The sequence below is a fragment of the Polyodon spathula genome, chromosome 24 (genome assembly GCF_017654505.1).
Source record: "Polyodon spathula isolate WHYD16114869_AA chromosome 24, ASM1765450v1, whole genome shotgun sequence".
NCBI classification, from domain to species: domain Eukaryota; kingdom Metazoa; phylum Chordata; class Actinopteri; order Acipenseriformes; family Polyodontidae; genus Polyodon; species Polyodon spathula.
In genome coordinates, this window is record NC_054557.1 from 2091703 (window position 1) to 2235881 (window position 144179).

The 144179-nt window shown below is 39.1% G+C and overlaps 1 protein-coding gene across 4 annotated transcripts; it reads left to right on the top strand.

The window, feature by feature from the left end:
* The first annotated feature begins 295 nt into the window (after positions 1-295).
* LOC121299162 (CD276 antigen-like) lies at positions 296-98613 on the top strand. Of its 4 annotated transcripts, XM_041226750.1 has the most exons (9): positions 296-592; positions 33627-33726; positions 39112-39447; positions 47065-47361; positions 69565-69699; positions 80242-80283; positions 82945-82975; positions 95182-95208; positions 98029-98613. In XM_041226750.1, exons 2-7 carry the CDS (start codon positions 33678-33680, stop codon positions 82971-82973), a joined length of 888 nt encoding a protein of 295 aa, XP_041082684.1. In that variant the 5' UTR covers positions 296-592; positions 33627-33677; the 3' UTR covers positions 82974-82975; positions 95182-95208; positions 98029-98613. The 4 variants fall into 4 exon arrangements, with proteins under 4 accessions (XP_041082684.1, XP_041082685.1, XP_041082682.1 ...); XM_041226751.1 differs by lacking the exon at positions 95182-95208; XM_041226748.1 differs by having other exon boundaries at positions 297-592; positions 95182-98613.
* The last annotated feature ends 45566 nt before the right edge of the window (positions 98614-144179 follow it).

Here is a 144179-nt window from a genome sequence, read left to right on the forward strand (position 1 = left end):
TAAATTGATGTTGTGCTGTAGACAGTCAGTGGGGCGTGGCCGACAGGTCTAACAGAACATAAATCGAAGTATGATAATTGTGCTGCTTTATGCGACACCTTGTATTTAAAACCATATTAATACAAATGTGACTTATCTTCATATATGTTCATATATTCTACTAAGCGTATGTTGTATTATTTTCCATGCTCTCGCTGTGCTTAATTGCACGTTGATATGCCATTACTGTTACGCTGTTATACTATAAAGTTGGCATTCAGGGGGTGACGTGTAAAAGAGGCAGGGTTTTTATCACAACCCCGCCGTGTGGGGAAATTCCTGCCCATATTCACGACATCATCTTGGACAAAGAGAGCAGGAAAGTCGCGGGGACGGACGAGCAGTTAATGCGATCTTTCTGTACAGGAAACGCTGCACTGTGAGTTACTACTAAACTCAACACAGAGGACCCGAAACACTACCAGCTGCCTGGATAGCCTAACAACTAAGGAGAAATGCACTAGTTCCACCCTGACAGGAAGACTTAAAAATATTTTTTGCTTTCACACTGAAGAACAGTTTAAGTAAGGCTCGAGAGTAGTCTGCTTAAAGGGTAAGTGATATACTATATAAAAAAGTTGTCAATGTCAAGTACTGCAGTAGAATGGTAAGGTACTGCGCCATCTTTCGACTAGGGAATGTGGTTTGTGTTTGTTTGGTCAGTCATAGTATATTGTGCCTGCAGTTACACAACTGCCGGGACTCGACTGTGTGTTTTTATATATATATCTATATAATATATAATATATATATATATAAATATATATAATATTAGAATGCAGACGCCCTGCGGTGAGACCAATTTATATTGATCTGTACGTAGGTATCTTTTGTTCAAAATATTAGGGAGACTTTCGTTTGCCTGATGCGCTGGACTGCACGATAGGTTTCTGAAACGGTGTCATCATAAACAAAGAAAGGAAGTTGAGTTTCTGCCTGTGCATGGCCAGATTAAGCTGCCCCCACCCCCGCCCTGCCAAATACTGGTACAGTCCCTGAGTGTAGGTGGGGCAACCGAGGACATAGGGCAAGCCAAATGGTCATTTAGAGATAGCTCAAATTAATTTATAGATATCTCTAAATATTTGAAGATATCTCTAAATATTTGCAGTTATCTCTAAATATTTTAAGATATCTCTAAATCATTTCCAAATATCTCTAAATATCTGAATATATCTTAATATATTTGAAAATATCTCCAAATCATTTTAAGATACTAAAATACATTTAGAGATACCTCAAACTGAAACTTTACAGATCTCTTTAAATTGAGCTTTAAATTAGATATTTAAAATGCATTTTTAGATATCTTTAAATTGTTTTAAGATATCTCTAAATCATTTAGATATCTCTAAACAATGCACTGTTCATTTAAAGATATCTGTAAGTCATTTAAAGATATCTGTAAATCATTTGAAGATATCTTCAAATAAATTCATATTCATTTAGAGATATCTGTAAATCATTTAGTGATATATCGAAATAACTTCCTGTTCATTAAGAGATATCTAAATCATTTCAAGATATCTTTAAATGAACAGGAAGCCATTTCAAGATATCTCGAAATGACTTCCTGTGAAAATGCTCCCTGTTTTCAATGGACTTCCTGTCCATTTAAAGATATCTTCAAATGAACAGGAAGTTATTTGAAGATATCTTCAAATGATTTATAGATATCTCTAAATGAACAGGAAGTTATTTAGAGATATCTCTAAATGGCCAGAAAGTTATTTTGAGATATCATTTAGAGATATCTCTAAATGAGCAGGACGTTATTTGAAGATATCTTTAAATTAACAGGAAGTTATTTAGCGATATCTTTAATTGATTTAAGCCCTCATTTTAAGATATCTCTAAATGACAGTTTGGCATGCAATGCTACCTGGAGCAACGAAAGTGTGATACTGTACACAGACTTGGACTGATACAGACTGTAGTACTGTTTTCTATATCTGTTATTTTGACTCGTTTTTTAAAACTTACATTATAAAAACCTTAATCATGGTAAACTAACTGAAAAGGTGGAATTGCAAGGTTCACATATCTCCCAATTAGTAATTCTGCAAGTTTCACACTGGCACTCTGACGTGGTTTCTGGCTACCCGGGTCACAATTCTGCGTAGTGTCAAACCACATACCTGGGTCATACCCAGGTTAAACCGGGTTGCAGCGACCTACCTCAGGATGTGGGTCGACACTCTTTGACGAGGGTTGAGCGAGATAAAATACATGATGGCTGTTCGTAAGCCAATGAAGTAACAAACAGCGACATCTGTGTGAAGGTTTCACTTCTGCAAGAAACATTTGTGTTTATTCTGTTTAGCCATATTTTTGTTGCTTGAGCCACACCATGAGCCAGATTGCAGCAGGGAGTTAGAAACATTTGCTCTAATCAACATTTGGGCCGACGGTTTAATCCAGAGAAGCTTGGATGGAAGCATCCGTAACAAGCTGCTTCCGGGGCATCGATACGCGCATTGTGTACTTACCTGTCAACCCTGTTTTATCAAAAGCAGTGTGAAATCGCGTAGCCAACCCGCATGACACTGTGTCCTGACCCGGGTAGAAGCATGCCATTGTGAAAAGGGTTTTAGTATTGTTGTTGTCCTTACATAAGCAGACAACATAAGTTGCACTCTATACATAGGGTAGGGTTTAATGTGCAGTCTGGTGAACCAGTTCTTTTACTGCATTTCTGTATGATTTTGCTTGCAGTCCTGTAAATAACTTAATTGTTTAGCCAAGATATCTTTCACTTAAACACATTTTAATAAGCAAACATAGTGCAGTGTGGTATTCATATCATTATTAATAATGTGCCTGGCTTAAATAAGACTTGTTTGTCTTTAACCAGTATGTTAAGCAACATTCTAGTACTTTACCACATTTACTTCTCATTTACAGTGGAAGTGAACCCCCCCTGCTAAAAACTCCCATCTCTGACTATATGGGGCACTATAATCGACACTCACTTGGGGAACCAGATGTTCTGTGGCCTGCCCTGTAGAGAGAGAGTAGGTGGGGCTCACTGTGTTGAAAGGTTGCATTGTCACATGATTTAAATAAAATGTGGAAGTCTTAGTCCAGCACTTAGGAATCTCCAGACAACCTCAAAGTAAGCTCAAAGCCAGATCAAAACAGTTTGGAGGGAGAAAAAAAATCTTAGTCCCAACACTTTTCTAGACAAGCTCAAGACATATTTAGAGAACAATGATGATAACCCAGAGCCACTCAACATAATAAAACAGTAAAGGGAATAAAAAAAAGCAATTAAAATGACCTTTTGAAGGCAGTCCTTTTAAAAAGCAGTGAAAGCAACACGTTTAGTTACTGTACCACTCCAGAAGTGCAAAGAAAACCAATGGATAAGCAACTGTTAGGTTAATCAAAGTCTTCTGAAATCACCCAGAAACCTCCTTCTTCAGGACCTTGGCAGCAGCTTGTGTGAATAGTTCATGCATCTCTGGCAAACTGCTTCCCTGCAAATTACAGCCGTCTTCTTTTACATTGCCAGTTGTGAAGGATGGAGACGGAGCTCTGAAGAGGGAGATTGTTTCGCTGACTCAATTCTGCAATTTCTTATTCCATTCATTTTACACGCTCTTTGATACCAAGAAAGTTTTGCTCTCCTGTTTCAAGCAGGAGGAGCCAGGCTCGCCAGCTGGGGGTCACATGGTTGGTTTTGCAGCTGCACTTGGAATAGGTCCCTCTCTATCTGTCACACACTTTAAAAAGAGCTCGGGTCTGTTTTTGGTTCAATTTTTTTCCCAGATTGAATGATACAGTCACATATTTGGGGCAGTTTTGTTCAGAATGTGACTGCAAGCTTGTTGGAAAGTGAAGGTCTGCAGTAGACTGTACTAGGTGAGTCTGCAGCACTGGTGAGGCAAGCAGCAAATAGCCCATTTGCAAAGTTTGCTGCAGGGAGATGCAGCTTTTATATATCAAATAATACATACCAGTGATTCTCCATGATCATGGGATTACAAAGTAATTAATGGGCAAACTGCAGCGGAATGCATGTTGGATTTTTAAATACATTTCTTATAGAATTTGTTGTGCCTTATACTGCAATTTGTTACCTTCTAGTGGCAACTATTAAAATGTGAGCTTGTACCTTGTGTGCAAATCCTCACTGTCTATCTGATTTATTTTTTTGGCATGTGGACCAAATACGTCTTGCAAAACCGTTCCAAAATAATTAACACAAAGATGCATGTTATTGGATTCATGTCTACGCTTGTGGCGACTGCTGATAAATATTTCTGTATGGTGCAAAAATTGCACAACACTTAAACCTGGCCAGGTGTCTTGTTTATGTTTATGTTTTTCTTATGTAGCAAATTCTCCTATTAATGTTGTGTTAGGACTATCCCTTTAAATCGACCTTTTGTTTTTTCTATATATACTGCAGTTCTTTATCGGGTCAGAAGGGGCTGTTCTTAGGTTTTTTTTTTTCTCAATGGAGTTATGTATGCTCAAGGTATGTGTCCACAATTTGTCAATCAGGCTTTCTATGAGCAATTGCTATGCTGGGGAGTGTAGCAATGAGGGAAACTGTAGTAAAAAGATAGTGATTTTTTTTTTTACTAGTCAGAAGTTCATCGCCATTGTCAGTCTCCGGTGAGCTCTGTGTTTGTTAGTATTTGTATTGCTATTGCTTGCAAGCTAAGTATTGACTGCATTTATTGAAAACTTGTTAAACGCACTCAGGTTTAGAACTCCGACGTTACTAGATGTTCGTTCTCGCATGGCCCCCTCACCACTCTAGTTTGGACCCAAAAATAAAGAAAAAACAATGATAAACTATGAAACAAACCTTCACCTCCAAAAAAAAAGATCAAGAGAAGAAAGTTTTATTTATTTTTTTGTTTATTCCATACTTTGTTTGGATAAGTGGAGTTTTGGGTTTCACGATCAGATCTATAATTACCAAGCTTTTGGAGGCCTATTGGATCAACCCAAGTGCTAAAATATTAATGGTTCGAGACTGTGCTTGGTTTACCATATTTGTATAGCAGACTGGGGTTTAATAACTATTAAACTGACTTTGACCGGGATAAAAAAGAGAGAAGACAGACCGAGATGAGTTGCTAACACTGTTGTCTATGTTTGCCCTTTAAACGTATTAATTCGTTTTACGTATTAGATTGGTTTTATTATTTTATTTATTTTTCTCTCTTTCGTTCTGGCTTAGTCCGGAAAGAGGATAACCCTGTGCAGTTTGGAACAGGTCCGACATTACAATCTTCCCCTCTCCATCCAATGGTCGGACCCGGTCCGACATCATCAAAAAGACGTAAAGCACAGGTCTCTAGTTTTTTTCTTTTTTTTTCTCTGGAAAAAGCAGAGAAAATACCAAACCTTTCAAATGGCCGAGTGATTTGAAACCGAAAAAAAGGCGGTTTCTCCTAGCCCCATAAATTAGTCATATAACGTTCAACATACAGGTATTTTCTCCGATACACTTGTTCAAACAATGTCACAGGTATGTCAGCTTGGTTCGCCACCTCCGAACGGGATAATCTGGATCCATCTATTGACTGATAAAACGCCACGAAACGAGAGGATTTATCAGGTATGGCACGTGTATATTAGAGTTATCGGGAAAACTTGTGACAAAATGATCCGAACAAAAACTTGGAGCTCTGTGTTTGTTAGTATTTGTATTGCTATTGCTTGCAAGCTAAGTATTGACTGTATTTAGAAAACTTAAATAAATAAATAAAATAAAAAAAAAACAGGATTGAAATAACTGTAAATTTGTGGTCTGGTTTAAATGATTGATATTTTACTTTTTCTTTGGGAAGTGGAACGTAAAGAATTCTGTGTCCTTTCCGCTGTATTTCACCTTTCCCTCTTTATTAATATTTATGTATAGTTAGTTTAGGGAGGTAACTTTGCCTTTATTTAGTTGGCTTTTGTTAAAGGTGAGTTTGTTACAGAACTGGTGGCCCGTACAGGGAATTTGTCATTCATTTTTCAATATGAAGATCAGGAATATGTACAGGATAGTATTGATTTTGCAAACTTTACTGCTGGGCCTGGTGTCACAGGTAGATCACCTGTTACTGAGTTAACTTCAAAATTGGAATTATATATCAGTGAACCTACTGCAGCTACTTGGGAGGTGGGGCATGATCGTAATACTCGTGGTACTGGTCTCAATTTGGATATGGTGGAGCAACTTACTGCACATTTAGACAACCTGGAAAAAGAAATGTCAATGGCATATCAAAGTGGTATCAATCGAGAGGAACTGTTGAGGACATTTATTGATAACAAATTTGACAGTGTTTAAGAGTCTGTTGCTAAGACGCTAGATCAGTTGGACAGTTCAGTGATCAGGTGTTGGAGGCTATATGGCAGGAGGAATTAAAGGCTGTGACTTAGTGCACTAGAACTCCTAAGCTAGCTTTTATTCCCCGTTCTCATCAGCCTGGTGGGGCCTATCTGTCTAGTAGCTCTTTGGAAGCTTTGTCAATGAGATCTATGGTGACTGAAACTCTTAGACCCCTTGCATATAGCCATAAACCACCTATCAAATAAAGTTTTCCAGTTTTTGGAGAGAGCGATGGTTATTTGGATGTATTGAGTTTTATAGATGCCTGTCAGTATTTCTTGGCGGTGGTAACATTGACCGAAGCAGAAATCTTGGCTACTCTGTCTACAGTGTTAAAGGGGCCTGCAAAAAGTTGGTGGTTGCAGAGCACCATAAAATTCAGACCTGGGCTCTTTTCAAAACTGCTTTTCTTCCCACGGATTATTTCTCCGAGGTTGAGAAGAGGTTGCGCGATCGGGTTCAAGACCCAGGTGAATGCGTGAGAGATTTTGCTTATGATTACCACACTTTTTGTATTAAATGGCGTCCAGATATGATGGAGGCAGAGGTAGTGGAAAGAAGTCTAGGCAATGCAAACCCTAAATTGGCAAGTTTTATTAGGGGATCTGTGGTAACAGTAGCAGATTTGGTCAGCGTTGGGGCCATGGTAGAAAGGGATTGGTCCTCTCAGAGAGCATTGGGCCAAAGTAAATGCAAAGACTGAGAAAGGGGGGAAGAAACCTGGGAAAGGTTCAGTCAAAATAGCAGCTGAATTAGCATCCTACATAATAAAGGCAATTAGAACTCACTGGTAAGACCAGGCTTTCATTGTTAGCCTTAAAACTGTCTATTCGAGGATGGGAAGGTTTGGCTTTGATTGGTACAGGGTGCATCTACACTTTAATAAAGAGTAGCCTTTGGTTACAGCTTTGTCAACCCAAGGATTGTCTGTTATCTAGTTTAGGGCAGTCTTTTGTATTAGCTAATGGTCAATCACATACTGCTCTTGGGAAGTGTCGTTTGATTTTTAACCTTAGAGTTCTTTCATTTAGCCCAGCCTCTAGTCTTAGGATTTGATTTTCTGACTAAAACTCCCACATTGCTTGACTTGGGAAAGCAGATGTATGGAGTAAAGAAGCCTGAGGGTTATTCTTTTTATTCCTTCTCTCGTGAGAAAGTGTGGAGGGCCAAGTGGCAGCCGTTAGTGCAGCTGTATGTGTTCAAGGCCTGGATGTTAAGAGAAAGAATGGACTTGTCTTGACTAAATGTTTCTACAGAGGGGTGGGAGTTGATGGAACAGCTGGTATAGCAATGGCCTTCGGTTTGTACTTCCCGTTTGGGAAAGACTGATGTGGCACTTCATGTGATACATACCACTGATGAGACACCGGTGCGCAGTCGAGCCTATCTGGTATCTGAACACAAGAAAAATATAGTAAAGCAACATCTTAATCAAATACGACGAGACGGCACCATAGAGCCATGTCTGCTTGGGCAACTCCTGTAGTTCTGTCTGAGAAAAGGATAGGACATTGAGGTTCTGTTTGGATTATCGGGGCATAAGTAAGAAAACAGAAATAGATGCTTATCCCATGCCCAGAGTTCATGACATCTTGGAGTCATTAGCGTGATCGTCAGTTTTTAGCCCTTTAGATCTGCGTTCTGGTTATTGGCATGTATGGCCAAAATAAACCAAAGACAGCATTTATTACTCCTTTTGGTCTGTAACAGTTTAATGTTATGCCTTCTGGTTTAAAGAATGTGGCGGCCACTTTCCAGCGTTTAATGGAACAAGTGTTTGGAAATTTGAAGGGTAGTAGTTGTTATGTGTACATAGACGACATTATTGTGTACTCTGCTACTAAAGAACAACGTGATAGATCTGGCAACTGTGTTCCATGTCCTGACTGAGCCAGCTTAAGGTTAACTTTGGCAAAATGTTATTTCTTCCAGCCTTCACTTAAGTTCCTAGGTCACATAGTATCAGGAAGTGGAGTGTCTATGGATTCTGAGAAAGTTAGTGCTATAAGGGAGTGCTCAGCACTGACCAATCTCAGGGAGCTACAAAGGTTCCTGGGATTGGCTGGTTGGTATCGTAAGTTTATCCCGCGATTTGCTGCTATTGCTGCTCCATTGAATCGGCTGTAAAAGAAGGGAGTAAACTTGGAGTGGGCATATGTTTGTCAAGTTAGCTTTGAACAACTAAAGGAGGCCTTGCAAACATCTCCTATGTTGTCTCACCCTGATTTGAAGAAGCCATTATGTGTGTATACTGCCAGTGAGGTTGGGCTGGGAGCTGTCCTGGCTTAGGGGTGCTTAGAAAACAAGTGGGTTGATGCTTATGCTTCTCGGGTTCTAACAAAACCAGAGTCAAACTATTCCACATCTGAGAAGGAATACTTCGCAGTCATATGGGCCATTGAGAAATGGAAGTGTTACCTGGAGGGGGTTGAATTTGAGGTTGTGACTGATTATGCTGCTTTGACCTGGGTTTTTAGCTCCCCCAAAGTGACGTCTCACTTTCATTGGGCTTTGCACCTCCAAACATTTACTTTTCAAGTTCCCTTTCAGTGGAATGACAACCAGAGCCCTCTCTGACCATCAATTACTGAGCATATATAAAAAAGCTGCCCTGTCAGGGCCCTGCTGTGAGGGGGAAGTCCCTCCCACCTCATGTTGAAGAGGGACGTCCTCACAGTAACATATCGCCATTTTCTCTCTCACTTCACTGAGACAGGTCACAGATTGCTTCGTGCTTTCTTTGTCCGAATTTGGCCGATTTGTCGGTTTTAATACCATCAAATTTGATTTATCCACGGTAGAATTATGCTTTCGAGCATTTTTGACAGTGCTCCTACCTAATTCTCGCATCAGTTTACTGACTAGAGCTGGTTCCAACCCCTCTTGTTGAGATTTGTAAGCAGCCATTAATCTCTTTCATTGCACGAGGCTTTGTGTAGTTTTTAAATACCGTGTGGAGAGCTGTTCTGGTGCAGTAAGGAGACCCCGCATGCTTGCGGCGTCGTCCTCTATGCCGATTTAATCAGCCACAGCGACCCCAAAAAAAAAAAAAAAAAAAAAAACAGCTCGGGCCTAGCACCCCTCTCAAGCCTCGAGCTCACCTCACCTAGCACGGCTGCACTTGCCTTCGGCGACCATGCTGACTAAATCATACCCCGGCATTGACCGTGGTTTTCCCGTTGAACCTCAGGCTTGGAAAAAGAGCGGCTACCTGACCCGATTGACTCGGCACCGGTGTAACCACGCCTACCATCTGCACCGACCTCGGCACCGACAGCGCTACACATTGGCACCGATTGACTCGGCACCGACAATGCTCTTCTCTGCACAGATTCGGCCCTGGTAAACCTCTTCAGAGCCATCTACAGCCCAGCACCGACCTTGGCACAGACCACTCGGCACTGACAGTGCTCTTCTCGACGTCGATCCCGGCACCGGTGAATAGCTTCGGAGCCGTCTACAACCCGGCACCGACCACGCTACTATTGGCATCGACCTCGGAGCAGATTGACTCGGCACCGACCACTCAATCTCGGCTCCGAGCGTAGCAGCCCCGCCTACGACTCCTCCGCTGGTTTCCACCAGTGCGACCAGTGCACGGGGAATTTGCCCAGGCAAGGTGAGCACTGGTCCTGCGCCAGATGCTTAGGGCCAGACCATGCGGCCAAAACACTGGCAGGTGAGCTCGACTGTGAGCACAGTGTATCCTCCAGACCGTCCAACCTACTTTCTCGTCCCAATCCGTCCCGCACACAGAAAATATCTGCGGTTCGCCTTTCAAGGCAACGCCTATGAATTCTGTGTGCTGCCATTTGGCCTCTCGCTGGGGCCCCGCACATTTTCAAAGTGCATGGATGCAGCACTGGATCCACTCAGGCTGTGGGGTATTCGGATCCTGAATACACACGCAGAGGCGCACACAAAACAGGTCTTAGATCATGTAACGAAATTAAGGCTCTCAGTACATCAACAAAAGAGCAACTTTGTACCGTCTCAGTCCACAGTGTTCCTGGGGATCAAACTGAACTCTGTGAGCATGCTTGTCTCACTGTCAGAAGACGGGATTCGGTCGTTGGAGGCCACACTCTCCCTATTCAGAGAGGACACTCTCCTACAGGTCAAAATATATCAAAGGTTGTTTGGGCTGATGGCAGCCGCCTCGAGAATTCTTCTACTAGGTTTGCTGAGAATGCACCCGCTTCAAGCCTGGGTAAATACACTCTAGGTTTACCCAGTCCGTGATTGGTACTGGCTGGTGCGAGTGTCCAGACAATGCCGGAAGACACTGGAGTGGTGGCTCAGTCCTGGCAATCTGCGCCTCGGATCTCCCCTTGGATCCCCTCACAGAAGGGAAGTGGTCACTACAGACGCCTCCAGCCTGGGCTGGGGAGCGGACTGGAGTGGGAGAGGAATATGAAGTTAGTGGAAGGGACATTGGCAGCAAGCACACATAAATGCCCAAGAGCTGCAAGCAGTGAACCTGGCGTTATCTCATTTTCACCAGCAATTAGCGCTGGGCCTTCACCACGCAGCACATAGACTCCTGTCCTGGACAGACAGAAACTTGCATTCCATCAGGGCGGTTCACCTCCCTGGTGTGGACAACAAGACCGCAGACCTTTAGCAGATGTGTTGTCTTGATCACCACAGTTAGAAACAGCTGGTGCTGGTGTTTATTCAGAGAAAAAGGAGCAGTTCTCTGTGTGGGATCTCTCCTTTCGGCAGTGCTTAATTTGTTAAGACAGAGGTGCCAGGGCGCAAGCAATGACAATAATACAGTCCCAAAGAACTGCACATTAAAAATCATAACATGTTTATTTGAAAGAGTATTGCATGTACTAGTGTTAGATGTTTACATTCATGTATTCTACCTCATATACAAAGTAGTAGTACATGCAGAAAAAGTTATTAAATGCAACCACAGAATAAGTAATACATTTAAAAAAAAAAAAAAAAACCTGTATACATGTTTTCTGATGATTTTGCATTTAAATGGTTTAAAAAACAAACAAATTAAAAGGCATTCATAGGACTTGGTTTGACCCACGGTCTGCACTATATGTCAGCGATGTGTATGCAACAGAAGCCGCTGGTAGATTACAAAAACGATTAATTAACCTTAGGCTAGGTAATTATCTTAGTATATTTATATTCTCTATTAAGTTATATTCATTGAAAAAGGCAAGAGAGAACCAGATGTGGCAATTAATCGTAAAGGGGGGGTGTTTTTTTTTTTCTGTACGCATATTGGTACACAAAGACTAACTAAAACGGTAATTACAAATAATTTTTGGTTTGTTTAGATTTTCGTAGTATCCTGAACGCAAACTGGGTGCCAGAACGGTGATATACAGTCGGCTACACATACGGTTGTCTGCGCGGATCTAGACCTGATCTAAAGGGGGGGGGGGGGTTTTGCTAATTAGGAGTTGAGGATCGCGATCGGGTGCATTCAATAGATCTATACATATAGAGTTGAAATTAAATTTTTTATTGTCTAATGTAATATAGCAAGCTAATGTTCCATGAAGTAGGCTACAATATTTGTTCATTAAAAAGTTGTTGTTTGTTGAAGTTAATCAGCTTTCATATTTTGTTGTGTACTACTCATTTAATCAAACCAAGTAGTGTAAGATGTTGCTTGTATCGTTCATGACGTTTTTCAAATCAAGTAAGCTTATTTGTGTATAAAAAACGACAATGGAGTTGCAGCCTGCAGTGACATCTTACTTAAAGGCACTCAAGCTGAAATCGTAATTTAAAGTAGGTTACAAACGTGGCAGCGAACTGTCTCTCTTTAGCGCTCACGCAAGAACTTGAAGACTTCATACAGTGTTGAATTTAAAAAGGAAGCATTTTATGAGATTTTTAACTAGAAGTACCGGGAATATGACTTTGCACACCCAGAGGTTCCATTCGTTAATAAAAATACTGTTAACTAATAGGCTCAAAACTATAGATTGTGTGCGTCCCTTGTTAGTAGCTGCCATCTGATTTTTCATTCAACAGTTTCATTCAGTTTTCCTGACAGTTTTTGTAGATTCGGTATTCGGCCGAATCTTTTGAGATGGATTCGGTATTCAGTCGAATCCCAAAAATTTGGATTCAGTGCATCCCTACAGTATTGTAATAATAAATTGAGACATTGAAACTTTTTTTCTGTGTCACTTAAAATTCAATAATCAGTTCACACTAGATTAGAATAAACTGACTGTTACTTTTAGTAGAGCTGTGAATAAGGAGACAAAATGTATTACTGTAGCTTTAATCAACACGAGAGACCGGGGTACAATGCTACTCATATGCTAGTCTAAAGATGTGAAGATTCTGTTATCAACTTTGTTACAATGTGCACATTGGCAGACATTCCTCTTGATAAAGCAGTGTGTGTGCCAATTTGTTGTAAACACTGGACAATTTTCTGCTTAGGGTTAGTACAGATTTTTCTAGGTTAAGATGTGTTAATAATAGTAAAATATATGCTCTGTGTTTTAGACAGAAGCTAAGTCATTACCGCTTGTTCGAACTATTAGGTGAAGTTAAACTTCAGTATTAAGCATTTAGAATGCTGTTCAGTATCCGCTATTAGCCGACATTCAGTATTCATTTTTTAAAACTTGTTTATTTAGTGTTTTTCACTTCTGTGAACTGTTGTCTGATTTAAAATAAATAAACAACAATAAATAATATTTTGGTATTTACTTGAACAACATATTTTGAAAGATAAGTACAAATATGAAGTAATAAGTAGGAACGAAAATGATAGCAATTACTGTTTAATGAAATGGAAAACAGTAATTTGACAGAAAATCACTGGCTCTCCTGTTCCAAGTAGCTGTTAGGACTGGAACAATATTGTGGTCTTATTAACGACAGTCTATGACTGAGATGCTTCTCTGTCTTCATGCAGACAACTGATTTGTCCATAAAGAGATGCTTGGGGGGGGGGGGGGGGGTTGAGTGCCATGTAAATAAACTGGGCTTTAGAAAATCACAAATTCATCCACTGCAATTGTGGGAGAGAACAGTGGAATAGCCTTATTTTAAAAAGCCGCAATTTAAAAGCAGTTGGAGAAAAAAGAAAATGTGAGAGAGAAAGAACTTCTAACTAGGGAGAAAGGCACAATTGATGGGCGTTAAAACCTAATTTAAGAGCATCTTGATTATTGTGATCATATCAGAGAACACCCAAACCTATGTTCTGTTTAATGTACCAGCTGGCTGTATTGCACTGCTCCCTGGAGATCGGAATTGAAAGAGCTGTGGAATCAGGTTGCAGGTTTGGTGTCAAATGGTTGTATGGGTGACTTGCGGGGATATGTGTCACAAATCCACATTTGCATTGGTTGACATGAGCGATTAGATTACAATGGGCCTAATTTTAAGGCTGTAGTGCATCTTTTCCATCAATGAACATTGAAACACAGTTGTTTCGTGCTGTTCTGAGGTGTCATGTACTTCTCTCGGCTTCTACTAGATGGGAGCCTTGAGTCTAATGGACTTAAACTAGGTTAGTTTGCCAGTGGGTAATGGTCACAAAGACGGCTGGAGTGGGGGACGTCAGACCAGAAACCAGGAAATAAACAACAGAGAGGTGGAGTTTTGGGGAAGCTGAGCGCTTGCCTGCGCTCAGCATTTAATGAGTGAACAGACAGTAAATAAAAAGGTTGTAACAAAAACAGCACACGGCACATGAGGCCAAAAAAAACAGACAAACAAAACAGACTATACAGACAAACAGGGTGAGCTGATATTTTAACTATATTTTATTATTATTATTATTATTATTATTATTACCTCCATCTCCAAACCCGTTCTCCACTCACCAAACACAACCTCGAGTGGGTGAAAACATGCTGCTTTTATGCAGTTGTACCAAGACTCAATTGCTAATCAATCATTCAGTTGGAGTCGTGGTACAACTGCACGTGAATTAATAAAGTGCAATTCCCCGTGCTCACATATTATTACTTTTTACTTGCACTTGAAGTGCTGTTCAATCCTCGTGCCTAAATACAAATATACATTTTAAACACTTGTATTACACAGACCCGTTTATATCCCGTCTACCAATGACTATACACCAACATTAACACACAACACAAAATACACGGTAATGTATGTGTTTGCGGACCTCATTATCTGTTAATGCAGTAGTTGTTGGCATTTTCAAAATCCTGGAGAATCAACGCCTGTATTAAAAAAAAATTACAGAGTTTCAACGGGAACATCAAAACATTTCAACACAATAACAACACACAATTGCTGCAGTTTAGGCTAAAGATTCTCACTTTTGGTCCCGTAGCGAGTCACCATGATCATGTGGTGTGCAGGGTGAGTCGTACAGTCAGGAGAGCACAAGTTTGTGTCCTGGCAGAACCAAGCTTCCACAGGCAGTGCTGCATTGACCCCTAACTGGCCTGATGCCCGGTGACAGGACATATTTATGGCATCAATAAATTACACAAGCATAACGTAATCCTCTGTTTGAATTTGAGATGTTTTTGAATGAGGATGTATCTGTCTTGTTATCTCTGCTAGTGAGTCTGTTTCCTTGGCTCGGCTCTCTTTGAAAACGCACTCTCCCTTCATTCTTCCATCTGCAGATAATTAAGCGTATGTGCTAACTAGCACGTTTTAACTTCCCTTTTTATGTATAAGGTGCTGAGCAGTGGAAAAAAAATGCAACCTATAACTTCCAAACCTGACTTTAGTCCCTTTTTAAGTTTGCTACAGTATACTGTAGGAGCTTTTCTAAGCATAAAACGATTGCAGCTTTATTATCTGTTCATGTTGTTTAAGTCCTGTCTGAGGCCGTCTTTGTGTTTTAATAACTTCTACCAGCCAGGAAGCTTTACAGGTATGGTGCAGCTGTTAATTGCTTCCCCCCTTCACTTAACTGTAGTTTTGTTTTATTCCTGCAGTAAGTGCATTAGTGTGGCTGTGGGGACGCAGTCCATAGCTTCGCTGTACCTGAGAATTGCAGAGAGATAAGGAATATAACAGTACATGCAATGTGAAATGAGATGAGCACAGGATTCCTGTATTAATATAGAGTGAGCGCACCGTGGAGGTTGCAAGAATGGGTCGTGTTTGTAGTGTGAAGCCTGGGTGAAGGATGTTTTGAGGTTGAGTGTGAGCGGGCATTGAGAGGGGCGTGTGGAGCTCTAGCATTGCAAGCTAAATTCTTGTACAGTACTTCTCTTTAGTGTCACTTCTGCATTCATTGCTTTTTCTCTTGATATATTTAAAACCAATGCATGCCTACATACTCGCACATCTACAGTATACCCCAGTTCAAAATAAACAAACTCAACTGGATTTTTTCTTAATTTTAGAGAGAAATGCATGTTACAAAACCATACTTTATTTTCACAGATTAAAAGGGCATGTCTGCATGTTTGAAATTGAACATGAGATGGGTTTAGGGTTGGGACAATACATCGAATCGTTGGACAAAATAACCATTGATGGTTTGGGGGGGGGCATTAATAGGACCGGCAAAATATAAATCTATACTGTTATTCCTTGCCGTTCCTTTATATAATAATAATTAAAAAAAACTCCCCACCCACTACGCAGCACGTACCTTTTCAGAGTAAACGTGACAAAAACAAAAAAGTTAGAGAAGAGACTAGAGGTAGGCTGCATTTCAGGATCAGATTTTGCTAGTTAAATTGTCGATATGACAAACGTTTGGAAGATTTTTTTTTTTTTTACAAAAGAACAAAATGGAAAGGTAAAATGCTCTGTTTGTGGAGTTTTAATGAACTTCTGTGGCCATACCACCATGCTGCGAGATCTTTCAAGGCCGCTCAGGCAGGACACAGCGCAACAGTGCCAAGCGGCAAAAGCAGTTGTTTTCAATAAAGGTAGTCACGCCCAGCGGCTGAGGGAAGCGGCCGCGCCGTGACATAAGCTCCCAGCAACCAATCAGGTGAAAGTATGAGGAAGGGGGAGTACAATGAAGGAAAAAAAACATGTGGTTATGATTTCTGATTTTCCAGAGCAGTATAATACAACATTATGTAGGTTTGAAATCTGCCTTCATCAAACCGGAGCTCCTATATCAGCCGATGATATTCGCCGTACCCTTTTATTTTCTTGCCGATGTCATGGACCCACAGCGATCTTACTTTTTTTTTGTTTCTCCGGTAGAGCAGGGCGTTCACAATGAGCTTTTTTTTTTTTTTTGGGTTTGCAGTACATTGCTCCAGGTACTGTGTTGTTAAATAGACAGTACCACTGATTGTTGCTGCGTTTACAGTCGCCCCATCCCCCAAAGTTTGATATGATTACAATCTCCAAATTAATTACTCCGGACCACGAACATGCAAAGGAAAAGCTTTGACAGGATTTAAGTCAGGAGTGTAATTCAGTGTCCGTCACTACTGTTGTGTGGACAAGCATGGCACGAGAAGCGTTAAGTCACCTGCCATTACATTAAGCAAAACTGGGAACTTGAGTCAAAAGTATTGTGACACGAAAATTACACGAGACACAGCTGCGAATTTAACAGAAGGGATCAATCGGGTAAACAGAGTCTGAAGTGGCTACAAAAGTAATAACTTGTGTTCATGACAACGCGGAAAAAGCACCACTCAAGTTAATACAGGACGTACAAATAAGGTGGAACGAAATTTAATATGTTTGAACGCCACCTTGAATTTAAATTTACAGTTATTGATTCGTTGGAAAAATAACCAGACACGCTTTCCCAACCTAGCAGCCTTGGCAAAGAGCATGTTAAGTATCCCTGCAACATCGGTCCTGAGCAAGCGTGTTTTCAGCAAAGCAGGGATGCTTGTGAACAAACTCCATTCTTCTTTGAAACCGGAGAATGTGGATGCCAAGATATTTCTGATTAAAAACAGAAAAGAAGCTGGACTGTAAAAACGTAAATCGTTATTCTTGTGTTCCCCGTTGGAGTATTTTTTTTTCTTCCTCTAATCCAGTTGCTGTCAAAACATCTTAAGGTAAGACAGTAGTATTTGTAATGTTTTATTAACTTGTGGGGGAACCTCGCCGACAGTGTTACTAGACATAAATCATTAGAAATGTGTAGTTTTAAGTTCAACTGGAGAAACGTTTACTTTTTGTGATTAGATTTGATGAAAATACCTCACCCACTCGATATATCGTGGGTGTCGGGGTCCAAAATAAATCCGTTATAAATCGAGGGCCGTGATATAGCGAGAGACCCATAGAAAAACAAATAGGCTAACAAATACTGTACAACCACTCCCTCGTTCTATCGGGGGGGTGTCAGGGTGCAATATAAATCCTCTACACAACCTGCTTTTCCTCATAGCGGAGGGTAATTGCTTCTTATCAGCTTCAGTCTCCAATTAATTTTACGAGTCTTCCTCTCCTTTCTCAAATGCACAAACCTGCTGCATGTGAAATAATCCATTCCCAACAACAACATAGGAGGCTTGTTGCATGGGAGCTGACGTCGCTGTCTTGTGGCTTTTGTTAGTGCATTGCTGCCACACGTGAACACCTCGTTGGCAAAAATAAAAACCGCTTCATCAAGTAGATATTTAATTTGCTTTGTGTTATTGTGCAATATGTGTGTCTACTATCAGTATGATAGTAATGATTTTTAAAATTAGTTTTGTTTGTTTTTGTTTGATGTGCAGTCCGAAATAAAAAGAACTGCAATTGTAAGTTCCTATGTATATTGCAGCGAAGGCATACGCAGTTAGACAGTTAAAAATGGGGAGGCAACTCCAGTACTGATCCCAATCCGTAGTATAGCAACGGGCGATATAACGACGGGTGGGTGTATATGGACTTATTTACATGTTTCTTTTGCGTTATGAATAAATGATGCTTCAGGTCTTTATGAAAACGATGCATCGATAGTAAAAAAAACAAAAACAAACATCGATAGTACAAATAACAGTATCGTCCCAGCTCTAGATGGGTTTGAAGATGTTGGCATCATTTAGTTCTCCAGTTGGTAGTGGCAGCATGTGGTCAATAGAGGTGATTCTATTTTACAGGATTGGATATGATAGGTTCTACTGTCTTTTTTTAGGAATATTCAGAATGACGTGTTTTAATATTAATTGAATATAGAAACTCACATATCTGTTATGTTTCTAAAGTCTTTTCCTGTTGTAAACTCAAAATGAGAATATTGGAGCGCTGTATGCATTTTCTTCTAAATGTTTTTTTTTTTTTTTTTTTATATAAGATGAATGTGTAGCACTGCTTTGTAATTAAATCATTGTGAAACACAGAATTAGTACAGATGAAGTTTGGAAGCGGCAGGAGTATTTGTGAAGGGTATCATTCTTCCAGATCTGTTTTCTTCTGTACCACCACATCCTCATCTGCATTGGAAATGGGAAGCATTAACAAGCATCGAGATGTAATTTAAAATGAAATGAAAAGCCACTCAAGGCTATATTCAAAGCTATTTAAAATGGTGGTTTTCTTTTGCTGTTATTGTGTTGAACTGTATTGATGGCTTCGCTCAGAGTTCAGGAGCGGTTCTTTAGTTCTAGTTGTCTTCCATAGACGTACAGTATATAATGTGGCTAGATCTGTATGCTCCAGCATCATCTAGAGCACTGTTGTGTATTGCAAGCAAAACAAAAGGAAACTTGATCAGAAATGGCAGACCACTAGATTGTGCTGGCTCTTATTTTTGTAGACACTTTGGCAGATCTAGCCTAAGTTACATTTAATGATGATGGGGAAATAAAACTAAAGAGCAGCTCCTGAACACCTCAACACAAACTGTAAAATAAAAAACAAATTACACAACTATCATAAAGCTAAGGGGACTGTGTGTGTGTGTGTGTGTGTATATATATATATATATATATATATATATATATATATATATATATATATATATATATATATATATATGTATGTGTGTGTGTGTGTAAGGGAAGTAATGTTAAAACTGTACAATGCATTAGTAAGACATCTAGAATACTGTGTTCATTTCTGATCACCTCGCTACAAAAAGGATATTGCTGCTCTAGAAAGAGCGCAAAGAAGAGCAACCAGAATTATTCCGGGTTTAACCCTTAGCGGTCCATTTACAGGGCTTGTCAGGCACATCAGGTCCAATTTATTTTCACACGTGCTGTTTATTTTACACATGCTCTTTAAATTTATTTTTTCAGAGTGAAACAGGTTTAAAAGGCACTGAATCACAAAAGTACACTCACTACTGCATCTCCAGCCAAACCCCACTCCTTGTTCGCTTTATTTTTCACATACCTCTTTATAGACGTGCATACTGAAATCCTATCCTGATCACTCATTTTATCACCAAATTCCTCAATAATGCGATCCAAGTTATTATTTTATTACTGTAACATCTCAAAAAGCTCTGCAAATGTCTGTGATATTCTTTGAGCGCTGGATGCAGAAGCAGCTATCTCCTTTGTTTATGTCCGTGTTATCTCTGTGGTGCATCAGACTTTCAGATACGCCCTTTTTTTTTTTTTTTTTTTTTTTGGCTTCATTCGGCTCTTATTGGTCTCACTCAAGGTTTTCTCGACTTTCCTTGTGACTAGAGACCTGTGCTTTACATCTTTTTGATGATGTTGGATCTGGTCTGACAGGACCGCAAAGGGTTAAAAGGCAAGTCGTATGCAAACAGGGTAAAATAATTGAATCGATTCAGTCTTGAACAAAGAAGACTACGCAGCGATCTGATTCAGGCGTTCAAAATCCTAAAAGGCACCGACACTGTCGACTCAAGGGACTTTTTCAACGTGAAAAAAGAAACAAGGAGTCACAAATGGAGATTAGATAAAGGGACATTCAGAACAGAAAATAGCAACTTCTTTACACAGAGAATTGTGAGGGTCTGGAACCAACTCCCCAGTAATGTTGAAGCTGACACCCTGGGATCCTTTTGGAAGCTGCTTGATGAGATTCTGGGATCAATAAGCTACTAACAACCAAATGTGCAAGATGGGCCGAACGGCCTCCTCTCATTTGTAAACTATCATATGTAGTATCTGTTTCTGCACTCGGTGGGTTCCATGGAAAATATTTGTTTACGATCTTAACAAACTCACTGTTTTAGAAATGAACAGTGCACACCCAAGTGTAGGCGTAGTGCTCAAAGAGTAAATGACTAGGAGCAAATAATAACAAGCATATACAAATGTATGTTCCTGCAATTCACAGGGTATAAAGTATACTGTTAAGTCATTTTAGCTTGAAAAGATTCCAGTATGGATGGAGGTTACCTGGGCATGCTGAACGCTGTGGAACATTGCTTATATGATTCATTGGGATGAAATTGGAATACCTTTTGAAATTTAATTAATTTCATCCGTCTGAGTGGGGAAGCCCCTGCAGATGCCAGAGTCCCTGCCTGTCCCTTCTGGCCTCTCTATCTCTGCTTGCTGGTATGTATATTTGCCTGTCCAGTTTATATAGGGTGGGGACTCCCAAACTCACCTCTGAAGATCTACCTAATTATTGAAACACCTGATTCTAATTATCCCCTTAATTAGCTGATAAAAACAGGTGTTCACTTACTTTTTCACATACCCTGAATCTTAGTTACTCATTGTTTTTCTAATTCATACATCATTTTGTTTCCAAAGACATGGAATTGGTTAATATAAACCGTATTGAATATTTAAGAAAAGACTGGTTTTGATTCAAGAAGGCTATGAACTGTGGAATTTCCATAATTATCATTGGTGTTCACAAACTTTTTCTTGGCACTGTACTTGAGTTGCTGCATCATGACATGGCACATTTTTCTCTTGAATTTTAATCCCACCTCTTTAGCACGCTCTAACACTCTTCGCAGTCTCACATCGTGCTCTACTTTGTTATTGCCCCAGATTAGCAAATCATCACACTTCATTGTGACCCCATCAATTCCTTCCATTATTTCTGCTATTTCCTTGTGAAAAATTTCAGGTGGACTTATATTCCGAACAGCAGTCTCAGAAAACAGTATCTCCCGTAACGCATGTTGAACGTTACATCCTTTTGAACTCATTTAGCTGTATTTGCTAAATTGTGCTGGAAGCATCTAAAACACTAACGCACTTGGCTCCTGATAATTTGCTGCTCATTTCTTCCATCATCAGGAGTTGGTAGTGTTCTTTTTTTAATCGCTTTGTTTAAGTCTTGCAGATCGAAGCATATTCGTAATGGCTTTTCAGGCTTTTCCACTATTATCATGGTGACCAAGGGAGCAACATACAGGTCTATGTTAATTCTGTGAGTGCCCTGTAAACCACTTAAGTCTCTAAATACATCATTGTATTGTGCCAGTATCTCATTTTCCTCTTGAGCTGCATTAATCCCTTCACTAGGTTGAGCTCTTCGCAAGCTTTTAACCCTAAAACTGACTGTGCATTTACATCAGCTATAATGAATTCAAAAGTTTTGACAGTACCTTTTATGGGTGCAGTCCATTGTTGTCACTCCAATGACTGGAATTAATTCTCCACTACATGCTGTCAGTCTCACTTTTGTCTTGTTTTAAGGTTATGTTTTTGAGCTCGTTTTCTGGTAAGTGTCTTCCGGCAGTACATTGGTTTGTGCTCTTGTATCAAGTTTAATCACGACTGGTTCTCCATTTATTTTTGGTTTTGCTTTCCAGTCTTTTCCAGCTCTTTCTGCATTTCACACAGTTCCTATATACAGTTAACTTTTGCTTTCAGTGTCTTCCACTTGTTTCACCATCTATTTTTTCCGTTTTACACATCCTTGCAAAATGATTTTTCTTACAGTTCATGATCTCTTCTAAAAGCTGGGCAACTTTTTTTTCATGCTCGCTGCCACACCATCTGCAATCTGTTGTCTCACTCTACTGCTGCCACCTTGTGGTCTTTCCTTCTGCTCAGTCTCTTTTTCTTTTAATCTTTTTATTTTGTCCATTTGTTATATTTATTTCAGTATTTGTGAGCTCCTTGAATCTTATTTTGGTGACTTCGGCTGCTTTACAGGTGTCCACTGCCTTCTGTAAGGTAAGGTCTGGGTCTCTCAATAGTCTTTCTTTTAACACCGGATCACTTGTCCCACACACAAGTCTATCTCTTATCAGCGATTCTGTTAAGTTACCAAACTCGCATGTCTTGCTTCTATTCTTCAGTTCTTTTAAATATTGATCAATCGTCTCACCTGAGCGCTGCACACATGTGAAGAATACATTTGTCTCTTGGGTTATATTCTTCCACGGGGTGCAATTTTACACAAGTTTCTGCATTACGACATTCAGCCGTTCTTTTTCTTATGCCTCTTCACCCACAACATGTAGGAAGAGTCAGGATTTCTGCTTCTCTGCCTTCTCTTCAGAGTATATTCTAAGTATATTTGAAATCTCTGTTTAAGTTTCCTCCACTGTTCGGCCATGTTGCCACCTAGGCATAGTTTCGACAGCGGGCTCAGTTTTTCCGTTTCAGAAGCGTCCCTTTTATTTATTATTATTTTATTTAATATTTTTTTCTGTTTTCAGGTTCTTCACTTCTGACACCATGTATTAATGTGTGTCTTATACAAAGATGAGGCTGTTGATTAATTAAATGATCTTTATTATTTAGATCTAGAACAATATACAATGTGGTTTCATACATGCCTCAGATGCGCATGTCAATCAACTTCCCTTACCCATAACCCCGAGTTTGTTACGCAATATCCTGACCATCTCCTTGGGAACATGACGCATAAACACACTTGTCTGAAGCCTGTAAGGTTGTTGATTTAATTTCTTACATTTATTATATTGATTCATTTATAAAATACAATTGAGACAAAAATGACTCATGATTGAACTGAAACAGCATTACATTTATTGATTCCAAGTCTCAAAGCACACATGTATGAGAAGACATTAACATTAGACATGTTGAAGTGGTCACTCACTTAAACAATAGTTAGATAGTTGGCCATATTACCTTCCCATTGGGAGTCACGTTGGGTATACCTCAGCATGATGTTTGGGGAGGAGGGTGGAAGCTGTCTCAGATGCATGTCTTTTCTGAGTGCTTGTGTGTACATCCAATTTATATAGACAGATAAACAAGCTCACATGCCGTGCAAAAAAAGACAATTTTTACATTCTACTTTCCCTTTTCTCAGCATAATTGTTTCCACAGAACATTACTTTCATCGCACTCAGTACCTGTTATGTTGGTCTTACACTGCATGATTTTTGCTGATTGTCGAAGAGCTGAGGAGTTGGTGACTAATTTCTTAAAATCTGGGACAAAGTGAGGTTGTCGGGGACAAAATGGTCTAAGTGTGAGAAGGTCTACGATGCCCCGTTAATAGCTTCTGCGATCTCCAGATGTTCTTACGACGTCCCGACAAATTTCTAACATGTCGGAAAACTTTAGTCCCCGACAGAGCAGTTCGTGAAGTGTGTGAGGGGCTACGGGCCGATTTCTTGACAAATGTTGCCAGCAGGCAATAGGACAAGCTAGCAACAATAGCGACGAAGAGAAAGGCTGTGCCCCTCTTTGACATAAATGACATTTCCTATCATGATCGCTCATTGAAGGTACCTGGTAAGTAAATAATAACTTGTTAACGCCGAAGGAGATACTGTGTGTGGTAGTGTGTGCTCTCCTGGCAATCAATTTCTACAGTCACTCGTTTTCGATATCCCTTTCAAACCCCTACTGTATGCTTGTATTGCTAATTTATTCAAAATACGAGGAGGAGGGGTGCGCGTTTGTGTGTGTGAGAAATAGAGAGAATGCAGAATACGTTGTTGCACATTTAAACCTATAACAAACTTGTAGTAGCCTACTATTAAAGTTGTATTCTAGTCTGTTCAGCAGCACAACACTCGCTCGTAGTACAAAATATTTTTTAGTTTTAAAGTCTTCAAATTATTCTTTAGAATTTGGTATTCTGATGAAGATTGTTTGACGGCCAATCTCCCACGACAATCTTTTAATCTGGTAAATTTTTCTACTACAAGCGAGTGGTGCGTTTTTTTTAACATATTAGATTTTATTATTTTCGATGCACCTCGACTCGAATCATCAGTCCGTACTGGCCACGTCTATTAAGCCAATTGCGCATCCAAATGGATCTTTTCTTCTTTTTTTCTGTACAAAACAATGCACAGACAACAGCGAACACCTCCTCTCTTGAGTCTACGATTCTCCCAGATGATGTCTACTATTTTGCAATGAAAATAGGCGGAGTCCGTCACAAGGTGTCTCGTGTAGTGTGTGTAGCTTGCAATCCCCGATCTACAGTGAGAAATCGTAGGACAATCGGTAAGTGTGAGTGGCGCTGCGTCTCCTGATTGCAAAAATTGTGCAGTGTATGCCCAGCTTTATTCCGTTTCCTGTTGTGTCTCAAAGTAAACTTGTCTGATATGACATGGAAACAGAACTGACAAAATAATAGTTTAGTTCATATATCATAGTTTAATACTGTATTACCCCCAGGGATGGAAATAAGACTCCCATTGCATAGCAGTCTGACCCATTCCTGGTTTTAGTTCAAGTTTAATAAGACACACCTGCGCTTGTTAGCTAAATGCTGTGGCTAATCAAGCTCGTAGTAAAACCTGGAGTAGGTGAAACTGCTGTGCAATAGGAGTCTTATTTCCGTCCCTGATTACCCCCAATGTTTACTTTCCTGCATACTTCAACAACAAAACATGACAAACTTGTTAAGATAAAAATAAGTCTTAATTTCAAAATTAAACAAATGCACCCTTCTACCATTTCCTGAACGGTGTTTCACCTCCAGTACTGTTAAGCCAGAACACTCTGCGATCAATAGACAAGGTTTTCCAGTCGCATCGTGTAGTGTGTTATGCATTGCAATCTGATTTTATAGGATTGGACGATTTTAGTTGGTGTGCAGAGTTAAGATGTTTATTTTCTGATGTGATTCTCTCGCATCGGCAGTGTGTTATACCCATTTGTAAGTCTCACCAATGAGTTCACTGGAGACATGCAGTTGGTTTTCATGATCACGTTGCCTTCTAGCCAAAATTGTAGGTATTAGAACTGCCATAGGCTTATGTTTTCATCTATTTTTTTGCCCCATTGCCACTGTACTGTTTACTTTTTGCGTCCCTTCCTGAGATTTCTTCGTGCAGTGTGTGATGCCTGCTTGCAAAGATGTTTTTGAGATGCAACGATTGAGATGAGTGTTCCTGGCTTTAGCGAGTATCATATTCAAACACACGTTTTCATTGCAGGGTTACTCACACTGATATCCACACACTACTGTGTCTAACTTTCAACAAATAAATAGTTACCGTTTCGGTTTGGATTAATTTTCTGACCTGCAGATTTTAAATAAACCAAAAGAAAAAAAACCTTCTCTTCCAAGTTTGCAGCAAACATAACATAATATTGTAAAGGCAAGATAACTTTTTAGTAGTTTTCTGTGATTATGCAACAGTAATTCAGTTATTTGCCAACAAGTTTTCAAAGAGGGGAAAAACAAAGTGTTTTTAACTAGCTGCAAGAAATAATCATATGATGAATAAATATTGTTGTTTTTCTTGTATAGTGCCCCCTTTTCCACATGTATTTTATTTGAAGTGTTTATTCAAGTTAAAGTTCTGTTATTACATTATGAAAATGTGTCTGTGCCACCTTGTTTTTTGCGAAGACACGACAATGCAGGAATTGTTTTAAAATGTATTGTCTTCTTTATATTTGTACCTGAAATACACACAACATTTTTGTTTAACCAGAACTACTGTATGGCATCCTTTTGTTTTGTTAATTCACGATAATATTGGCTTTTCTTAGTGTTGCATATAATGGCTTTGATAACGTTTAGCAATGTTCTAAATAACTGTCTGAATGTTGAATGGATATCCAGACATGAAAATACCATGTCTGTCCCAGCACTGTAAAATAGTAAGGGAAATTACTGGTTTATGACTTTCACAGCGATACCTTTTCAAAAGTCAACATGCAAGCCATGTTACAGCAAATAAAACAGTAAGAGAGACCACCTACATCCCTGTAGGACGCTCTCTCGCTAAGCGCGAACTTCCATAATAAAGATGGGGGGGGGTGGGGGTTTCTACCCCCCCCCACCCACCCGTAGTGGGCATACTCCCGAGACGGCCTTTTAGCTTTTTAAATTTTAAGTGTTTTTTTTTTTTTTTTTTTTTTTTTTTTTTTTTTTTTTTCTTTTTTTTTTTTTTTATGAGGCACACAAATGTTAATTTCCCACCTGGGGATATAAAAAAAAAATAAAAAAAAATAAAGGCAGCAGTTTCCCTCAATGTGGTGCACTTAAGTGCTATAATACCAGACAGAGGATGTTGATGTTGGCAGAAAAATGTACAAGATAATATATAATCTTTTCAGAAGAGCTACTTTTTTATTATTACTTTTTATTACTGTCAGACTATAGTATATACTAACTAGACTGTGATATTGATTTGATACAGCCGTCTAAAATGTATTTGTATCAGATGAAACTAACTTCACATTAAAATGAGCTATAGGGTTTATTATTTATTTAATTATGTATTAAAAATGTAGTATGGGGTGCAGTGTAAGATACAAGGTGATTTCCACCCACTCAAGGTCAGAGTGGCCAGTAAGCCCACTAATGACAAAAACCACTTGTGGGTAGCCTCTGCCCTGTGGTGCAGTGGATATACCCTTTTATTGTACAGAACACTATATATAGGGGTCTACTTAAATCGCGGTACATTTACATATTCTTCGCGGGTAGGTTAGGGAATAAAATTAGGATTTCGCGGACATTTTGCTGACCTGTTTAAACATTAAATAAACTTAAGTAGACAATATTTCATAGCACTATAAAAGCCTAAAAATAGTGGTACTTGCTTCCTTACTAAAACAAAGTGCTGTTATTTGTTAAAGGCAACCATGCAACATCCCCAACAGCTGTTGCCGACATTCCCTATCTGGTGTGGACTTGCCCATACATTGAGACTCCATGTTCTACATCCACTGAATTGGTTGGAAGGGTAAGGCAAAGATTTGCCAAGTTATACAAATGCGCAACTCTATTAGAAACAGTGCCAAAACTTGGTTACCTAAGGGTATATTTTAATAAAGGCAATATATATTATGCAGCACGTTGGTTGCCGTGTTATTTGTCCCATCCAATCATTTATTTTATTAGTACAGAGTCAAAACAAAGAAAACGTGCCTATTCAGGTCTAGAATTCTAACTGCGTTTTAAAGAGTAGGCAGCAGTTTATTTGAGGTGGCTGTGCTAGATCGTACTTTCACAGGTCACAGAAAAGCCAGTACAGATGCACTGATAGGCTGATTTAAACAGTCCTGTCATTTGAACAGTAAATTGTTATTTGTTGAAGTACGTTTTTTGCCTAAGTGCAGTGCACACAGGACTGTGAAGGAATAAAGGAAGCAGAAGGTAGATACATTGTTGCGTCGCTTGCGTCGTGCAGTAGTTCATTTAAAGAACATTAATTTTTTTCTCTGTACTTGTCCGGTATACATTGGCCTCTAAAAGAGGTGAATTTTGCGGCAACGCCTCAATTTCCCGATTTCCGTGAAATTGCGATTTAGGTAGACCCCTAGCTATACTCTATATGTGTTGTGCCTAGGAATTTGATAGTGTAGTAGATGTGTTGGAAAACATGGATTGAGAATTCATTAGCAGTTTGCTACGCGTGTGGACTGGCAGAGCTATACTGGTGTTTTTTTCTGAAATGAGACTAATATTGCAGATAGCAGACTGTTTGGTTCAAATTGCATGTACTGCTTACAATTGATAGAGACATTGCGTCTACAAGTTTCTTGCCCAGCATTGACTGCAAGCTAAAAAGACAACAATGCTGTGGACCAGAAGGGGCCAGGCTGTAAGACTTTGGAATGCAAAGCATATAGGGGCTAAAAGGCTCCCAGGGACTGGCATTGGACCCAGAGGTTCTCAGAGAGATCGAAAGAGATAATGCCACTGGGATCAAAGGGGCAGATTTATGGACCTTTTTTCTCCAGGAGTGTGAAGAATGCACTGAGTTCAGAGGTTGTCACACTAGACTACACACACATACACACTAAATTAACAGAATAATGTGTTGTACCTTGACCATTGGTTAAGTGTCAGAGAAAGGGGAGGTGGACCATCTATACAGAAGGGTATTTAATATCATGCAAACATTGTAATGATGAGTATTGTGTTTGTCCTGTACCTGGGACCAGACTCCCTGCATATCTCAATAAACCTGGCAACTGACTGAAGAAAAGGACTCTGTGCATTTTCTTGAATCTACTTACTCACCATCATTTTTTTTTTAAGTTACTTCAAGATGTTTCCCCAGTCTCTAGTTATAGAGCAGGCCAAAGCTACTGCCAGGATATCGCATTATTTGCTGTTGGTCATTTTCTGTTTAGTGTTGGTGAAATCTACCGCTCTCTTAAATACTGTGTTCTACATAAGGGAACTAAACTACTGTACATTGAACATAATCGATACACAAAATACCTCTGTCGCCTATGATTAAGAGCATTCTGAAATGTTTAGTGTTAGTAAAGCCTGTCTCTCACCAATTCAGCACATGCTTCTCCATGCCAGTGCAATGACATGAATGATGGATGTGCAACATTCCCATCTTGGATGATTTTCCATTGTACATATTTAAGAATTGTGTTAAATATTTTCTAAAAAACAAAATCTCCCCTTTTACCTTTTGTTTCTGATTGTGTTTGCTTCTGTGAGATGAAACAGATCTTGCATATGGCATTCATACCCCTTATTGCTGAAGGTAGTACCCTGAGGATGGCTGTCTAGTTCCGAGAGTTCATCTCGAAATATACACTGAGTGTACAAAACATTAGCAACACCTTCCTAATATTTAGTTGCACCCCCTTTTGCCCTCAGAACAGCCTCAGTTCGTTGGGGCATGGGCTCTACAAGGTGTCGAAAGTGTTCCACAGGGATGCCCATGTTGACTCCAATGCTTCCCACAGTTGTGTCAAGTTGGCTGGTAGTGGATATCTACTCTGAATAACTTGCTCCATTTCATCCCACAGATGCTCAATTGGATTGAGATCTGGTGATTGGACAGGCCACTGCAGTAAGCTGAATTCACTGTCATGTTCGTGGAACCATTCCTGGACAATCCTAGCCTTGTGGCATGGGGAATTATCCTGCTGAAAAAATCCATTAGCAGATGGATACACTGCTGCAATGAAGGGATGCACCTGATTGGCAATGATGATCAGATATCCTGTGGCATTCAAACGTTGCTCCACTTTTATCAAGGGGCCCAATGTATGCAATGAAAGTACACCCCACACCATCACACCACCATCACCACCACCACCACCGGCCTGCAATGTTGACACGTGGCATGATGGATGCATGTACTCATGTGGTTTTCTCTATACCCTAGTCCTCCCATCAGCAAGAAACAGCAGGAACAGGGATTCATCAGAACAGGCAACGTTTTTCCAATCCTAAGTGTTTTCGTTCCTTAGCCCACTGCAACCGCAGTTTCTTGTGTTTTGCTGAAAGAAGTGGAACTCTGTTAGGTCGTCGGCTGCCTACGTGTCAAAGTACGACGAGTTGTGCATTCTTTTATGAGTCTTTTGGCACCAATGTTGTACTGAACTGTCAGTTGACTAACTGTAGCCTGTCTGTTGCTCTGTACAATTTGTGTCAGCCTCCTTTGGCCTCTTTCATCAATGTTGACTGGATGTCCCTTGGGTGGTGGACCATCCTTAATACACATTGGAAATTGCCGAGCGTGAAAAACCCAGCAGCGTTGCAGTGCTTGACACATTCAAAACGGCTCACCTGGCACCTACTACCATACCCTGTTCAAAGGCACTTAAATCTTTTGTCTTGCCCATTTACCCTCTGAATGGCACACATACACAATCCATGTCTCAATTGTGTTAGGCTTAAAAATCCTTTTTTAACTTGTCTCCCCTTCATCTACACTGATTGAAGTGGATTTAACAGGGTACATCAATAAGGGATCATAGCTTTCACCTGGATTCACCTTGTTAGTCTAGATCATGGAAAGAGCAGGTGTTCCTGATGTTTTCTACACTCAGTGTACATATACAGTGCCTATAGAAACTACACCCCAGGGACTGGCACTTGTCGGGATAGAAGAGAAAATGAATGAAGCAAAGTACAGAGAAGTCCTTGAGGAAAACCTGCTGCCCTCTGTAAGAAAGCTGAAACTGGGATTGAAGTTCACCTTTCAGCATGACAGTGACCTACACTGGAGTGGCCAAGGAACAGAAAGATAAATGTCCTTGAGTGGCCCAGTCCAAGCCCTGACCTAAATCCAATTGAAAATTTGTGGCATGATTTGAAAATTGCTGTCCATCAACGCTCCCCGAGGAACTTGACAGAGCTTGAACAGTTTTGTAAAGAAGAATGGTCAAATATTGCCAAGTCTAGGTGTGCAAAGTTGGTAGAGATCACAGCTGTAAATGCTGCCAAAGGTGCTTTCACTAAATATTAACTCAGGGGGTTGGAGACTTATCCAATTATGATCTTTCAGTTTTGAATTTTTAATATATAATTTTTTTCTCCAATGAAAACTTTTTTCCCCGTTAACAGTGTAGAGTATGGTGTGTAGATAAGTGGAAATCCTCTTATCTAAAATCCTCCTCCTCATTTAAATGCATGAAACTCTTAGGCACTGACACAACACAATGTGAAAAAAAGTCAAGTGGGTATAGACTTTCTATATATATAATGTATGTACATACAGTGGCTCTCAAAAGTATTCACCCCCATTGACTTTTCCACATTTTATTATGTTAAAACACGGAATCAAAATGGATTTAATTAGGAGTTTTTGTCACTGATCAACACAAAAAAAGTCCATAATATCAAAGTGAAAAATAAAACCTACAAATTGTTCCAAATTAATTACAAATATAAAACAGAAAATACTTGATTGCATAAGTATTCACCCCAATAAGCTCTGGTGCAACCAATTGTCTTTAGAAGTCACATAATTAGTTGAGTTGTGTCCACCTGTGTGCAGTTAAGGGGTTTCACATGATTTCAGGTTAAATACACATGTCTCTGGGAGGTCCCATAGTTGGTTAGTACATTTCCTAACAAAAACTACATCATGAAGACGAACATTCAAAGCAAATCCAGAATAAGGTTTTTCAAAAGCACCAATTAGGAGTAGGATATAAGAACATTTCCAAGACATTGAATATCCCCCGGAGCACAGTAAAGTCCATTATTAAGAAATGGAGAGAATATGGCACAACTGTGAATCTGTCTAGAACAGACCATCCTCAAAATCTGAGTACCCGGGCGAGAAGAGCAGTAGTCAGGGAGGCCACCAAGAGGCCCATGGCAACTCTGAAGGAGTTACAGTCTTCCACGGCTGAGCTGGGAGACACTGTGCTTATGGCAACAATAGCCTGAGTGCTTCACAAAACTGGTCTTTATGGGAGAGTGGCACAAATAAAGCCATTGTTGAAAAAACTCACATCAAATCTCTGCGAGAGTTTGCCAGAAGGCATGTGGGAGACTGAGACCAAGTGGAAGAAGATTCTATGATCTGATGAGAGCAAAATACAGCTTTTTGGCCTCAATGCTAAGCGCGATGTTTGGCGCAAGCCTAACACCACACATCATCCTGAGAGCACCATCCCTACCGTGAAGCATGGTGGTGGCAGCATCATGCTATGGGGATGCTTCTCTGCTTCAGGGCCTGGAAAGCCGATGAAGATAAGGAAAAGCACAGAGAAATCCTGGAGGAAAACCTGCTGAAGTCTGCAAGAGAACTGGGACTTGGGAGAAGATCCCTCTTCCAGAAGGTCAATGACCCCAAACATACAGCCAAAGCTACACTGGAGTGGCTTAAAAACAAAAAGGTTAATGTCCTGGAGTGGCACAGTCAAAGCCTGGACCTCAATCCAATTGAGAATGTGTGGAAATAGTTGAAATTGCTGTTCACCAAAGATCCCCATCCAACTTGACGGAGCTCGAGCAATTTTGCAAAGAAAAATGGCAGTTTCCGGATGTGCAAAGCTGGTAGACTGATCCAAATAGACTCATGTCTAATTGCTGCCAAAGATGCCTCTACCAAGGTTTGACTCGAGGGGGTGAATACTTATGCAATCAATTATTTTCTGTTTTGTATTTGTAATTAATTTAGAACAATTAGTAGATTTTATTTTTCACTTTGGGATTATGGATTTTTTTGTGTTGATCAGTTGACAAAAACTCCTAATTAAATCCATTTTGATTCCATGTTGTAACACAAAATGTGGAAAAGTCCAAGGGGGGTGAATACTTTTGAGAGCCCCTCTGTGTGTGTGTGTGTGTGTGTATATATACACACACACACACACACACACACACACACACACGTGTGTGTGTGTGTGTGTTACGGGCAAAGCCAGAAATGAATTGGCCACTGATTTTGGGCAAAGCTCTAAATAAAAATTTTAAGTAAGTTGCTTTGGGCTTTGCTTGGACAAACCACGGTCTGCCCACTGCTTTTCAGGCACAGTCAGAATCTTTTCATTCCTGTTCTGAATGACAGATGACCTTCTGAATAAAAATGAACATGAGAAACCCCATTGACAGTTGCGTATAAAAAAAGACAGTGTTATCAATAGCGTAATTACAACCAATAATAAGGAGTTGTATTGAAGTGTTCAATCAGAAAGATGGATGCACTTACTGGGTGGAACATGATCAGCTGATTTCATATTTGACAGTGTTTAAGCTATGTAAAAATTGGAGAGCAGAGTGACTGAGAGTGTAATTTAAGTATGTAATACGTATCGAGATTTTAATAATTTGTTTAAAATAAATTAGTCTTACATATTTCACTAAATGTTTTATATAGTGAAGCTGTCAATTAAAATATATTTGAAATATATGCCTGTTTTCTGAAACCAGACTTTGTGTACTTTTTATGAATGAGATGAGTGAGTGAGTGAGTGAGTGGGTACTAAGTTCTCATCTCACCTCTTGCTGTAACATGAATATGGGGTATTGCGTTCTCATCTCTTGCTGGAACATGATTGTTGGGTACTGCATTCTCATCTCTTCTCCTCTTGCTATAACATGAATGTGGGGTACTGTGTTCTTGTCTCTGCTCTTGCTGGTACATGATTCTGTGGTACTGTGTTCTCATCTCTCCTCTTGCTGTAAATCTGACCATGATTGTGGGGTACTCTGTTCTCATCTCTCCTCCTCTTGCTGACCATGATTTTGGTGTACTACGTTTTTATCTCTCCTTCTCTTGCTGGAACATGATTGTGGGCTACTGTGTTCTCATCTCTCTTTCTCTTGCTGTTCTTAGGTTTGAAGTCTCCCACTGCAAGTCCCCTCTAGCATCCCTCCTGATTTTAGGATGCTCCTGATCCTTCTCACCCCAGCCCTGTTTGCACTGAGCGTATTGGGTGAGTAATGCAATGTCTACCACTTTGCAGTCTGGCAACTCTCCGAAGCTAAGCCGGAATGGGCCTGATCACTCTTGGGATGGAGTATCCATTGGAAATGCAGCTCTCAGAAGCAGGCTTAGGTCTGGTCAGTACTTGGACGGGGGCTGCAGTATGTAAAACTAAAAATGATCAACGCCACTGCTACCCAGATGCTTTGTTCAGCAACCCCTCTATTGTGGGAGAGAACAGTGGTATGGAAATCAATCAATCAATCAATCAATTTTTGTATCATATAGCGCCTTTCGTAGTGGACCACCATCACAAAGCTCTTTTCAAGATGCAGTAACAAGAAGAAAATCCACAATACTGTAAATACATAGAAATGCATAATACATGATATACTGTAAAAAAAAACAAAAAAACATTGCATAATACTTGAAATAGTAGCAATCAAAATGCAAGGTGAGAAAGAAGAAATAGTGTGAGAGAAAGGAAGTAGTTACAATTTAATGGGAGTTAAAACATTGTGATTATTTTACATTTTTAGCTGATAATGTATTATTGTCAATCCTTACTCCTTAGTTGCTAGTGGCTCCTACATGTATGTGGAGCTGTGGTCCCCAGTATAAACCCCAAATCCCTGTGGGACCTGCATCTACGCTGTCCTCATCGCCAGAGGACATTCCCTCTGCTTTCGAGTTTAATCAGTTCAGCTCCCTCCTGCCTCAGCTGGCTGTACGACACATTTAAAGACACCATTAGGAAAAAAATGCTGTTGAAAACCAATACTCGTTAAAGTCTAAGCAGGCTGAAGAATAACAGGCTTTTAACGCCCCTGCCTTGAGGTTAAGAATCTGCCTTTATACTAAAACAAAAAGAACATACATTAGGTTGTTACAATTTAGACGTAGAACTAAATTAAGTAAAAGCTGTATTATAATAGCCTTAAACACTTGCACATACAGGACCACCATAATAAACTACTCTGCTACAAAAAGCAAATAGACCAGCTGAAACTGCTTTAGTAATGTCTTGTAACCTCCCCCCCTTTCCTTTCCCTAACTTCTTGTTAATCCCATGCACTAATGTTCATGCTTTTGTAAGAATGGGCGGGTGAAGTCTTCAGTGGATGTAGGTGCTACTAATGCTTGTTGGCCCTGAGGATTAAGTAGGTAGTAATGTGGCAGGAATAAGGCCCCTGGTATGGTATTTATATTCTTAAAGAAATGGGTTGTACTGACATGATTTTAAAAACTTTTCTGACACTTCTGAAATCATACATGTTGAGAAGACACTCTTAGACATCACAGACAGTGCTCAGTTTTAACGCAGTTACTATTCCAGGCAGAAGGGGGCAATATTGTCACAGTTTTCACTGCATGCTTTTATTTTTTTGCTAGCCAGGCATTGTCTGTTAGCCATTCACTTTTGTTTTTGTGCCATCGCATGAGGTCATTACACTGGCCTTCCCAATCCAGACCTAGGGAATCAGTCACGATAGGCTGTCTAAGTTTGCTTTTGTGTTTCCTTAGTAACCACAACAACATGAAAGAACATTTCCCTTTGGAGAAATAGAAGGTTACAGCAAAGACCCATCACATCTTTAATCTGTTGTGCTCATTTTTATAGCTGTAGGGTATTTGGCAAAGCAATTACATGGAATATGCAACAGAACTTATTTTAAATACGATTATTTTACCAAGGGGTTGATTTAGTCGGTCTATACAGTGTCGTTTATAAGCCACAGCTGGATTTTATTAGAGAATTCTGTAGTACCAGGGAATCCCCCTGGGTGGCATCAGTTACTATTTGTAGATTATCCCGGGAGAACCATGGGTAGGTGGCTGATGCTATCCAGGGTGATTTAAAATTGCATTTGGTTATCTAGGTACAGGCTGATCAAACTCAACATGGGATCTCAGCGTGGAGGTCACAGAAAGGTTGTTTTTGAGCTTCCAGAAATGACCACATCCTATTACCTGTTCAGCTAACCCGAGAATTTCAAATGATCAATCAAATAATTTCCATTCAGTCACGTACTGTAGGTTTGTTTAACTGTAAACAATTAACTTAATGTTCACAAATGTTGCTCAGCTAAAACTGTTCAGCAAGCATCCTTTTAGGCTATCAGTATCTGTGTCTTGCCTGTTGGGTAATATTTCGTATTACTAAAATTGACAAATAAAAAGCCACAGAATCTGCCCTGATAGACAGTACTTGTGCCTCAGAACACCCCGAAACACGTGACTTTACCTTTGCAGTATTCCGTATTGTCTGTCGCAGCAATGTATTTCAACATAATCCCAATGGCTTGGATCTTTGCATTCACACACCATAGGACTTAAAACAGCTGGAGCAGACATTTCCCTTTGCAAGATTGCTGCTTCGATGATTGAAAGGAGTTGCTATTGAGGGAGCAGAAAACCAGCATTGCTGCCGAAGGGAGCATAATCTGGATACACACTACGATGCGCACTACAGATGGTGTAAAATAAAAATATATTTCTGTGATTCAAACAATGCAGGGCATTGAAAAGCTAAAGCCGTGCATCTCTTGTAAACAAGGCTGGATGTTTTTAACCAGCACATTAGTGCAACAGTAGAACCTGTAGTAATCAGTAGTGTATAGGTAAGTATTGCCTGATGTTTCTCTTGTGTAGTGCAAACAGGGGCGGCTAGCTCGCCAAACCCCCAGTCTCTTACTAATGAATTGTGCTTCCCTTCTGGATGATGTGCGTTTTTCATTTCCACCCTGCCACGTGACACTGGCACATCAACAATGCTGTTCATCCCATCTGTTTAGTGAAAATTAAACTGCAAGAATGCAAGCGCCCAAATCTGTGTGATCAGCCTGTACCTAGATAATCAGATGGAATTTTAAATCACCCTGGATAGAATCAGCCACCTACCCATGGTTCTCACGCACATGCTTAGTAGCAACCAGCCGTCAGCCAGGACTGGCTATGGTTGGCTTGATGTCTGGATGGAGCGCAGCCGGTTAGTGAACACGATGATCAGCGCGCACTTTGTCTCTACTCTAACCAATCACAGTGCTGTATTGGTGACCTCCATAACCCCCCCCAATCCATTACAGCAATGCATCTACTCAGTCCGTGATGAAAAATTCAAACCATGACTTCAGAGTAATGAGATAACTACCTTAGTATCTGAACATATTACTACTGGATTAAATCTGGTAGTCGGACAAGAAGGTCTGCTGCGGCTCTTCAGTCTTGCATGTTGTGTTACTTTGCGGAAAGACAAAAAAAGTTTAAGCTGTTTAAATATTAAAATTCACAAGTCTAATTATCTTTTTCTAACTTCATCTCACTTTAAGTTAATGTTTAGGAATACTCTTATTTGTTCAACTTTGGTTATTTTTGCAGTTTTAATCTGCTTTTATTCTGCGCCGTCTGTCCCCTTTTCTACCTTTTAAATTAACTCAGTAATATCTTGTTGTGTTTGGCAATTTTTTATTTTTTTGTTAATTTACCGACCACTACTCTCTAGTAAGACCTCATCTTGAGTATTGTGTTCAGTTCTGGTCACCTCGCTATAAAAAAGATATTGCTGCTCTAGAAAGAGTGCATGCAAAGAAGAGCGACCAGGATTATTCCGGGCTTAAAAGGCATGTCATATGCAGACAGGCTAAAAGAATTGAAGCTGTTCAGTCTTGAACAAAGAAGACTACGCGGCGACCAAATTCAAGCATTCAAAATTCTAAAAGGTATTGACAACGTCGACCCAAGGGACTTTTTCGACCTGAAAAAAGAACCAGGGGTCATAAATGGAGATTAGACAAAGGGGCATTCAGAACAGAAAATAGGAGGCACTTTTTTACACAGAGAATTGTGAGGGTCTGGAATCAACTCCCCAGTAATGTTGTTGAAGCTGATACTGGGATCCTTCAAGAAGCTGCTTGATGAGATTCTGGGATCAATAAGCTACTAACAACCAAACGAGCAAGATGGGCCGAATGGCCTCCTCTCGTTTGTAAACTTTCTTATGTTCTTATGTCTGTTTGGGGTAGTCGGTCATTAAATATACTGTACAGTATATTTTGTATTTTAATATTATTTATGTAATATTTTAGATTATTTTTTTTTCAGTCTTGTTGATAGCCACGTCAAACTTTATTTTTCTAGGTGTTTGTTTGTAGCTGACCATTCTTTTATTAGGTCTATTTAAATTATCTGCTGGTTCCTGAAAATAAAAATAAAAATGTACTTCATTGTTAATTACGTGGTTTTTTTTTTTTGTTTTTGTTTTTTTTCAATTTTGGCCTTAATTGTGACCCAACCCCTTCACCTGCATCTGGTGGTATGATCACCCAAAAATGTTAGCCACTAGCTGCCACTGAGCGCAGATTCGGTATGCACATTAGTACAGATCCTTTAAACCCAATTATCCAGGACAGAGGAAGTGTGCAGCCTCCACCAGCTCATTAGTACATGGCTCAGAGTACACACCATGCACAGGCAGCAACATTTATGTCATGTGAAAATTAGCTAAAGTTCAGGGTCGCAAATTCCGATTTAATGTGCTGTGAGACGAACGAAAGCAGCAACTTGTCATTAAGAGAAAGGCAGATAACGCGAGACGTTTCATTGTTAACTCTGAACAACAGGAATTATTTGTGCATTTACTAGTAAAACTTTCATTTAGTGAAACTTTTATCTGAACTTTCCAGACTCGACTGTAATGCTCTTCCCTGAAACTACAGAGGTCTGCAACCCCGCTGCCGCACCTACGACTGCTAAAGTTCTCATTGTTTGGAGATTGGAGAAGTAAGAGCCAGGATCAGAGAGTTGGTCTCTGGAGGATTTAAAAACGGAGCAGGGCTTCCGTTCTCTGCTGTGATACAGAGCTATATTATAAAAAGAAAAACACAATTAAAATGAAAGAATATCTAAAAAGTATTTGTCCATGTTTTTCTCGGCACTTGTATTACTGTAAAAACCGGTGTGTAAGTCGTAGCACCCTTTTTTGAGACCACAATTTCAGGAAAAAGCCTATTGGTCATACTGGTGTATAAGTCACCCCCCCCCCCCAACCTAGTGTCCAGAAGGTTTGTATTCTGTGCCCCAGAGTTTTCACATTCTGCTACCCTGACTGCATTAGTATTTACTGTGTCTTTGTTAAACAAGAACTTGGTATATATTACACTTTAATTGTTTTAAATAAATAAATAAATAAAAAATTGTTCGTTTGGTTGAATGTCATATTTTGATGAGTTTACAAATGATATGGGCCAAAACCCTGTTGACTACCTGCACCACACATCAGAATGATCCAAGTTCATTCCTGCTTAAAGAGACAACCAATATTAGTAATTGCTTATGTGATGCCTTGCTGTATATTGTACACACGTTCTTGTAAAGTGAGGGTCCTGCTCTCTTTCAGCCGCTCTCGATGTCCAGGTCCCCGAGGACCCTGTGGTGGCCCGGTTTGGGAGTGACGTCACCCTCAACTGCTCCTTCTCCAGCGGCTCTGCCTTCAACCTGTCGGACCTCAGCATCTTCTGGCATCTGACGGACACCAAGCGGCCGGTGCACTACTTCTCCTCGGGGCTGGACCAGGACATCTACAGCAACCGCACCCAGCTGTACTGGGGAGAGCTGGGGTCCGGCAACGCCTCCCTCTTACTGCGTAGAGTCCAGATCCAGGACGAGGGCAGCTTCACTTGCTTTGTGAGAATCCGCGAGTACAACAGTGCCGCCCTGCTGCTGCAAGTGGCAGGTGAGTCACAATCATTCCGCTGTTTTCCATGCTGCTTTTGCCATGGTTGTGCTTTACATTTCCTATAGTTTACCACTGGTTTGCCATGTCTTTTTAAAATATGTTTTACCATACCTCTCTGGCCTTTGCAATGCTTACCTGTCCTTTATATTTATATATATATATATATATATATATATATATATGTGTGGTAAACTTTTATAAGGGATCTTTTCATTGTAAATTCAGGAGTAAAGATAATCTTATCATTAACCTTCTCTTGAATTTACAGTTAAAGATCTGTCAACTCATCTTCGGGGGAGGGTGAGGAATTGTGTTTTGATTGGAGAAATATCCCTGAAGTTTATCCAGCGAGTATTGCACTACAGTTAATATTTTGTTAATTTTTTTCAGGTTTTGTAAACATTTTGGATGATTTTGTATGATTTCTGGTAAGCTTGACAAATCTCCTGACCAAAAAATAAATAAATAACTCACTGTTATATCTAGCTTTTACTTTTTGTTTTGAAAGTACAGTAGATGGCACTTTAGCAACCTCTCCGTTCCCAGCAAAAAGTTATTAACCGTACATTATTATAAAGCGAAAAGCCACATTATCAAGTGTATGTATGTGGAAAAAGGATGTATACTATAGTTGTGAAACAGCACATTGAAATACACGCCTTGGTCATTTAGTGTTAAAAAACCAAAACACTAAATATCAGAACAAACAACTGTTTACTAATATTACACGGATGTGTAAAACAAACAAGTATACCCAGTACTGTATTGTACACGTAATACTACAACAGCGTACTGTCAATATCCTTAAAATCAGTGAACAAACTTGGTATCCAGTACATGCATTTAATACAGAAGCATCATTTTAAAAGAAGTAGTTGTCCAATGTTTGTTTTTTTTTATTACGATTCGCCACCTCCAGCTGTAAATCGCTTTCAATTTTGCATGCAGCTTTGTAGCCAATTTAAAAATGTGTGATACAACAGATTTTGAGATGCTAAACTTTTCTGCCACCCGCACTAGTTTAGCACTGGATTCACGCAGTGCCTCCAGAATCCAAACTTCATCGGCTATAGAAATGTCCACACGTTTTGGAGCCATGATGGCAGACGACAAGCAGACTCAATAAATGTATACGTTATGAAAAGTGATACATATAAATAAATAGACGCTGCATGCGTGCACAGGGTGTATTCTTGTGCGTGCCGTAGCCATAAATATTGTAAAAAAAAATAGTTGTCATTAAGCGGCAGACAGTTGCTAATATCTGAAATCCATTAACAGTAAAGTCAATGGGATGGGATTGGTTCCTGTGAAAATGTTAATAAGCGATAATTGACAGGGTTCGACAATAACCATGGCCCGGCAGCCTGGGGCCCTTGGAGAGTGCAGTTTGGCCAGTAGTTGTGAAGCAACACAAGCCCGACTGGGCCGGTTACATTTAACTAGTAATATATATATATATATATATATATATATATATATATATATATATATATATATATATATATATATATATATATATATATATATATATATATATAGTGAACATGGCTTCCGTTTCATGAATCCAAGAAAATGGGCCAGTGTGCCAAAAAGCTGAAAACAAATTTACAAAGCATTTTTTAAAGACAAAAATATATACTAATCCTAACTTTCCCACCGCATGTCATATTTGTTGTACAGTCAGAGTTTGAGACTGTGTACTGTGCTGTGTTGGTGGTACTTGTTCCCGCGACATGGCAAATCTTTTTCAGATAGGGTTTTCTACAAGTACAACCAGTAAGCCAAAAGGAAAGCACTGAAATCAATAAATCATAAAGAAATATTAAAAAAAAAAAATGAAGATGAACATTTAGAGTGGAGGTTTCATCTGGTTCCACTGTGACCGTGAAAAAAAGGTAATGTTCTAACTTGTTTGGCATCAGTTTCCCAGACTTGCAGATAAAACAGCAGATTTATTTGTTGTGAATTCAACATTTCGTTTACATCATATCCACTCTCAGACACCCAGATACATGATCGAATTGTCTAACTTTTTGATTTGGGATCCGATGTGTTCAGGTCAAAAATTCCATTCACAATCTTTCCAAGACTCAGCAAGACTGGCGCTGACTTGGGAGAGGCTATGCAAGCGACAATGCTCTGAGAAGGATTATTATTATTTTGTGTTATGAATATTGTTTTAATAGAGTTTATTATTGGGATTAGTGATGAAAATTTTGAATAGTTTCCTATTTGAATACACAGGATGCAACAGTTTTGTGTATTCGATTACCCGAACTCTGGTCCCTTATGCTAAAAGGCAAATGCGTGTGCACAAGCAGACAGCATACACTGTAAACCGGTAAAGTTTAGCTGGGCTCACGAAGTGTACAAACAATGTCCAAGATGAGATTTCTTCGTTCAATACCCTATTTCCTTGGGCACAAGTTTTTCCTTTTGTTTACTGAATTAAAATGCAGAACTCAATGAGCAGCAAGGTCACAGTGTGTATCTCTTCTAATTAAAGCAATAGTAGCATAATATTGCGTAAACAGCCAAATAATGTTTTGCTGTAGTGTATTCAGAATAAAATAAAACTGATCATATATCAACCTAAATATCTTACATCTGTTTAATTCTAACAAATAATATTTATAAAATAATCTTGTAAATATATATTGTAAGTAGTGTAAATATTGTAACCTGTCCAACATAGAAAATACATTCCAACATTACAATAGTTGAATTACAACTAGCCATCAAGTACTGACATTGAAGTCAAGTTACTTTGTTTATTCAATAACCTGTAAATAATTCAAAACAAGGATACCTGGTTGTACTTTTAATATTCAGTGCAAATGTTGCCGTTACTCCATCCATGCACAGAAAGTCAACAGTAGATGTTTTACATTGAACTGCAGTCCAGAGTTAAAAAAAAAAAACAACTCCTTACAAACTACAAGTATCTTTCCTTAGTCACTGCATTCTGCTTAATATTTAGTATGTCTTTATATTCATTATAACGATAAATGACCTTTCTAATTTCAATGTTACCCAAGTTTGGATTACTTCTTTTAGCACTTGCTATATACGTTATTTTATTTCAGTTCACACATTCAAAGTTTGCCAGTGCCATGCTTCCGGAAGCTGTTCACAACTGGCTAGCAACAGCTCTAGAAGCTGCTGTGTACAGTCATTACAGAGGAACTCATGCAGGGATCTGTTAACATTAGCTAAAAACAAGGCAATACAATTGGCAACAATTTAAAAAAAAATACGATTACTGTAGCATGTTGCTATTACAAGCATTGCATAATTTAAATAGGGTCCTTAAGTTTAATATGCAAATAACAAATGGTTTAAGACTGACATAACACTTGTTAAGTAAATAAGAGACGCATTTGCTTCTACTAGTTGCTAATGTATAAGGCTTTTTTGTGCGCTTGAATATGTAATATGCTATTCGAATAGTTTTTTTTTTTTCATTTACGTGTATTCAACTACACTGACCCATCCCTAATTAGGATTATTACAATTCAGTTTTAACATTGCTGTGACCATATGGTAACAGTTTGTTAATTGTACACATATTTTCAAACCTTAATAGTATTTTTTTCTGACAAGCACACAAATGTGGCTGAAGTAACATATATTGAAAGTTTTGTATAGCCACTTTCTTTTGAGACGCGGGCTCCCTTTGGTTACCATACACATTTAGAAACATACTGAAAATAAAAACCATCATGAAAAAATATGTAAATTTATTGGGCCAGATAAAACTGTATCCGAGCCAGTAAAAACAGTAGCTCAGTGGCCCGAGGGGCCAGTAGTTCAAAATCTAAACGTAGAGCCCTGCAGTTGTCTTTATCAGGGTTGCTAGTAACCGGCATGTACTCTATATAAAACCATACCTGATTTGGTTGTTGGAGGCTTTAGAGATGTCAGTCACTTGGTAAGCAACCAGTGTTTTTTTAAAAAGGCTTAAAATGGAAGTCTAACGTCACCATTACGCCATTGTTCATATATGAACGCTTTCTAGTAGTGCCGTAGGGGAAGGGTTAACCTAGAATTATATGATACCTTGTTGTAGCTCCAGTTATTGGGCTGTATGCATGAAAGGTTTTTGTTCGTAAATACCTTTTACCTGCAGGTAATTGCGTTTCATTTAGGTTATGGAGGTGTATAAATGAGGTTTACGGTTTCATATGGTATTGTGTTTGCTCAGTCAACAAAGTATTCATCAGAAAGTGATGAGTTGAACTACCACAGCCCAAGGCAAACCTGTCAATTTCAACATTGTCCAGAGATTTACAGTCATGTAAGCACCATTTCTGTAGTCAATAAGAGGCAGCAGTGCTTGTACAACAAGAGTTTTTGCTAAAACCCAAACTACATCTGTTGGCTTGGGTGAATTTTAGGCCCTTTTAGATTGGTCGAAATACCTTTGTGAACATATTGAGGACCAGAGTTCATTTCAACATCATCACCAAGCATGTAAAGTAATAAAACAAATATTTACTCACATTTCAGCTTACCAACAGAGCATGTTTTTAACTTTGAGCTCTGGTTAATCACTAATGGGCCATTGGATAAAAGTACAAATGTAAAACACCACCAATGTGCAATGATTTATGTGAAAGAGAGGTATTTATCCACCCTGTACGAGGGTTTATTTAGGAACATTACTGGTGTTGCCACTTTCCTTGATATGATACAGCTGTGAACAGAAACATATTTCAAGTGTGTAAAAAGATACCACCACAGAGTGCAAAAACAAGACAGAATGAGACGTTTGCCATCATGCAATTTATTAAGTGACAGTTATTTAATTAGACCAATAGAACACTGAAAACTATTCCTCTACAGTGATGATCAATGACGACTGTAAAACCCACAACCAGCTCATGGGGTTTTGTTACATAATTTCCCTGGTGTTTGACAAATCTAATCCAACTATTTAAACCAGTAAAACATCCACAAATTCTAACAAATAAAGTCCATCGTACTTACGGAAATAAATGTATTGGTGAATTTGTTGCAGTCCCTTGAACATTCCCTGCAGTGAGAGAACCAGGCTGTGTGAGAGGGCTGGATCTCTCGCAGCCTGGATCTCTCACTGCAGGTCCTTCAGGGACAGGCCTCTCACAGCCTGGATCTCTCACTGCAGGTCCTTCAGGAGCAGGCCCTCTCTCACAGCCTGGATCTCTCATTGCAGGTCCTTCAGGGGAATGCCTCTCAAAGCCTGGATCTCTCATTGCAGGTCCTTCAGGGGCAGGCCTTTCACAAGCCTGGATCTCTCACTGCAGGTCCTTCAGGGGCAGACCTTTCACAAGCCTGGATCTCTCATTGCAGGTCCTTAGGTGCATTTTAAATTGGAAATGTTTCCTCATCAGAACCTACTTTTAAAATGTTGCCATGCATCAGTCACTTTGAAATCATTTCATCAACATGTTGGCTTCAATTTCAAAAACCCTAAGCTGCAGTTCTACTCAGACTTGACTTGCCACTTCCAACCGTCTGCTTTCAAAACTGAAACAAATCAGCATCTGGTAGCTTGACCTTGTGCACCGTGCAGCGTCTGAACCCATACAGGCACGGAATCAGTGAGATTGTGTATTCTTCTCTGGTCCAGGCCGTGGTCTAGTTTTCAATGAGATTCTGAATTCCGATCTGGTCCAGGCTATGGTCTGGTTTTCAGTGAGATTCTGAATTCTGCTCTGGTCCTGACTGTGGTCTAGTATTTAATGAGATTCTGTATTCCGCTCTGCTCCAAGCAGTGGTCAAGTTTTCCCTCAGTTGCCTATCAAGGTGCTCCCAGACATGTTCGATATGGTTTATGCCAGGACTATGAGGAGTCCAGGGATGAGGCTGCAGCCCCTGTTGTCTTCTGTCTTCCTACAGATGGTGCAATGTAAACTACAAAACTCCTTGGCACAACAATGGTATTTGGTGGACGTGAAGGATAGCAATGCAATGTGCTGAATTGACAACAACAAGTCGGTCTTTCCACTGAACCAAATCGCACCGTGGCGCTGCATCCACTATGTTTTACTGTGGCCTTTAGGTAATTCATCTCCAGCCCTCCTCCATACCCAAATGCACCAATTCAAATGAAATTGCTGAAAGAGGGGACTCATCCTGAGAACAAAATGGTCCTCCAAAACTGTAGAGGTCTGTCTAAAATCTGCCGGGCCCAGTGCATTCTGCGCTGTACATCTTCATGGGTTACCAGAGGATTCAGTCGGGCAGTCCCCTGTCCCCAGCACACTGTGTCCCCAATCCCAATGATACAAACAGCCTTTATACACACAGCACACTGTCCCTCCCAAACCTCATGATACAAACAGCCTTTATACACACAGCACACTGTCCCCAAACCCCAAAATACAATCTTTATACACACAGGACACTGTCCTCAAACCCCATGATACAAACCGCCTTTATACACACAGGACACTCTGTCCCCAAACCCCGTGATAGAAACAGCCTTTATACACACAGGACACTGTGTCCCCAAACCCCATGATACAAACAGCCTTTGTACACACAGCTCATTGTGTCTGTAATATAGCTGCTGACATGGCACATTGTACGTAAGATGTTCTCTATTTGTTCAAATCATATTAGGAGGCACTGAACTCCTCAGTTTACCCCATGATTGACCTCCTGTGATACTGCTTGCCGTGTAAAACACAACTGGTGTACACCACTGCCTGCTGGCTTGTGATAACGATCTACTGGGACCAATGGATCTTGATGGCGACCTCCAAGCAAAGTCAATATCCACTTAATATCTTTATTAGGATTTTAATGAGCGGCTTATCTAAAGCGGACAGATTGCAGACTCCTATCCGGCTCCAGGCACCCAGTTTGATTGTCTTGTGTCGCCTGAGTGTGCTGTAGGGAAGAGGGGACAGTGTTGGAATGAACACTTGGATCTGCGGGTCATTGGAATAATCCTCCAGAATGGAGAAGGCCGGGAAAATTAAATCTATTTCACTGAACAGCAGGCAGGGGCCATTTTGATCAGGGAGAAAGTCTGGCATTTAGACTCGGCATTGCTGGTTTGCAGTTTTATATCAGGCAGCCAGTTTTATCTATAAAACCATTTCCAAGGGGCTGTTATGGAAGATGATGACGTTTACAATGCCATGTGTATCACAAAATGTGATTTGTCCTAATGAGGAATGCTAAAATAATGCTTGTCAATGCTGCAGAATACGATTTCTTGGTCTAACCATAAATTATCATGAAACTTCAAGGGGGTACTTTTTTTTTTTTAAATCTTTGTTCTACATAGTAGCCCTTGTTTTGCTGTCTATATTCAACACCTCATGGATCATAGGAATACATTTCTCCACTTACATTTGGGAGCATTCACTAGGAGGGATTACATAATATATCCAGCTCATGCTTGTTTTCTGTTCCCACAATAGCTATTCAATTCTATCAGCATTGTTGAAGAAGGGAATATGCGCTGGATACACTATGATGCTCATAAGAGAACTGTTCTTTCTGCTAGTGCAGTAGTAAAAGTTTATAGTATTAAAGTATTTCCCCAATTTTTTTTATCCATGATGTGTGAATATACAGATCAGTGAATTACGTTGTCTCCCTCCCTCTTTCTTCCAGCCTCCTACTCCAAGCCACAGCTGACCCTGGAGCCAGACTCGAACCTGCGGCCGGGGGATGAGGTGTCGGTGAGCTGCCTGGCGTATGGGGGATACCCGCAGGCCACTGTGCTGTGGCAGGATGGGAAGGGCGCTAACCTGACGGAGAACGTGACCACCTCGCAGGTCGCCAGCGATGAGGGGCTGTTCCATGTGCGGAGTGTGCTGCAGGTCATGCTGGAGCCCAACAGCACCTACAGCTGCGTGGTGAGGAACCCGGTGCTGGGCGAAGAGACTCACGCTTCGGTCACCATCACAGGTCAGCACACACACTGGGGTTGCGCTTGTATTGTTTTATTGAGAATAATTAGCAGATTTAATCCAGTGTCCAGCGTATGTGTCTGAAAAGATCAAGTAAGCACCACTGCTCCCGAGGTGCTTTGTTCTACTCTCTTTCCAGGAATACGATTTTCCTAATTTTGGTCATAAAGAGAGTGGATTTTAAGTGTAGTTACTTGTAGCTTTTTTGTAGTTACTTTTGTGCACTCCCATTCACTATATAGGTCTCAAATGTTCAGTTTTTAAAGAAACATGTTTTAGCAAATATATTTTAATTTTACAAATGTGACCTCTGGTACTACTATAGGTTTTTTTTTTTGTAATTCAATTTTTACTAAAGAAGTTTATACAAAAGACAACAAGTATTGGAGAGCAAACGCTGTCCCATCCCACACCCCTCCCACTATCATCCCACACCCGTCTCAGTACCACAGACTCCACCCCTTCCACCACACACCCCTCCCACTATCATCCCACACCCGTCTCAGTACCACAGACTCCACCCCTTCCACCACACACCCCTCCCACTATCATCCCACACCCGTCTCAGTACCACAGACTCCACCCCTTCCACCACACATCCCTCCCACTACCACCCACTCCCACCACCTTGTGTGGCAAACTTGAATTTTAGCTTTCTTTTCTTCATTAAATCTGGCGCTAGTATTACCATTGTAATTGTGATCCATTATTACTTGCAAATGGCAGTTGCTTTGTAATCTGCACATATGAAATGATCTAATATATGGCAATGTTATGAGAGCGCAAGAGAAATATTATTTATATTCTGTATAATCATCTGAATAATTTGAGTGCAACAGAATAATATAGATATACATGATGCACAAGTCCATGTATTCTATCAGCAGTCGTTCCATACACAAATATTACACCATCAAAACCACTATCAAGGAAATTCACAAAACACATTAAAACATTCTGTAAAACAGGAGCAGCTTTCTGTTACAGGATACCAGAGCACCCAGTTTGAGCTGTTTCTGAGGATACCCAAATTAAAAGAATAGGAAAGTGGAACAAAGCATAATGAAAGCATTGTGAAGCCCAGAGGTATGGTAAAGCATATTAAAACATGGTAAATCAGTGTACCCATAGGAAAAGCAGGGGGGAAGCACAGTTACCCTTCAAATTTACTGTGGGAAGGACAAGGGAACAAAGTACTGTAACTAAATGTATGTACCTTGGGAACTGTAACAATGCCCTGAGATGAATGAATGCCTGAATTAATTTAAGACAGTAGCTTACCCACAATAATTGTATAAACATCTAACAGGCCTTCATTTCATTGGAGAGCAATGGAAAATTCATTTTTGAATATCTTTCAAAATTAAAACAAATATTCAAATATTCTTTAATTCTGAAATAGCTGGAAGAAAATGCTGCCACATTGCAGTAAAACAAATCTCTCTGGATTTCATATTAACATGGTATCTGTTCAAATTAACTTCTAAGTGAGCTGTTAGACAGATGAGAAACACTGTTCTGTGCAATAGAGTGTGTGTTGTGTAATTCAGACATCACTCATTGGTTTTCTTTGCATCCTTTTAATACATTTAGAAATCCTGTTCTATGAATGGTTATAAACATGGTCAATATTTCATATCTAGGGTTAGTTCTATTCCTCAAAGTGCCATGGTAAAGAAAGTCTATACATCTTTGTCGCCATAATCAAGGTGTAACATGAAAGTACAAGACATTTATAGTGTAAGCTAGATTTTAATCTAAAATAGAAACTGTATTTTGAACTTTCTGCTTAGAGCTTCAGCATGTTTTTAAAATCCACGAGGGTGTATCCTCCATCTTGCTGGCCATGAGGAAACCCTTTCACTGAAGGATATGTGGTCAGCAATCTCCACCTTGGCCTCCCAGTCTGTTGGTTCTGCCTCTAGGAGGCCCGGCTGGGACAGGCTTGATGAGCGCATTCCTGTGTGAAATTGTCTCCCCTCTGCAGTGCACTCAGAAAGGTCACTCCTTGTGCTGCTCCACTGGGCTGGCTAATGGGATAGAGCCGGGGAGCTGTTTAACAGGATTGTAGTTCACCTATGGTCAAGGCCTGCATGTAACCTGGTAGTGCTGGGATGTGTCCTGCATAATGGGCCTGAGCTACTCTATGCATGACCAGTGTGATGTAAAGCCAGTCATTGTCGAGTCTGGATTAACAACTAATGGAATGTTTCACATATATCCATAGAAACACCTCTAATGGGAGGCCTGTCACACTTTTTATATGTACAGTGGGTATTGATAGCTCTATTTTCATATTTATAGTTGTGGTACGGTAATCTCTGGCTAAGAGAACCCCCCTCGGGAAGCAAAGTGTTCTCCAAATGATAAGAATTGGTAAATACAAATGTATTTATAATGACACACTTGCATCAACATATGAAGTTAACAGAATAAGTAAAAGAAATAGGCAATATTTTTAATCAACTGTAATAATAAACTAACTGACAAACTAAATTAACAAAACGCTACGGTCATTTATGAATACGAGAATTCATTTTAACACAATGGTTATTAACACAGCACCGCCAAGAACATGTTAATGATCCAGAAGCAGCTGTAGGTTATGCTGACAAGTCAGTTTTGAAAAGATTGAATACACCATTTGAATTTGAGTTTGATGGTGAGGTATCAGGCTACAAAACAATACTGTATAATTTTTCAGTTGGTTAGCAGCGAATCGATATCAGTGCCAAAAAGGTGTTCTTTTAAGCGAAGTTCCTGTGCCTTTAATGGAAAAATTCTATTTCACCACAAGGTTGTTACCTAAACCGAAGTGTTAGAAGGCATTCCTATACGCCAAGACTACTGTACTGAAATACCCTTTAACAAGAAATAAATCCGGTTTTATTGGCCTCTTGTTCACATCTTGTGTGAATACAATACAAATACAGTCTGCAATAGAGAGGGTTTTAAAGTGGGTGTTTGTAGAGGGATATTTATGGTTTTTGCAAGAGTGTGCAGTAGATGTGTCTCACTCGGTTTAATTTCTCAAGCGTTGAAACTAGGATTTAGAAACATGTGCGCAACACTAATGTGGAAATTGAATAGTATTGAAATATTAAATAAATAACCTTGTATGTTTACTACAACATCTTGATTTGACGTGCATATTTCTTAGGAACTATACACACTCTATCTGCAAAGAAGTTTAATTTGTGGATTCGGTCGTTGCTGTATTCAATCCTGTATACTCTCCTTAGTGGCTCTGCTCTCATCTCTGTGTATTCAATCCTGTACACTCTCCATAGTGGCTCTGCTTTCATCTCTGTATTCAATCCTGTACACTGTCCATAGTGGCTCTGCTCTCATCTCTGTGTTTTCAATCCTGTACACACTCCATCGTGGCTCTACTCTCATCTCTGCATTGTTAAATGGCTTTATAAACATCTCTCTACTTATCCTTTTTTTCTCATTTAAACGCAATTAGAAATGAAAATCTCATTGTAATTGAAACTCAGTTCACAAGCCTATATTCCCACAACAAACATGTGCCATTAATTAGTGTACAACCAGTATCTGCTAGCCAATACCTTTAATTGACTTTATGCTTTGTTTAACAAATGACAAGGCAAGGTCCCCAGTGTTAACTAAAGCAGAAATAGAAAGAAATTGGAAGTGCATTAACAGAATTTTCTGTTGATTTCAACAAAGATACAATTGCAATCTTCTTTTGGTTTTAGGAATACCTAAATGGATCTATTTCCAAGTTTCTCCCTAAATCAAGGAAATGAATAAGAGGGTGTATGTTTTTGAGATCAGTCGTGGAGACAGAAGTACCTGCCAACCAATCACTTGCTATCAAGTCTGTTGGCGCTGCTGCATTGCCTTGTAGCACTTACAGCAGGGGGCTGCAGCTGTCCCATACACTGAAATCAGCTGATCAGTTGAACTAGTTTAAAGAGTAAGTAGCTGCAAATGATTTCAGCATGTTTTTTATGCTGTTGTGTGGGTATCTCTTCTGAGTGGTTCTGGTGCTCCAATATTGAGTGATTACATGTTTTTTCTCTTATTTTGAACTTGCTTTGAGCCTGACCAAGATGTCCTAAGTGCCAGCACCAAACAGCCTTCCCCAATCCATTAGAGTCATGTGACAGTGTTGGCTTTCTGCTCTGCCTACCCCAGCTAGAGAGCAGTACACTGGCTATGTTTACAAGCACTGCTGGCACCCAGAATGGAACCTTCTTTTTCTAGAATTATGATGTCATCCTACCGTCATTGTACTATACTTTCTAGATTTTGGAAAGGTGATCTGTAATTGTTCCATGGGTCAAATGAACAAGAACAATTTACTGAGACAGAGGTACACTTCTTATGTCCTGTAATCCCGATGCAAGTCTTGTGTTATGAAACACTTATCACACAACTACAGAACAAGTAACGCAAGGGCTAGTGAAACGCAATATTAAAAAAAATGCCAACCAGCGGAAGGCTACAGAGCTGCACAGTGCTTCCCCAGGATTGTCAAAAATACACTGTTAGGAATATTACAATGACTTCTCTGAGTAATCTCAAAACCTGTTTATACAGTACATTTTCATGGAAATATATAGTACAAGTAAAGTCGAGATACACACCTCCAGACGGTCGCTGATAAAATCACTGAAATTTCAGCGCCAGGCAAAACTCTTTGTGTAGCACAGGCAGTAGACCATTAGCTTATAGTCCTTAAGATCATATCATTAAATCGTGCTGTTGGAAAGTATTAGAATTTTCTTTTACCAGACACATTTTGTTTTACCTTGAAAGAAGTTCATATTATAATCCAGAAAGCTTTTGACAAAGTCCCGCACAAAAGATTAATTCTCAAACTGAACGCAGTTGGGATTCAAGGAAACACATGTACATGGATTAGGGAGTGGTTAACATGTAGAAAACAGAAAGTACTGATTAGAGGAAAAACCTCAGAATGGAGTGTGGTAACCAGCGGTGTACCACAGGGATCAGTATTAGGTCCTCTGCTATTCCTAATCTACATTAATGATTTAGATTCTGGTATAGTAAGCAAACTTGTTAAATTTGCAGACGACACAAAAGTAGGAGGAGTGGCAAACACTGTTGCAGCAGCAAAGGTCATTCAAAATGATCTAGACAAGATTCAGAACTGGGCAGATACATGGCAAATGACATTTAATAGAGAAAAGTGTAAGGTACTGCACGCAGGAAATAAAAATGTACATTATAAATATCATATGGGAGATATTGAAATTGGAGAAGGAATCTATGAAAAAGACCTAGGAGTTTTTGTTGACTCAGAAATGTCTTCATCTAGGCAATGTGGGGAAGCTATAAAAAAGGCTAACAAGATACTCGGATACATTGTGAAAAGTGTTGAATTTAAATCAAGGGAAGTAATGTTAAAACTGTACAATGCACTTGTAAGACCTCATCTTGAATATTGTGTGCAGTTCTGGTCACCTCGCTATAAAAAAGATATTGCTGCTCTAGAAAGAGTGCAAAGAAGAGCGACCAGAATTATTCCGGGCTTAAAAGGCATGTCATATGCAGACAGGCTAAAAGAATTGAATCTGTTCAGTCTTGAACAAAGAAGACTACGTGGCGACCTAATTCAAGCATTCAAAATTCTAAAAGGTATTGACAGTGTCGACGCAAGGGACTTTTTCAGCCTGAAAAAAGAAACAAGGACCAGGGGTCACAAATGGAGTTTAGAAAAAGGGGCATTCAGAACAGAAAATAGGAGACACTTTTTTACACAGAGAATTGTGAGGGTCTGGAATCAACTCCCCAGTAATGTTGTTGAAGCTGACACCCTGGGATCCTTCAAGAAGCTGCTTGATGAGATTCTGGGATCAATAAGCTACTAACAACCAAACGAGCAAGATGGGCCGAATGGCCTCCTCTCGTTTGTAAACTTTCTTATGTTCTTATGTTCTTATATTCTGATGGTGGTAGTGGTAAGCAAGTAGGGGAACCCATAAAACAAAGCACATATTAATACTTAGGTAAAAAAACGAAACTTGAATTGAATTAACTGGCTACTAGTGGTAGCCAGTTCGCAAAACTTTAGCACAGCACATTAACAAATCTCTTAATTGAACAAATAATTACATTTAATCATCCTCCAAGATAAATAAAAGGATGAGAAGTAAGTAGAACCAGAATGGCCATTATTAGGTATTGTTTGAAGGTTTCTTTTATCATTCTAAAATCTTTAAGTCATTGTAAACACACTTTTTTTTTTTTTTTTTTAACGCAATGTGTGTTTATTTAGTGGAGCAGTTCTAATGACAACTTAAATATTATCATAGCCACTCCTTAATTACTGTAAAATGACCCCCACTGGCACAGCACTTAGTTTGTTGTAAACCCATGTCATAATAAAAATGGACAGGGTCAAGTGGATATTTTTCAGGAATAGTCATGCTACAGTCTATAGGTATGCTTTCAGTGAATGTATCTGCTTGTCCATTTATAAACGCAAATGTCTTTTGAAAGTTCTAAACATTTCTGTGACTCAAGTTTTTTCGGTCCACATCTGAGACGAATGGATTTCCTCAGGATGGTTAAATGGTATTTCTTCTCTGCCACCAGCCTGTTTATCCTCAGGCCTCACTCCCTCAATGTGCCGTAATAATTCCGGCTGTCAAAAAAAAGAAAGAAAAACAACCGCTGTGTGTCTAACCGGGAGGAGCCGCCACACCCCGCAGGCTCTTCATTTACTGCACACAGTGTCTGAGAGCATCCTTACACAGACACAGAGTCGATTTGTGATGGAGGTGCTCATTTTTTAGAGAAGTGTTGTTTTTTGTATCAAAACTAATAAAACATCTGTCATGTTTTAGTAGGGGGAGGGAGGTGTCATTCCTCTCATCTTTTAAACTTTGCACTCAACTATTTCCACCTGTTTTACACATTTACATTTTTTACATGTCTAAAGAACCTTTTGTCCAATTGTGATGGAACATACAAAGGACATTTGTTGGTACAAGTTATCAACAGTTTTAGAATCTGGGGGTACAGAAGTGCCTTTTTCTGTCTGTCTGCTTGTTCATACAGTTGTAGTCAAAAGTTCTAGAAATTTCTCAAACAAATAATTATTGGAAAAATCTTTTGTAGCAAAAGTTTTGCTTTTGTGGATGATGGGGGAAAAAAAAGTTATGTCTACAATTTATTTATTTTAGCATTTTTTTTGCAAAACTTGTTAATTCAAAAAATGTTAATTCAAAAGCATACACTGAAAAGTAAAATTAAATTAACAGCTAGTTGAAGCACCTTTTATCAATGATATACTCTTTTAAATGGTTAGGATATTTGTCAGTGAGCTTTTGGCATGTTTCTTTAGTGATTTTTGACCATTCTTTTAATGCAAAATTGTTCCAGTTCATTCATATTCCAAGGACTTCTCTTGTGCACAGCCGCCTTCAACTCGTAACAAAGATTCTCAATCAGATTTAGATTGGGACTTTGACTAGGCCATACCAGAACCTTCATTTTATTCTTCTTTAACTATTCTGAAGTAGATTTTGTTGTTTGCTTTGGATCGTTGTGTTTGAATGTCCAGTTGTGCTTTAAACCGAGTTTTGTAGGGGAAGGTTTCATATGATTGGCCAATATATTTTGGTATGCTATGAAATCCATTTTAGCATGTATTGGAACTACATTTCCTGTGCCATTAGAAAAAAAATAGCCCCTAGAAGGATACTGCCACATCTTCTGGCAATATGGTTCTCTTCTTTGTACGCCTGCCTCACCAGACTTTCTCCAAACGCAACGACTATCAGCGTAACCAAATAGCTCAGGTTTCTTTTTTTTTTTTTTAATTCAATTTTACTTTTTTGTAGTGCCTTTTGCAACAGGTTGCCACAAAGCGCTTTACAAAGGTAAAAAACAATACATATTAGTGAACAGTAAAAATAAAAACAAAACAGAATATATAAGCAGTATTATAAAAATATGATTTTAATCTAGATAAAAAAATAGAATAGAAATATAAATATGTTTTTAGTTTATACTTGAAAACATTGACTGACGGGGCTTCTTTAATTGTGAGGTGCCAATAACTAAAAGGTTTACAATCTGAAGTTTTTTTTTTTTTTTTTTTTTTTTCGGAATAATAGGTACAGACAGTGGGCCAGCATCCAGTGATCGGAGTGGAGTGGGGACTAGGGATGAAACGAAAGTAAATTTCCACGATACGAATAGTTGAGAGCCCACTTTCACGATACACTGATTATCGCGATAGTAGCTGTTGTTTTTCCATTACTTTTTTAACTGAATGAAAAGAAAAAAACAAGTTCTGTCTTTTTTTTTTCTGTGTGGAATATGGTCTGCAATGCAGGGAAGCTACAGGCTTTAAAAGAGAGCAAGATTCTAGCAAGAGTGAAAAATACTTACTGAAATTGTCCTTATATTACCATCATTAATAGTTGCAAAAAGTGATACCTTTATTAAAATCTGTTAAAATGGAACGGCAAGCTTTATTCCTCCTCCTGCTTTATTTACACATTTTATTTATTTAAATGTACTTAGAAACAGTACATAATTAGAAAAGATGAAGCATCTGTATTTCTTTCAATACATTTAAAGTACTTGCTTTACACACATACTGTTAACTATTCTCAATTATTTTTCAAATAGTCTGTAAAATAAATAAAGTATTTTGTATTATACAGCCTGTAAGTATGGAATAGGGCAGTATGGGCATGATGTTCTTTATGCATATTCCTTTTTATTACTTTTTTGTCTATTTAATTTATAATTTTAAAAAACACTTTTCAATATCGTTATCAGCTTTACCTGAGGTAGCCTGTTTTTCTGGTGGCATTATAGTCTATAACGTGTACATTTGAATAAAGGTATTTAAAGTATATACTGATAATTGAGGGTGGAACAGAGGACAGTATAGGGAGGGCGCCGCACTGAAAAAAAAAAAAAAATGTTATTAAAGTGACCTTGCTTGTTGACGGCTGACGTCTTTTAACGCCACCAGGTTCCAAGTACGGAAGGGCCTGTTTGAAGTTGTTCCTGTTTTCATTGTTGTGCTTTTGCAACTCTGCGGATCTGATATATTTTTTGTGTAGTGAAATTACACACTAGGGCTGTCAGTTAAGCCTCAAAATAGCAATCGATTAATTGGGCTCACAAACTATAATCGTTCTAGTAAATATCGGTGATTGTACCATACATTTTCAGTGCATTCCTCTGTGACGTTATTATTTTAATATCACTGCAGTTAAGTAAAAGATTGTGTACAACAACTGAATGCAAGGGGTAGTTACGCCTGGGTAGTGCCAGGAGAAAAAAAAAAAAGCAGGAAAAAACCCCCCAACATTCGCAACAAGTTTAACATACTACAGGAGCATTACAAAAATATTTATTCCAAACAGATTACAGTACTTTGGAATGTAAACTATATAAACTAGACAGGAGTTTACGAAACTTTTTTTTTTTTTTTTTTTTTTGTTTTAATTCAGCTGCAGCATCACGCATTGCATCTTGTTAACACTGTACCACCTAACCTTCTCTATCTGTGAAACACACAATGGAGAAATTCCAGCCTAAAACAAAAAATAATAATAATAATAATAATAATAATAATAATAATAATAATAATAATAATAATAATAATAATACATTGATTTACTTACCAAAAATTGCATACCTGCTAGTTGATCCTTACTCCAAAATTGCGTTTAACATCACTGATCATGTATTTATTTATTTTTAACGTTATTGAATATTGTTAAATATTCATTATATAACGGTTCATTTTGAAACAGTCAGTTTTCTTCAATGTGCAAAATTTATTTACAGGCTGCTTGCCATGAATACAAGCCTGTGTCCTGCTCTGGCTACACGGTGGCGCTTTTTATTTATTTTTTTAACACAGTGAATACACATAGGGGTGTACACGAGCATGTGAAGAAGAGCAGAAATACTTTAAATAAGAACATAAGAACATAAGAAAGTTTACAAACGAGAGGAGGCCATTCGGCCCATCTTGCTCGTTTGGTTGTTAGTAGCTTATTGATAGCAAGGCAGGGCGTTCGGTGCAGTTTCGTTGATAAACTTAAATAATTGTATTAACTGTGCGTTATAAAAATGTAAGTATTGAATCGATTATGCAGTATTTATATCCATGTATATAATGAGGAATGGAATCGATCGAAAATAGATTTTTGATTTTACTGTAGCAGCCCTCGTACACACCGATGATTTTACCATCATTTGGAGGGAAAAGCATCCGTTCTGATTCCAGCCATGTTTAGGGAGTATGTGACTATTGATTGTTATTGTTTTATTGAAAGATGATTGAATAATTAATGCTTTAGACATATAAATGTCTCACCTGTATGTGCTTGATTTAAATGGTGTTACTGCACTGACGAAGGCCAGTGGCCGCAACGCGTCTACATGAATTCGCTTCATTGTTTTTTTTTCATAATGATGTTATAATAATATATAAGCTTAACAGCAGATACCTGGTGAGTGCTTGGCTTTTTACGACATTCTGTATATTTACTGACGCCTATAGCACACCATCAATACAAGAACACTGCTCTTTTAGCATGCCCTTATTGTTTCAGTGTTGACAGGTACCATGTGTTTTGTACTTTTTGATAATAGAAACAATAGTTGAAATTGGGATACTCAAATGTTTGGAAATCCTCTGTATCCTTCTCCAGTTCTATGACAATAAATAATTTTTTAGCTCTTTACTTTTTCCCATATTGTAATGACAGCAATCATCCTATGCCTAACCTTTTTATACTCACTAAGAATATTCACCTACAATCCAGAATTTTCTAGACTTTTCTAGAATAAGGTTCTGCTTTATCTTATTGAAATTTATAGCACCTTGTAGACAATACTGTCACAGCATCAAAGGGTATGAATACTTTTGAATTAGCATTAGCAAGTTTTGCAAAAAAAAAAAAAAATGCTGAAATATATAATTGTAGACATCTATTTCTTGTAATTTTTTTCCTCATCCACAAAGAGAAAATTTTGCTACAAAAGATTTTCCCTAAAATTCTGTTTTTGAGAAATTATGAATTTCCACTGGGGTATGTAAACTTTTGATTACAGTTGTATGTCTCACATACTTTTTAAACATATCTAAAGCATCGCTTATTCACTTGTTATGAAACTTGGTTTAGAAATTCTTCAGCTATTGAGAGTTTCAGAATTTGGGGCTATATGGAGGCATCTGTCTATCTGTCTATGTCAGACTTGCATTTCTAATTATGCATACAGTGGATGTAGGTCACGGGGACCCTCTTTCAAGTGTCACGACAGAAAATGGCCAAGCAGCAGTGTACCTTGTAATTGCCAAGTTTTGTGCCAATTCTCATGACCTAAATTGAAATGCTCTAATGCCATGTTCTGTTTTTTTCATATGGTGCATTGTTCTGCATGACTCTGTCTACATAGTGGATATTGACCCTTCTGGGAAATGTCTGAGTGCACTGTGGTGCCACTGCATCTTGGCTTGTTTGAAATGCACACACTGATTTGTGCTGCTCTGCTCTTCAGGTCTCTTCTCTGTAGCTGTGATGAAGCATGTTGACTCAGTAGCCCCCAGGCTTCATTGAGAAGGCGAGTCTGTTCTGTTTCAGTTCACTTTCCTGGGGTGGCGCTTTTGCTCAGAAGCCCGAAATGCACTGGAAAGAAAGCTGAACGGAAATAAACCATAGCTGCAGTTCAGTTGTTCATTTTCATGTTTATGCCACAGATTGTTTGAATAAATGACGGCAACATTTACTGCTCCATCACACCCATGCATGCACACAAACGGTGTTGAGTTTATTTATTTCAACCAGTCTGAAATCAATAGCACATTTGATCCAGTAGTTATTCTCAATCTCCATAGAATGGAAAATAGACAAACATGCATGCAGCCGAGTGAACAAGGACATATTCAGCATGAGAAAAAAAAAAAAAAGCTTGGGCTTTGTGAAATGCATGCATAACCCGTATAGAGTTTTGTAGATGTGCTGATTTGGAAGGGGTTTAACAAGGAACAAAATGTCATGGATCATTATGAAACACTAACTTTGCTGTAAAATTTCCCTGGAGGTAATCACTGACTGTGGAAATAGAGGTAGCACTCTGTAGAACCTTTCACACTGGCATGCTCTACCTGGGTCAGGACACAGTGTCATGCAGTTCACCTACGAGATTTCACACTGCTTTTCATAAAGCAGGGTTCACCTGGGTGTCAGATGCAAGTAAACAATACGCATAGCAGTGCTCCGAAGCAGCCTGTTACAGACCCTTCCATCCAGACTTCTCTGGATTGTACCGTCATACCAAATGTTGATTAGAGCAACTGTTTCTTCATCCCTGCTGCAATCTGGCTCATGGTGTGTCTCAAGCAACAAAAATATGGCTAAAAAGAATAAACAAAAACATTATTTGCGGAAATGAGACCTTCATGCAGGTGTGGCTGTTTGTTATTTCGTCGGCCGTCAGGCATTTTGTTTCGCTCAACATGGGTCAAAGCATGTGGACCCAAATACCTTCGGCTGGACCAAGGTGACAACAGTCGGGGGTCTGACGAATCATCAAGGAGAAAGAGATGCTCAAGGGAAAAGGGGCAGGGGCCTTGCATTAATAAATACATCTTACAATGCCAGTCAGGTCAGATGAATGAAATGCAGCGATAAAATGCACACCACATTTCAAAGGATATCAGCACCCCGGTTATAGATGAGAGTAGTTCCAATAGGAGACTGCTAGTGATGGAACCAATGATCCTGGTGAGCCAGGAAGAACCAGCCTAGAAGAGAAAATAACCTTAACCTGTGCAAACCAAGGGTTAAGTGGCCAAGAGCCTCTGAGAAAATGACTTGGCACACAGTTGACATGGACCTCTGCTTTTTGTCAGAAAAAGTGAAGTGGAACAGTAGAAAGGAAGATAGGTAAGTTTGGAGTAGAAGATAAAAAGCAACAATAAACTATGATTCCATGAAAGTTTAGACGGCAGCTGGAGATTGAATGTCTGGTTTGAAAACGGAGGTAACTGAGGAAGCAGTGGAGGAGGGCTGAAGAAAGCCAGAAGGCGGCTTGTGAAGTTACAGAAAGCAGAGCGTCTATGGACGCGCAGTAAAAAGAACCAGCTTTTATAAAGATCTGTTCAGGTTTGTGAAGAACTTATTCACCTGATAAAAGAATGGGATACTTACAGCAATTAAGCCCAAAAGCTATCTTGGAGACACACACTGATCCATGAAGAGGGGAGCCTATGTTGGTTGCCTCCTGATATTCCACCTACTAATCCACAAAATACCACATGGAGGACTCTGCTCCTAAGTGGAAGGAGGTGGACTGGAGAAAGCAAGAATCTTGTGGTTGTTGATGAAAGTAGCCTGGGTAAAACAGGTAGTCCTAAAGGTATGGCACAGTGCAGGAGGGGTCTTTATCCTAAATAAAAAGAATCTCCCACTGTCTACCAATTTCTTTTTTAAATGTGGAGGGTAAGATATTCCGCATTGTGGCACAAAGGTTGCCAGTCTATCTGTTGAAGAACTGCATGGTAGACACCATACAGAAAGCTGAAATTCCAGGCTTTCTGGGATGCTTGGATCATGTCCATCTGATCTGGCAACATATTCAGCATGCAAAAAAGGAGGCCCTCCATGTAACATTCTTGGATGTAGCTAATGCATATGGTTCAGTGCCACATAAGCTCCTTTGGGATGCATTTGAGTTCTTCAGCGTACCCAGTACTATAACAGGGTTAGTGAAAGCCTACTTCAGGGACTTGCAGTTCTGTTTTTCAACTCCAGAGTTTACCACTACCTGGCAGCTTCTCTATGTCTGAATCATGGCAGGTTGCACCATTTCTCCACTGGCCTTCACCCTGCAATGGAAGTCATTATTAGGGCCTCGAAATGGGTAGGGGGAGGAGAACATCTGGCCTCTGGCATGCGGCTGCCAGTACTTGGAGCATATATGGATGACATGACCACCACGACTACAACGGTAGCCTGCACCATTTGGTTGGCAAACTAGCAGATAACATTAGATGGGCATGTATGCAGTTCAAACTTGCCAAGTCTTGGTTGGTTGCCACTTGGCAAAAGCCAAGTCCACTACTAGCATGAAGTAAATAACACCTACTACACTGTACTATAAAACATAAACATGCTATCTGGTTAAAAACATCACTGTTTGCAATCCTTGCCTTAATATAGTCTTTTACTTCCTTGGTCACACCACCTGGAAAGTGAAATTGTCCCTACCCCTTCTGCATCCTTTTTTTAACTGTGTATCCAATTTACTGACATGCTCTATAGCCAGTTACATGTTGACCCCAAATAAACTGCTGAAGTGAAACTGTGCCAGACTGAGAGTGAGGCAAGAAACTTTAACTGCGTGAACAAGCAGATTTCTGCTGTAACGAAATGTTTCATAGCTTCACATTTGAGATCTGTTTTATATAGCAAATGGAAGTGCCCCGTCAGGCAAGACTTCTGGTGTTATTTACTTTGATTAGCATGTGAGAGACGGACGGACGGACAGCATCATTGAAGCATAGTGGGCTTTGCTGCAGCTCCTCTCTGCCTCTGTCTATGTACTGAGGAAGAAACTGTGCATCACACGGGATAAGAGAGCCTGTGTTAAGGCTGAAGCTCCTCTCTGCTCTGTGTGTGTGTGTACTGAGGAAAGGGCTGTGTGTCACTCTGGATGGGAGAGTTTGTGTCAAGGCTGCAGACAAACTGGCTCCAGAGTTGAGAGCCCAAGGGACACACAGCAGGCTTAAAAATCAATAGCTGGGGATGTATAGTCCTGTCCTGCTTAGATGTCTTAGTGACTGTCTTATGTGTAGAGAATGGAAGGTGATTGAGTCATCACACAGTGCCTTTGCTGTAGGTTCTCTAGCTGTTGTAATGCACAGACAGTGTGCTAAATAGCACAGTCGCCGGATAGCAGAAATCTTCTCATTAAGCCTAAGCGGGCAATTATTACAGACACTGTGTCTCTCAGGGTGGGTGTATTCAAAATGTACACTTCAAGGCTAGAGCAGCACAAACACATAATTATAAAATCACTGTGAGGACAAGTCCATTAACTATTGCAGTACTGAGGACATTACTTGAAGGGATAGCCTTTGTGTCAGATATTCAGTATGAGTTTTACATGGTGTTATCTTGGACGTTCTGGTTCAGGGGTTGCCCATATAGTGGTACTTGAAACTTGGTATGGACATTTCTTTCTCAAATTCCAAGCCCTGAGTTTTGGATGGTTGTTCTAAATTGGGTATGAAATCTGAAAGGTATTTTGACTTGCATTCTTGTTGTTTCCTGGTTTTCTGTTTATTGTCCTGGTGCTTTTTAAAACTTGGATTTGAACTGTGGCCGCAGGAGAGCACTCAGAATCATGTTTGGATTCCAAGTACATCAGGTAAACCATTAACCTGACCCCCTGCAACATGTCAGCCGCTATTCGTGATACAAAGTGAATCTAAAGAAGAAGAATACCTTGTTTGTGCTATTTCATATCCAAGCAAAGTTGCTTTTAACCTGAACAAATCATATGTAGACTCAAGGGCACAGGACGCTAGTCCCAGTTGGTTTGTTTTTTTCTATATATACACCAGCGCTTAAAATAGAGTCTTGTATTTTGGTATCTGCAGTCAATACCTTACAACACATTACCAGCCCACATATTTGTGGCATCTACAACCTTGCCTTTAGGCGGCTAAGCAGAATTCTGCAAATGAATAAGAGCAGTACATTTCTGAAACACAGATTTAACAAGACCGCACTTCATCTCTCATGCACTACACATACAATCCATCAGTCATGCAAAAGGTGGTGGAGACAGGAAGTATAATATTGCATGCATATAGTATTGTTGATTTTTCTTGTTGTAAACTTTGATTAATTTTAATGCTATATGAATACAGTGTATATTGCTATGTAAATTTTTTTGGGACAAGGACCTTTTTGGGGTATTCTAATTATTTTCATTCAGTTTTCTTTGCATTTATTCAACCAGCAATCAAGATTGTAAATAGCCCTTCACGCATTATATTATGTCTAAGATTTTCTAAGATGGCTGTCATGAATTACTCCAATGTCACAGACTTGCAAAGAGTTTTTACTGGACTTTAACTGTAGAAACACATAGTAGCATATTGCTCTTGAGAAATCATCAAACACAGAGGCTTGTCCAGGTATTCTGTCACCTACCAGAAGGTCAGCGGTTACCCACATTCCTTGAATAGGGTCCAGTTTCGACAGAAAGCAGATAAAGTGGAATCATTTGCTTTGTCCTTGCTGAGATCTCCTTGCCTGTCTACCCTGAGAGCGATAAATCACTGTTACAGGTCAGCAGAGATGACAGGCGCTGGGAGCATCAGGAGGAATGCTAATTAATTAGGCTAGTTAAAGGTTGTTAGTATGAGGATATCCAAGCACTCTTTTTCATTTCTAGTCAGTGGATGGGGTTGTGCATGGGGTTGCATATCCCTGGCCGTGGGATGCAGAGGAGAAATACAAATATTTTACACCTGCATTGTTAGATATATCTAAAGAAATGATCGCCAAGTACTATGAAACTGTATCCTAGGAACCAGATGCCTTCATTTTTATAAAACTTTGAGCCCCTTAAGCCTCCAGCAGCAGAATAATCATCTTATTATATTCTGACTGACAACACTATTCTTATTTTCTTAATGTTTTACCCCAATTCAAGGCTGTTAAATGCATTTTCTCCACTAACCAACAGAGAAATCAAAACAGTAGCCAATCATAGTTCATTTTAATAAATGTACTGTTACACCCTGCCAGCATATGTTTAGAAATGCACTGTATGCAAAATTAATATAGCATTTAAATTTTATTTTGTCAACAAAATTAAGACAATAGAAAGGCAGACAAAAATCAACCCCAAACTATCGACTTAATTCTGGAGCAAGGTACGTTACTCGGATGTATCGCTTGATGTATTCAAATTGGTATGAATCCATCTGTAGGCATTTGCTATGTCCTTCTAAACCACACTTTGTTTCTTTTACTGTCATTGCTATTAGTAGCATTCAAGGTCATCAATGCGGGAGGCACACGTCCAGTGATTGGATAAAATAGGCAAAAGGGGAGGGGAGGCATGCCACCTTCTGGCTATTTTTAGACGACTTTACTCGGTTTTCCATGCAAGCCATCTAAAGAAATGTAAGAATATTATTGGCTAATAGATGTGCCACTCATAACTAGAGAAGAAGACAAGAGCACGCCTGCCTCTTCCGAATGTACAACAGAGACTGCATGGAGGATTTGGAATCGACGGCTGCCTGAGTAAAATCTATATATTGTTGCTTATTACATATAAATACATCATAATGCATATTTAAAAGTTCTCAAGTAGGCAGTGCCGCCTCTGATGAGCCGCTACTGCTTTGAATGTACTTTTACTCAACATAATGTGATCCAATCATATTGAATAGACCAAAACTATTAAATACATCGGTTGAAGTGTGTGTCCACTTGACTTGTTTGCAGGTGTGGTCTGCCCAGTCTCCTGCAGTTGCCTGTTCTTGGTTCCTAATAGGTTAGCTTGTAAGTACAGATTGTAGTACCATGGCAGCGTGGCAGGAGGCCCAGCAGCTCAATTTGTCGAGGTGTGCAGATGGACCAGCTGTTTCTTCTAGGGTCTGGGTAACTCCTCATTACCGCCAGCAGCTTTATAGAACACCAAGGCAGCAAGGCAGCAATGACATGCAAAGAAATCTATTGGAATTGGAACTTTGGTCTTATTGTCTTGCTATTAAATCTGAAAAGCGTTGGGCGGTTTATGGTAAACTGTAACTTTGTGTTAAGCAGTGCGGTGGACTGAAGCTTCCCAAACATAGAAACCATGCTGTCACACTTGTATGCTTTCTGATCACTTTATTAGAAATTGTCTACCTGATTTAGATTAGGCCTCAACCTAAATAAGCTATGCAAATTAGGTTGATCATGTGGTTTGTGGTGTGGGTATGAAGCTGCAGGAGCAGCACTGTTGCAAACAGTCTTCCAGAATTAGGGAAAGGCAAAGATGTAAGAGCATTGGAAAGAGGCAGGTCGAAGCGAGGTCGGTGCCCTAGTAGCAGGGACTCCATATTGGCAGGCTGCTCGAACACATTGCTCATCACAGTGTATCAGCAGCAGCAAAACACAGGGAAAGGGGTTGCCAAGAGACTGGAGAAGATGATTTGAGAGGCATACCAGGTATGAGATGTTAATTTCTGACTGGATTAATACTCTTCAAGGCTTCTTCCTGCATCCTTGTGGTCTGACACATCGCGTCATGGCTGTGATTGAGCTCGTCTAATTGTGCTGAAACATGGGAATGATGTTATTGGGTATATCTTAATATCGGGGTGGTCTGTCTGCCTTTACATGCCTGTGGATACATGCCAGATTCACATTCTTGCTTATATCTGGTAGTGATGAAACCTGCTGAAGACATTCTTTTTGAAAAGGTATTGAGAGCATTACAATGTGGGGATACATGGCGAAACCTGTGCCTCTTTCCTTCAAAGTGCTTTCATTTTTACCTACAGTGCAGTTTGTGATCCTGATGGCTCTAATTTTGTATTGCCGCCATGTTGGGAGTTGCATGGTATGTTACTATGCATTTTTTTATTTATGTATTTATTTATTGAATATGTACAACAATTATAGCAGGTTTTGAGACTGCAGATAAAACCACTGTAGACAATTTAAACAAATGGGTAAGTCAACAATGTCTGGTTTCTGATCAAGCAGAATGCAGATTAGACTAAAAGGTGGAAGAATTATTGTAAGTGTTCATCACATTTTAGTGTAAAATTGAACATGATTGTGGGGCTTTGCTATCTTAATAAAGCTTAATATATACTCTAAAGTGTGACCAATATTCTTAACCAGCAGTAGAATGAGGCTTGAAATGAAAAGAGTCACGGATTTTACGCTTGGAGATTATCATGAGGATTGCCACATGGCAGGATAGCAATGTTCATCAGTGCAACACTGACTGTTAGACACACCCACTTTGATGTGATTGACAGCTAGCACATGGCTGTGATAATGGTTCTGTGGTGTGTTTAATCAAGGAGTGTTTGTAGTTCTGTTTGATTACTTCAAGTCTCCAGGGAGAAGGCTGGGCTAGTACAGTAAGAAAAATCCTCGTTTTGATAAGGTAAGTCAACACTGTAAGCAAACCAGCATTAGGACCACATCTGAAACTTTCTGAAAACACCATCTAAACTTTGTTCATTTCAAAAGTTCACAGGAAGGACTACAAACATAAGAAAATGAAAATGGTTACTGAAATGTACAGTCAAGGAACAAAGCTGACAAACAAAACTTGTACATGTAGAATATTGTGAGACATATAGCATGTTAGTAACTCATATTGGGCAACATTTACTGAAATGATCGTTCTGCTCTTTAAGTACAGAAGCGCGTTATAATCCTCTAGCTTTCCATAGCAAGCTTAGGGGTTTCTAACCTCTGGTACTTAATTAAATTTATCCCAGTGGTAAGATTTCTATGAAGATATCAGGGGTAATCCCCCAGCTTCTCTCTGACACTCCACAATCTATTACATCCACAAAGCTAAACCTGTGTTTTTGCTTGTCATTGTAGGAAAGACTGGCAGGGAATGGAGAAGGCAGTCTTGTCAGGTGGGGATGAGGGAGTGTGATAATTTGACTTTACACAGACTATCACCTCAGCCATGACTCTATCACTCATCACCCCCACCCCACCTTCCTCTAGTAGAAAATAGAGAGGGGGAGAGGGAGAGAGACATCTCTGCACTAGGATGTGGCAAACAGAGCCATTAGTGCAAATCTATTCTGCAGAAAACAAAATCACATCATCAACCAGTAGAAGAAAAAATCCAATCTGCCAGTCACAGGGGTTACAGGATGAATGCAATGGTATTTATCTTTATCAGTATGCCCTCAGTGATGACAAAAACACACATGAACATAACCCATTCTCACCCTGCTGACACACACACACACCCACACACACACACGGGAATGGGTGACCACTGTGCTGCTATTTTGGATACTGCTTTAATGGTTAATGCTTTAGTCTAAATTGGCCACCATTTGTCACATTGCAAATAGAGGACAAGTGACCTAGTCACCATGTAGATTTAAACAAACAAAAAAAAACCTTTTTTTTTTTTTTAAATACTTTTTTATCAGTGTAAAAAATGGAGATTCAGTTGTTTTATGTGAAAAATAAAATCCAACAGATAAGGCAGCATAGTTTTGTGTATAAAACAGTTATTATTTCAACTTTTGATTTTCACTTGAGTAGCCTTGTGAGGTTATGTAGAGCAGTTACAGTGTCTCTCAAAAGTATTCACCCCCCATGAACTTGTCCACATTTTATTGTGTTACAACATGGAATCAAAATGGATTTAATTAGGAATTTTTTGCCACTGATCAACACAAAAAAGTTCATAATGTCAAAGTGAAAAATAAAATCTACAAATTGTTATAAATTAATTACAACTCTAAAACAAAAAATAATTGATCACCCCCATGAGTCAATATTTGGTAGAGGCACCTTTGGCAGCAATTACAGCCATGACTCTATTTGGATAAGTCTCTACCAGCTTTGCACATCTGGACACTGCAATTTTTGCCCATTCTTCTTTGCAAAATTGCTCAAGCTCCGTCAAGTAGGATGGGGACCTTTGGTGAACAGCAATTTTCAGTTCTTTCCACATGTTCTCAATTGGATTGTGGTCCGGGCTTTGACTGGGCCACTCCAGGACATTGACCTTTTTTTTTTTTAAGCCACTCCAGTGTGACTTTGGCTGTATGTTTGGGGTCATTGTCCTGCTGGAAGATTAATCTTCATCCCAAGTCCCAGGTCTCTTGCAGACTTCAGTAGGTTTTCCTCCAGGAATAGCCGCTCTAGTGCACAGGGGTTTGAGATCTGTCCTCTAAATTACTGCAGGTAGAATGATTAAAAACAAAACAAAATAATCATTAATGCTTAAATAGTAATTGACAAACCAAAAATCTTTTATTGTTTTATGACGTTCCTGCCTTTAAATAATTCTAAAACTTTGTGACAGCTGGTGTGTGGAATTCATGATGTACTTATTGCTGTAGGATTCTGATGATGTATTCCCATTACACTGGTAATAGCTCTAGTCAGTACAGAAATGACACAGTTATATTGTATAATTTTTATTTTTCAAGATAGAAATGTGCTACTCCTCTTCAAAAGCTCACATTGACCTCCTCACGCTACAGCTTCACCCTGCTTTCTACCCAGTCTGTCTGCTTCTTTGCAACAGCTTATCATTTTTTTGCCCTGTGGTTCATTGCGCTGTGCAGTTGTGTGACTGATCCCTCCAGGAATATGTGGCAACCTGTGATGGAGGAGCCCTGGAGTGGTTCAAAGGGGCAACGAGGCTGTTGGGAAATGGGAAGAGCACAACTCTGCTCTACTTTTGTTTTTCTCAGTCTATTTTTATTTAGTATCTTAAGCTGCCACAGCAGCAGTAAAATAAAGCAGACACAAGAATAAATAATCGCCTGCAATATGTAGCGCACACTTTAGTAGAAATAGGCTATCATCACCTGGGAGTATTAAGTTTGGAGTTTCTTTTTTCAAGTGCTAAATGGTTTTCTCCTTAACGAGTAACCTCTGTGAAAGATATTCATGTGAACTATAGAGGCCAGCTGTAGCGTTTATACTGCAGGAGGTGTGCAGTGTGAGATTATTCAATTTCTTTCCCATATACACAATATTGTGCGCATGCAGTCTCATCTACGTTAATGTTGTAGTGTATCATAAAATGCAGTCGGGTATTAAGTATATGTCTAGTATGTCTTGGGTCTAGTGTATATCTAGAGAACCGCTTGTCCAGTTGTAATGAAAGGGCCCTTTTGTAAAAAACAGTTGTTGATTTCATCAAGATGTGTGTGCCTTGTCTGTCGATGAGTATGTCACACCTTACTTTATAGATGTCTACATTGTGGACATATATCTTAGTTTGAGCATTGGCACATTCATCACAGTTAAATACTTACGTGTGCTTACATTGGAGATATGCCTTGGTGCTTGATGTTCCGAGTAGATCTATATTACACAGGGGTGTATGTTACTGACACACCTTTTGATACATTGTCGTTGCAGCGTTGTAGCTGTGTTGGACCCCTATAACAAGCTGCTGTGTTGTGTGTCTCCCCCTGCAGGTCAGCATATGTCTTTCCCCCCGCTGGCTCTCTGGGTGACGGTTGGACTGGCTGTGTGCCTCCTGGGACTGCTGGTCACCCTGGCGTACATCTGCCGCCACAAGATCCGTGAGAGCTGCAAAGAGGGAGCCGCGGGTGAGACTGAGAAAGTCATCCACAATGCATGGAGAGAAGACCGAAATCTATACCCATATTGCACTTCCATTAATTACGCTGCATAGGTCTCAAATACTCCATTTTCAAAGAAATACATCTTATAGCAAACATGCATTTTAAAATACGATATTTGGTTAAAGAGGGTTTTCAGTTTTCATGTCTGGTTCCCAGGAAGCAGAATCTTCTGGGTCAAAGCTTGTGAGCCAGTCAGAGAGGCGGCTGATTGGTTAGTGACACGAAAGAAGCCATTGAGGGGATGGGGTCAATTTCACCCTCATGGTGGCCAAACAAGTGCAACACAGACATCATGGCAAGATTTCTTTACTCTGTTTACCATAACAAACTGAAGAGCACAACAGCAATGTTAGCATCATTTTAAAGTTTGTTTCACTGTTCTCCCAACCTAAAAGTAATGAATTTACGCAACTAACCCCCCTGATCCAGTTGAGCTGGACTGACTCACTGGTGATAGCAGAAGCACACAAATAATTAAAATGGATAATGTTGGAAATGTGGTGTGATGTGAACACAGTGCTCCCTTGTTATACTGGGCAGGTACCACACTGGTGCTGGAACGAGGGGGGGAATGTAACAAGGATCATTTATATCCAATAAACTACAATACCTGCATGCTGGCAATCAAAACCACTATGACAATAACACAAAGATAACGTGTCAGGGATTAAGCAGTGATGTTCTGCATTTGAGTTGAACTGAGTATCTTGCTGGTGGTAAATTGCAACTGCAATGCTTGGCTTGCTGCAGTGGCAGATGGCAGCCAGCGAGAGGGGCAATGTAACAGGGGACAGTAGCATTGATTTGTACTGGCGCACATGGTGCAATGTGAGGGGGGTGTGATCACCGGGAGCGGTATAACAAGGAAGGATTGTTTGTTGCTCCAGTGAATGAGACAACATGTTGTGCCACTATTGCTAGCAACTTGCATCAGAAGACCTTAGATGACCCCTTTGCAGCAAAGACCTAAACCTGAGGAGTCACAGAAAATGAGTTTTCGTCGGCTTCGTCTTGGTTTGGTGTCATTTCCTCCCCTGATAATTTCTTTAAGTTCTCCAAATATATAAAGATGTCTTTTGATAAAAAAAATTTAAAAAAAGATCATTTCAGCTGCCAAGAAAAGCCCAGCTTCACAGCTCTGTTCTGAGAAGGAAGGTAATTTAAGCTGCCTTATCTTTTAATGGAGTTCAGTGGGACAGGCAGGTTGAGTACACCCAGCTTCTACTGTAAAGAAACAGGGTTCAAAACCAAACCAGAGAGAAGTGAGGCCTCTCAAAAGCCACTCTTCATTTGGATCATTCTTTTGCATTGCTGGATTTCTACTCTGTAGACGTGGAAGCTGATATATTGGTTTATACAGTGACAGTGTGTGTATGTGGGGAATTGGTTCCCTTTGTGTGTTGGACAGCGTAGCTTTAGAGAGAAATTAGGGAAAGAACGGTCCTCCTGATTTAAAACATCAAGAGCAGAACGGACGGTGTGTTCACATGTTAGAAGCACCTACCATCTGTAGCACATACTTTAGGTCTCACATAAATGGTGAATTTATAAGGCAAATTAAATCTCTGACATGTCTTATGTCATAAATACAAGCTGCATCACCCTATTGCAGCCATTTCAGTCACAAAAGTTAAAGACGTCTTTTGTAGAGCGGTGATAGTCTGCGCTCTACTGGCGGGTGCTTCTCTATCCAAATTTCAGTAATTTGCAGTCTGAAAATAACTTTGGAAAACAGACTTAAGTCCTCAATGCAGTATCCATGAAGGAATTGGAGGTGGTATTTATTTAGGAATGGACACGTATCTCAATTTGCAGTAATACTGAATCTGTGCCTGGCTGCTGCACCCACATGTTTCTAGTCATACATGAAATTTGGTTGAAAAAGTTTGGCTTTTGATTATTCCATTACTCTGAAAGTCAATTATTAAGGCACCTCATTGAATTTAGGCTGTTATGAAAGGGTACCTTAGATCAGGGATTGGCATGTTATTTGGCAGTGCCAAATATATATATATATGGAGGCAGGGAATACAGAATTTACAATTGCACATGTTTTAGTAATGGTGCTAAATCAATATCTTGTTTTTTTCAAATAGCATACACACAGCGCTGATTTAACTAATATTTCATGAACGTAATTCTTCCAGCAGTTGTTTTAGCCCTATATTCATCATCAAAAAAAGTAACTTAACAATTTAGCTGCTGTTACATAGCCAACTAAAACATCCACAACTTTGAATACTCAAACTTAGACTTTGTACAATACTAAAAGAAACAACACAAGTAGCAACCATTTCGACTCTCGTCTTCTTCACACCGAAGACCCAAGTCGAAATGTTTGTCACATTTATTTTCAGCACAGGATAACTGGGCTCAAATTATAACAAAACAAATATATATATATATATATATATATATATATATATATATATATATATATATATATATATATATATATATATATATATGTTTCTGTTTCTGTTTAATTTTAACAGTTATTATCATATCTCTCAATGGATTCCTTGGCCTGCTTTTGACTGCTGAGGCTAGATAGGCTGGTAGTTGCTTGTCATCAAACAGGCATTAGAATTATGTGTGGTCAGATGGCTTCGAATGGGACTCTGCACATTTCTCATTTGTGAAAATACCTGTTCACATATAAGTAGATCCAAAGGCAGACAGCAATGCAAAAGCCACCTGTTTCATGCAGGCATACTTAGAAAGGGAAGCACAACATGCAGAAATCTTATCTTACACTGGTAGTTACTTTCAAGATTACTTTGCAAAGACATTAACTTATATATCCAGATGCTTGAGGTTTGCCTTTTGAAAAATTCTAATATCTAGTTTGACTCTTTTCTGATCCATAATTTTAGTACATTAGAAAACTTGAGGCGAGGGGGAGAGGTGGTGGTGGGGGGTGATGTCCACCCAAAGCTTGTAGGTCTGATAGTAGGCAGAGATGGACTTATTGTGCATGTCAGTTTATACCAATCTATAGCTAAATCAGCGGTTCTCAACCAGTGGAGTGTGTCAAATGTTCTAGGGGGTGCAGTGAGCGTTCTAATATAGTAACTATAGTCCATAATTTAAAAAAAAAATTAAATACAATTTTACACAATCACTATATAGATTGACATTGGTTTTATGTTGGGAAATATTTTTAAGAAAAATAAAAAACTGAAATATCTTGCTTGCATAAGTATTCAACCCCCACACATTAATATTTGGTACAGCCACCTTTTGCTGCAATAACAGCTTTAAGTCTTTTGGGGTAAGTATGTACCAGCTTTGCACACAGTGTCGGAGTAATTTTGGTCCATTCTTCTCGGCAGATTTTCTCCAGGTTGTTCAGGTTGGTTGGACGACGCTTGTGGACTGCAATTTTCAAATTGTGCCACAGATTCTCAATGGGATTGAGGTCAAGACTTTGACTGGGCCACTGTAGGACATTCATCTTTTTGTTCTTGAGCCACTCCAAAGTTGCTTTGGCCTTGTGCTTGGGATCATTGTCCTGCTGAAAGGTGAATTTCCTCCCAAGCTTCAGTTTTTTAGCGGACTGAAGCAGATTCTCTTGCAGTATTTTCCTGTATTTTGCTCCATCCATTCTTCCTTCAGTTGTAACATGATGCCCAGTCCCTGCTGATGAGAAGCATTCTCACAGCATGATGCTGCCACCACCATACTTCACTGTAGGGATGGTGTGTCTTGAGGCATTGGCAGTGTTAGGTTTGCGCCACATATAGCGCTTTGAGTTTTGGCCAAAAAGCTCTATCTTGGTCTCATCTGACCACAAAACCTTTTCCCACATCGCAGCTGGGTCACTCTCATACTTTCTGGCAAACTCCAGACGTGCTTTCAGATGGTACTTTTTGAGTAACGACTTCTTTCTTGCCACCCTCCCATACAGGCCAGTGTTATGCAGAGCTCTTGATATGGTTGACTGGTGCACCATTACTCCCCTCCCAGCCACTGAACTCTGTAGCTCCTTGTCACAGAGACAGTCAGAACCAGGAAGGAATGAAATACACAGACAGGACAGATGAATGTGAAATGATGATGGCGCTTGCTTGTGCCGGTTTGTTGTAAATAAAAGGTTTAAACACGAAAACAGAAACATGGCACTCTACGCCAAAATAAATAGACATACACAAAACGAACTACACAGACAAAACACGGTGAGTTTTTAAATAAACAAGTATTGTGCTGGTCCCACCAGCACGCAATAACAATTGATATTTTAACTCTCCTACTCTTTCTCCCGTTCTCCACTGACCGAACACCCAACCGCGAGTGGGTGAAAACATGCTGTTTTTATGCAGCTGTACCAAGACTCGACTGCTAATCAATCATTCAATTGGAGTCTCGGTACAACGGCACGTGAATTAATAAAAGTGCAATTCCCCGTGCTCGCATATTATTACTTTTTACTTGCACGTGAAGTGCTGTGCAATCCTCATGCCTAAAATCAAATATACATTTTAAACACTCGTGTTACACAGACCCGTTTATATCCCGTGTACCAATGACTATACACTAACATTAAACACACAACATAACAGAAAATACACACAGGGAGGCTTCAAGGGGCCAACAGGTCGTAAGGCTGTCAGCAGCAATGCTAACAGCGGGGTGGCATACTCCTGCCAGGATAGTCCTGGCAGCGGAAAGGCTGCTTGGGGGTGGTCTCCTGACCTTCCCCCTTCTTCGGAGCCGGCAGCTCCCCTGGGTGGGGCTCTGACCACATTACTTCCAGCAGCGAAGAAACTGCAGTGGGAGCAGGTCTCCTGACTTCCCCCATGATCTCTGGCAGCGAAACTGCTGCAGTGGGAGCAGGTCTCCTGACCTCCCCCATGATCTCTGGCAGCGAAACTGCTGCAGTGGGAGCAGGTCACCTGACCTCCCCCACGATCTCTGGCAACGAAACTGCTACTGGGGTTGGTGGTCTCCAGACCTCCTCCCCCTTCTTTGTGTCTGGCAGCTCCCCTTGCTGGGGTTCTGGCCACATTACTTCCTGCTGCGATGCGGAGCGGCTGGCAACCCCAGGTGAAGCAGTCCCAGCGACCCCAGGCGATGCTGAGCGGCGGGCAACCCTAGGCGATGCGGAGCGACTGGCAACCCCAGGTGATGCGGAGGCATCCTTGGGCGAAGAGAGGCAGGCATCCTTGGGCGAAGCGGTTCAAGGGCATATACAAGGGCTGCTGAGGACCGCCAGCATCTAGTCCTGGTCCTTCTGGTGCGGGGAGAGGCAGCTCCTGCTCCTCTCCCCCTGATTGAGGTGGAGGCAGAGGCAGCTCCTATTGCTCTGCTCCTGCCGATGGAGGTGGCGGAGGAAGAGTCAGCTCCTGCTGCTCTGCTCCTGCCGGTGGAGGTGGCGGAGGCTTGTATTCTCCTGGCGGTGGAGATGGGAGCGGCGTGTAGTCTCCTGGCGACGGAGGTGGGAGCGGCGTGTAGTCTCCTGGCGATGGAGGTGGGAGCGGCGTGTAGTCTACCCTTGTTACAGGAGACTGGTGCGGCTCTCCCTCACTTGCAGGGGACTGGTGCGGCTCTCCTTCACTTGCAGGGGACTGGTGCGGCTCTGGAGGCAGCGGTGGGACCTCTGCCTTCCTCTTCCCCTTTCCCCTTCTCTGCCACCTCCTCACCTTCATCTCCTGCACCAGTTCCTCCTTTCCTTCCTGGTAGGGGCAGCGCACCACCGGGTGCCTGAACTCCCCACAGGCAAGGCACCAGCCCTGGCCTTTCAGATCACCGAAGAACTCCAGTCCCAGCCTTCCATGTTTTATTTCTTTTTTTTTTTTTTTTTTTGTTTGTTGTGTGTTTTTTTTTTTTTTTTTTTTTTTTGACAAAACACCTCTCCTGGTCTGACGCTTGGAGGCGCTGTTCTCCCACGCAGGACACCACGTGCAATCCTCGTGCCTAAATACAAATATACATTTTAAACACTCGTGTTACACAGACCCGTTTATATCCCGTGTACCAGTGACTATACACCAACATTAAACACACAACATAACAGAAAATACACACAGGGGCGGGCACATCGTCACACTCCTTCAAAGTGATTGTTGGCCTCTCTGTGGCTTCTTTCACAAGTCTCCTTGTTTGAGCGCTGAGTTTTGAGGGACGGCCCTTTCTTGGCAGTGCCTGGGTAGTGTGATGCAGCTTCCACTTCCTGATTACACCGTGTAACAATTTTTTTTTTCTTCTTTTTTGTTCCTGGGTAGTAAGTGTTATTTCCTAATTACTTATGCCTCAAAAGTGTAGAAAATGGCTATTATTCCCCACAAACTTTGCTTTTGTGACCAGGACAGGTAATTTTCAAAATATCACTATTTCCAATGAGAAAACAGGCGCTTTAGTGTCTTTTCGTTCACATAAAGTCAGAAAAAAACAACATATGAATCCAAATTAACAAGTATTTATACTAAAGTAATACAAAAATGACTACAGAAGATTTAGACGTTAGTAGTTTTTCGAGATTTACGATTATACTGTAAATTTACAGTATAATTTTTATGTTCATGATTGTGCTGTTCTAACAGGGATGCAAAAAGTTATTCATCAAAATCAAAAGTTTTTTTTTTTTTCAAAACAGTAAAAGAAGTAAAAAAGTGTTTTAAAAAAACAACCAGCCTGTGCTAATGAGGCTTATTGCTGTTGACTCCAGTGAAGCCTGCTGCTAATACATTCACTCATTGTGACAGGTCATAGGTGCCCTCCTGAGCCTCATATTCTATGCTTTACTTAAAGAACTGTGCGGTCCTATCATCTGTCGCACAGGAAGCTAACTTATCAATGTGATAGTAGGAAAAAGTGTCTTATTTGAGACAAAGTAGAAAACCAGCCACCATAAAACCATAATGGGCTTGTATTGTTGTATTTTATTTGTATTCTTTTATGGGTGTTTGCAAAGGGCTGCAACTTATATAAAGTAACACAGGTTTGTATGCGTTCCACAGAATGGCATTCTTCTAGCTCATCTTCAGCATTTACCTGCATCAGACTCAGTAAATTGCAGGGTCTGTGTTGAGAAATGTGAAAACGTCTGTGGTATGATTATGGAGCTGGAGTTACTGGTTGTGATTCAGTCTGATGGAGTGTAACTGAAAATGCTATTCCATTATTGCTCCTGGATTCTGATGTTGCATTAGAATTTACTAAAGCTTTACACTTCGATTTTGAAATGGAAAAGAACAACTAGGTAAATCAAAATGCAGAGCTGGCATGGAAGATATTTTAAAACGACAACCAGTTACAGTAAGAAGTTGTTTGGGGACAAAAAGGGGCATTAAATAATAAAAAAAAAAAAAAATAAATGTTCATATTTTAATAGAATGCTTAATATCATGTAAAATTATCTTATATTATGCTTTATATTAAAGTAATCGATTAAGCTATGTTTTAATACAATAATTGTAATTGTTATAAATAACTAATAATTTCATATATTATTTTATACTATACGAGTCGAATATATATTATGTTATAATATTATATATATTATATAATATATATATTATAGATACCAATATATATATAATATCTATATATATATATATATATATACACATGGTTAGTGTGTGAACACTGTGAATAGGACCCAATACAGTACAACACATTGTTAAAACATTTATTTTAGGCTTATTTATAGATTGTCAGTGTTATTGTAAGGTTTGTGGTATTAATTATAATTAGTTATATCAAATATCATAAGCCTTGTATTAATAGAGAATAACAGAGACAATAACAGTGGATTTAGAATAATCGAATTACAGTTTATTAAGTAACAATATCTATTGGTGGTTATTAATACAGAAACAACACTGCTATTGCAACATATATTATTAGACAAAATATAAGAGTCAGCTAGTTTTAAATGATTACAAGATAATTGATCAATATTACCTCATATATGGGAACTCTCTCTCAGGCCAGACTAGAGTTGTGGGCATGGCAGTCAGGTCCGAGAGCTTACTGTATGGTACTCCGTTTCAGTTTGTATATGCATCTTAACTAAGACAATGCCCTTACGTGACTAATTGGCTGCCATGCTTTGAGTATCTTGCATACCCTCCTCCTAAGCAGCTGCTCACCCTATATTAAGGTGACCCAGTTTCTCATCTTTCTAAAATATGTGATATTACTAACACTCTTGTGATTTACGTGATCACATTCTTACCCCTGATATTCCGTGAATTGCTGATTGTATTCAGAAGTATGTCCTGTGATAGCAGGGTTCCTGTTCTTGAGTTTAACTACAGTACACCCAGTTTAGACCCCTTCTCCACTGTCTTCCTCCTGACATGACAAACACACAACTTGGTTCTTAATATTGACCCTTTTTTTAAAAAATTTCTCACTGTTCAAAAGCATTGATTTGTTAACAACTGTACGTAAAATGTTTTTGTTCAACCCATTTTTTTTGGTCAAAATCTGTAGAAATGTCTGTAGAAATTGAAATACCCTTGATTATAAAGTGTAGGGGTCAGATATTAAAGAAAAGGCTCTTTAGAAAACCTCACCAAGATTTGACGTAGCTCAAGCAGCATCTTGTGACAACCTGTGAAACGCGTCCGTTAGCTGTTCTGCAAAGCCAGCAAAGAGACCCTGCCCTGATGACAGCAGCAGCTGCTATTACATTCAATTGAGAGAAGGCAGCTCTTTCTGTTTTAGCTGTTTCTGTAGCTTTTTGGCAATCACTTTTAAATCATTTTATTGTTTTAACCCAGTTTTTTTTCATTTCAAGTTTGAAAAACCCAACAGGAATGTCATTCACCACTTGAACACTGTTACTGATCATTCTATGGCCTCCATTGCAGCTCTTTTCACTCACCCGACCCAAGGATGTTCCTAACGACTGAATCCTGGAGAAATCTGTGCCTGCTCTAGGGTGTCTGACCAGCAGGGGTCACAAGAGACAATGCAGCTCTCCCTGTTGGTTCAAAGCCAAGATTGACAACTTGGTGTGAGCGGGATTCAAACCATGCTTGCATTACTCGACAGGCACTCCACCCAGCAGTGCTTTACTAGGGGAGCCACCTGGGACCCCCTTCTCTAGTCACATACAAGATATTAAGGTTTTTAACAGTGTACAGTTTTATCACCCACTTACAGATTAAAAGTACTCTGAAATTAACTTGTGGAGTATGTGTGATGAAATGTTGTAATTCTTTATTTTATTGAACTCAATAACTTCTAGAAAAAGTTCAATATTGATGGAATTGGTGCAAGATTTCAAGCCCTTCCCAAAAGGAGAATATATCAGATTTCAAAAACAATCCAGTCAGCCTGAAGCCGAGACAACACAGCCTAGAAATAAGATTCCTAAACTCTGAGAATAAATCTGACCTGCTGTTTCAACTTTACACAAAGTAGTTGAATGACAGGGGAGCAAGGCTTCATTTTTAAGCCTCATTGCATCTCCAGGAGATTGGGGCTGTTTTTAAGAGATTTTTAAACCTGACTGGAACTTAAAGTAGGTTAACTACAGTGGATGTGTGGAAAGAATTGAGACTATATTGCTGTCTAACACAGATGCAAATATCATAAAGGACTAATAACCAAGGCGTTCAAAAACATTACCTTTCCATTGCATCATTCTCACTCAGTCCTTATTGGAGCCCTCTTTTTTTTCCATTTCACTGAACAAGCTCAAATGCACGTCAATATTGCTATGGGTAATTTCTTTCTAGTTTTATACCATTGAAACCTTTTTTTTTTTTTTTTTTATCCCTTTATAATTGCTTCAAAATTGACCCTGTACGAAAGAAAATGAGTAAAGTCTTTGCAAACCTAATGCTATTGCTGATATCCACACAGGTTTAAATCCTGCCAATGACACTGACTGGAACAGTAAGCTGGTATGGTTCCTTTCGTTTAAGTAGGGGAAAGAACATATGCCAAGAGTTAATCTAATAAATGTAGATTTTATTGAGTACAGCCCCCCACAAATTCTAAAGTAGTATTTTAAATTCTCAGTAAATTCACTTGCTGTCATGGGCCCTGTTTTACAATTCAGTGATTTTAGATATATGCTTTAGATGTAGCCTTAAATGCGCTATTGTCATGAATACCCAACTTTATTTAAATAACTCCCTCTGTATATATTACATTTGAACTCAAAGGTATGTTCCATTTTGCTCTGAAAACATGAATCTCTGTGTAAAGGAAATGAGAGATGGCATAAGAATTGAGCACGTGGTGCTGCCGCAGTCTTCCACGTGTCCGTGGATGCAATACACTTACAGTATAGTGTTGGGCATGTCCAGGGACACCAGGGTGCAAATTTGCAGTGAAGTCTCGTGTCATAACATTTCACCTTCTTGCTGCCAAGTTTGTCTAGAAAACTGTTTATTCTGTTCGGAGGTCTTGCTGTGGACATTCTGCTGCAGATGCCTGTTCTCTAAAGTGTTCTAAAAACCCCTGCATACACTGAGGGCTCTGTTTTGTAAATCTAACCGTGTTTGTGTTGCTGACTGGCTTGTTTTTTTCTTTTGTTTTTGTCAGTTGAACAGGGGCAGGAAACTGAAGACGAAGAATCGAAAACAGGTAAGCGTGTTTCCTGTCTTTCTTTATTTTCCCACTTTGGCTTACCCCCTTAACCATTATATCAGAGATGCTTTTCCCTTTACATTTGGCAGTCCTATACTGGCTCCAACTAGCAGGTGCAAAGCCAGGCTTGATGAATGTTCGGTTTGAAACCCTAGAGTAATCATACTACAAAATCACTGTTGTAGAGGGAACAGAGTGGCAACTGCACACCCCTGGTGGTCATTGTTCAGCTTTTGGGAGTCTTTTCAGAAGACCCAGTGGTTGAAAATAGCATTTTCATTGGAATAGTTAGTAAAACTGGTAAATAATGATCAAAGCAGAAAAAAACATAGAGAACACCTTCAAAAGAATATACAAAATCTAAGCAATAACATATTAGGAAATATAATCAATACTGACTGTAATTGTTTGAGATACAGTACATTACAACTAAATTAAGTAATAATCAGTAAAAATCAGTACACATTACGAAATTGTTCCACAAACTCATTTCACTTGGACTTCCTTTTGCCATGTCAGTCTATAAAATCCTTGGCATTGCTTTCCTTAAAACCTGGGTCCCTGCAGGACTGTGAGATAATTCACTTGACACCTGTGCACATTGGTATGAAAGAAGTGGCAGAGCGATTTACATAATCAAAGATGCCACTTAAACATTTGAGACAGCTGCCTTTGTTGTGCCATCTGGCTTTTATGGATCAAACAAAGAAGGAGGCCCCGCATAAAACAAAGGGATGAAATGAAGTGCATAGAACAAGCTCGGAGCTGCGCATTCCTATGTTATATTAATGAGCTGCCACCTAACTCTGATTGGACACCTCCGAAAGGATACGCTGTGGGGCTGAATTGAGGAGGCTGTCGATCGCTCCCTGGAATTCTGCAGCCAGTTTGTGGTCAGCGAAGCCGCCTCCACTTTCACAGGAGACCAGCTTCTAAGCAAACACATTGGAGTGTGCAGTCTGAAGCAAACACATTGGAGTGTGCAGTCTGAAGAGACATGCATGTGTTCTAGAGCAGTGCTCCCAAGGGTTACATCTGTAACACACCAAATCCTGCGAGTGTACATTCTGACCCACTTCTTTTAGGAACAAAAAGCTATTTTTCGTGTTTGAATACTGAAAAAAAATCCTTCTTTCAGTACTTGCCTGTACAGTGACACCGAAAAAATTATGTTTGAACAGTTCCCGTAAGTTTTAGTATCCATGGTGTTCAGTAGTATGGTGTGGTTTGTGCTGTAGAAGTGGTGTTGTAACTTTTGCCTTCTTGCTGCAGCCTTGTTTTTGTCCATTACTTGTACTCCCTTTTATTCAATTTATTCAGTCATTAATATTTCACACAATTGGTAGGCATAGGATCATAATGATACAGGCATTGTTCAAGTTTATCCTATACATGCTCAATTAGATTGAGATCCAGGGTTGGTTTGTGGCCATGGAGATGCCTGAAGTCCCCATCATGCTCCTCCAACCATTTACACAGAATTATAGCAGAGTTCTCTTGAAACTAGTCATTGCTGTAGATGTGCAGTATTGTTGGGTGGATGTCATCCGCAATGATGCTTAAGCCAGGCCTTCCAGAGTAATCAAGGTACCCAGGGTATACCAGATCATACCTCACACCAGGGTATACCAGATCATACCCCACACCATATGTGTAAATATAGATTTAAAAACATTTCCAGTGTCTGCATCCCTGCTATTCTGAGTAATGTGAATTGTTTTAACAGAATTGAACAAAAGTGGATTATGTAGAACTGCTGTATGAATACTTACAATAACTGTATGTATGATTGGTGGCGCAGTCAGAAAGGACGTGTTTACAGCTAAAGCATTAATGAACCTGAAGTCTCTTTCATTCTGAAGAATGCTCCTGTGGGAACAATATCCATTCTCTGTAGTGCTCTTCGCACTGCTCATCTTGGCTATTTTTAGATGTTGATGCTACATGCGTATGTTGGTTTGCAGCTGATAATTAGACACATCAGCCTTTCCTCCCATACATCTCTGTCTCTGTGCCTCTGTGAAGGCAGCAGACAGTGTTAGAGTAAATTAATTGCCAGCTTTTGAAATTATGTAATTAGAGACCCAAGCTATTAGAGTAAGGCTACACAGAGTGTCCTAATACATCGCTGTCCAGCCCCATGTAAAACAAGGCATATGATTTACTGAATAATGGTGACAGGATGAGGGGTGGTTCTGTGCTGAAGCCTCATTGAGATGCCAGGTTCATGCTTCTGTTTCACAGTTGGATTGAACTGGCTTTTACCAACTCAGGTAGAGCTTGGACCCAGTTCGTTATGCATAGAGAGAGGGAGGGTATAGAGAGCCATCTGTCGCACTGAGGTTGTACATATATAGAGAGAGAAGGCCATTTATCCAGTTGTGAAGAACTGTGTATAACTTGTATGTTTTGGTGACAGTTCCCTGAAGCTCCAGCTGTAACCTGCTCTATTCAGACTTGATCAGGATAAGATTGATATTAGATAGGATTTCCTAACTAGTGTTAGGATAAGATGAGACAGTTAGGAAATTGTTGACACTGCTGACTGAGGAAATGTTTTTGTAATACAAAGTTAGAAAAAATTCCTATCCTAGCCATGGTAGTAAATTATAAAATTGTTCTGTAATAAGTCTGGACTCTCTTGTTTTTCCCTTTCAGCAATGCAGCCACTGAAAACAAGAAAATGAAGGTGAGTGTTTTCTTTTGGTTTTCAACTCTACTGTTATAACTAAGGGTGTAAATCTACATTTAATACCTCACGCTTTTTATTTTGTTTGTGGTGTAACCTACCATACACATTTCATATCGTTCACAAGCAATATTAAAAAACAACGGCCATTTCCAGTTAATAAAATACAATGTTACTATTTAAACGTTTACAGCCTGTCCATCATGGATGTCAAGTATCAAGGCTTACCCATGAAACTCACGGTTTTTCACAATTTTGAATTTCATGGCCATGCAATGGATTCTCACGTTTATGCATAAGCTTATTATTGTGAAACCTTTCACGCGCAGGTAAAATGTAATATGTGAGCACGTGAAATTACAATTAATTCATGTGCAGTTGTACTGAGACTCCAATTGAATGATTGATTAGCAATAGAGTCTCGGTACAACTGCATAAAAACAGCTGGTTTTCAGTCACTCGGGGTTGTGTGTTCGGGAAGTGGAGAACGGGTGAGAGAGAAGAGAGTGATTTAAAAATATAAGCAATTGCTACGGCTCAGTTTGCACCCGCCAGCAAAAGCGTGTTTTGGTTTCTGTTCCTGGGTCTGACGTCAACCTCTACAGCCGTCTTTGTGACAACATGATACAGCAGTTAATCCAATACAGCTGTCCAAACATATTATTTCTTTTTTTTTTTTTTTGGGGGGGGGGGGGGGGGGGGGGGTCACGAAGAAGAGGACAAACTGATGGTTTGTCTGCACAAGCCTTCTATGTTTCTGTACACAAAGAAATAACAGAACCATTGGAAATTGATGGTGTGTATCTCTTTATTTCACATTAATTTTGGTCAAAGTGACGGGGAGCACCACACACTGGTTTCGTATTTCTGTAAAATGACGCTTCTTTGTTTTAATAATGTTGACTGTTAATAATAATAATAATAATAATAATAATAATAATAATAATAATAATCACATTCATGCACCAACTGAAGATTTTATTAAAGTTTGCTTCGCTCCCGGTGTGCATAGCTCTTAAGTCTAAGTCAGTGGCATAGCTGTCAGCCATATGCAGAAATCTTGATCCATCACCAGCACCCACCCACCCTGCAAAACAAAGTCTAGTGGTCTAGGTTAAGGTTTTTCAGCAGGGGTCTCACTGATGTGAACACTTAGGGGTTGTCATCTGCGCTTCATTACAGGACATGACATGCTATTTTTGTTCAAACCATTACTGGGCTGCAGTGTATGTGTTACTGTACAATGGGATGACGTCTGCAAGGCCTCATATTTGATTACAGGGAAGTAAAACTTTTTGAATAGGGCCCAGTACAAGCTTACAATGGTTCCAGAAAATAATGATGTCCAGTCTTTCCAATAATTTCTTGAACTTTGCAAGCAAAAATAATAAGGGGGGGTCGGGACGACGACAGGCAAAACAGGTTAGTCACCCTGCATTCGCCAGCATCCCAGTTTAGATTCACTGAACCAGTACTGTGTGGAAAACCTTTCATTTGTGGACATATTTAAGGGGTGCCCAGGAAAAACGTATCCTTGCTTGTCGTAAAAATAATGAACTGAAATATTTATGGGTTATCAAGTTTTTCTACCACATCACCACAAAAATAGTTTCTGATGATGAAAGTTTGCCAGGACACCCCTCTTTTAAAGATGCAGACCGTTATTCACAAAACGTTAACTTTATGAGTTATGCAGCGAACACAAGAACGTTTATGAACAAGGAGGCCATTCAGCCCAGCATGGCTTGTCCAGTTCCCAAAACAATGACGTATTCAGGGACACCACGATAACTAGGAAGCGAGGTGTCAGAGTGAGATACAAACAATAAATGGCACTGAACATGGGTCTAAAACCGTAAATAACGTGTGGAAACAAACCCATAGGTTGCAGTCGATTGTCTCCTACTCAACCTATTATCAGACACTAAATTCTAATAAACTGACTTCATTACTTTAAGTAGAGCTATGAATGCTACCATAAACTGATGCATCACTGTAGCTTTTATTAGTCATCATAATAAAGTTGCCTGGTGTTTCAAATATAATATTAATAAAATGACTCTTCACTGACAGTGAAGATAATAGCATTAATACCAGGTACTGTGTATCTTTACCTAGCTTTTAATCTGCTCTCGGTAGAGCTTTTTTCTTTTGACGTGTCAAATGCAAGTTCTGTTAAGTTTATGTTTTAGCTGCGAGTGTCTGCCTGTGCATAAAGCTATTTTTGTTTTTACCTGTTATGTGGGAGGCATGAGGAGCATTCTCATTATGTAAAATGAACGAGAGAGACTGGGGTACAAGCTACCTGTTTCATTTGTGTGTGTGTGTGTGTGTGTGTGTGTGTGTGTGTGTGTGTGTGTGTGTGCATGCACATGTGTACCTGTAAGATGGCAAACAGGAATACACTTTGATGGCAGGTGTTGCTAATTTTGTGTTCAAGATCAGAAAGTACAGTGTTCACTGTAAATCTGCAGTTCCAGCTGATTCCTGTAATCTGGAACCCAGCATTTGTTAATAGATGTTCTATCGTGGAAGAACCCATATTAATATTGTGCAAGTGACAAGCCCTCTAGGTACAATTAGCACAAGATAATGGCTACCCCCCTTCAACAGATAATTCAAATTACTTTTATTTCATCTTTCATTTTGGTTGACAGCAAAGCAGAACCGATATCCACTGAGAAATAAGTGTTCTTAGTTTTTTGTTTGGGGGGCTTATCTTGTATACAGGTGGTAGGAAAGGGGGTTTGAAGAGACCAGGGGAGAACGGAACTGTTTTGAGAGGTAAGCACAGTGTTTTAAGAATCCATTCAAACCTCTTTGGATTTTGGTGAACTTTGGTGTGAGTACGAGGAGGTCTAATTGGGTCACTTTTTGGGTGAAATATTCTCTCATCCAGCTGCACCTTTTTGACGCTGATTTGATAAGACAGCATCACATTGGGAAAGTGCTCTAATCGAATTCTTCCTTTCTTTCTTTATTACTACATCTTTTTAAATTATTTATTGTAATCCTTTTACTTCTGCAGTATAGATGTAGTTACAATATCAGACTGGAACATGAGGAAACAAAGCTTTGAGTGATTCTTGCAGTGCCGACATTGAGATATTTTAATGAATTATTCAGCTAAAGAGCTTCCACACCACTGGAACGGTAGGACTCACTTGTTTCCAGTCTCTGTACACTCCTTTGTGACATCGTCATCCATAATTATCAAACACACAACACTGGTGAACTTAAATACTAAAAGAAACATTATAAATTCAATAACAAGCGTTTTGGCTAGAATTTAAAGCATTGAAAGGCTTCTAGTCTAAATGTTTGTCACTGAATTTTGGAAATTTCTCTTGACATCTTGTAATAGAAGGCATGGATGAGGTGGAAGTGCAGTATTGAAATATCTAGGAGGAGAGATCAGTAATTTTAATTAAATAGTAGCTTAACAAATACCATAAAACATCTAAAACACATTTACCATAATGTTTGGGTCTTTTGTAAAGTAAAATGAGAGAACTAAGTGATTTGAGGAAAGATTTAATGGAAGTATGTTAGCTCTATATTTTAAATCACTCTTTAAGCACCTTCCTTGTGGAATTATGTTCTGTAGAACAGAAACAACTCTTCTGAACAGATGTGTAGTCATAGGGCCCGATATTCGAAAGGTTTGCTCATCGCGCAGAGGGGTATGCGCGTCGCAAATGGCCGTTGTGCCGAAATTGTGCCAAGTTGCCATAGTCGAAACATCCTTTTGCTCGTCACAATCCATTCTGGACTGTACAGAAATAAAGTGTATGCATCGCGCAATATGGGGGGGGGGAATGGACGACAATATGCGTTATCCTGGTATATTCGAAGGTATGCGCCAAGCATAAAACCAGGGTTGTGAAGTGCAGAATAAGGATTGTAAAAGGACTGCGTTAACTCAGCGCACACTACCATTCCAGTACTGACTACAAACAGGCAACAATGGGAAATGTGGGTAGCAGGCAGCGTGTCCGTCGACATGTGGATGTGAATGATGCAAGGCACACCCAGATACAGCAACCCTGAAATAGGCGAAGATATGCTGACACACATATGAGGAGCTCAGCAATGAGCAAATCGTGTCCAGGTATCGCCTCGACTCATCTATGCCACATGCTGCATGATGACCCGGCTAGAACAAACCTGCGCAGTCATGCCTTGTCTGAGCAATTGCTAGTGTTTGTCTGTATGTGTATCCTGGCTACCGAAACCTTCCAGAAGGTAGCAGGTGATACAGTGAGAATCACCCAGGCAGCCGTGTCCGCCACCTCGACCGGTTCATAACCGCGTTGCTGAGGAACATATTAAATTCCCCAGTACCAGAGCAAACGGTGAGGAGATAATGCAGGGTTTTTATGAGGTCGCGCACCTGCTGCGCGTGGTAGGTGCAATTGAATGCACCCATATTGCTATCCGTGTACCTGTTCCAGTTGTCCTGTTCTATCAGGATTCCAGTTGTATTCGGAATAGTGGGAAATTTGAATTGCCATTCCATGCCATCTAAACAGGGTATTCCGAATGAATCCGTCCATATTCTGGATACCAGTATTCCGAAAACGTGATACCGAATACCCACTTAGTATTAGGATACTATCGGAATACTAGCCCTTCTAGACACCTTATTGAGAAAACCTGTTTTTTTTTTCTAGACACAAGTCGTTGTTTTATATTCTGCAATATATAAGACGATGGCTTGTGTGCCCAACAAAACCTTTGCAAAAATGTTTATATAATTTATTTATTATCCTTGTAGTCACATTGAGATTAAAACCTCTTTTACGACTGAGACCTAGCGAAGCAGGTAGCAGTAAGTCAATCGGACAACAAGAACAATACACAATAAAATACAATTAAGACACAGGCAAATCACATTTAAAACAATAATCAAAATACACAAAAGTAGTCAACTATTTAAAACAATTTTAAATGTTGGTGGGAAGCCGGGGTACTCTTTCTTAAACGGCAAATGAGAATTCACCGTATTTCTATAGTGCCAGACGTCGAAATCAAACCTGCAAGCTTGAGTTTGTCCTGGAACCATTCCAGTATTATGTCATAATAAGCAAAGGAATGGTCCGGAGTCAGCCTGTTGTACAACCGTAAATTTGGGGGATTTTAAAATACAAAAAAGAATGCGATCTGAGGCTATGGTTACTATGAGAATCTATAAGTATATTCAATATAACTTTACAAAATATATGGTCTTATATATGTATCAGTGAAGTTGGACGCATTTCGTTTCTTCAAGCAGCGAGTCCAGTTAACCTAAAGTTGATGGTGATGCAAACCTATATACTGCATCACCATAGTCAATTTGCGGCAAAAACGTACAAGCAATAAGCCTCTTTTTTGTTTCCATAACATATATAACGTGTATATCATAGTGACGTTTATAGCATATTCCCATGCCCAACAGACGAGTATGAAAGCATGCACTCACCTCTGTCCAGCACACTGCCTTCCTTCTGTTCCTTTAATACGGTCCTATTGGCATATGGTAATGCATCGGTAAATAGAAACATGAGATGCAAATGTTTTCTAGGTGGACATTCAGCATGCACACAGCGCAATCAAATTTGAATTGGGCTAATATACCAATAATTCTAATAACTGCGCACTGCTGGCTCAAATAGTATCAGAGTAACAGTCCACTCTGGAGTTAGATACAATAGTACAAACGTACAATATTACAGAACCCAACCCCCCCCCCCCCCCCCCCCCTCCATTCGCACACACCGGATGGGTGGATCAGTTATATGTTTTGTCACTGTATTGATATGATGGACAGCGGTAGTGTGTTTACATATACAGTTATATGTGTTCTTCACTACTCCACAGGCATATCGGCATCCAATATGTACCGTCAAAGTATGGAAAAGTAGATTGAGAGAAGGATGAAGAGGGGAGGGGGGGTCCTGCCTTTGCTGTGTGTTGCCACACACTTGTAAATTAATTATATAAATACATCATACACCCATCTTTTAGCCCATTGCTTTATTTGGCTATTCCATAGGTTGCTGTGTATCATGGGTGAGGGGTGGGCAGCTGCAGTTAATGTTTTCCTAAAATCAGACCGTGATACGATCAACCAATCAAAGACCTGTATTTTCTCTGCAGCAGTCCAATCATAAGTTAGCTGAGGCGGTACAAACAGTTCTGTTAACTGTAATTACTGGCCGTTTTTATCCAGCTGTCCAGTTTGCTGAATGTCGGTGTTGCTAATTGTACAGAGACTGTTCATTTATTGAGAAATCATACTAACATTTTAGGAGCGTATTTAGAATTAATTATGATTCTTACAAAAAAATGGCGTAACAAAAAAAATCCATTCCAAAACTTTACAAACTGGGGTTAATCACGATGTTCAAATGGGTGAGTAGAATGAATAACATAACGCACTTCTGTGTATTGTGTATATAAAAATGCTTGATTGATGTTTACTTTGCAGGTGAATGAACTCGTTACATTTACAAATCAGAGAGTGCGCCACCACAGAAGTTGTAGTCATGGCACGACTTATTAAAAAAATAATAATTTAGAAAAAAAAAAAAACACACACAGTATCCAAAGCCTTTTTTTTTATTATTTTACTTCAAAAACATACAGCTATGTCGGATCAGCTGGCCTTTAAAGAAACCTATATAGTATTTCCTTGTGATACACTACTGTCCGTATTCAATAAAACAGTGGCTGTTCATCAGTTCATTAATTTGAAAACTCAGCGCCTAGCTATGGAGCCAATTGTGCATTTGAATGGTCCTTATGTATGTGTGCACGATATTGTGTGGTCTCGTCTGTTGTCGTATCGGTACATAATGTGGCGACACCAATGATAGCAGCTTGTCGCATTACTAATGGTGACTGTCCATCATTCTGCATTCTCGCTTGGCTGTTGTGTGCAGTTGCTATATTGGTAGTGAATGCACAGACGGTTTTGAGAGGCACAGACAGATTTGCGAGTTGCTCAAAAAACTGCTATATTCCAATGTCTTGCAACTGCTTTGTGCCATTTTGGAATATCTCTCATTTTGTGCCAAAGCACTTTTTTTGCGAGGCACAAATTTAGCGACGGGATTGCGCGAAAGATCAAGCCCATACTCTGTAAAGATTGTGTCATAATCTGTTTGAAAAAATACTACAGAATTTGACATCTAGGGTTTTGTCTTCCTTCAGACGCACCTAATGAAGCTTAGTGCAATCTGGGGTGGCTCAAGCTATTTTTTTTTTCCCTCAAAGAATTCCCCTTCCACTAATGAATCGCCTTCAGGGAGACAGTCTGCAGTGAAAATGCTGTACCATCAGCACTGAACCAGCAATTAAAACCAGGAGCACAGATCTAAGTTATATGTTTCATAATATACAAAAAATACATCAGAGGGCTCCAGATTGAACCTTAGGGTACACCCTCAACCAAGTCACAAAGCTTGAAGATGTTCATTAAGTGCAGTTTATTGCAGCCACTTGGGCCAGTTTAAAGGATAAAGTCAGTTTCTCCCCATCGGGGGTCCCCCATCCTCCATCCTCTTGCTTATGTAATGGAAAATGTATTATATGTTGCTGAAATATTTAATAAAGTCAGAATTCCTTGTGCGATCAACAACTTCCACACGTTCTGTAGCCCCTCTGGTGTATATAAACATAGCATATTAACATCGTTTATCACATTTCTTTAATGTGATTAATAAATTGTACCGGTAATGTTATTTTAAATGTACAGTGCTTGCTTGTAACTTACAGTACAGTGCAGAGTGTAGATACACTATTTACATCTTTGCTGTATGGCCTTCATTATACGATTTAAATACTGATTAAAAAAAATAGTCAAACTGCCGCTGATATTAACTTGTACAGCTCTACGCAACCGGCACAGCAAAGCAACATTGATGTGATTTTTTTTGTTGTTTTGTTTTTTAATAAGGAATTAAATTAACACTTGTAATTGAAACAAAACTTACTTTGTTGATGCGCTTTTCAACGAATAGGATATAGCCAGAATACAGAATGCAGCGTGCCACAGATAGGTATAATGTATTTCTAATTCTACTTTTATTCACAGTCTCATTGTTATTATGTGGTAGTAGTGACATATAATGTAATAATAAAATAAAAACATTACTAATATTATTAGTTGAGCTAATGCCTTTATCCATGGTGACTTCCTTAACTAACTCCAGCAGCTTATATTGTTCGTTTTGGATTGTCCTTTTACTATAGCGAACAAATGGCTTTGGACCCAAACAGGGTTGTTCTAACGAGGGTGTACTGTATTTAGTATTTGACTTGTATGTTTAATATATGATACTTGCATATTCTAGTATGTAATGTATGCATGCATTTGTTATTTCATTTTTGTTATTCTTCACTTCCCATAGTGTTCGGCGTTTAACAGATGGATTAAAGTATTTTGGATCAGAATCCGATATCATTCCTTACAAAAAAGTAATATACTGCAAGTATATTGCCATAATTGTCTGGTTTTAGTATACAATTGATACCATTATACTATCCTATCTTGGCACATGTATACTTGCAGTATAAATTATGGAATTTGTGTATGAAGCCTGGGTGTTGGTAACAGGACCCGAGCTTTGATCGCTCGAGGGAAACAAGGACACACTGCATCTTTGCTCCATGGAGCTTCAAACTTGGCAACTGTTTCAGTTACTTTCTTGACAGAATAGATTTTTCTGAATGACCTATGAAAATCTTGTTTTGTTTTAGAAAGGTATTTTCCAAATACAGTTGTCTTGTATTGAAAGTACAGTGTTTCCAGTGCAGTTTGTATTTGGATACTTTTTGTGAGTATTTTGCCCAAGCCTGAATACACCTATTATATACAGATTATTACACATAGCAGTGCTATAGGATTTAACAATCAAGCAGATAGATTTATTTCTTTAGCTGAAGATGTAAAAAAAAAAAAAACTTTTCTTTTTTTTTTTACTGCAGCCTTGAGCCACCCCCTTTTCTTTCACTCCTCATCTAGCACCTCCCCTTTCCTGATGGTGGTCATTTCCAAAATGTATCTACAGTTGACTGCACTACACAGTGAAGGGCACACTCCCGGTGAATACGGGAGAGTTGACAGGTCTGAAAACACCACACAATACTATCTTTGAGAACAAATTTAGTTTAGTTGGTAGATACAGTGGAAGTCCATTTTTCTCACAAGTTACTTTGTTTTGTTCGCTCTGTCATGGCCAGAGTAAAGCATTCAGCATCAGATAAAGTCAGTTATTGGCAGCTGAAGGACTAATACCGGTTAAATTCAAACCAAAGCAAGTTGTACATCCCCATGTGAAACAGTGTCTGTATTGTATATGGCTGTCAGAAGTTATGGAGGCTCCTGCTCGTCCTTGTAAATGAACACTTTGCTCCCTGCAACGTTATACTGTTCAATCAAAATGTCTGTTTAAACAGGAAGTAGCTCCACTATAACATTCTGAGTGCTTTCCTGTCCATTTTTATTTTTTTTTTTTTTTTTTTTAACAAGTCTGTGTTAAGGAGCTTTCACCTCTCAGTTGTAGTTGCCTACCAAAGACGTATGTAGCGTAGACTAGATCAGCCAGTGGGTCTTAGTAGAAGTAAGACCCAGTGCCTTCTAGTGATCTGCCACTTGGATCCAGTTTCCTTCTGCTTTGATGGCAATACACTGTTGTGCACTAGATGGAGCTCCTAATATAGCGCAAATGTGGCTGATCTACCCTGCCTAACATGTCTGTGGCAGGCAACTAGAACTAAAGAGCAGCCCCTGAATGAAATGAACATGAGAACCACTCTGAATGATGGCAGACATCATACAAAGAGAAGAGCTAGGGCTAGGGTTAGGTAGTGATGAGCGATTATCACTTTTACAAGTTGATTCAATATTTGAAAATAATCCTGATTATCTTTTATTCTGATAACATCATTCTTAAGAGAAAAAAAGTCAAAGGTTCCTTATCAAATGTTTTTTTCTAATTTAAAAACTACAATAAAACTTCAATAACTTTTTTCAACAGCACTTTCAAACCTGCAAAACATACAGTATGCATATATTGAAGTCACTAATAAAGCAGCATAACCAATATATAAACAATACCACTATAGAAACCATTTTTAATAAGGAAAAGCACACAATCTGACAAAGCATTCTCTTGCTCTCAACTGCCCGAAATATTTTGAATCCCTAACTCTTTAGGGTTGATAATGCTGCAGAACAGAATAATAATAATAATAATAATAATAATAATAATAATAATACATGGCTGGAAGTTTATTAACTCATTAAATAACCTAATACAAAAAAGAATGGCAACCTGAAACAATAAAAATAATTGTCAGTAATAATCTTAAACATAATACAAGCAATAGTAATTTGAACTATTTTTGTTTATTTGTTAAAATAAAATGTCATTTATTAACCAGTCTCACTGACTAAACTAATGATAAATGTGTAAAGAAAATGTAAATAGTTTAGTTTATTTATGAACTTAATGTATTTAAACGCTCTCTCATTTTTCTCTGACAAGTATTTATAACAAAGAGTTCTGATATATGCCACTCCTTGCATGTTTTTGTTCGTGACGCCGTTTTGTTTGCATTATGGGAGCTTTGCAGGAGGGCGTGTCTCGAGTTCCCTTGACTACAGATCCCAGAGTGAAAGCAGCTTCAGTGTTGCCTGAAGTGAACTGGTGGAATCCGAAAGTGGCAGAGATGCAGAACTTATGATGAGTGGCCAACCATAAAGAAAACGTGAAGTTTTATAGTTAATAATCGATCAAAATGGTGGTTTTAATTGTTCAAAGTTGATTTCGGTGTTTAATTTAATAATCGGAAATGAACCTATTTGATTAATTGCTCATCACTAGCGTTAGGGTTACAAAGGGAAGGGAACAGTTTCTTACTCAAGTAATAACTTTACACTGGGAACAACAACTAAGTAATTCTAAAGTAATTACAGTGAAACCGGACATTAGGGTGACCTCAGTAAAAAGGGCACCTCACAATGTAAAAAAGAGGCTTTAAGTCCCGATTTGCCCATTATTCAATATTAAGCGCAGCATCAAACCTATAGTAACCTCTCTGATTGCAACATCAACTCATTTGCACACAGTAAATTAGCATAGTTTGCATGTAAAATCTAATTAACATCTACAATGGTAAATTGTCCAATAATATATGTTAACCAGATAAGTCAATACATTATAAAACCGTACAAATCTCTGGTATTTATTCCTTATCAGAAACGATGTTTCTTCCATTGGAAAGGCCACCTTATTATTTGATAGGTTCCTGGACTGGCTCCCTGTATTTGAATTGCCCAATAGTGACAGATCATCAGTGCTCTTCATGTCTTCATAGTTTTTTTGATACTCTCAATGTTTGGCAGTCCAATTATCAAAACAGCTGCCTCTGTCCCATTGTGTGGTGTAATGCTCTGATATGACACCTCACAAAAAGAATGATTTACAAGGAAATCCCATCTGTTTTATTGAAGCAGGCAGAGAGGCAATGATCAAAAGGAGCAGGGATGGAGCCAGGGGAATTCACACTGTTTATGAAGATGACATTGTGTCTGATGACAGACATTTGTTTTGTGTTTGCTTTATTTCCCTGGCTTTCACCTTTCCTGAACAAACTGAAAACCGCAAAATGTTATTCTGAATTGTTGGGGGGATTGTGAGGTTTGGTGGTGATTTCCATTGAACCTGTACCTTTAAATACCAGTACTTGGGATCCCTGGTCTCTACAGTGTCTTCTATTCAGAGGTGCTGGTCTCTTCCATTGATCCTGTTAAGTACAGAAATGCTTGTTACTGAATGTTGATTTAAAAAGCTGGTCGAGACAAAGGCCATTGTTTGTCACACTTTAGAGTGTCAAAAATTGATACTAATCAAGGTACAAATGGGACTTCAAATATTTTGCATATTTTTAAAAAGATCTGTATCTATTTAGGGATACCAGAGTATTTAATAAGAGGTCTGAGTGGGTTAAAAGGGGCAGTACATGTCCCGCCCCCAGGCATTGTTTCAGTGGCTTTGACCGCCAGTGTATATCTAGAGAACCGCTCATTTAAATGTGATAAAACTTGTTAAATACATTTCTAGGCACACGTTATTGAGAGTAACATGATTCAGGGGTTATAATGAGGTGTCTGCCTGTCAAACAGACATTAGTTTACATATTTATTTGTTTTTCAGGTGAAAGAAAACGTTGATGGCAACAAGGTGAAATGGCTCCCATTGTGCACACCTCCTATCAGACATGGCCACACACACTTTCTGTTCAAGCATAATCCGCACACCTAGTTTTGCTGGAGGACATTTAATTAAGTTATAAAAAAAAAAAAAAAAAAAAAAAAAAAAGATTTTGGCCTTATTTGATGTATCCCGTAACGCTGGAAGACCTACCGTCTAGGACACCCTGCAGTGAAGAGGAGAGGTTTTCACCTATTCTGTCCTCTACTGGATTTGAAACCAACTGCAAAACTTTGAAGGGCTTCCAAAAGATCCCTATTTCCTTGATTGTAGTTGTGCTTGTATTTTTTTTTTTAATACAGTATTGTTTAGTTTTTTTTTCAGGTCTACTCTACTTTTTACAGTGTGTGTATAATATATATAAATACACACACACACACTGACTGCTTATGAGATAAACATAGGGGATGGCATTTGTCAGAGAGAGCCCTGGAATCTCGGAAGGAGAGTTGCCATGTGACATGCACCCCATTGCATAACTTCCACTGTGGGTGCTGATGTACAGCCATAATTTACATACATAGAGTTGAGTGAACTATTATCTTGGCTGTGTAACAGGCAGCTCTTAATGCAATACCAGTTCAGCCAAGTCTAACACGCTGACCTTTGAATGCCAGGAAACCTGAATTATGGAAAACAGTGCCTCCTATTGGCTATTGTACCTACCACAATTATTGTGAAGGGACCTTTTTACTGATGAGGCCTTAAAGCCTTTGTATTTGCAAATTCTGCTTCCACTATACTACAATAGCTATTACGATTTGAGAATAACTTCCCAAAAAAGGCCAAAGACTTCAATATGTGTTTTAACGTTATTTAAATTCCACTTTAACTAGCACGTGATTACAAATACTTTTGATCAACTGAAGTCTGTTTTGTATTAAATTTCAGATCCATACTGCAGACTGAAAGTACATAGACCTGTTTACAGAGCATTCCGGGTAAACAAGTGCCTAAAAGTGCCTGCTTGTTTGGTGGCTTCCTGAACTTCTCCCAGTACTTTCAGGACACAACATGAAGGACTGCTTTAAGATATTGTTTTTAAAGCCCATTTTTTTTCAGAGAGGGTTAGAAGGGTATTCTGTTTGTAAATCTCATTGTTTCAGAGAGAGTAAGGAGTGTATTCTGTCTTTTTTTTAAAACATTTTTTAATTACTGTTTAATGTAAAATAATGTTTATAATTCTCTTTACAAAAAAAAGTGTCCTTTAAACAAAACAAAATCTGTGGACGGCCCATTATAATTTTGATTCAGTTAGATGAATAACGTAATTGCACACAATGCAGTGGCAAGTGTGTTATTTTCGTGTCTTCAAATTTGCATAATAGCCTTCTGCAGACTTCAGACAATCAACCAAAGAATATTGTTAGGTCTGTAAACCAGGAAAGCTTTTGTTTTATTTAACATATTAAGTGTAGTGAAATATCCATAGGAGAAACTTCAGGGATTACTCCTCAATTAAAACACATTTCACTGAAGCCCCAAGCCAGAGTTTTTTTTTTTTTTTTTTTTTTTTTAATAGGCAATACAGCATTTCAGTAGTTATAGTTTAAATTACCGTATACCATATCTTCAAAGCAAACAGTTACTAGAAAGCATGCTAAATCTCACTACGTAACCAAGAATGCTTACCAACCCAAAAGATGTTGATGGGATGACAGAAGCAGCAGACAATCTGATGAAATTCATCACCCTGATTCTAGTAAAGAATTCACAGTAGACAAGCATGCGCACCTTTCAAACTATTTTGTGTGAAATCAAAACCATGCACGGCCTTATTGAAATTCTCCCTGATCCTAGTTCCGGAGGGTTGTGGCTACCACTGGTAATTTTACGCAGTTTTAGGTGGGAGATAACTAAATTAGTTAAGAAGAAAAAACAGTTTTCAATGGATTAAAACATTGTTTTACTTTCAAGCTAGATAATCACGGGGTGTACTTCATTATCACTGTTTTCTTAATACTCTTCAAACCCTCAGTATTCTAGAAAGATGTAATACTGTATAGTAGATGCATGTTTGCACTGATACAAGACCTACAGTCATGTCAGGCAGGCCTGAAAAAAGGAGTAGAATTTTCAGTGTGCAAAGGGTAACTTAACACCCGTCCTGGTTGCTCTCATGTAAACCTACAATGGTGCAGTACAACAAAATGCACCAGTGCACACTGGCCAAAAACTGATTCCAAAATTACAGGGCCATATCCTGAGAACACTCCAGTTAAAACTTCAGTTGCCTTTCTAGTTTAATTGTGTTACAATTGTTTTATTCCTCTCAGAAAATGTGCCTTTGAGTCAGCTAGCAATGTGAAGAAATATCCGATGGCTCCAGGAAATCAAGACCACTGGGAATCGGCCCCATTCAGTGTTTTTGCATCTCTTATTTTTAGCACTCTTTGTAAGGACATTCAGTCTGTTTTCGCAAACTTTCCTGCCACTGTTGTATGATCCTGAGCCTGAGCATGTTCCTTTGATCTGAAGAAAGTCTAGATAGCATTCCCACAAATCAAACGTCTGTAAATTCCATATTCTCTATTTTAGTCGAGTTGAAAATCCATTGGATTGAAAGCATGACGGTTAAGGGCAGGCTTTACTTCAAACCAGATGGGCCATGTCTGTTACAAAGTGTGTGGCGACTACGATTACTCATTGTGTTTTTTCCAGTAGCGTTTAACTGTGTGTTTTACTGATAAATGATGATGTTAGTACGAGTTGAAGCAGTCTTCTTTCTGGGGAGCCTCACTGTTATATGGCTTAAGGTTAAAGATTTATATTTTGTTTAATATATTGCAGGCTCTTCAATCCTCAAACTCAATGAATGAAAACAATCTTGTTCTGCATCCAAGCTTGTTTAGAAGTGGCTTCAAATAATGTGATCAGGGCTGAGCAGGCAATCAGACCCAAGACCTATAACTACAATTGTGCCACTGCGATCAGAGCCAAGACCTATAACTACAACTGCAAAGAAACCTTTTAGCTACAGTTTTTTTTGGTACCCCTCCCTTTCCATTCTGAATGTTTCCAATCATTGTTTGTGTATCCGGTGCTGGTTCACCAAACAGAACATGAAAACAACGATCTTTGACAACCCACAGGGGACGCTACAACCAAACTCTTGACCCAAACACTATTTACTCCTGTAATCGTTACTATTGAAGGGGAGTTGTATTTCTTATTTTGTATTGCTGTGTCCTTTAGCAAGTCTTAGTTTTTTTTAAATTGTGTTTTACCACATGCTGTAAGAATGGAGCTTCGTGGCATTGTTGCATTGAGCATTGCCAAATCGAAACAGTCACCTGCTTTTGTTGTTGTGTATTTACTGGTTAAATGAAAACCACCATTTGGGACATAATAAATATCTTTCAAGAGGTTGTAAAAGTAAACTAGTGTTTGTTTTTTGTTTTAAGTCCATTTTAAATGTGTCAGAAAGCAGTAATACATCAAAGAAACAGTGTTAAGCCCTCATGGTTTATGCAAATGGGTTGTCACTCACATGGCTGATTAGGGTTATTTAAATGGTTATCCCAGACTGGATACTGTACTGTAGTTATTCCACAGCTGTATAAGGATGGCACTTTGTGACCATTCAGAGATGATTCTGATGTGGATTCAGAGCATGTTTAAACCTCAAAACATCTGGATTCAGATAATTACTTTCCTTGCAACAAGCTCAGAATCTGCTTAACAGCGTGGCACACTGCAATATTGGAACAGTGCAATTTGCCTGGTCATTGAATTTAAATGAATGCAAGATTATATATATGTGCTCAAATTTGTTGGTACCCTTACAGCTCATTGAAATAATGCTTCATTCCTCCTGAAAAGTGATGAAATTAAAAGCTTTTATCATGTATACTTGCCTTTGGTATGTCATAGACTAAAGCAAAGAAGCTGAGAAAAGAGACAAATTAATTATTGCTTATTCTACAAAGCGATTCTAAAATGGCCTGGACACATTTGTTGGTACCCCTTAGAAAAGATAAATAATTGGATTATAGTGATATTTCAAGTGATATTAGTTTCTTTAATTAATATCACACATGTCTTCAATCTTGTAATCAGTCATTCAGCCTATTTAAATGGAGAAAAAGTAGTCACTGTGCTGTTTGGTATCATTGTGTGCACCACACTGAACATGGACCAGAGAAAGCAAAGGAGAGAGTTGTCTGAGGAGATCAGAAAGAAAATAGACAAGCATAGTAAAGGTAAAGGCTACAAGACCATCTCCAAGCAGCTTGATGTTCTTGTGATAACAGTTGCAAATATTAAGAAGTTTAAGGTCCATGGAACTGTAGGCAACCTCCCTGGGCGCGGCCGCAAGAGGAAAATCGACCCCAGATTGAACAGAAGGATAGTGTGAATGGTAGAAAAAGTACCAAGGATAACTGCCAAAGAGATACACGCTCCAAGGTGAAGGTATATCAGTTTCTGATCGCACCATCTGTTGTTTTTTGAGCGAAAGTGGGCTCTATGGAAGAAGACCCAGGAGGACTCCACTTTTGAAAGAAAAACAAAGGCAGACTGGAATTTGCTAAAATGCATGTTGACAAGCCACAATCCTTCTGGGAGAATGTCCTTTGGACAGATGAGTCAAAACTGGAGCTTTTTGGCAAGTCACATCAGCTCTATGTTCATAGATGAAAAAATGAAGCTTTCAAAGAAAAGAACACCATACCTACAGTGAAACATGGAGGAGGCTCGGTTATGTTTTGGGACTGCTTTGCTGTGCCTGGCACAGGGTGCCTTGAATCTGTGCAGGGCACAATGAAATCTCAAGACTATCAAGGCATTCTGGAGCGAAACGTACTGCCCAGTGTCAGAAAGCTCTGTCTCAGTCGCAGGTCATGGGTCCTCCAAAAGGATAATGACCCAAAACACACAGCTAAAAGCACCCAAGTATGGACAAGAACAAAACATTGGACTATTCTGAAGTGGCCTTCTATCTGAATCTTATCGAACATCTATGGAAAGAGCTAAAACATGCAGTCTGGAGAAGGCACCCATAAAACCTGAGACAGCTGGAGCAGTTTGCTCAGGAAGAGTGGGCCAAACTACCTGTTAACAGGTGCAGAAGTCTCACTGAGAGCTACAGAAAACGTTTGATTGCAGTGATTGCCTCTAAAGGTTGTGCAATGAAATATTAGGCTAGCGGTCCCATCATTTTTGTCCATGCCATTTTCATTTGTTTTATTATTTACAATATTATGTTGAATAAATCAAAGCAAAGTCTGATTTCTATTAAATAGGGAATAAACAATGGTGGATGCCAATTACTTGTGTCAGTTTCAAATTATTTCAGAGAAAATTGAGCATTCTTCATTTCTTATGGAGGGGTACCAACAAGGAGCAAGAATGAAGTTTTGTTTGTAATGCAATAGTAGCGAAGGAGAGTACCTTAAAACCATAGTGGAGATGACCAGGTCGAGAGGGCCAGAGATCGGAGATCCAGAGTTGAAAAACAGTGAGAAACCCACCCAGCCACTGCAAAATTAGGAACTCCTCACAATCAAGGCACCAGCGACGAGTGATAGCAAAGGCTGGGCCACACACACAGAGCAGCAGAACTAACACAGCCCGCAGTGACATTGACAAGCCATAAGAAAACACCCAGCCAGCACCCAGCTCACCGGCAAGCAGGAAAGAGCACCTCTCTAGAGACCAAATCAACAGAGATAACACTGCAGACAGGCAGAGGCAGCCAAAGGACAGACAATCACATCAGGCAGGTAGCAACAGTGAGCGAGACAGAGGGTAGAAGGATAGCAGTCCTGGAGTGTAGGAGCAGAGACAGCCGGGCAGAGAGATGGCAGACCGGGCATGTAGCAGCGGAGACAGCCGGACAGAGAGACGGCAGTCCAGGCCGGTAATCACGGTAGACTGAGTAAACGGACAATCAGACAGACAACCAACTAAAATTGAGTGTAAAGACTACTAAAAGGCAAACAAAAAAAATAATAATAATAATAAAATGTTAACAAGCAGGGAAGCAGCAATCAGAATGTGCACAGCATACTCCCCCCAAGGTGACTTTTGGCCTTTATGGAAGAGAAGTCATTTCTGAAAAAAGCCCATGTAAAATCCTGCTTGGAATTTGCAGAAAGGTATGTGGGAGACTCTGAAAAGATGTGGCAAAAGATTATTTGGTCCAATGAAACAAAAATGGAACTATTTGGCCTAAATGCAAAGCATTATGTCTAGTGCAAACCCAACACATCACCCAGGTAACACCGTTCCTACTGTGAAGCATGGTGGTGGCAGCATCATGCTATGGGGATGCTTGTCAGGGTAGAAGGCAAAATGGATGAAGCTAAATATAGGCAAATCCTTGAGGAAAACCTGCTTCAGTCTGCAAACGACCTAAGACTGGGACGAGATTCACCTTTCAGCAGGACAATGACCCTAAGCAGACAGCCAAAGCAACAGTGGAGTGGCCCAGTCAAAGCCCGGACTTGAATCCGATTGAGGATCTGTGGCAAGACTTGAAGATTGTTGTCCAACAACGATCAACTTGACAGAGCTTTAACAATTTTGCCAAAATATTATATTGTATATATTACACGATCCAGATGTGCAAACCTGGTAGAGACTTACCCCAAAAGACTCAGTTCTAATTGGTGCCAAAGGTGGTTCTACCAAGTATTGACTCAGGGGGGTGAATACTTATCTAACCAAGACATTTCAGTTTTTTATTTTTTTTATTTTTCATTAACTGTTGTTTCACAATAAAAATTCTCTTGCCTCTTCAGCGTCAAGTAGGTTGTGTAAATCAAAGGAAAAAAATCCCATTTAAATGCATCAAGATTTCAGGTTGTAACACAACAAATTGTGAAAGCGTCCATGGGGGGTGTGTTTGTGTGTGAATACTTCCTGTAAGCATTGTATATTGTTTAGTGTTTATTTGTAATAAAATATCATTAAGAAGTATTTTGTCTTGGTGAATCAAGCCGCAAGCAACCTTGTCTTCTACAGTATGTAAAAAAATTCCATGTTTCAGGTTTCATGGTGAAAATAACAGGTGCTAGAAGGTTTAAGCTCTTTACATAACTGACTTATCTAAATGAGAGCAAGAAGTTCTCTTGTCCTCAGTCAGGTAGTTTTCCTGCAACTTGTGTTAAGATTTACTAAAGCATTTTTAGTCCAGTAACCATTGCTGAAATGTTACGGGGCTGGTTTATGACGAACACGTAATAAATACAGTGCAAACTCTATATAAAAATGTTATTTAATAAACATAAACTATCGTTAACAACCAACATCTGCAATTCATTTCAAATGAAGGTTTGCTGTTATTGTAATGATTGTGCACAACAGAGCAGTTTCCTAATTAAAACATGCCATTTGTAAAATGTTTTCTATAGATATAATGATGATTCAATTTCATTATTATTAGAAAAGTGTTGCTTGTTTACATTCACCTCCACTAAATGCAACCCTCCCTGAGGGCTTCAACTACCCAGTAACCGTGTCCCTCCCGCAGCAGGGCTGAAATCAAAAAAAAAAAAAAAAAAAAAAAAAAAAACAGAAGCCTATAAACAGAATTAAAATTTGATTGGTTGCTTGCCTGTGGTGTGCATTAACACTTAAATCAATGTTAATTTATATATTTTGTTCACTGAAATGTACTGTCAAATTGGATTATTTAAGGAAAAAAGACTGAACAGTTATGCATTTCAGCATTTGATGATACTGAGATCAAAAGAGAAACCAGTGTATGAGGCTCTTCGCAGGGGTCATCGGAGGGGGGAGGGGGGGCACCTCCCATCTTCTGTGTTTTGTCGATTAGCCCACGACAACTCAGGAGGGCTTGACAACAATGCTGGCATCCTAATACCACTCCCCTCCACTCCCCACTTATGAATCCGCATCTCTCCTCAAATAGAATGAGCCAGTGAAAGCAGGGTGGGCTGCTGGAATTGAATGGCTTTAGAGTCATTCTCCTGTGCTGCCATCCCCACTAGGTAGATGGTCTTTTCATTAAGGAAATTTGTGATCAATAAAACAAATTAGGGATAATTAAAGAAAGATCCTGGTAAGTCTAAAGAGTGTTAAAGCTTGGTGACAAAACACAGTAATTGAATTATTGATGATAAATGAATGGGTCGAGATTAGCCCAAGGGTTTGCCAAGCTGCTGGCGAGTTAGTTACAGAGTGAGGCTGAGCTCAGAAGCCACAGGTCAGCTTGAAATTCATCTTCTCTGCTACTCTGGTTAATAGGAAACATAATGCCTTTTCTTTTTTTATATTTTTTTTATTGCTCATCACTCGGTTAATTTGATCCGATAGCGTATAGTGAAGTTTCAAATGTCTTCAATTGTGGGAGGCACTCGCGTCATGCACATTAGCAGCATGCCTGTGTATATTTGTGTAAGAGTGTATGCTGGGGAAGTGTACATCTGTGTGTATGTGTATTGCCTTGCTGTACATGTTGTGGGTTTATAATGCATTACATGTTTTGTTCCTATGATCTTAACTGTTACTATTACAGTATTGATAAATCCGTGGCAGTACAATTGCTTTACCTTTTTGCTAACCAAGAAATATAACATTGAGATTGAAATCTCCTCTATAACAGCAGCCTTGTCAATATGTATTTAAATATGAACATATATTGGAAATACATTTCTGCTAATGTAATACAATAAACGCTTTTATACTGTGTGAAATGTTTGTCAAATCATTTATACAGTATATATATGCTGGCCATAATTTGGTTTCATGCCCCTTTAAATTCAAAATCCAAATAAATGAAACACAAAAACTCACAAACAAAACCCTAGTTCCCTCGGAGCACTAACTAAATATTGGCAGGTCTCTGACTAACACGCAGGACAGCTATGCTGTTTACCTGCCAAACAAAACATAACACTTTTGACAACAAAACTTTTAAACCAAACATAGGTTTTACCTCTATATCTGCCCCCAACACTCAAGCTCTTCACTCTACAGCCACACTACTGAACAAACTGGCTGCACTCTTTAAATACTTTGCACCTGGTTCTAATTTACACTTACCTCCAGGTGCAGGGGATAATTAACAATTAACAAATAATACAATTAACAAATAAATTAAACAGAAGCAATTAAATTAAACAAAACATGCATTTTCAAATGTTTTTAGGCAGGGAGGAATCTGACCCTCCCCCTGCCACCTTATATATATATATATATATATATATATATATATATATATATATATATATATATATATATATATATAGTAGAAAATGCAGATGCCGGCGCTACAAAAGTGTTCAAGAACAGTTTATAAAATCTAGGGTTCCTCGTCCTGGGATACAGAAGTCTCCTTCAGTGAGAAATCCCATTGAAGGAGAAATGAAGACAGCAGCTCCCATTTCAATTAAGTCCACAGTGCAAAGGAATTCGCAAAAAAAAAAAAGCAATAGTCTTCAATTGAAGATATTAAAAACCACAGTTGAACCTGTAGGTCTTCCTCAGAGCACAATGCCAGTGGTTTGCAGAAGTATTCACCCCCTACCAATAATTTCACATTTTGTTGAATTACAAATAATGTGTGCAGTTTTTCAAATAAACATTTTTTTATTATTATTATTCAAAGCTATAGTGGTTAAACGTAAGCAAAGAAAATGTGCAAAATGAAATTTAGTGGTTGCATAGGTATTCAGACCCTTAAGTCAATACTTGGTAGAAGCACCTTTTGCAGCAATTACTTCCACAAATCTTTTTGGATAGGTCTCTGCTAGCTTTGCACAATAGGAAAGTGACATTTTTGCCCATTCATCATAGGAAAATTGCTCCAGTTCTGATAAGTTTGTTGGGAATCCTCTATGGACTGCAATCTTCAAGTTTCACCATACATTTTCGATTGGATTCAAGTCCGGACTTTGACTGGGCCATTGATGAATATTAATTAACTTCTTGTTTAACCACTCCAGTGTGGTTTTGGCTTTGTGCTTTGGGTCATTGTCCTGCTGAATTATGAATTTCCTCCCCAGTTTCAGAGTCTTGGCTGACTCAAACAGGTTTTTCTCAAGGGTTCGTCTGTACTTTGCACCATCCATTCTCCCCTCTATTCTGACAAGCTTCCCAGTCCCTGCTGAAGAGAAGCATCCCTATAACATGATGCTGCCACCACCGTGCTTGACAGTTGGAATAGTGTTGGCTGGATGATGTGCAGTTTTGGGCTTGCGCCAAACTAACATTTGGAATTTAGACCGAAAAGTTAAATTTTTGTCTCGTATGACCACAAACTGCAGTATCATCTACATGCTTTTTCGCAAACTCCATACATGCTTTAAGATGAATTTTTTTGAGTAATGGCTTCTTTTTTGCCACCTGTCTATACAGGCCAGCTTTGTGTAGGGACCTGCTTATAATTGATGTCTGCACACTGACTCCCATCTCAGACACAGAACTTTGCAGATCTCTCAATATCACTGTTGACTTCAGAGTGACATCCCAATCCTGTTTCCTGCTTGCCTGGCTGCTCAGTTGGGAGGGTGACCTAATCTGGGTAGTGTCTTCCACCTCTTAAAGATGGACTTCACTGTGCTGAGAGGGATAATCAGCGACTTTAAAATTCTCTTGTACCCATCTGCTCTGTGCCTCTCTATCACTTTATACCTGACTTGTTTTGAAAGCTCCTTGGTCTTCATGGTTGCTTTGTTGGATCACTATATGAGTTGGAGCTTGAAAGTCTCTTACCGGAGAGGAATTATCTACAAGTTAAACCACTTAGAGTACACATTTCATTAATTTTGTGACCTTTCAAACAAATCATCTGTACCTGAGCTGATTTAGGGCTGCAGTAGCAAAGGGGTTGAATACTTATGCAACTGAGATTAATCTGTTTTTCTTTGTAAATCTTACTTACTTATATTCTATATACATTTTTTTTTTACTTTATCAATGTGGAGTAGTTTGTGTAGATTCTACATCTAAAGTCTAATTTGAAGAGTACACTCAGATGTCAACAAAATTGGAAAACTTTGCAGGGGGGTGAATACTTCTGTAAACCACTATATATATATATATATATATATATATATATATATATATATATATATATATATATATATATATATATATATATATATATACACATACACACACACATTATATATATATATATATATATATATATATATATATATATATATATATATATATATATATATATATATATATATACATACATATATATATATATATATATATATATATATATATATATATATATATATATATATATATATATATATATATATATATACACACACACACAGTGCCTATAGAAAGTCTACACCCCCTTTCAAAATTTTCACCTTTTGTTGCCTTATAGCCTGGAATTAAAATGCATTCAAATTGATTTTTTTTTTTTTTTTCATTTATCTACACATCCTACCCCACAACTTCCAAGTAAAAAAATAAATATTCTAGAAATTTGTAAAAAAAAAAAAAAAAAAAAAAAAAAAAAATTGAAATGGCTTGGTTGGACCAACCTATTCACTTAACAGTGTGGAGTATGGTGTGTAGATAAGTGGAAAAAAATCCTCATTTAAATGCATGAAACTCTGAGGCACTGACACAACAAAATGTGAAAAAAGTTCAAGGGGGTGTAGACTTTCTATAGGCACTGTGTGTGTGTGTGTGTGTGTGTGTGTGTGTATATATATATATATATATATATATATATATATATATATATATATGATATATCTATATATAATATATATTATTAAGAACAAAAGCTAACAATTTGTATTTGATAGTTTTGTACATACATTGGAATAATACAATGTATGCAATCTACATAACTGTAGGCTATTTAGCAGTTTCTTTGTTGGTCTCTTCTTGAACCTGTGACTACCAAGTGCCCCACTGCTCTCTCACAAGAGGTAAGATAAGTATCTCAGGCCCTGGTTTGATGCATCACATTCCTGTATCTTTCCCCTGAAGTAAATTACTTATTCTCTTAACACACCAGTGAAGCACTGTACATCTTCAACTTGGTGTGATGCAATGTTTTATCTTGTAACTATGATTAAAGAGGCTCCAGCAACTAAAATAAATATTCCCTGTCGTGCACTTTCATTTGATCTTCCTTATGCAGTCTTGACAGAAGTACATATAAATTCCATAAACTTTACATACTTCTTCCACTTGGGATTGCTAAATAATGTGCACTTCAAATGCACAGATGATATTTTGACAAAACATATTGGAGATATATAAAAAGCAACTTAAAGAAATAATAAAGCAGGCAGCATTGCACATTACGTCTATATAGCTGGTTGAACCCGTTTTGACCAATCATTTCCCATCTTATTATTTCTAACAATTTTTAAACCACTGTTTTCTCAATCAGAAAATCAATCTCCCAGGGAGAGAGAAAGGATCTGGTCTATTTTCTGTAGATGTATGTTAATCAGTCTAGTAAATGGAAACCCAGTTGTTGTCTCTGTGCCTTTGCATTGTTTATGATCCAGCTGAAGTGCCAGTGCCCTGAGCAGTGATCAGACCGTCTGAGCCTCCCTCCATCCCAGGCCTGGAATTCAGCACACAGCCTGCTCACTACAAAAACTTCATATTCATATTTAATGTCCATTCAAGAGTAATGGAGAATCCCTTTTTTTGGAACATTAATAATGTTTCCATTTAAGAGATAAGAGATGGCTCGCTATCAAGTCAAAGTTAATCTTGGCCGAGTGGATATGAGAGAGTGTGCATTGCAGACTGACCTCTGACACACAAGAAAGAGCCAGCCGCTCATATACTGCAGAAATAATAAAGAAAAATTAAATAAATTCCATGATTTTTACTAGAGGTCTTTATCAGTGTCTTTTAGTTATGCATTTGCACTTTTGTAATAAGTAAAATAAGCACATGGGCTTATGCGGGACTTCTATAGAAAAAAAGTTAAATGAGAAGAAAATGTTCTAATGATGTTCTAACAATAAAAGGCTTTATTGTGGCCTCTCAGCAACGTTACTATCACAAATGACAATGCTAATATATAGCAAAGTACACACGGCATGCATTAACACTAATCTTCATCCAGGGGGTGCTTACACTCTTACACATGGGAGCGATGGAGTTATATATAAAACAAAAGAATGAACTCAGTTTCCTCAGACAACAACGCATACCCAGAGCCTGGTTGTCATATTACACGGTATTGAGATTTCCTAGTTAACAAGACATATTGATAAATATCTGTTGACTGAAACCATCATTATGAAGGTGAACACTAAAACACAACCTGGGTTGTATTGGTTACTCTTTAAATAATTGTCTCAATTCCCTGTGAGTTTCCATGGAATGTGATTCATATGCCGTTCCACTGGAATTCATTATGATGTATCCCAGGACATTTTTAATCCTTTGCAGTCCATTTATTCAGCACTTGTCAGACGCATCAGGTCCAATTTATTTTCACACGCTGTGTTTATTTTACATGCATTGTTTAAAATAAAACAGAGTAAAACAGGTTTAAAAGGCATTCAGTACTGTAACTCCAGCCAAGCCCCACCTCTTGTTCACTGTATTTTTCACATACCTCTTTATAGACGTAGATACTCTCCCGATCACTCGTTTTATCACCAAACTCCTCAGTAATGTGATCCAAGTCATTATTTTGTTATTATAGAATCTCAAAAAGCTCTGCAAATGTCCGTGATATTCTTTGAGCGCTGGAAGCAGAAGCAGCGATCTCCTTTGTTTATGTCTGTGTTATCTCTGTAGTGCATGGGGCTATGAGATACACCCTTTTTTTGGTTTCATTCAGCTCCTATCGGTCTCACTCGGCCATTGAAAGGTCTTCTCTGCTTTTTCTGGTGAAAAAACAACTAGAGACCTGTGCTTGATGTCTTTTTGATGATGTTGGACAGGGTCTGACATCGGACTGGAAAGGGAAAATTGTAATGTCTGTCCTGGTTCAATATAGGACCGCAAAGGGTTAAAACTACCAAGTAACCACAACAGAGCGCCAGTTGAAGTAGTGTAATTCAAACAGTCGTTCTTTCACTGGATTTAAAAAATCCGGGAAAAAAGACCAAACTGCAAAATTCAAAACAAGAAGTTACTGGACTTTTCTCAAAACTGTGATTGGATGAGTTCTTCTATGTGATTTGTAATATAAAGCAAGGCAAACTTTTGTGAGGCCCTGATTTTGTAACCTTCAGGACAAGGAAAGAGAGAGAATAATCAGCAAATAAGCGAGATGAGGGGATAAGGGCAGGCGTGCTGTTGTTGACACCAAATTAATTTGAAATGGAGAGATAAAGTCTATCGCAGGCTTCCTCAAAGGAGAGGAGCAACAGATAAAGAGCGGCGGGCCAGGGAATTGAAAGTCATGCAGGGAGAGATGAATTATCCAGTTTTGTAATTAGGGCCTGTTTTAATAAAATATAACAAGGGCAAATAATAGAGTGAATCAGGCTGTTTCTACTCAGTGCAAGGGGGCGCTATCTTTATAGAGAATCTCCACTCACTGGGCCTGCAAAGAAGTGAGTGTGAGAGTGGGAATGAAAAGAGCATGTTCAGCCCATCAAGCCTCATCCCTTCGGAGCACTATTTGCACTTCTCAGGGATTTCCTTCCTTGTTTTTTTAATGTTTCTGGTGATCTGGGTGCTATGATTTATTTTATGAATTTATGAATCTAATGTTTTGTTCTGAACTTTTACTCGACTTCCATTTATGCCCTCTTGTCTTGCTGAAATAGTGACTTAGATTAACTAAATCTTTACCATTTAGAATTTTAATTACAGTTTTCATCAATTGATAAAGCACAATTCCTGAAATTATTAACACTAACACTGAAACCGATTCCTCGTTTGCAAAACTACCAACACATTTTTCTGGTTAACACACAAAAGGCAGAATTCAAAACCATCTTTAGAGTTCACTAAATGTAATTCACTTTAATACAAGTTTCATAAGTGAGTGCCTTGTTTTCAAAAACACATATACAATATATGTGTGCTGCTGCTTACAATGTTTAATGCTCATTAATTAAAATAAACATTCCACACAGGGAAATGCAAATTGCACAATTTATCAATGTATGGAAATAAATTTGACAACAGATTTTTTTTATCAAAAATACTTTATATGTATAAAAGAAAATAATGTTAATACAATCATATGAATATTAGATACAAGCAAGCAAATGAGCGCAGGTCACAGCATGAACCAATGTATATGCTTGTATCATAACATAGACTTCCATGGAGTCAAATCAAAGAATTGACTGACGATTCAAACAAAAACATTACATTAAATACTATGAATATAGTATTCATCCATTTCTTATACTCTCTTCCAATCAGTAAGGGTCCACCCTGCTAACACACTTTCAACACACCTCCTGGTAAGGAGGGGAAATTCATCCACATCTATAACACTCTATAGTGTGTCACATTCAAACATTTTACAGACTATATTAACCTAATCTGTTAGAAACTCTTTCAAACTAGTCCTTTGTTTGTGGTGTTCTGTTTTCACACTATCACCCCGTTTACACTTGCGGTTTAGGCCGGCTCAGGGAAAAATTTAAAGGCGGCCCTGGGCTGTGTGAAATTTAGACCAGATTAGAGCAGAAATTAACCCTTAGCGGTCCATTTATTCAGCGCTTGTCAGGCGCGTCAAGTTCAATTTATTTTCACACGCGCTGTTTTAAATATATATTTTTTTCATAGTAAAGCAGGTTTAAAAGGTATTGAATCACAAAAGGACAGTCGTGCATCTCCTGCCTAGCCCCACCTCTTGTTCGCTGTATTTTTCATATACCTCTTTATGGACGTAGATACTCTCCAGATCACTCGTTTTATCACCAAACTCCTCAATAATGCGATCCAAGTCATTATTTTATTACTATAACATCTCAAAAAGCGCTGCAAATGTCTGTGCTATTCTTTGAGCACTGGATGCAGAAGTAGCTATCTCCTTTATGTCCGTGTTATCTCTGTGGTGAAAACCTGCAAGTTTGTACGAGAACTCCCGGAAATACTGAGCAGCAGGCCAGAGATAAATCCACCACAGATCTGGGATTTTGTGGAACCTACGGCGATCTCCAGCCCGGAAAATAGCAATGGGGAATGCACTGAATACACCGACACTTTTGATGAAGGTGATGCTGGGTCAGTCATGAATGGTAAGTATTTTTCGTACAGCTTTCATTGAAACAATAAAAAAAAAAATATATATATATATATATACACACACACACACACACACATTTCAGATGGTAGCTAAGATTGTAAATCTCAATATTGATAATATAATAATCTGTATTGTGACTAATGTAATGTACACGTCCTTGTTTGCTGCATTTACGCATGATCCAACACGATCGCTTCTTTCCACAGTAACCGACTGCACTGTCAACACACGCCTTTATTGTATCTTATGCAATAAGTACAGTACCAACAGTGTTGCAAAAAATAAGATTGCTATATTTACATTTGCAAATTTCCCAGCTCAATCTCTTATGTTGACTTCCGGGAATGCAATGTTTACATCACTGTTTATATTCGCGAAAAGCACTTTGCCGCAATTTAGGCTTCCTTTTCAGCCACATATGTGAACACACTTAGGCCCCCTAAAACCTCAACTGTGAACGGAAATTTTGAGGCGGCCCAGAGACAGCCCAAGGCTGACTCAGTAAGTGTGAATGGGGTGTCTCCACTCCTCCACACATCTTCATTAGACACTTGCTAACTTTGACTCTCTACCTAGACACCAAGATACGTGAGACTGCAAATGTCTTGCTTAGCTAGTTACTGTGCTTTAAGCTGTATCAAAATATGAAAATAAAACTTTAACATAAAAGTAAAGAAACTTACAATCAAATACATATGGAACAGGGCCAGGAGCCCTGTACATGAAAAGGGGACGGGGCAAACCACTGTCATAAAATGTGTTTGGTTTTATAAGTGGAGGACGAGCGAAGTGCCACATTATTGTTTTGTTTTTATTTTGTAGATATTTAAGAACAGGCTACTCACTGCACCTGTGCATATTTTGTATTTTGATTTATTTATTGTATTTATGTGACTGCGTAGACGTATGTTTTTTGTACTGTGTTGCAGCTTGATGGGAAGCCCCATCCACATTAATAAACATGTGCAGATTGTGGCCGAGGGGTAATAGAATAATTACTAGCTAGTTAAACCCCTCGGCCATGATATATAAGTCTGCAGTTCTCCCTGCTTGGGGTGGGTTTACAGAGGAGAGTATGGAAGAGTGGGAGGAGAAAGGAAATTTAAACAAAACCTATAGGAACAGTGAAGGTGATTTCCCAGCCTGACCTGTAGTCAGTTTGTGTGCAAGATTAGTTTTTCTTGCCTTTTTATTTTCACTCTGTGAGCAGTGTTTTGTTTAAATATTTATTTTCTTTTTGTTATTTAACCCTTTCTAGTCCAATATCGAACCCTGTCCGTCATCATCGAAAAGATGTAAAGCACAAGTCTTTAGTCGTTTTTCTCCGGAAAAAGCAGAGAAAACCATTCAATGGTTAAGTGAGACCAATAGGAGCCGAATGAAACGGAAAAAAACGAAAAAACAACAAAAAGGGGCGTGTGAGCAATAGCCATAGCAGCTGCTCCACACAGAGATAAGCAAACATAAACAAAGGAGGTAGCTGCTTCCGCATCCAGCGCTCAAAGAATATCACGGACATTTGTAGAGTTTTTTGAGACCTTATAGTAATAAAATAATGACTTGGATCGCATTATTGAGGAGTTTGGTGATAAAATGAATGATCAGGCGAGGATTTATAAGTATGCACGTCTATAAAGAGGTATGTGAAAAATACAGTGAACACGGGCTGGGGCTTGGCTGGAGATGCAGTATTGATGTTGCTTAGCATAGCAATGCCCTTTAAACCAGTTTTACTCGGAAAAAAAAAAAATAAAGCCAGAGGAAAATAAACAGTGAAAATAAATGGACTGCAAAGGGTTAAATAAACGACGCCGTAGCATCTTTTGCCATGCAGTACTGCACTTGTGTGTTTTCTTCCTGCATTCTGGCCTGATGTCACCACTCAGCTAACCCTGTCACATGTGGTTTCCAGACTGGGATCACCGTCACCGGCTGGAAAGGGTACTGCTGGTTATTGTTTTTTTTTTTTGTGTGTGAAGAAAAGGATGGGGAAGAAGAGCTTCAAAAAGCAACAAAAGAGGCAGCAGCCACAACAGCAACAGCCACAGCCTAAGAGGTGGTGGTCCCAGATTCCAACTCCATTTGGACTCCTAGACTGGGCAGCTGAACAGGAACAGTGGAGGATGTAAGGGGCTCCTAAGTGTAGCACCTGTGGCGACTTTGGGCACATCTGGGAGGACTGCCCTTACGGGGACCCGCAGTACGAAGAGGCATGGAACCAAGGTCTGGGAGGAGGAAGTGGGTCCACAGCCCAAGAGGGAGGAGGCCAAGCATCCACAGCCTAAGAGGGAGGAGTTGGTGCATGAACAGCCCAAGAGGGAGGAGGCCGAGCATCCACAGCCCAAGAAGGAGGAGCTGGTGCATCCACAGCCCAAAGGCCACATTTCCACCAGCAGAGGGACAATACCTACTGGTTCCATCGGTCTGTCGCCCCCCAGGGATGCCTGCCTTGCACCACTCAAGGATTTCTGCCTTTCACTGCCCAAGGATGCCTGCCTTGCACCGCCCAAGGATGCCACGCCCACTCCGCTCAGGGATGCCATGTCTGCTCTGCTCAGGGATGCCACGTCCGCATCGCCTGGGGTTGCCTTCTGCTTCACATCGCTTGGGGCTGCCATCTGTTCCGCATCGCCTGGGGTTGCCGGCCGGTCCACATCGCCTAGGGTTGCCAGCTGTTCTGCATGGCCTGAGGCTGCCTGCTGTGCTGCTTTGCTTGGGAGAGCTGTTTCAGTTGTGTCTCCTAGGCTTGCTCATGGTCCCGCTTCGCCTGTGGTCACTGATGGTCCCGCTTCGCCTGGGATTGCTGACGGCCCTGCTTCACCTGGGATCGCTGCCGGCTCTGCTTTGCCTGGTGTCGCTGACGGCTCTGCTTCGCCAGGGATCACTTTACATCAACTCTCAGACCCGAGACTCTCTCTTGCTTTCCATGCACTTTGAGCCTGATATCTGCTGTGTTGGTGCTACTATTTCATGTATCATGCTACTATCATGTATTATGCACATTCCATTGTATTTAAAGTACTATTTCATGTGTTTTTTTTTTTTATTTTTAACTGTATATCATGTATTATGCATTTCTCTGTATTTAAAGTATTATGGATTTTCTTGTTGTTACTGGATCTTGTAAAGAGCTTTGTGATGGTGGTCCACTGTGAATGGCGCTATATTAAATAAAGATAAATTGATTGATAATTGCACATGAAGATGTTTTAATAGTTTGAACAGCATAAGTGTGTCAACTACTGACCGCGTTATCAAGAGACACAATGTCAACATGAAGGTAATCTATACAGTTCCATTTGAATGGAATAGTGAAAGGATGAAGGGATTACACCATCAGCATGTACAAGTAAGTAGAAATTGATATAGTATAGTGCCCTTGCCCAATAACATTTTACAGTTTTTCTTGATTGCTAAGACATGTTTAATGGAACTGGGGTCCACTTGATCTCCACCATAACCTAATGAGCACAACAGTATTCTTTTTGCAAAACAGTAAGTCATTTCTAGTTGCTTTCACACACAATGCAAATGCAAAACACATTTTTGCAAAACAGTAAACACAACTCTCTACAAAAGATGCAAAACTCAGTTGAGTAAATCATGTAAAACAAAATTAAAACATTTGGTCACAGCTGATACAAATTACTCCCATGAATGTGAATCTCTTCTGCACATGTGCAAAACTTCTTTGCACAATTGTTCAATCAGCAATCAGTCCTTATTCATGCATAAAAGAGGTCACATCTGAGTTGCTGTTTGCAAAAATGGACCAAGTAAGAGGCCAAGGGCGAGGGCAAGGACAAAGGAGAGGAAGATGGGTTCAGATGCGTGGTGGTGGAGTAGCTCAAAGGGGAATACAAAGAGCTAATGTTTCAGATGAAATTCGTGTCACAATTATTGACCATGCTGTCAATCATGACCTTTCCATAAGAGAGGCTGGGCAGCGGATCCAGCCCAATCTCAGTAGAACAACTGTGGCTTCAATAGTAAGAAAATTCAAGAATGAGAATAGTAAGTGTCACAAAGATGGTTGTAGTGGATGACATTAGACCAGAACCAGGAACCAACACAAAATAAACAGAGAGGTGGAGTTTGGTGAAGCTGAGTGATTTAGAATTTTGAATGCTTTGTTTAAGACTAAACAGATTCAATTATTTTAGCCTGTCTGCATATGACATTCCTTTTAAACCCGGAATAATTCTGGTCGCTCTTCTTTGCACTCTTTCTAGAGCAGCAATATCTTTTTTATAGCAAGGTGACCAGAACTGAAAACAATAGTCAAGATGAGGTTTTACTAGTGCATTTTACAGTTTTAACATTACTTCCCTTGATTTAAATTCAACACTTTTCACAATGTATCCGAGCATCTTGTTAGCCTTTTTTATAGCTTCCCCACATTGTCTAGATGAAGACATTTCTGAGTCAACAAAAACTCCTAGGTCTTTTTCATAGATTCCTTCTCCAATTTCAGTATCTCCCATATGATATTTATAATGTACATTTTTATTTCCTGCGTGCAGTACCTTACACTTTTCTCTATTAAATGTCATTTGCCATGTGTCTGCCCAGTTCTGAATCTTGTCTAGATCATTTTGAATGACCTTTGCTGCTGCAACAGTGTTTGCCACGCCTTCTACTTTTGTATCGTCTGCAAATTTAACAAGTTTGCTTACTATACCAGAATCTAAATCATTAATGTAGAGTAGGAATAGCAGAGGACCTAATACTGATCCCTGTAGTACACCACTGGTTACCACACTCCATTCTGAGGTTTTTCCTCTAATCAGTACTTTCTGTTTTCTACATGTTAACCACTCCCTAATCCATGTACATGTGTTTCCTTGAATCCCAACTGCATTCAGTTTGAGAATTAATCTTTTGTGCGGGACTTTGTCAAAAGCTTTCTGGAAATCTAAAGAAACCATGTCATATGCTTTGCAATTATCCATTATCGATGTTGCATCCTCAAAAAAATCAAGCAAGTTAGTTAGACACGATCTCCCTTTCCTAAAACCATGTTGACTGTCTCCCAGGACCCTGTTACCATATAGGTAATTTTCCATTTTGGATCTTATTATAGTTTCCATAAGTTTGCATATAATAGAAGTCAGGCTTACTGGTCTGTAGTTACCTGGTTCAGTTTTGTTTCCCTTTTTATGGATCGGTATTACGTTTGCAATTTTCCAGTCTGTCGGTACCATGCCTGTGTCAAGAGACTGTTGCATGATCTTGGTTAGTGGTTTGTAAATTACTTCTTTCATTTCTTTGAGTACTATGGGGAGGATCTCATCCAGCCCAGGGGATTTGTTTATTTTAAGAGCTCCTAGTCCCTTTAACATTTCTGCCTCGGTAACGCTAAAGTTATTTAAAACTGGATAGGAACTGAATGACATGTGGGGCATGTTATCCGTATCTTCCTTTGTAAAAACTTGTGAAAAGTAATAATTTAATATATTTGCTACAAAATCTATGATTTTGCCATTTGTATCTCTTAGACATTTAACCTCCTCTTTGAATGTTCTCTGCTGTTGTAATATTGAAAAAAAAAAATCTCTTGGTCATTCTAACTTCTTTTTTGACTTGCTTTTGCAGTTCTGTGTACTCTTTCTGTGTACTTTCTTTTTGGTCCCTTTTAAACGCTCTGTAAAGTGTCTTTTTTTGCTGAATATTTTTTTTAATTAATCTATTAAACCATTTTGGCAATTTAGTTTTACATTTAGATTTGTCTACTTTAGGGATGTAATTGTTTTGCGCCTCTAGGACTATATTTTTGAAGAAAAGCCATCCTTTTTCTATGGATGTTTTCTCTATTTTACTCCAATCTACTTCTGTTAGTTTCTGTTTCATACCTTCATAGTTTGCTTTTCAAAAATTGTAAACCTTAGCTTTAGTCTTTACTTTTGGGGTTTTAAAAAGCACTTCAAATGAGACCATGTTGTGGTCTGAGTTTGCTAATTGTTCTCCGACCTTTGTTTTAGTTATTCTGTCTTTGTTATTTGAAAAGACTAAATCAAGGCATGCCTCCCCTTTAGTTGGTGCCTTGACAAATTGTTTAACCCTCAACCAAAAAGTTGGTAAGATTTTCATAAAACATAAGAACATAAGAAAGTTTACAAACGAGAGGAGGCCATTCGGCCCATCTTGCTCGTTTGGTTGTTAGTAGCTTATGATCCCAAAATCTCATCAAGCAGCTTCTTGAAGGATCCCAGGGTGTCAGCTTCAACAACATTACTGGGGAGCTGATTCCAGACCCTCACAATACTCTGTGTAAAAAAGTGTCTCCTATTTTCTGTTCTGAATGCCCCTTTTTCTAAACTCCATTTGTGACCCCTGGTCCTTGTTTCTTTTTTCAGGCTGAAAAAGTCCCTTTGCGTCGACACTGTCAATACTTTTTAGAATTTTGAATGCTTGAATTAGGTCGCCGCGTAGTCTTCTTTGTTCAAGACTGAACAGATTCAATTCTTTTAGCCTGTCTGCATATGACATGCCTTTTAAGCCCGGAATAATTCTGGTCGCTCTTCTTTGCACTCTTTCTAGAGCAGCAATATCTTTTTTATAGCGAGGTGACCAGAACTGAACACAATATTCAAGATGAGGTCTTACTAGTGCATTGTACAGTTTTAACATTACTTCCCTTGATTTAAATTCAACACTTTTCACAATGTATCCGAGCATCTTGTTAGCCTTTTTTATAGCTTCCCCACATTGTCTAGATGAAGACATTTCTGAGTCAACAAAAACTCCTAGGTCTTTTTCATAGATTCCTTCTCCAATTTCAATATCTCCCATATGATATTTATAATGCACATTTTTATTTCCTGCGTGCAGTATCTTACACTTTTCTCTATTAAAGGTCATTTGCCATATGTCTGCCCAGTTCTGAATCTTGTCTAGATCATTTTGAATGACCTTTGCTGCTGCAACAGTGTTTGCCACTCCTCCTACTTTTTGTGTCGTCTGCAAATTTAACAAGTTTGCTTACTATACCAGAATCTAAATCATTAATGTAGATTAGGAATAGCAGAGGACCTAATACTGATCCCTGTGGTACACCGCTGGTTACCACACTCCATTCTGAGGTTTTTCCTCTAATCAGTACTTTCTGTTTTCTACATGTTAACCACTCCCTAATCCATGTACATGTGTTTCCTTGAATCCCAACTGCGTTCAGTTTGAGAATTAATCTTTTGTGCGGGACTTTGTCAAAAGCTTTCTGGAAATCTAAATAAACCATGTCATATGCTTTGCAATTATCCATTATCGATGTTGCATCCTCAAAAAAATCAAGCAGGTTAGTTAGACACGATCTCCCTTTCCTAAAACCATGTTGACTGTCTCCCAGGACCCTGTTACCATATAGGTAATTTTCCATTTTGGATCTTATTATAGTTTCCATAAGTTTGCATATAATAGAAGTCAGGCTTACTGGTCTGTAGTTACCTGGTTCAGTTTTGTTTCCCTTTTTGTGGATCGGTATTACGTTTGCAATTTTCCAGTCTGTCGGTACCACCCCTGTGTCAAGAGACTGCTGCATGATCTTGGTTAGCGGTTTGTAAATTACTTCTTTCATTTCTTTGAGTACTACTGGGAGGATCTCATCCGGCCCAGGGGATTTGTTTATTTTAAGAGCTCCTAGTCCCTTTAACACTTCTGCCTCAGTTATGCTAAAGTTATTTAAAACTGGATAGGAACTGGATGACATGTGGGGCATGTTGTCAGTATCTTCCTTTGTAAAAACTTGTGAAAAGTAATCATTTAACATATTTGCTATTTTTTTTTCTTCCTCTACGATTTTGCCATTTGTATCTCTTAAACATTTAATCTCCTCTTTGAATGTTCTCTTGCTGTTGTAATATGGAAAAACATTTTGGAATTGGTTTTAGCTCCCTTAGCAAATTTCTATTTCTCTCTTGGCCTTTCTAACTTCCTTTTTGACTTGCGTTTGCAGTTCTGTGTACTCTTTCTGTGTACTTTCTTTTTGGTCCTTTTTTAATGCTCTGTAAAGTGCCTTTTTTCGCTGAATATTTTTTTTAATTGATCTATTAAACCATTTTGGCAATTTAGTTTTACATTTAGATTTGTCTACTTTAGGGATATAATTGTTTTGCGCCTCTAGTACTACATTTTTGAAGAACAGCCATCCTTTTTCTGTGGGTGTTTTCTCTAATTTACTCCAATCTACTTCTGTTAGTCTCTGTTTCATACCTTCATAGTTTGCTTTTCTAAAATTGTAAACCTTAGCTTTAGTCTTTACTTTTGGGGTTTTAAAAAACACTTCAAATGAGACCATGTTGTGGTCTGAGTTTGCCAGTGGTTCTCTGACCTCTGTTTTAGTTATTCTGTCTTTGTTATTTGAAAAGACTAAATCAAGGCATGCCTCCCCTTTAGTTGGTGCCTTGACAAATTGTGTTAGTTGGTTTTCCACCATTTCAATTTCATCCGTCGTGCTCTCCACCGGGTTTTCCCATTTTATATGGGGGAAGTTGAAATCCCCCATTAGTATGGCTTCTCCTTTGCTACACGCATTTCTAATGTCAATAATGTCATTATTTTGCTCACAGTCTGAATCTGGCGGTCTATTATTATGCCCTTCGAATTTTTGTCCGTTATTCTGACCCATATTGATTCGGCTTTATTTTCTTTGTCAAGGTTTAACACCTGGGCTTCATATTTCTTATAGTGCTACCTCTCCTCCTCTTCTGTCCTGCCTGTCTTTCCTATACAGTGTATACCCACAAATATTATATTCTTCCCCATCACTCTCAGACAACCAAGTTTCTGTAACACCTATCACATCATAGTTACTTGTTAGTGCAGTAGCTTCAAGTTCTAAAATTTTGTTTCTGATGCTTACTCCCTTACTAGTATGTACAAGTAAGGGTTTGTCACTGTAATGCCTTTTCTTACAATGAAACATTGCATTGCATGCAGCTGGAATATTTTACAATGTATTTACTTTATGTATACATAAATACTTTGTTTCTATTGTACTTTTATCTTAAAGAATAATGGAGCTTGAAGCAAATGCAACACCCCATACATTCATTTATATGGATGAAGTCAGCTTCAACCTTTCAAAAGTAAAAAAACAAGGGAGGAACCTCATTGGTAAGAGGGCCACCGTAAATGCGTCAGGGCAAAGTGGTGCAAACATCACCATGTGTGCCAATATCTCCAGTGATGGTGTTCTTTGACACATCCCTACAATTGGCCATTACAACACAGAACATCTCCTCACATTTCTTGATGCATTGAACTAGAGAGTGGTACCACTAGAAGAGAGGCCTGGCATGTCCAGCTTCGTCATCATATGGGACAATGTTACTTTCCACCACTCTCATCTGGTTACTGAACGGTTTGCAGCCCACCCATGAATGAGGGTGCAATTTCTTCCTCCGTATTCTCCTTTTCTCAATCCAATCGAGGAATTCTTCTCTGCGTGGAGGTGGAAAGTTTATGATTACCGTTCACATGACCAAATATTTCTCCTAGACTTTGTCTAGCAATCACTGCAGAGGACTGCCAAGCATGGATGCGCCATGCAAGGAGATTTTTTCCTCGCCGCATTGCGAGGGAAAACATCCAGTGTGATGTTGATGAAAACATGTGGCCTGATCAACAAGAACGAATGGACTGAATGGGGTGTATACTGTTTTTGTGTTGCTTTTTTGACATTGCTTTGTTTTTGCAGTGATTTGTTAGCTCGGTGTATTTTATTTTTATTCTCTGTGTATACAGCATCATTGAATTTGTAAAGGACAAAATGGAAAAAGGTAAAATAAAGCCTTTCGTTTCTGGATATTCATGCTCTTGAGTGACATTCTTTCTGCATTGGTCATCTTTGGTAATATTATTTTAGGAAAAAAGAATACAGCCCATGCTGTGATAATATTTTTACTTGCTTTTTATGGTACTGTGACAGGGTCTTCCTTGTGTCACGCGTGTGGGTATCTGCTGTTCAAGCATACAGAGAGACAGACGTGGTGTTGAAATGCTGGCATATGCACACAAGTTTTATTAACAAAGAGACAGAAAATGAAAGTAAAATAAAGGTGGTCATGTGACGTTACCAGCGATGGTAACGCACAGAGGACTAATACATCAAGCTGTACAAAAAGTGCAAAATAAAACACAGTACAACAAACTATAAATCAAGGGTGCCGTGAAAACGGCAGGCCTTGCAGCAGCCCCGATCACAGCGATCGCCATGCTTTTATACTGACGCTCCGCTGAGACACGCCCACCCGCTTTCAGCTGCTGCTCCACGCAGATGGGTAATCGCCCCAGCGGAGTGCCACAGCAGCTAAACAATTAATTAAATCAATATATTAACAATAAACCCAAAAACATAAAATAAACTACATATTTCCTCATGTGCAGGGCTTACGCTTCGCCACAGGTACATACTATAATGATAGTATCAACAAATGGAACAGACATATTAAAGAGGGTTAACCATGTTAGGGTATATTGATAGTTGTAGTTAGTATTTATTGTGCCATTGTGTAACAATTTATTGAAATAACTTTGCATTAGATAACAAGTTGAATGTTTTGATGGATGTGTTTAATGTTTTGAGAGTCTTAGTGCATTTTACAAATGAAATGTGTCATTTTGGCCAACGTGTTTCAGTTTGGGGCTCTGTGTTAATTGTTTTGAAAAAGTGAATTTTGTTTGGACAAATGTGCTCAAGTAACTGAGAAAAAATGTAAATGTTTGATAATGTAAGCCTTTGAATTGCATGATCTAGTTCCAATTGAAAGTTGTTTTTTATTTTGGTTGAACAGTTAAATGATATGAACCTAAATGTTTGAAGAATGGATGTAAATATCAGGTTTTGCAAGACGTATGAATACATTTGAACATGTTTGCAATTATATTTGATGTTTTGCAAATCTGTTTTGGTGTTTGCATTAACTGTTTTAAGAATTGTGCTAATAGTCTCAGTAACTGGTCTTTAGCAATTGAGAAAAACTGTAAGTCTCTTCCCCTTCTTTTCTCTGGGCTGAAGAAATATAATTATTTTAACGGTCTTCAAAGCACATGCCATTGAGTCCTGGGATCAGCCTTGTGACCCTTCTCTGTTTCTTCTCAAGTGCAATCATGTCTTTTTATAATCCCTGTGAGATGCTGTGGTAAAGTGGCTAAGTATATGCAGGTGATGGTAATACAGCAGTGCAGAAGAAACAGATATCCAGGTGGGGGTGGTGAATTGTAATCCCAATTTAGGGGATGATGGTCTAAACTAATTTCACAACTTGAATCTTCATGACAGTAGTCATGACAATATTTATGCACCCGCACTCAGCAGCCTTTTTATAGGACAGCAGTTATGCACCCCCCAGCAGCCCCTTTATAGGACAGTAGTTATGCTCCCATGTGGCAAAGTGGCTGGTGATTGTGAACAGGTGTAGATGTGATGCAGTGCAGGAGTAATCACAGACAACTGTAATCCGTTTGGAAAGGGTTTTATTGTAACCCGGGTCTGGAGACCAAAAAGAAAACGCTCTGGCAATACACAAATATGTGTAATGCACAGAGCCAAATAAACAGGTTTACAGTCCCAAACAATAATCGTTATCCATCCCATAATACTAAAACACGGTCACCAGTCTGGGGTGTGTGTATTAGTGCTTGTGCTGAGTGATAACAAGCTATTTTGTGACAGTTTGTGAAGTGCAGTTCCGGACCGTGTTTAGCCGTCTGCTGGTTAACAAACAAGACAATTACTAACACATAAAACAAACAAACACTCACGAATATTCTTTTCTCAACAATGTTTCTCCGGCAGTTACTACTGCGGCTCTCTGTCCTTCCAAGTATATGCACACAACCCAAATGAAGAAAAAGATTACTGATTATGGGGACCCCTTTATGCTATTACGCATGACCCCTTGGCAAACGATTGCAGCTGCTTTTATTGCTTACAGATGCTATCTCGTTTACCCTGCAGGTCAATAAGTTCCTGCAGCAGAGTCTTGCCTTCATCCAGGCTGACAGACTTCCCGAACCTGGAAATGAACTGTCAGGCCAGCCCATCTCAAGACTTTCCCTTTCGCTATTTTGTGCTCTCACAGGTCGAGAGGGAGATTTCCAACCAGAACTCATTATATTTCCGTCACAACCCCCCACCCGGCAGCCTTGTTATTGGACAGTATTTAAGCATCTCCCCCATTTGAAGTGGTTCTCCAACACTGCCCTAAAAAAGTGCCCTTAAAAAGTGCTATGTAGTATTTTTTTTATATTTATGTCAATGAAAAATACTGTCAGCTCCGGCAGAATTCATAGCCCTCAGCTGCTGTTCAATTCTTGTTTACGACGCAACTTCAATGTATGTTCTGAAAACGTTGTTATTAAAAAGAGAAAGAAAAGTCTAGCACATATTTATTTATTTGAAATATTGTAAACAGTGCATCTCTTTTCATGTCAGTTTTATGAATTCTGAAATCGGAGCAAGACATTTTTGAAAAAACTTAAAAACACTCATTAAGTTTGACACGCCTGATCTTGTGGATTTAAAGTGCAGTGATGGAAAAGAGAAACCAGCTTAATTCCCCCAATCAAAGCAATCTAATTATCTTTGTGTACAGAAGCAATAGTGTGCATCTGATTGGAACTTATTGGGATGATTACTCATTCTGCATTGAGGGTACCTGACACCTTCCCTCCGAAGTGAAAAGACATTACTGTGTGAGTGAGCTTTTGAGAAGAATGTGTTTATGGAAACTGACTGAGAAAAATTACCATGGAGACATCCAATCATATTTTTTCTTGCTGATATTCAAAGTCCTTGCTTCAAAACTATGTTGTTTTTTTTTAATCTCACTTTGGTTTCACTCTTTTCTCTTTGCAGTTACAACTGGAGCAGAGCTAAGGCACTTCTTTATTTTATTGGCAATTTAAAAAATGAACAGCTGAATTGCTGTTGCTGAACTTGCTGGACACAGGCACTCTAAAACAATTGGAAGGTAAAATCTGTTTGTGTGCAGTCAGTGTGATTTCGAAGCTGCAGTCATGATTATAATTAGCCCACTCTCGTGATAACAAACTTACTGGGACCAGTTCTCTCTACAAGTAGGCTGGGTGAACACAGCGTGATCGGGTTCTGCCCCTATGAGGACAGTGTGTGTGACTCGAGAATGCAGCAGTTTTGAAATAGATGTAATATTATCCCAAAACAAATACATTTTTGAATACAACATTTTGTCCACTCCACGTCTGTCTTAAAATATTTAAGTATGTTTGAGTACTTCTATGTTTACAGTGCTTTAAAGTAACTACATGTCGCAAAAGACAATGAAACCTTTCATATTAATCCTAATAACAATTTCTCAAAATGTTATATAAATCTCACAAATTAAAATACAATTGAGTGCAAACAGACAATCAGCTTCCAGATCTAGTAGGCTTCTATTTCACATAGATGCCAGCTGGAACGTTGAAGTGCTTTTAACTGTGACTTACATTTAAAATCAATCTGCGCATAAATACTGCCTTTTTCCCTTAACATTCTAATCTACAACTAATCTGGTAACATAAAAAGATTTTTAAACATACTTTGTGACGCTGGTCTAGAGACAAGGGAAATCATGTCTGTGACAGGACAATGTAATGAAGACTGAATTCACAGCTACTGGACAACAAATCAACAAGGAAGACACAACTGGTCCACAATTCTGTCATAGGCTGGATCCAAATAACACCCTCCCTCAAAACCAGCCAGTCAAACTCCCAACCCTGTTTCAGTTCTTTTAGCCAATCCACTTCCTGCCAGCTTGAATGACGCCACACCTCCAACAAGAAGTTTCAAGTCCGACTTAATACTACACGGACTATTCAACAATTGTACACGTGCAGATAAATTATAATAAGAAAGAGTAAGACCCCAATAAATAAATATGTTAGCAATAATAATAATAATAACATTTTACTTGGATGTTGTTTTTCTATTCCAATTATGTTAGGGACTATTTTCCTCAGCAGAATATTAACTGGCAAAATATCAGGAGTTCAAGGTAAATATAGGATTTAAAGAAAATAAAGAAATAAATCATTTTCTAATAGCGATAAAGACCTCTCGATGCGGGCACTACCGTGTGGTAGATGACCTTGAATTTCGTTAGCGCCCTCGCCTACGGTTCAAGACGCATAACTCCAGTCGCGGTCATCTACCACACGGTAGGGCCTGCATCGACGGGCTGTATTGCTTAAATATAATTCTTTGGATTGTACAATTCACCTAGATTACATATGGTACAAGAAAAATCTTATTTTTCTGAGTGGATTTTACTGTATAACAGTTTGTTTTTAAAACAAGCCACAATAGAATTTCCAGACTTTCCAGAATTCCCAGGCCGCGGCGTCATGTCTGTGGCGCACTCACTTTCGTTTGCGGTATACCTATTTTGAAAAAAAACAAAACAGACTACATTATGCTACACATACAAACTGCGTTAAAATAAACCTAATACATTTTAATCTTTCTGAATCTCAGTTTTCACATTATTCTGACAGTCAGAACATAAAATAAAAAATAGTTTACATTTTTTGGGCCGGTATTTTGAAAATAATAATTGGTTAATGCTATGTGTCTGGAAGATAATGCTACCTTTTTGAATTGTTATCCTATCAGGTGGGGTTTGGAAGATAGGTAACAGTTTATTTTAAGCACTACATAATAGGCATTTATTATGTACTTGTTTGTACTAATTAGTACATAGTACATCATGTATAGCCTCCTACTAAGGGCTTGTTAGGTACTTAATAGGCTTATTCTCAAACATGCCTTACTAACAAGTTCCTGGATATTAATAAAGGATTTGCATGCCTTATACTTAAGTGAAGACTGTTATTGGCCATATTAGCTCCTACTAGCTACTTATATATGATTAATACCTTGTTAATAAAGCAGCAAAATAAAGCAGACCATGTATGGATAACACTCTATCCCAGGGTTAGGGTGACCAGCCATTTATTTTGCAATGCATTACACTCACTCATTCGCCAGTTAAAACATATATATATATATATATATATATATATATATATATATATATATATATATATATATATATATATATATATCCAGGCAGGCCCCCAGAAACCTTTCACGAACCACACCAACATCTCTTCACCATACAGGTGTGTGGAAACACGTCATGCAATGATCAAAAGAAATCTCTGAGGACCTCAGAAAAACAGTGGTTACAAACCAATTGAGTAATGGATACAAAACCATTTCTAAGGATTTGGGGCTCTGTCAGACACAAATTGGGAATGTTCAAGACCACAGTCTCTCTACCCAGGAGCGGTCGTCCTACCAAAATCTCTACAAGAACAAACCGGAGAATCATCAAGGAAGCCACAAAGAACCCCAGAGTAACATCCAAGGATGTGAGTGTTCATGACTCAACTATCAGAAAAAGACTGAACAAGAATGGTGTTCATGGAAGGATAGCCAGGAGGAAACCACTGCTCTCTAAAAAGAACATTGTGCGCATCTGATGTTCGCCAAGAGCATATAGATGATCCACAAGACTGGAACAATGTTCTTTGGACAGACGAGTCAAAGGAAGAACTTTTTTGCCTCAATGAGAAACGCTGTTTGTCAGATGAACCATCAAGCACAACCATCATCACAACCATCAAGCATGGTGGTGGGAGTGTGATGGTTTGGGGCTGCTTTGCTGCCTCAGGACCTGGACGGCTTGCTATAATTGACACAACCATGAATTCTGCATTGTATCAGAAGATTCTAGAGGAGAATGTCAGGCCATCCGTCTGTGAGCTGAAGCTGAACTGAAAGTGAGTCATGCAGCAAGACAATGATCCTAAACATACAAGTAGATCTACAAAAGAATGGATGCAGACAAAGAAGTTCTGCATTTTAGAATGGACTAGTCAGTCTGGACCTAAACCCCATCGAAATGTTGTGGCAGGACCTGAAGTGAGCTGACCATGCAAGGAAGCCCTCAAATTTCACTGAGTTGAAGCAGTTCTGTAAGGAAGAATGGGCCAAAATTCCTCTAAACCGATGTGAGAGACTGACCAACAGTTACAGGAAACCCTTAGTTGAAGTCATTGCTACTCAAGGGAGTAACACCAGTTACTGAATCTAAAGGTTCACATATTTTTTCACACATGGATATTGAATGTTGACTCATTAGTGGATAAATAAATGTAAAAAATGTTTTTGTGTCATTTGTTTAATCAGGTTATCTTTATCTATTATTAGACTTAGATTACGATCTAATAACATTTTAGGTTTGAAATAAAAGGAAAAACTAGATCACAAATATTTTATGCAGGTTCCGTTTCTAACCATTTTACTCTCACAATCACTACAACTAATCATTACTCCTCTCTCTCTCTCTCTCTCTCTCTCTCTCTCTCTCTCTCTCTGTGAACTGTCAGGCCAGCCCGTCCAAAGAACTCTGTCCTCGCTGCTTAGCGCCCTCACAGGTTGGGAGGGCGATTTACAACCAAGACTCATTCTTTTTCTGTCACATCCAACCACTCAGAGTGGAGTCAAAGGAACACTTGGTTGAATCTATCTTTCCCATTACTTCCATTGCATTTTGATGGTCTTTCCCGCATGGTGTACTATGTGGTACATGAAAGGTTGCAATGCCAGATACCACCGAGTTATCCGGGCATTGCTATCCTTCATTGTGCTTAACCACTTGAGTGGGGCGTGGTCTGTGACATGATCAAATGAATGCCCCGGCAGGTAGTATTGTAAAGAGTGCGTAGCTCATTTAATGGCCAAACACTCATTTTCGACTATGGAGTAGTTTCGCTCCCGAGGTAGCATCTTTCTGCTGAGATACAGTATCGGGTGTTCTACTCAGTCTACCTTCTTGGACAAGACTGCATCCAAACCCATGTCCGACGCAACGGTGTGGAGGATGAATCACTTGGTGAAATCTGGTGTGATAAAAGTGGGGGCCTGGCAAAGTTTACGCTTAATAGTATCAAACGTCCCCTGACACTCAGCTGACCATTTGATAGAATTTGGAGCACTCTTTTTGGTGAGATCGACTAAAGGATTAACCACTGTAGCATATTCAGGGAATACAGCGATGGTAATAACCGGCTAATCCCAGTAGTGACCTCACCTGAGTCTTGGTTCTGGGGATCATCGAGTCGACCAAAGCCTCGAGTTTGGTGACCACGGGTCTCACCTTTCCATTTCCCATTAAAAATCCCAAATATTGAGTCTCTAGCTTGGCAAACGCACATTTTCTCAAATTAGCTGTCAGCCAGGCTTTCCTTAGAGACTGAAGGATGGCTGTAATCATAACAAAATGCTCTCGCCAGGTGTAGCTATAAATCACCACATCATCAATATACGCTGATGCATATTCATAATGTGGGTGTAAAACCTGGTCCATTAGTCCCTGAAGAGCAGCGGGTGCAACATGTAGCCCAAACAGCATGGTTTTAAAATGAAACAGCCCTTCTGGTGTTGAAAATGTGATTTTCTCTCTAGAACTGCGGGTTAAGGGGATCTGCCAATATCCCTTTGTCAGGTCCAGTCGAGATAAACTTTGCATTTCCCAGTCTATCTAGAAGTTCGTTGACCCAAAGCATAGGGTACGCATCGAACTTGGCAATAGCTTTTTCCTTCCAGAAGTCAACACAGAAGCGATTGGTGCTGTCTTTCTTGGCCCTATTTCAATTGGACTGCACCACTCGCTCCTGGAGGGCTCATTCACCCCAAGTTCGAACATGTCACATACGTCTTTGCGAACGTCACTTCGTCGACTTTCTAGGATCCAGTAATGTCTGTCTCATACTGTGACACCTGAGGGAGAGATAATGTCACATTCAATCAAGTTAGTTCTGCTGGGCAAGTCAGAAAAAACACAGCTGAACTCCTCAATAAGCTTACGCAGCTCCCATTGCTGATCTGGAACCAATTGTTCCCCCATCGAAATGTTTTTTGTGCTAGGAGTCTTTGGACAGGGACCTAAATCATCCTCTATATTGCCTGGGGCTATAAATTTAAAGGATTTTGTCTGTTTCTCTTTTACTTTAACATATATATATATAGATAGATATATACCTTTAGAATAGGGGCTGCAAAACTATTTGCTAGTGACCAACACCCTCCTAATAAGCCCTTGATTGGAAACAAGGTCCAACTCTGGGATAGAGTGCTATCCATGCATGGTCCACTTTGTTTTGCTGCTTTATTACCAATGTATTCGTCATATACAAGCAGCTAGTATAGTCTTCACTTCAGTATAAGGCATGCAAGTCCTTTTTTAATGTCCAGTAATCTAATAAATCCTTATTTGGAGGCTGTACATGATTATTAGTATTAATTAGCATAAATTTGTACATAATAAATGCCCAATATGTAGTGCTTAAAATAAATTGTTACCGGAAGATAAGTGTGGGTTGGATAACGTGACGCGTATCAGGATTTCACAGGCATCCAGTCGATTCCCTCCCTCTGAAACAATGACAACAGCAAGTGCTGCTGCTGTGAATGTTAGAAAGAGCCAGACAGTGGTAAGGTGAAGCAGCATTCCAGAATTAAACCCATCATTATTAACAAACAGGTTGATGCACAAGACCTTAATTAATGAGGCAGAACGATATGTAACTCTTGCAATCCATAACATCTTAAATCGTAACTTCAATGTCGATATTATAAATGTGCCACATGAACAGTATTTCAAAAGCACTATATGCGCGTATATAAATAAAATGAATAGTGTGTGTAGAAACTCCACTAAGAATATGCAAGATACATTTAAAAGGCACATTTTTTACTTTGCCCCTTGCAAGCAGACGAGTGATTGACAACAGTGACATAGATAGTAATGACTGGCCAAATGTCACAGGGCAGGTCAGATAGTGCAGACACTCACAGGGCTAGTAGCATCGATACAATTCACAATGGATCTGATTCTGCAAATATGCCAGACTATTTACATACATGGATTTGTAATATAGAAAGAAAGTTAAAACATGTGGAAGACATGACTTTGCGGTGCACAGATTTATTTTAAATTAGATTGTATTTATAACATTAAAAAATGCATCATATTAATTATTTATATAGATATTCACATTACCTGCTTTATCAGTGGCAAATACATTAATCCAATGTTGTATATAACATTCTTTAAAAATGATTAAGGTGTAAAACGTAATTATGACTTTCTGACCCCTAAGAAATACTACAAAAAGTATTGTATAACGGGTATATAACGGGAATTTTGTGACAAACAAATAAATGCCCTTTAAAATGTGCTACAATAGTTTCTGTGTATTATAAACATTAAAAATGATGCCAATGCATTTTTTGCAGTACAGAGTCAGTGCATCGCCTTCGTAAAGTGACAGATGTGTTTTTAGGGGTAGACCTAAAAATAAATAAATAAATCTTTCAATTTAAAATCACAATCTAGCTGGAATGATTTTTTCAATGAAAAGTTTTAATATTTTAGTGACAAATCATTTATTTTAAATTCTAAAAGATAAAGTCAGTAGAGCGCAAAACCACCGTGCAGGAAATGCGGTCGAATTTGGTGCTTTTACATTTTTATTTTTTAAATTTTAATTTCATATATGTTTAAGTTAACTATTGAAAATAGCCAGGCTTGCTATTATTCGATGGGAATAACCAATGGGGAGTTCATTAACATCATGTATGGCCAGTTCCACCTGGGACTCGAGCTTTATTTTACATGTTGTGTTAGCATGACTTCATCTCCTACTTCATACTCCATCTGATTACTTTGAGAGTAGCTTTATACCCTCCATGTAATGAGTCTTGATACTGTACATCCATATCACTTCTGTTTTATATGTTAGGGGAACAAGCCATTGGTTCCCACACATATATATATATATCCCATTTCCGTCAATGATGCATCCACTGTCATCATAGACGTGCTTCAGCTCTGGTTGATCCAAAATTTCCTTTTGGATTTGTTGGACGTTTAGTTCACTCGTGGGGGTGGAGATCGGAGCCACCGAACTATGTGCCCATAACTCTCCCTCTAGTGCCCCTCTTTTGCCTCCATATCGACATAATTATTATGTCTTTCCTCGGGGCTGCATTCTAATCTCTGATGTGCTTTAACTTTTACAACTGCAGTTGTTAGGCCTTGTTTGTGTCTTCCATTTACATGTTCCCAAATGTGTTCAATCAATGCTTGATGTTTAATGTTGGCCCCTGTTGTGGTAATAAACCTCCTTCGGGCCCAAGTAGCCATGTAATCATGATCTACTCCAAAAGCATGCCTGTTGTTTATATAGATGCAGGCCTTCTCATTGTTATGTTGGTGGAATGTTATTAACAAAGCTATTAGCTCTTCCTCCTGCGTGGAGCACCCTCCCCCTAATTGTCCCTTTAGTAGGATTCCTTGTTCTACAGCTGTGGGTGACCACGTTGCCCACCCTGTAACAAACGTCCCTTGTGTGTTCCCAATCCCAAAATCTGGACCCATCTGTATATATTGGAATGTCTCCAATTTCAAGTTGTTCTCCCACCAATCCCTTTTGGTCAATTCCAGATTCACATTCATGATAATCTCTAGTTTCTGGCATAGTGTCCATCATGGATACCTGATTATCACGTACCACTGTGATATCTCATTGTAATATCAAGGCCCATCGTGTTTGTGTTGCCATTGTCATGCCTCGCAATTTGCCTTGTACGAACATTTTCAATGGGGTTTGGTTGGTGTGTATTATCAAAGGAGTGAACCCCACTAAGGATTCCATGGTTTCTATGGCCCAACATACGGCAACTAGAAACGTCTCGCATGCAGAGCATCCATAATATTTAGGCGTTTTCTTCCAAGAATAATATGCCACTGGCCTATGGTGGTTTCCATATTCTTGGCTTAATACACAATGTATTGTTTTCTCCTTTACTGCCAGCTGGAGGTGGAAGAGGCCATCCTAACAGGGTATGCCTAAGGCTGCTGCATCACAGATTTGTTGTTTCAGTGTATTAAAACCCTTTTCTGTCTCTGGCATCCATTCAAGTAACTCTTGCTTACCTGGAGACGCCTTCAGTATGTTGTATAATGGACTGGCTGATATGGCATAGTCCTCTATGTATTCTCTCACATAGTTTGTGGTTCCTAAAAACTGTCTTAGTTCCATCATTGTTCTGGGCTTTGGGATTAATGTAAGTGCTTGCATCCTTTCTGAGCTAACAACCTTCCTGTTATAGCATAACACATGTCCCAAGGAATCTATGAAAAAGACCTAGGAGTTTTTGTTGACTCAGAAATGTCTTCATCTAGGCAATGTGGGGAAGCTATAAAAAAGGCTAACAAGATACTCGGATACATTGTGAAAAGTGTTGAATTTAAATCAAGGGAAGTAATGTTAAAACTGTACAATGCACTTGTAAGACCTCATCTTGAATATTGTGTGCAGTTCTGGTCACCTCGCTATAAAAAAGATATTGCTGCTCTAGAAAGAGTGCAAAGAAGAGCGACCAGAATTATTCCGGGCTTAAAAGGCATGTCATATGCAGACAGGCTAAAAGAATTGAATCTGTTCAGTCTTGAACAAAGAAGACTACGTGGCGACCTAATTCAAGCATTCAAAATTCTAAAAGGTATTGACAGTGTCGACGCAAGGGACTTTTTCAGCCTGAAAAGAGAAACAAGGACCAGGGGTCACAAATGGAGTTTAGAAAAAGGGGCATTCAGAACAGAAAATAGGAGACACTTTTTTATACAGAGAATTGTGAGGGTCTGGAATCAATTCCCCAGTAATGTTGTTGAAGCTGACACCCTGGGATCCTTCAAGAAGCTGCTTGATGAGATTTTGGGATCAATAAGCTACTAACAACCAAACGAGCAAGATGGGCCGAATGGCCTCCTCTCGTTTGTAAACTTTCTTATGTTCTTATGTTCTTAAGTATGTTACCTGTTCTTGTAGTACCTGTGCCTTCTTTGGATTGCACTTGTACCTTGTTCCTGCAGGACTGCCAGTGTGTCATGCAACAACTTATGTGCTTCTGAAAGAGAAGAATTACATAACAAAAGGTCACTGACATATTGTAATACAGTTCCATGTTGGTTATTGTCTAGGGATCATATTGCCTTTGCTACACATTGATGAAATATCGCAGGTGAACTGCGATACCCATGTGGCATTCATGTCCAGGTATATTGTACACCTTTCACAGTGAATGCAAACTTCCATTGGTCTTCCAGTCTAATAGGTAGACTCCAAAAACCATTAATAATATCAATCACTGAAAACCAGCTTGCATCAGCAGGTACTTCAGTGAGGATCATATGTGGGTTAGTTACAATTTGTGCCATCTTAGGCAATGCTTGATTGAATCTTTGTTAATCAATAGTCAGTCTCCATTTCCCTGCCCCTTTGGGCAACGGCCAAATGGGAATGTTCGTGGGTGAGTTACATTCAACTACTATACCCTGTTGTAACAGGTCTGTAATAATACCCTTTACTGCTTTAGTTGCTTCAGGTTTATGGGTACTGTTTTTTTAATAAGTATACAATAGCGCTAATAAACATATTGATAAACAATATCACATATTCCAACTTATCCAGAGTAGCTGACTGAGCTGGTGATGTACAAGAATTCGATATGAAAGAGAGAACAGATTTGTTTTTTTTTTATTGGGTATGTTATTTGTCCTTTTATACTTCAAACAAATATGTTACAAATTTGCAATTACAAGCTAGCTCATAATTAGTTGGTTAAAGATAAATAAACCTTTGTCCCAATAAGCTTTCAGCTTCCACAGGTTAACCGCAGTCTTGCATGCCACAGCAGCAACCTTTCTATTACAATTATCAGCTATGTTGATTCACCAAACTGTTGTTAAATTCCCTGCACCGATGAGCACCAAGTGTTGTCACTTACGACTCAGTGATCCAAATCACCGATGAATTTAACAATACACCCAACCACTGAAACTGCTCTCACTCTGGGATCTGTAGTGTAAGAACCTCGAGACCCACCCTCCTGTAAAGCTCCCTGTGGAAGGGGTGTGAGTAATTCACTGATTAGGAGACAGACAGGTGTACTTGAAAACACCACACAGGTGCCCAGTTTTATTTTTTTTGACAGTTCTTACTTTTTCCGGCAGAGGGCACTGTTGACCGTGGGCTGCCTATCAACGATGATAGACAGCACCACGGAAATACCACAGTCGGTACGTGAACAGGAAGGGCACTCGCAGGTGCTCAAAGAAATAATAATGAAAACAGAAGGCGAAAAGAACAAGGGAAAATAAAACAGTAATAAAACTACAAATAAAAGGTGCTGCACTCGGCAGCGTTATCCCGGTCGCCGCTACCCGCACGACCCGGATCACCGTCCTACTCTATCGGCTATCTAGCCTGCTCTTTCACAATACGCCGGGGTCTGCCCAAGGGTTCCCCGCTCTCTCTCTCTCTCTGTCTGTCTCGCTGTGGTTCTTTATTTTTCTTCCCGTTGATTCCCGGTCCCGAATCAAAGCGTCCGCACCCTTAGCGCGTCTAAGTGGGCAGACCTGAGGAAACAACAAAGCGTTATTTTATAGGACCGACAATCACCCAAGACCCGCCTCTCGGCCATTCAGAGAGGGGGAAAGTCCACACACACACTTTCCCACCTCCCCGTGTCACTGCCATGACTCACAGGCGGTTGTTGGGCGACTGCCGCCCTCTTCCTGCAGCCCGTGAACACGCCAGCAGAGTCAGCACAGATCTCTCCCTGTTACACTCCCATAATGCATACAAAATGGAACGACAAACAAAAACAGGGAGTGGAGCGTATCAGAACTGTTCGTTATAAATACTTGTCAGAGAAAGAAGGTAAGCAAGTGTTCAAATACTGTAAGTATTTGCATTTTCTTTACAAATTTATCAATCACCTTATAAATGACATTTCTTTCCATAAGAGAAAAGTGGCTGATATTAAATTATATAAATATAGGGTCAGTCCATGTCAGATCAGTCACCCTCGAAACAGAAGCCAAGGTTCATGGATATTGATATAAATATGTATTTATAAATGAGCTCCCCAAAGTTATTGTATTGTTTTACTGGGACTTTCACTTGTATGTATCTGTTATTGTTGACTTGTTTCCTCATTTTTGTTTAGTGAGACAAGTTAATAATTTACTTTTTTTGTTTTAAATAATAAACAAAACTGTTTCAAATGACTATTTCTTGTAGTACATTTCATTTAATATTATTAAATGAAACAGAATGCAACAAATAATGGCAACCTGAAACAAACGATTATACAAATTATTGTAATTATTAATTACTGACAATTATTTTTATAATATTTTGTTTCAGGTTTTTTTCTTGTATTACGTTATGTTTAATGAGTTAATACACTTATAGCCATTTATTATTATTATTATTATTATTATTATTATTATTATTATTATTATTATTATTATTATTACTGTTCTGCAGCATTATCAATCCTGGAGAGTTAGGGATTCAAAATAGCATAAGAGAAGATTTCAGGCAGTTGAGTGCAAGGGAGTGCTTTGTCAGATTGTGTGTGCTTTTCTTAATTTAAAACTGGTTTCTGTAGCTGTATTGTTTATATATTGGTTATGCTGCTTTAGTAATGACTTCACTATATGCATACTGTATGTTTTATGGGTTTGAAAGTGCTGTTGAAAAAAGTTATTGAAGTTTTATTGTTTTTTTTAATTAGAAATAAAGAAAAACATTTAATCAGGACCCCTTTGTGACTTTTGTTCCCCCTAAGAATGATATTATTAGAATATTCAATAATCACAATAGGGATTATTTTCAAATAATGAATCAATAGTCGTATCGACTTGTAAAAGTGATAATCGCTCATCACTACTTACTGTAAATGATGAGAGGGTCAACTTGCTTGTTTTTTTTCATTTAAGTTAGGGCAGCTACTTCTTGGTTTTGCCTGGTATGACCTTTATTAAGTAACGGGATGTTTAGTAACCAACAAAGTATTTACTGCTGAAGTCTATTCAATATATGGCTTTCGAATGTGTAGCCAGGCTTAAAACCTGTGATTTTAAGTCATGATGATAGACAGTCATTTAACGAATGAGAACATTCTGGTGCTGCTTCAGTCAACAAGATCTGTCAGAACTGTGTGAAATGACAGTGACAGTGAAACTATACTAACAGATCACTGAGATGATTGACAGGGACCCCTAGCCATTCAGAGTGAAATAAAGAGGGGACAGACAGTAAGTATGAAAATTTAACAAACTATAGATGATTTCTAAATTCTTATTTTTGGTACAAAAATAAAAAATAGAGAGTGGATTTATAGACCTTTATCCTATATAAACATTTGACCATCCTACTACAAGACAGTACACTGTATTGCTATCAATATGTCAACAGACAAATGCCCAAAGATTTGGACAGAATATTTCTAACACCTCTATGTGCAAACAGCTATCATAGATAAACTAAACTCACTAGAAACAGCTATTAAAGAACACCTCTATGTGCAAACAGCTATTATATATAAACTAAACTCACTAAAAACAGCTATTAAAGTTGACAATACCACTCTAGATACCCCAATGACAATAAAGGAAATCACTGACAGCTTCTCAAACTCAAGCTTGATGAAATACTAATAGACCGATTTTCAAAGATTTTGCTCTACTTTATTGTTTGTTCGCTGTTATGCTCCTATGTGCAAAACTGACTATTTTTAACTGATCCCTGTCTGGTTTTGAAAGCAAAAAACAAACAAAAAAAATGCACTGGAAAGGAAAAACACTTCAAGTAATAAAGTCAAGTAGAGAGAGAAACAGTGTGAGGGGACAGAGAAATAGTGTGAGGGGAGAGAGAAAGAGTGAGGGGGGAGAGAAAGAGTGTGAAGGGAGAGGGGAAGAGTGTGAGGGGAGAGACAAAGAGTGTGAGGGGAGAGAAAGAGTGTGAGGGGAGAGAGAGAAAGAGTGAGGAAAGAGAGAGTTTGATGAGAGAGAGAGCAAGTTTGAGGGGAGAGAGAAAGAGTGTGAAGGGAGTGAGTGTGAGGGGGAGAGAGAAAGTGTGTGAGGGGAGAGAGAGAGTGAGTTTGAGGGGAGAGAGAAAGAGTGTGAGGGTAGAGAGAGAAAGAGTGAGGGGAGAGAATGTGAGGGGAGAGAGAGAAAGTGATGGGAGCAAAAGAGTGTGAGGGGAGACAGAAAGAGTGTGAGGGGAGAGAAAGAGTGTGAGGGGAGAGTGTTTGTAGGTCAATCCTTGTTATGTCAGTGCTGTAGGAGAGCAACCACCAAGAAAAGGTGTTAAAATCAATCCTCACTCAGGACAACTGGAAGCTTCTAGAGACTGGAAGATGCTGGCAGATGTTGGTCAACGGCTTATTTTACACCTGAGATTGCCACTGCTAACCTTCGACCAGACATTGTCTTGTGGTCTGGATCAGCACGCCTTGTTCATCTGGTAGAGATAACAGTGCCATGGGAAGATGCTGTGGATGAGGTGTATGAGAGGAAGAAACTTTGGTATGATCAACTAGCTGCTGAAGCGGAACAACGAGAGTGGAGAGTCTAAGTTTACCAGTGTCGAGGATTTGTGGCACACTCTATAACCCAGTTTCTCAGAGATGTCGGGTTCGGTGGCCAAGAGTTGCGTCGCACAGTGAAGAACTTATCTGAAGCAGCAGAAAGGAGCAGCAACTGGCTATGATTCAGACAGAAAGATTCTGGATGGAGATCTCAAGCACAATAGAAAGAAAGCAATGCTGATGTACAGGTAAGTAAGCTGGGCTGAGCTGAATGGGGGGTGGAGGGGGGGTGATGCTGGGACGCCAGAATCACTGTTGAGCCCGCTTGAGGTGTCGTGGGCTAGTCAACGAAACACCGAGGATGGAAGGTGCCTACTTGAAGACCCCAGAGATGTACCCTACTTAGCTCAATCCAGACGGTTGTCATGCTGATGTGCTGGGGAGACTGCACTGTGGTTGATCCCCAGAGCCAGCATCGCAGCCGTTGTGTGTGCTGATGCACTGGTGAGGCAAAATGAGCTGACCCCTGGAGCCAGCATTACACTTCAACAATCAACACCAGACAAAAGGATATCTACATCATCAGATGGAAAACAACGCAAATGGATGGAGATGCACATTAGTTTACTGCAAAGCTACGTCTTAGTTGGTGCTTATCTTGGCGAGAGCAAAGTTCAAATCAGCATGAAGTTCAACATCTACTCTCATATAATTGGAAATCCTGAATAAGGTCAACAGAAGACCAATTTGTTGCTACTTGAGCAAAGGTTTTTTTTTTTTTTTTTTTTTTTTTTTTTGCCAAGACATTTTCCTAAAATGTACTTGGCAGCCTAACACTGAAGTTTCTTTTTTTCCTTTCTATAGTGGGGTTCTATGAACAGTTTTATATTTAAGTACACAATTATATTAGAAAAGAGTTATGGTCAGGGATAGAGTTATGGTTAGGGTTAGGTTTAAGGTTATATCATGCAAAAAATGTACACATTAAGTACACTGTAGCTATACATAATAAAATTGTAATTATGTGTAAGTATACCTGTATTTACTAAGTAACTACTACATTAATACACAGTAATTAGAGACACTTTATGTAAAGTGCTACTAAAAGTAAAATGATCTCTATCATTCAACACCTTCTTTCCTCTCATTAACCAATCTGCTGCTTCCCCTAACACAGCCAGTTACATGCTCTGAGCCCAAAAACACTGCTGAGCGGAAATGACCCTGGGAGTATAACAGACTACCTGAAAGTAAGGCAACTGGCAACTGTCTTTTGTCTAGCATGGTACAGGATTTAGTCTGAATGGAAGTATATGTTTGCAATAAGATGTGCTTCTGCCAAAACTTCCCTTTTAAGACCTTGATATAGAATGGAAGCGCATGCCAGGTAAGATTACTGAAACGATTTCATTAACTTAAAGAACCAGAAACTGCATTTTATGTGTTAACCACTTGCCAAAACATAACACACATTCCAGTGATGAAGATAACAGGTGACATTGCTTGTCTCTCTTCCTCCTCAGGTATGGAGTAAGACCAGTAAAATACAGGACTTCATTTCAGTGCGTTTTCTTCAGTCTTTAATAAACATATGTGTTCTTGTCAACCCTGTTTGATCTGATGACTTCATAATTGCATTGTTATGAAAATTCTAATGGCACCTTTCAGTTTAATATGCTACCTAAAAAGTCTTTCCTACTGTGGTCATGTGACTTCTTGGATGCAGGATGATAAAGACCCAGTGCTTCAAGATACTGCCTTTATACTAGGTACACAGCTGTATTTTGAATTTCTCAAGTTCAACTATGGGTACAAGAAAAAATCATCTTTTTGTGTTAGTAATTTAAAAAGAAATAACATTGTCTCACTGTTTTTATATATCCGTGAAATGGGTTCTGTTTTTGAAAGGTGAAAATTCCATGTGAATGTTACAAAATGGGAAACACTGTAAAAACACTAAAATAAACTACTTAAATACATGTATTTAGTTTCTCTTTGTATTTCTCAATTTGGCAGCCTTCAATGGTTATAGATGACAACATGAGAAACAAACAACTAGAGAGAGCTTCAGAAAGGAAAGTGTTCCCCACTGCTTTCAATAAGCAGCAGCTGATTCTCAACCACACTGCAACAGCTGGACCGGGGCTTCCTCTTCAACCTGAACCTCTGGGTGCTTTCATTGTGAGGGGCAGTAATGGACTGGCAGGAGATGAAAGGTCTAATTACCAGAACAAATACAACTGAGACAACAATACCTGTGCTGTGCCTTCAGGGTTCAACAGGCGATGTTTCAGTAGAGCGTAAAGTTTGACCATCTTAAAGGAGGGGGGGGGGGGGGGGGGGGGGGGGGGTAAACATAAAAATGTGATAAAAACAAGTTTAAAGAAACAACTCAAATGAACTAGCTCATAAATATTTTCTCAACCTAACTAACATGCATATCAGTGTGACCAAATAAAGTAATATCTTGAAGAAGCTACTTCTTCCTAGAACCTTTCAATACCAATAACTGGACAAAATATCAGATTTAATACAGTAATTCTGAACATTTCTATACTGAATAACAACAAAACACAAACAACAATTCAGAATGGTTTAATAATAATAAATGAAAACAATGCCTAATTCACATTTGTACTCCTTAGAAAGCATTAACAGGGTCATTTTGCACTTTTCCATGCCTAAACTATGGTTTGCCTTGGTTTATCATGTTTTCTTTACCATACCTCACTGGGCTTTACCACTCTTACCTATGCTTTACAATGCTTTCAATATGGTAAACCTTTATTAGGGTCAATATACGATAATTGCACAAACCAGCACCTGGGCTTCTACTAGGCTTTGCACTGTTGACTGTGAGTCTGACTCCCTGTGATTCGATATGCATGAATTATTATCTCTCTCAAAAGCACCCGGTAAACTGACTTCTTCTAGCTCCTTGCTGTCAGGCTGCTATTAGGCTGCTGCTGTTCTTGTTTACAATAGTGACATGGCCAAGAAGGCATACACATAATCTGCAAGAGATAAAAAACAACCCACATTGACACTTGGTATGTTATCTTTTCATTGCAAAATGCTGTTGTTATAATGACTCAAATCAATATTATTACCACTTAGGAATTATCAATATCCATGTACTTTATATGAAAATGATATTGGATATACATCTGAGTTTGAATTTATAAAGCAAATATTAATGTAAAAAACATGAGTAAGCAAGAAATAATTATTTATTATCAAAAGCCGTATAAATAGTGTCATTTTTTTTTGTACAGTAAAACATTTGCAATCCAGCTTTGCTTCGGATCGGAAAATGGTGCAAGATTAGACCATGTGCTAGATTAGAGTTACTATAAAAAATATACCACTGTACCTAAAAAAGACAAAATGACGTAACTTTTTGAAGGTTTTAAAAAACATCGTTATTACTGTACATATACAGTATAATAAACAAGCTTTAAACACAATGCCTCAACAAAATATTTACCTGTTTAAACCATTCCCATAGAAAGACGTTCACTTGTTCATGCTACACCTGCAGGCTGGATTCAGACCCTTTGTGCTGCATTCAGGTTTTCACTGTGTTGCTTTTATGTGGGCATCTTTTCTTTTCAGCATGTCTCAAGTGCTTGCCTTGAGATTTTGAAGTTTTCACTTAGCTCTTTTTGTTTTGGTAAATGTTCAGCTTTTTTGATAAGCGCAAATATTCTTTCCAGAGAGAGCTCACTGTGTGTGGAAATTTGGACATTTATTTACTGCACGATTCAGAAACATGTAAGTATATATGCAATGTTTTGTTTTATTTTTTATACTACTGTTGTTTTAAAAAAGAAAATTCACATGACCCGTTGCTGGATTGCACAGTCAGATTTACATTGATTAGACAGAAGAGGCATAAAAATGATGCCAGATTCCAGAATAGACTGGTCCCAGATTGTAGAGAGTATTTGGCAAATGCCACCTGGCAGGGCTGTATCAAGGGCTGAGCAAGAGTGGAACTTAATTTTAATACTACTGCAAGGGGCCTGTCATGGGGGATTCTCAGTATGACCTTTATATACAGTATTTCTTGCGAGTAAGCAGAAAATTAAGTGTTTTGTATTATCAATTCCAAAGTACAGTACTTGCTGATTGTGATGATACATTTATGCCTCGCTATGGTACTGTAATCCTCATATGATAGATAGGAATGCAGAATAATATAAAACACAATTCAAAAGTAGCATACATTTAATACTTCATTGTGTTATGACAAATTCAATGAGAAATGTCACTTTCCTACATAGACAGGAACACAGAATAACATCAAACAACATTCAAAAGTAGCACACATTTTTATTTTAAATACTTCATGGTGTTATGACAAATTTAATGAGAAAAATGGCACTTTTGTTCTGCGATCAGTTTTAGAACACCAGGTGTGATAGATGTGACGATGATACGTAAACAGTCCTCCAAAGGAATTGCATTCATTGTGGAATAAGCCACTTTGGTATTGCAAAACGAATAGACACAGACAAAACAGGGTGGATGCACGCTACACAAAACAATTGATATTTATAATTACGCTACTCTCTCTCTCTGAAATGTGAAAACATGTTGCTTTTATGCAGCTGTACCGAGACTCGACTGCTACTCAATCATTCAATTGGAGTCGCGGTACAACTGCACGTGAATTAATAAAGTGCAATTCCCCGTGCTCACATATTATTACTTTTTACTTGCACGTGAATTTTAAACACTCCTGTTACACAGACCCGTTTATATCCCGTGTACCAATGACTATACACCAACATTAACACACATCATATAACAGAAAATACACACAGGGGCGGGCACTTTGCCACAGCCGGGGATAGATTAGACAGGTTTGACTGTAATTAAGCATGTTATTGTATTGCAACTTGACAGCAATTATAGCGTGTATATAGAAACACAATGTTACCAAATGTACATATTTTGCTTCATGTTCAGGTATTTGCACAATTGTTCATTCCATAATTGAGGATATAATATGTATCTTCTTGGTTCTGTACTAGTAAGGCACTAGTTGCTGTGTGTCCATACAATATTCACCCCTGGAGGATATTATATCAGAATAATTTTTCACTATACCCAAACTATCCATTTCATTAAACCTGGATCACAGCTCTTTCTCCATTGGGTATCCAGGCAGCTATTGATATCTCTAAAGGATGGTGTAACAGGACACCGTCACTGGCCAGGCTGTTACCACCAGGAAGGGAGACTCAGATACAGAGCTGCAGTTTCAAAGCTCAAAGGCACACGTTTAATAACTAATAAACAAATAACAAAACACTAAACAGAACAAAACACATTAACAAAATAAATGTCACAATTGACCAAAACAAAAGCTCTACAAAGACATAAATAAAGAAACAAGAGGGGCTGGACAGCATGCAACACGAAAACCTTCACCTCCAACCAACAACTTTAATCATTAGTCAGCAACACCTGTGATCAGCCTAATTATATATCTGTGGCTAGATCCTTAATTAATCATTTAATCACTTACTCAATTCATGGCTCCAGCCACATTCCCACATGTTTTGACAGGGAGAAATTGAATCCTCTCCCTCAATGCTGTGGTCTGCCAATAGTTCTGCTACAGAAGCTAGGGTTTTATCAGGGTATTCTGGGATTGTGTTGGTATCCCAGTTGTAAGGTTAATGCTCTAACCACAGGACACATTTTGTTGAAGATATCATAGTGGCGACTAGTTATATTAAAATATTTTATAACCTAGAAAAAAGAAACTCAGAACTAGCCTCTACTGGAAAAATAATACTGAGATAATACTATACGATAAAAAAAATAAATAAAAAATAATCACTATAAATTAATTGTTACATTTAAGCTTTGACTAAAAAGCAAGGCATAAGCCTGTTTGTGAAGACTTTCTGTCAGGGAGTTAGCAGCTGTTACAATGAATCAATGCAGCAGCAATTGAAGTCAAAGAACGACAATTACATTGCAAATATATTAAAAAAAAAATAATAATAATAATTTAATCTAAAATAGCTTACAAAAACCATCCTAAAATGCATCCATAAATACAAACAGCAAACAGCATAAATACGTAGTAACTGAATTTGATTTGATTGTACCATAAAACAGTATAATAAATATGTTAAACATTCTCAAGGGGCCCTAAAAACAGGTTGAAACAAGTTTTATTCTTCTGAAATTTCATTAAGGCGGCACTGAGCACACATCACAGAGCTGAACGATTCCATTGTGTTTGTTTATTCTCTTGAGAAAGCATGAATATGTTTAATATTGGAAAGCTTCCTCTGTATACTGTAT

What these genes read in the sequence shown, in the direction of transcription:
- LOC121299162 (XM_041226750.1), top strand. Translation starts at nt 33,678, where the DNA reads ATGCTCCTGATCCTTCTCACCCCAGCCCTGTTTGCACTGAGCGTATTG. An exon ending in CCTGCTGCTGCAAGTGGCAG is followed by an intron (nt 39,448 to 47,064) that starts GTGAGTCACAAT and finishes TCTTTCTTCCAG; the next exon opens with CCTCCTACTCCAAGCCACAG. An exon ending in CTGCAAAGAGGGAGCCGCGG is followed by an intron (nt 69,700 to 80,241) that starts GTGAGACTGAGA and finishes TGTTTTTGTCAG; the next exon opens with TTGAACAGGGGCAGGAAACT.